Consider the following 144,179-nt stretch of genomic DNA (forward strand, 5'->3'; position numbering starts at 1 on the left):
GTTGGGCATCCATCTTCAGCTCAGGTCATGATCTGGTGGTTCATGAGTTCGAGCCCCTCAGAGGCTCTCTGCTGTCAGCCTGAGCCCCCTTCACATCCTCTCCCCCTCTCTGTGGCTCTCCCTGGCTTGTGCATGCATGTGCATGAGTGTACACTCGCTCTCTCTCAAAAATAAATAAACATTCAAAAAAAGTCAAGAAAGACCCATAATGTATAGAGGAAGAAAGTTATGGCGGCCAACTTCTTATCAGGAACAGTGTGAGCCAGAGGACAGTGGGTCAACATCTGTAAAGCTTTGCAATAACACTGTCACCCTATCATCCACGCCTATGAGAGCGTCTGTCAAAAGGGAAGTCAAAATAAATTGGTAGACGCATAAAAGATAAACGAATTCTTCAGCAGTGCACCTGCATATGTGAAGCTTCTCGTACACTTTCTCCTCTCCCATCTTTCTCCATGCTCACGTACTCTCACACGAACACAAGCACACACCTCTCTTGGGCCTTCGGTGGGTGTCTGTATGCAGTAATCATGCAATCATTTTATTGCCTTTCTGAATCCTGCCATTTCTCATTCACTAATATGCAAAGGACATCCTACACTGTCAACCTTTTCAAGGACACATAGTACTTCATGGTACATGTATTCCATCAATTACTTAATTCTTCGTAAAAAAAGAAATCACTAAAGTTAACTGTGGCCTAGAGATAAATCACAGAAGAAAAAAACTATCAAAGTTTTGCATTTGCTTCTGTGTTGTTTATACATATGCTTGTATGTATTCATTATTTCCCCTTGTTTTTCTCTATTGTTTTATGTAAGAATTATTTATAGTGGTTCACTTTAAAAGTTATTTTCAGTTTACAGAATACTTGGGTGTGATTTTGCACACACTCAAGTGAAACTTACTATTGCACAGATAGGGCCAGTATCTAATGGCACTTTCTGTCTCACCCTTCTGGGAAGAGGGCGAGAACAATAGCATTGGTACAAATGTTACAGTTCTTGTGTGGAAGTCAAGTACAGGTGAAGGGGACGAATGGGAGCTGAGTGGAAAGGACTGGACCAGACGCTGACCTTTGTGTGTGAACTCACTCTTCTGCATTCTCTGCTGAAATTCTGGGGCCAACACTCTACAAACTGCACTTCCCAAGACTCAACTAACTTCTTCTACAGCAGCTCTGCTGCTGGGAGACCCTCAGGGGTCCGACAGGTGCAGCAGGAGAGGACAGACTTGCCTCGCTTTCCTATTTGCTCAGTGTTGCTGGAGCCCCAGCTTGCGTTCAACTTGGCCAGAGGCCCCAGCCCCAGGGCCCCACCCCTGCCCGCCTGAGTCCTCTGCCACAGCCCAGCCATTGCTTCTTTCCATTCTTAATCTCTGGGTTCTTTCAGCTTCCTTTGTTTGCTCTGTCAGCCTGCCAGCACCGTGCAATCAACCCGTTGGACTTCCCTGTTTGAATCACTGGGGTGGTTTCCACTTTCCCATCTGGACCCTGGCTGCCACGAATCCCATCTTACCTAAAGACTTAGAGTCTGAGTCTAACAAACGTCTTTGCATTCCAACCTTGGTCAAAGAGCAGAAGTTCCTAAGTATGGTCTCCCAGTCTGTGGGACGAGTGAAGGGGCATCCACACGGCCTCCCTAGTCCAGTGCCGGCTGCAGTAGTGTGGTGCCACTGAGCACTGCCTGACCATCACATTTACCTCTTGTCACTTGGGAACGTGAGTGTAAAAGTGACCCCATCCCTGCCTGCCTCCAAATGCTCATAACAGGTGAGTCCAGTGTATGCTAAGAAAGGCCCACCCAGAGGTGTATGCTAATAATTTATGGGGAAGAGGAAGAGAAGATCAGAGCTTCCTCTGCACTAGCCCTCACTACGCCCCTCCTTGCTCTGTCTTCTCCTGGCACTTATCTCCTTGACACAGGATGCTTCATTTACTGTCACTGCCAACTAGAATATAAGGGACACACTTTGTGTGTTTCACTCACTAACGCATTCCCAGCACCTAGAAGAATGACACACGGTAGATACTGAATAAAAATTTGTACAATGAGTCACCGGAATTTCCAAACAGGAGAGCAAAGGAAGGCAGTATTGTGTCAACAAGGTACAAGCAATGTCGGTAACAAGGTAGGGTGCATTGAGTAGGCTTTGGCAGATAGACTGAGAAGCCACGCATCCATTCAGAAGGACACCTGGAAGGATGCTTGTTCACACAAAGTGGTTCCTGATGTAGCATTAAATAAAATTTAAAAATTTAAAAGAAAGGGGGCACCTGGGTGTCTCAGTCGGTTGGGTGTCTGACTTCAGCTCAGGTCATGATCTCACGGTTCGTGAGTTGAATCCCCACATCAGGCTGTCTACTGTCAGCCTGTCAGCACAGAGCCTATTTTGGATCCTCTGTCCCCCTCTCTCTGTGCCCCTCCCTTACTTGTGCTCTCCCAAAAATAAATATTTTTTAAAATTTTTAAAGAAAGTGTTTGCTATCCATGATTTATTCTTTTTCCTGGAATATATCACCCAAATCTACTTTGGAGAACCGTCTCTTTTCCATCTGAGCTATGGGTTTGGATGGACTGACTCTATCATCTGGAGTGGCTCCTTCACTTGAACCACTCAGCATCCAACTGGCTACAGGGGTGGGATCCATACCCAGTTACAGAAGAGTGCCCCAGGGCTTCTGTGAAAAGGACTCCTGTTTTCTTCAGAAAGAGCCCCTCATCAGGCCCTCTGTCCTACCCTGAGTGGTGCATGATGACATCATGGCCACTTGCCTGGAAAACCTGCAGAGCACACAGGCCGGGGGGCCTGCCACTCAGACTGCAGTGTGGACAGCTGGAGAGAAATCAACTCATTCCAACCACTTGCTCAAGTGAACCCTACCTCTGGATGTTTCGTTGGTAAGCTAATAAATTCTGCTACTGTCTGGTTTTCTCTCACTTGGTATCAGAAAAATCTCAAATGATACATGGTGCTCAATCCCATTTTGATTTTCTAAATATATTTTGAAATATTCAGTTACTTAAACTTGCTGTCTTACCTTCCAATCCACTCTTCAGCGTCTTCAAACAGGCATCTGGGTGCATCCCTCTAGCTAGGGTGCACGGCGACATTCATACCTACACAGCTGGAAAGGCACTATACGCTTGGGAAGATGATGATGGCTCAGATCAGGATGTTTCTTACCACAAACCGTGTGTGTGTGTGTGTGTGTGTGTGTGTGTGTGTAGAAAATGTCAAGAGGAACATATAAGAAGGTTAGCAGTGGTTGTCTTTGGTTAGTATGTTGTATGGTTCTTTTTTAACTGTATGTATTTTCTAAAGTTTGTAGATAAACTTGTATTTTTCAGGTCCTATTTCTGGGTCTCTGTCCAAATACATATATATATATATATATATATATATATATATATATATCTCAAAAGTTTAAAAAGATTGGCCATACTCTAACCTCAACAGGATGGTAGAGTACTTTCAGTTTCCAATTCCATTTGCTTAGAATACAAATGTATAGACGTCATAATCTGGTGACTATGGTGCTTAGCTGAGCAAACAGACAAGAGCCCAGATTCTGTTTCCAGGGTTTATATTCCATTTTAGCCTCAGATTTTATGCCTAAATTTTACTATTGTGGACAATATGAGAATTAGAAAAGAACCTTCCTTCTCAGAAGGGTGACAATATCTTCTGAATCAGAAATAGAGACACAGGGGGCCTGGCTGGCTCAGTCAGTAGAACATGCAACACTTGATCGCAGGGTTGCAAGTTTGAGCCGCATGTTGAGTGTAGATATTATTTAAAATTTAAAAAGGTGTTTGGTTTTTTTAAAAATTTTTTTTTAACATTTATTTATTTTGAGAGACAGAGGCAGAGCATGAGCAGGGGAGAAGGGGAGAGAGAGAGATACAGAATCCGAAGCAGGCTCCAAGCTCTGAGCTGTTTGTTAGCACAGAGCCTGACGCAGGGCTCGAACTCATGAACCAAGAGACCATGACCTGAGCTGAAGTCGGACGCTCAACCGACTGAGCTGCCCAGGTGCCCCAAGGTGTTTGTTTTTTTAAAGAAATAGGGACACATTTTATTACACTTGCTAAAATCATGAGGCTCTATATCACCTCTGTCCCAAGCTACCTGTGATTGTTTTCACCTAGTTCCCAGTGACTCCTGTGTTTGGGGAGCACCAGGAGAGGGAAGGTCTGGAGGCTGGGGGCCACAGTCGTCTTAAGCAACACGGACATGCAGAGATCTATAAGCTAAGCAGGTCCCTGTCAGTAAGAGGAGCTGGGTGGTGCCTGAGACCAAGCTGAACATCTGCCAGGCAAACAAAAAGCAATGGAGAAGAACAAAGGGGAGGATTATTTTCCCTCAAGTTCTTCTTGAGGCCCAGCAGGCAACACCCACCCTCCTTCCTCGAGACACTAGACATCCCTGAAGGGCATGCTGCTGGTTGCAGACGAGGGAAGAAAAACACAAAGCATAGGTGGAAAATTCAGGCAGATCCACACTGTTGTGATATTAGTTTCCCACATGCTTGCTGAACTGGGAGTCAGAATTCCTGCGGAATCATTTGGTTTGCGTGTGGAACCATTGATCCCCAAGGACCTTGAAATTCAGTCAGTTAAATTCTTACCCCACCTCTCTTCTATCCTTAAGGCCAGAAGTGGAGGAAGGGTGGAAAGTGGAGGTGCCATGGTGGGGCTTTGTGAAATGAACAGAGCTCAGAAACGTCACAGAGCTATGGCCATTAGTAACCCAAATGGCTCACAGTGGGAAAGCCCAGTCTGATACCAGGTTCCCTAACTTTCTGTCACCTCCAACCCTGTGAATCACATTGTGCTGGGCCCAGGGCTTCTGTGTGTATCAGATGCACAATCTGTCCCCTGGGGTTGGGAGCTTGGCAGCCAAGAGCCTCCCGATTTGACTGATAACAAACCTGAGTCACAAGGGAGCTCTAAAGTCCCACCACTGGCATGTAGCCAAGTTATACTGCATTACAAATCTACCAGCAAAAGTAGACCAAATGACATTATTAGGTGTGTTTGTGGGTCAAATGCTTATGGGTCAAGTTTAGACATACCCACCACAGTGATTTTAAAATATGTTCACAAATTCTTTGATATCCCTTTTGTGAAAAGGTAGAGTCTAATTCCTCTCCCCTTGAGGGTGGCAGGACTTAGCAACCCATTTCTTATGAATAGAAGGTGAGGCAGTGAAGGTATGTCACCTCCAAAGAATGTTATAGAAAGTTCCACGCATCCTCCTTGCTTGCTCTCTCAGAGGAAAGGCACCCAGTCACGTGGCAAAGAGCAGAGGCTGCCCACCCCTGGTGAAGCCTTCAGAAGACTTCAACCGGCTGACAGCTTTCTGCAACCTCATGAGAAATCCCGAGCCAGAATCACCGAATGAAGCCACCCTGCAGAGACTGAGAGAGTAAACTGTTTCTTTTTTTTTTTTTTTTAATTTTTTTTTCAACGTTTTTTATTTATTTTTGGGACAGAGAGAGACAGAGCATGATCGGGGGAGGGGCAGAGAGAGAGGGAGACACAGAATCGGAAACAGGCTCCAGGCTCCGAGCCATCAGCCCAGAGCCCGACGCGGGGCTCGAACTCACGGACCGCGAGATCGTGACCTGGCTGAAGTCGGACGCTTAACCGACTGCGCCATCCAGGCGCCCCCGAGAGTAAACTGTTTCTTATATAAAGCCACTAAGTTTTCAGGTAGTTGATTATCCATCAGTACGTAATGGATGCATTTACCTGTGTCACCTGATGCCTATCGTGAGGTTCAATGACTTTTCAGGTTAAATTTAGATGCTGCCCTTCTTTTGGTGGGACAGAGAATTCACAGGTTCAGCAGAGATGCATTTTCCTTCCCTTGTAGCCACAGCCTTCACTTGCAGCTGGGGGAGGGGGGGCATGTGACAGCTGTGGCCAGTGAAAGTGGTTATGCCACCTCCACACCTGGTTCATGGAAACTGACCACGTGGTCTCACTGCTGTGGACTGAATTATGTCCTCCCCAGGAATTCGTATGTTGAAGCCCTAATCCCCATTGTGATGGTGTTTGGAGAGGGGATGTTGGCAGGTAACTAGGATTAGATCAGGTCGCCCTGTAGGGCCCCTGTGATGGCAGAGATGGGAGAAAGGCCCCCACCCCACCACCCCTTTCAATGGCCACACATCGAGGAAAGGCCATGTGAGGACAAGAAGGCAGCCGTCTGTGGTGCAAGAAGAGAGTCCTCACCAGAACTCTGCTGGTACCCATTTCTCACCCCTTGCCTCTAGAACTGTGAAAGATACATTGCTGTTGTTTGAGCTGTCCAGCCAACAGTGCTTTGTTATGGCGGGCTAAGCTTACTACGATGGGGTCTTCCAAGTTCTGACGCTTCCTGTCTGCCAGCTGGACATTGAGACCCAGGCCAACCTTGAACATCATCATCAGCTTGGGTACCTGAATGGCGTGTGGAACAGGGACCCACCACCATTTGTACGACTGCCCGTTGGGTGTTCCTACTGTGAACCTCAACATGGACAAGGATGCTCCCATTGCACTGACTCCCTCGGACTTCAGGGTGTGCTTGTTACAGCAGCTAGGGCCGCCTTTCAGAGCAGCGCTACAGCAGTTTCCTTTGTATGTGTGTTCACAATAGGAAATCTCCGTGCCATTAATTTACTCCACTCAGCTGTGGTTTCAACTGTCGCACACCCAGAAAACAATAATATACAATTGCCTTGGGTGAGGGCCAGCTTCTTTTTTGGTACCAAGCATGCCAGTGCCTCTATATTAGCTCTGGGCAGTGGCTCTGGGGGGCATCTGTTTAAGTCAATGGATGCCGTCAGGCAGCTCTTGGTTATTCTGTTCACAGCTTGAGAAGATCTTCACTTTTCAGTGATGTCTGTGAATGCTGAATCAGAGATAAGACAAACACAAGCTTCTTTGACAGTGACTAGGTAAACTCTTTCTATGCTTTCTATCTGTTCCTGAAAGGCATCGATTTCTTCCCTGCTCGATCAGGACGCGTGAGAATACTCCCTCAAATTCTTTCCCTTCTCCTGTCATGGAGAAAGTCACCGGCACCCTCAGAAGCATGCAGCATTTGCGTGCAGAGTTACAGTGGTTACAGTGCCCTAGTCTCTAACCCGAAGGCCAAACTTCAGGTGGATATGAATGAGTTACTTGAGTTCTGTGCCTCAGTGCCCTCATCTCTAAAGTAGGGGTGATAATGGCACCCCCCTCACGGGGTATTGCGAAGATTGGGCAGATTGATGCTCGTACGGCAGGCAGTGCCCGATCCTTAACACTCAGTAGATGACTACTGCTGGTGCTATGATAGAGTGGGGGTAATACTATCCCCACCAAGGGACAAAGGGACCTGGGGAGTTCCTTTCTCATTTCCCATGTGAACCCCTCCTGCCTCTGTGCCTGTGCAGCCCTTCAGCCTGGCTGGTGGGCACAGCTCGCCTGGGCATTCTTCCAACTCTCCTCTCTGGCTGCCAGCTATAGATGCCACCTCTGACCTCCGGCCTATGACAGGACAGCTGCCCTCTCCCTGGTCACTGCTCCACCCAAAAATAGTTCCTGAGGGGACAAGGCCTTGCAAAGCTCACTTTCTTTGAGACTGTTGAGTCCTGATAAATAGGGCTGGCCGCAGGGATTCATGGGAGCCCACCCACCTTTTCCCACTCCACCGCTTGTCCTGGGCTCTAGGTCCTGCCTTTTGTGCCCATTTCCAGTGTGGATGGGCGGGTGGGCAGGGGAAGGGTAGGCGAGAAGGCCGGTGGAGAGTGAAAATGCTTGGGGTTCAGGCATCTCAGACTTCCAGGAAGACGGGACTCACTGCCCTCACTCCTCCACACCCTGCCCACGGCCACAGTTTCTTCTCTGCTGTCTAAACACCACCGCAGTCCACCTAACCCCTCTCTACTACCATCCTCTCTGTCAGAGCCCACCCCGCACTCTGAATCCCTAAGTGCTGCTCAGGTGTTACGAATGACCAGAATGACGTCTAGACTTCCTGCAGATGGAAGCCCGGCCCCGCCACCCACTTTCTCCCGATTCTTCTTGGCAGCTTGCCAGCCGCCGCACGCTCATGGTCTGTTTCTGCGTTGCCACTCCTTTAGATACCTCTGCCGGGCCCCCGACTGTTTTATTTCTCCTCTCTCTTTCCCGTGCTTTAAGTCCAGGCAGGACCTACGTGGTTGTTTTCACACTATTAATTTTTCATTCACCCCTTCTTTCATTTATTCAATAAACCGACAAGCATTTATCTGGCCCCTTCATACCAGGATTGAAAAGGGAGGAAAAGCAGGCCACATGTCCAGCATTGTACAGTCTAATGGAGAGATGAAGACAAATACAGAAACAAGCATAGAAATGAGGCAACGCCAAGTGCCATAAGCAAAATCTGAACACGTTCTGTGGGAGTTGAGAAAAGGCAGAACATGTTTTATTGACAACATCAGGAAAAGTTTTATGAGGCAGAAATTTCACTCATTCATTCAGCACATATGTACTGAGGACATGCTGTATGTCAGACACATAGGCACTGGGGACAGACCTGAAGCAAGGAACACATTCTGACTGGGTAGGGGCCTAGGGGAGAAGCTTGGCAGAGGGAATACCAGGCAGGGTGGCCAGTAGGAGCAAAACGAACCCGACCTAGGTTCTCTCCATCTACTGGCCATAGTGCTCTGCTTTTCCTGCCCAGAACTGCTGCTTCCCTGGTCATGCACTTGGATAAAACTGACCCTTGCTTCCCGTTCCAGGGGCCTGCCCATATCAGCCTGAGTTAGCCGGCATATCCTGTCTTCCTGGTCAGAGCGACTGGTCCCAGGGTGGGCCTGTAAACCAGGTGGGGCCATTGTGCCAGACACACAAAGAGCAAAACAGGAGTAAAGGGAAACCAGTGGCTCAATCAAGCCTTGCTGGGTATCCCTCTGTTGTTTAAGCTGGTTTCTTTTTAACTTGCCATCTAAAAAATCCTCATAGAGTAAAGATAGCAAAATCCTGGAAACCACAGATTATTCTAGATGGTAAGTAAGCAACAGCTGACGAACCTGGAAAGGTAGACCTCACCCTCACTGTAATAGCTCTTTAAATATAACAATGGTAGCTGATGCTAGTGGTCACTTAATACATGTCAGGTATAGTTTTAAGCTTTTTATATTAATGAATTCACTTACCCCTACAGGAGAAACACTTATCATTATCCCCATTATTTTACAGATATGGAAACTGAGGCAGGTAGGTTAAGTGACTTACCCGAGATGGCACCAGGAGTCACACCCTACATCTGACTGTGTCCCACGTGCAGTTTTCAAAAAACTATAAGAAGCTAAAAGATCTGTAGCCTTTTAGGCTTTGGAGTCAGACACCACCTCTTCCTCTTTTCAGCTGGTGTGACTTCGGGAAAGAATCTAATCTCTCTGAGTCACAGGTTCCTCCTCTGCAGGACAAAGCAGGGCTGCTGTCAGGAGTAAACAGATGGCGTGTGTTTACGGAGTTTAGCACAGGACCAGGTCTTCGGGCCCTTGGCCTTCCTTCAGTGTCCCTGTCTTCTGTTGTGCCCACTGTTACCCTGAAGGGCTCCTGGGGGGGGGGGGGCTGGGAGCTGTTTGTTCTTTGCTGATCTACAGTGCTAATCATACCCAGATGCAGACCTGGGAGAGGCCAACCAGGATCACTTCTTGAAGAGTCTCCCAAAGAGAGCAGCCCTAGGCTGCCCCTGCCTCCCCTCATAGCCCAGGACTCTTTCGGATCTGCTCCTAGACTGTGGCGGGGCTTCATCTCCTAATGTGTCCGCTGCAAGTGGAATGCAGCCATTGTCAGAGCCCAGGCCCAGACAATCTCCTGATGAGGCCGACGGATGAAGGCATAGGACTTTAGGTGGAAGTTTTCAGAGATCCGATTGTCTGTAGCTAGATGGCCTGGGTGCTGAGCTGGGCTGAGATTCCCAACTTCCCCTCTGTGAGGAAGTTCATGCATACTGCTCCCCACCTTGTCTGAGGCCCCTCAGGACACAAGGAAGCCCAGGGCATGGGCTCACCGCTCTTGTGTAGGAATCTGGAGAGGCAGCTGAGAGCAGGTCAGGGTAGGAGGCAGCGGGCAGAGATGGAGAGAGCCAGACTGCATGATCTGGTGCGGTGGGAACATCCCAAGGATGGGACACACCTGCAAAGGCTTTTTCTTTTTTACTTTTTGTTTTGGGATGATTTCAGATTTCCGGAGACTTTCCACATTCCCTTCACCCAACTTACCCTGATGTCAAAATCTTATATAACCTTGGAGCTTTTCCCAAAACTGAGACTCAGCATTAGCTCAATGCCGTTACCTGAGCTCCAGACATCATTCGCTTCTTCCACTCACACCCCCTCCTGTCCCAGCACACACCCAGTGTCCCCATCATCTCCTGTGACCGCTCCTCAGTCTTCCCTCGAAAGTCCCTCCATTTGGGCTTGCGTGATATCTTCTCATGGCTAGACATGCTGTGGGCTTCAGCAGGTGTGTGAGCACCTCCTGGTGCTGCTGCAGGGGCAGGCGTGTGATGGGATTTTGCTGCCTTCTCCCGGCTGAGATGCTGTCTGCCAGGATGTTCTGAGTGAGTATTTTTAAGCTCTACCCTCCTGAGCAGGCAGAGTATCTACATGTATTATTTGGTGCTCAGAGGCTTTTAAAGTAACCACAGCCCTGCGTTAGGGCACCCTCTGGGTCAGACCACTGCTTCTTGGAGAGAAGTTCCCGTGGAGCTGGGCCGCCACTTTGGCATTGTGGGAGAGCTGACAGGAGACAGACGTGGAGAAGTGGGGGCAGGGTGTTGGCAGTATGGGGATAGGGTGTTCAGTGAAGAAGCTGAGAGAACCCCAGCTCACCCAAGACCCCCCTGCTGGCATTCCCCCAAATCCTGCCTGATCATCAACCCCTCAGGAAGGTGGTCCTTCCCCACATGACCCCAAAGACTCCTTCCCTGACCCTCAGTCCTCTAGAAAGCCCCCTGGCTTTCTAGACCCGTCTAGAATTTCTTCTGGACCCATCTTCTCTATTCTGTTTGGTTTTCTGACTTAATTGCTCTCTCAGTTACTGTTATGGAGCCAATGTGCACAGAAGACATCCCTCCCAATCAGAACCAAAGCTCCATGCTGAGGGGGAGCTGTCTGGGATGGGATTAGGTACTCCCCTGACACTACCCCTTTTAGGGTTTCCAGACCCAATTCAAACAAGGGGGAGGGGGTCCCCCCACACACAATACCAAGCTATTCTCAGACACCACCATAGTGTCTAAGAATTCAATCTAGTTCTGACACTGTCTACCCAGAGACAACATCAGATCTCACAGGTTAGGGTTCAGTCCTACAAAACTGTCTTCCACCCCCAACTCAGATGCCAATCACAAGCCCAGGCCGTTCCCTATGCTTTTGACCAGATGGCTATAAATCAGAGATTCCCAGGACCTCCTTCTTAGGTTCTTTTAATTTGCTAGAGCAACTCATAGAACTCAAAGAAATGCTTACATTTACCAGTTTATATAAGGGTGTGACAAAGGATAAGAATCAACAGCCAGATGAAGGGATGCATAGCACAAAGTACAGGGAAGGGGCATGGAACTTCCACACCCTCTGCAGGGCACCACTTTTGCCACATCTCCACATGTTCACCAACCCGAAGCTCTCTGAACCCAGTCCTTTGGGTTTTTATGGAGGATTCATTATGTAGTCATGATTGACTAACTCATTGGCCATTGGGTGATCCAATCTCCAGCCCCTGTCCCCTCCCTGGAAGTTGAGGGAGACATTGGGGCCATGAGCCCCTGCCCTGAGATGGGGTCCAAAAGCCCCCTTCATTAGTAACAAGACACCCGTGTCACCCTTTTGGCTCTGAAGGAACTGTGGATGAAGACCAAATGTGTCTGAGAAATATATTTTGGTCATCTGAGTGATTTTTCATAAATCATCATATCACAGGTGCTGATAAGGGAGGGAGTCTGAAGACTACTCCTGGAGCAGGAGTTTTCCTCTAGCTTCTGATGGCGTTCATCTACTAGGGCATCCTGCCCATCCATTTCTGGACAAAGACAACTCTCCACCTAGAGGCTCACTGACAGCCAGGTGACTATATTTCCTGTCTACTAGCTCCCAGTGTGGTTTCACGTTCATGACATGGAATCACAAAGTCTCCTCAAAACCTACCTTGTCTAAGGAGCTGAGGCAGTCTGTCCATGTCACAGGCTGTGTAGTACAGATGATCCCCTGTGCAAACAGGTGCAGCTGGACCCACTCAAAAACCAACAAGCATTTGCCAAACACCCTGAATGGCAGGCAATAAGCGAGCAAGACAGATGAAGCCCTGCTCTCCTGTTTACAGTTGGTAAGGGGACAAGATTATAACCAACAAACATGTGAATAATGGCCCAGGTATTGACCAAGCCAGCTATGAGGGTAGTGAGGAGATGGTATTTCAGAGGCCAGAAGAAATGAGGAGCACATAATGTGGCACTTTAATAGAGGAGTGAGTCCCTGGGACACCTAAGCCAACGCCCCTCCTTCCCTGTCTTCTAAGCAAGCTACACATGCACAGTGTCCCACAGGCCCATGGGGTCCCTGCTGGGAGAGGATGTCCAGTTTCCAGCCTGCTCTCAGTGGGCCTTGCTTCCCAGGATGGCCCTAGACACAGCTCTCTGCCAGGTGAGAGGGAGCCACACTGCCTTTTCAGCCCAGGCTCTCAGAACCCTCACTATGGACAACAGCAAAGGAGAAGCGTGTGGGTCTTCCCAATATGAGGCACAGCAGCCTGGGAGACCAGCAAGGGCTCCAGACAGAAGGCTCAACACAAAACTGAATACAGCTGACCATTGAGCAACACGGGTTTGAAACGCACAGGTCCCTTATACATGAATTTTTGTTGATCAATACAACACAGTACTATAAATGTATTTTTTCTTCCCTATGATTTTAATAAGATCTTCCTTTCTCTAGCTTACTTTATTGTAAGAATACAGTGTATAATACATATGACATATAAAATATGTGTTAATTGACTCTTTATATTATCAGCAAGTCTTCTAGTCAACAGTAGGCTACTAAGTAGTTAAGTTTTTGGGAAATCAAAAGTGATACACAGATATTTGATTACACAGGGCACGGTCTACCCTAACCCCACTTGGTTCAAGGGCCACCTGTATTTGGAAATAGTTGGCTAACCCACACACCACAGAAAGAGAACGTGTCAGCTTCCAGAAGCATCCAGGTGGTGAAGCCACCTAGGCTGCAGCACCAAACCCACAGCCTACTGGAGGGGTGAGGGGTGAGGGCTCAGAGATCCCCAGAAGGAGAGGGAGAAAGCATCTCTCTCCTCTTACCTTTAAGCCCTTTCTTTGCCTTCATCATCGCCATGACCATGTCTGTGAATATCTGGATTGCCAGAAAATCATGGCACTGAATTAGGTCCTTAGTAGCCAGATTCTTTAGGAAAATCTTTTTCCCTTTAAACAAATTAAGTCTTTTAAAGAATCTGAAAAACGGCAAACAGTTCTGGATATAGGGTCTGTTGAGGCTGAAAGAAATGAAGGTTTCTTCCACTGGAGAGAGATTTGGGGGTCTTCACCACAGAAAATAGAGCACAGCTAATATCTGGAAAAAAAGACTATCATGCTCTGGTATTATTTTGAATGTTGATGACTTTTGGGTTGAGTTTTGCTCACTTGGTTTCATTTTTGCAGGGCCGTACATCTCTAAGCTGCTCCTCCCTTGAAACAAAGACTCTTCTAAGAGTTTGCAAGTTCTTTTCTACCCTCCCTCAGATTTGCTGGGATAGAGGACAAAAATGCCGAGGGGTTGGAAGCAGGAGATAGCCTGTACACATTAACTGCCTACCCAACAAAGGCCCAAGGGCAGCGGGTCAGTCCAGCACAAATGTGGGGAGACCTGTTTCACCCTCAAGGCCCCTTGGCCAGCAGAAGGGGCAGAAAAGGCTCTGTCTCACTCTGGTGGATGATCCTGCCATACATGTCCAGCCTGGCAGACATTGGCAGGGTGCCTCTCTTATGTGAAATGATCAGACGCCTGAAGATATAGGGCCAGGCTCCAAGCTCCCGCTGCTCAGTTGGCTACAGCCTGGTGTCTGCATGAGGAACTGTCACACAGCCAGTGAGGGAGTTCAAGGACAGCAGGAGCTGTAGAAAAGAAGCAGACACCCATCTTGGTGAAGTCAGGACTGTCCATTCTTCCATTCTCTTCAGAGGTTTTTAAAAAGGCTTTGGCCAGGGGCACCTAGGTGGCTCAGTTCATTGAGCATCTGACTTGGGCTCAGGTCATGATCTCATGGTTTGAGTTCAAGCCCCATGTCAGGCTTGGCCATTAAGTTCTTATTTAAAGAACTTTAGTCTGTACTTTGGTCTTTAGTCTGTACTTATATGTAACTTTTTAAAGTTTATTTGTTTTGAGAGACAGAGAAACAGAGCACTGAGGTGGGGAGGGGCAGAGCCAGAACCTACCAGAGACAGACCAGCATTTGGGGGAGCAGTGCTGAGAGAGGAAGTGGGTGCAGTAAGACGTGCAGGCAGAGGCTCTTCACTTGGGAGGCGATCAATCAATTCTGGTCATGAGGCATGAACTGAGAATAAGTCTAGGAAAAGAAGGAAGAAAAGAGTCTGAGCAGCTGCTAATTCAGCAGCTTCCCACCTTAAAATGCTGAAAATATCCCCGATAAAGTAGAAGGCTCCCTTCCTTTAAAAACATAGAAAATAGAGAATTCTATTTTATTAATATAGGTTGAAGAAGTCCTTTCTATGAAAAAACAAACCCAGAAGCTACAAAGGAAAAGACGGGCAGATTTGATCATCTAAACATTTAAAACTTCCCTCTGTGAAAAGACCACAAAAGTGAAGTTTAAAGAATGGCAACGGGAATGCAATACTTGCAAAGCTTGTACAAGATAAAGAATTAAGGGGCACCTGGGTGGCTCAGTCGGTTAAGCGGCCGACTTCAGCTCAGGTCATGATCTCGTGGTCCGTGAGTTCGAGCCCCACATCGGGCTCTGTGCTGACAGCTCAGAGCCTGGAGTCTGTTTCAGATTCTGTGTCTCCCTCTCTCGCTGACCCTCCCCCATTCATGCTCTCTCTCTGTCTCAAAAATAAATAAATGTTTAAAAAAAAAGTTTTTTTAAAGAATTAATATGCATGACATATAAATTATTTATATTGATAGGAAGAAGACAAAAGAAAAATGAACAAAGAAAATAAGCAGTCAATTCATAAGAAACAGACAAAATACAAACATACACAAGTACATACATTTTTTCCAACATCCCCCTCAACTGATAATTGAGGGAAGCAAACTGGAGATAGATAGATAGATATTTCCCATCAAGTCTTGTTATTTGCAGTAATTATGTTCTATAAAGTCAACACAAACCCTGAGTTACTGAAGACTAAGTCATTGTCCCTGGAGGAAATACATGGTTAGGTTCCTGGGAGCCTCTGGTCACATTGTCAACAACTAATCAATACATAACCCTGTTTTAGGTGCATTTCTGCTCAAGAAACCTTATTTAATATTTATTGTTGACTCGTGAATGTTGAGCTCACAATCAGTAGACCTCGAACTCAGGCCTGGATAAACCATCTAGCAAGTGTATTTTTTCCATGAGGCACATCACAGCCTTTTTGTACTTAGGAACCGTAGACAGCACTTCAGCACTAGGCTTGGGGGCCACTTTAAATGGCAAAATCGCCAACAAAAAGCACAAAAATATGAAAACATGCGACTAACTAGGTGGCAAAAGGATGTGTCTTTCCAGCGAGAGTTGAAGAGTATCGCCCGGTTCCTTCCCAGCTGGGAGTGTGTGCAGGTGACTCACTCTCACCAGTTCTGTTCACATCCACTTGCAGCCACGAAAACATGCAAGTGTTGGTTATGGGGCTACAAATAAAGCTTAGCAAGTAGGCAAACACACAAACACAGCATCGATGAGTACTGAGGGTTGCCTGTATTCGTGAGTATGTATACATGTAGCCTCTGTGTATGTAAATCTGAATTTGCATACACACAACTCCTGGCTTCATGGGAGTTGTTACTGCATTGCTCTCATGTGCACTGTTTGTTCCAAGCACTGGGACAGAGGTGCTGCCTCCAAGGGGTTTGCTCTAATGGCAGAGACTGGTTATCTTCAAGTGGAATGAACAAATGATTGCAGATGGTGCTAATTACTAGGAACAACATAATCTGTTTGCTGTGAAAAAGAACATTCACCCAAAGTAGCTGAGAGAGGTAAAAGCTGATACCTGCAGAGCTGAGAGATTTTCTATCAGCATGGAAATGTCTCATCTGGGAAGGGAGAGGAGTCTGGGCAGCCAGGGGCCCTGGGGACACAGAATGACTGGAGAGGCCACAGATACTGGGATACAGTAGGTCCTGGGGGAATAGGGCTGTATGCGGGTGGTTAGTAGAATTTTAACTCATCATATAAATGTGGACTTCTTTTCAATGAAAAGACATCATGTAGTGTAATATCACTTTTAAAATTATATCACAAAAGCCAAGTGTTTTCAAGTTTCTTCAAGAGTGGCCTTATGAGCTCTGAGACACATCCGTAACCAGAAGACAGAGAGAAAAGGAGAAAGTACACAGGAATCCAAGGAGCAGCTAGTGAAATAAGAGAAAACACTAGGGAATACGGCATCACCAAAGCTAAGAGAAGAGGCTGCTTCAAAACAGAAGGCAGTGGTCAAGTAGGAGAATTCTTCACTAGATTTTGCCCAAGTAGATCAGTGGTGCCTTGACAAGAGCACTTCAGTGGATCAGAGGGCAGGAGAGAGGGAACAGGAAGGGAAGAAGTGGGACCAGCATTTATAGAAAATGTTTTTGAGAAATTTGAGTATAAAGAGGATCAGAGTAAAGAAATAGTAGCTGGAAGGGAATTAGGGGACAAGAGAGGTTCTCTTGTTTCTTTATGATGGAGGATACAAGAGCACATTGGTTTACTGGTAGGAATGATCAGTTAGGTGCAGATGAAAGATCAATAGTACATGAGAGAAAAGGGAATAATGGAAGGAAAGTCCTAAACAATGTGAGAGGGGATGGGATCAAACACTCTTGTAAAAGAATTGATCTTTGTTAGGAGGACAGACACTTCTTGAATTACATTAGGATGGAATAAAGAAGGACAGGTGTAGATAGGGTTATAGATTTGGGAGTGGGAATAACAAGGAGGTCTACTGTGATATTATACTTTTTTCAATCATGAGTGAGGCCATCAGAGCAATACTAAATTGGAAGATGAAGTTGGAAATACAAACAGGGTCATATTAAATAGGACCCCGTATGCCATGCCAAGTATTGTTCTAAATGCTAGGGAGCTTTTTAAAAACTAATGAAGATGCAGTGATAAGAAAATAATCTACTCATTATAAAAAATGAGCAAAAGATTTCCAACATTATTACTCATCAGTAAAATGCGATTAAAACCACAATGTGATACCACTACACACTTAGCAGAATGGCTTTAAAAAAAAAGTGTGACAATATCACATGTTGGTGAGATAGTGAAACGACAAGGATTTGTTTCTAACACTGACAGAGATGTTAGAATCATCTGGCAACAATTTTAAATCATAAAAATCCTTCAGCAGGCGCATCTGGGTGGCTTAAGAATCCAACTCTTGATTTTGGCTCAGGTCATGAGCTCACAGTTTGTGAGATCAAGCCCCACACTGGGCTTTGCACTGACAGTGTGGAGCATGCTTGGGATTCTCTCGCTCTCTCTCTCTCTCTCTGCACCCCCCCTCCAATAAATAAATGAACATTTTTTAAAAATGCTGCAACAAGAAATATAAACACACTGAAAATAAATGGAAAAAATACAAAATATCAGCCAAAAAAAGAATATATAAGAAGAATCAAAAGGAAATCTTAGAACTGAAAAAATACATTAAAGGAATAAAAAATTCAATGAATGGACCCAAGAGTAGAAAGGAGGGGAGAGAGGAAAGAATAAGAATAAGAAGATAGAAAAATAGAAATTATCCAATCTGAACAACAGACAGAAAATAAGGAAAAAAGAAAGAAAAAAGGAACAGAGCCTTAGGGACCTACAGGACCATAACCAAAGATCTAACATTCACGTCACTGGAGTCTCAAAGAAGGAGAAGAAAGAGGGTGGGACATAAAAGTATTGAATGAGGATGAGGATGATGACTATTTCCCAAATTTAGCAAGAGATATAAATCTATACATTCAAAAAGTTAAGTGAACCCCAAACAGGATAAACCCAAAGAAATCCATGCCAAGACATATCATAGCTAAACTTCTAAAAATTAAAAACAAGGAAAAAATGTAGAAAGCAGCAAGAGAAATGAGACTTTACCTATCGGGGAAAACAGTTCAAATGACAGTAGATTTCTCATCTCTCATCAAGGAAGTGACACAACATTTTTCAATTTCTGAAAGAAAAGAACTGTCAGTTAAGAATCACATATCCAGAGATAATATGAAGGAGAAATAAAGACATGCTCAGATGAAGGACCAGTAAGAGAACTCATTGCCAGCTTGACCTACCCTAAAATAAAGGCTAAGGAAAGTTCTCTAAACAGGTAGGAACTAAGAAAAGAAGGAATCTTGGGTCACTATATATATATATATATATATATATATATATATTATATAGAAAGAGTATACAAAGAGACACTCTTAATTTAAAACAATATAGAGTAATTAAAATCGAATTGTAAAAAAAAAAAGGTAATCTACAAAAAAGTAAGAAAAATAAAACAGAGACAAAACACAGAGAGAACAAACAGAAAATAAAAAATAAAATGTCAACTTATGCCCTAACATCAACAATTTATTTACTTGTAAATTGTCTAAACATTCCAATTAAAAGAAAGATTGGTAAAGGGGATTAAAAAGCAGTGACCCAACATTGTGCTCTTTAGAAGAAACCCACTTCAAATATAATGAAATAGGCAGAAAGTAAAAGGGTGGAAAAATAGATATTGTGCAAATATTAATCAAAGGAAAGCAGAAGTGGTTATATTACTATCAAATAAAGTAAACTTTAGAGCAAAGAAAATTACAAGAGCCCAAATAAGTCATTATGTAATGATAACAGGACAAGTCCACCAAGAAGACACAACAATCCTAAATTTGCACACACCAAACAACACAGCTTCAAAATATGTGATTCAAAAACTTTTAGAACTGAAAAAGAAATAGGCAAATCCACAATTATAGTTGGAGATGAGAACATCCCTCTCTCAGCAACTGATAAACCAACCAATAAGTTTTAATCAGTATTTATATGGCAGTCCTAACAACAACAACAACAACAGAATACATGTTTTCAGGTGCCCGCAAAAGATATACCAAGATATCTTGGAGGAAAAAGGAAAGAAAGAAAAGAAAAGACCTCAATAAATTTAAAAGAATTAGAAACATACACAAATATATGATATGCTATACATCATTTTTCTTTAGTTCAGTCTATTTGTTTTATTTTCCTTGAGGCTTCATAGATGAGATTTTCCTATTATTTTTATGTTTTCTGTCTTTGACTTCTAGTTTGAGTCTACTATGGTTGGAGAACACATTCTGTATGTCTCAAATCAATAACCTAAGCTTCCACTCCAAGAACCTAGAAAAGAGCAAAAGAAACACAAAGCAAGAAAAGCAGAAAGAAGATAATAATAAAGAGCAGAAATCAATGTAATTTAAAATACTAGAAAAAAATTAAAACAGAAACTACTTTGGGGTACATGGGTGGCACAGTTGGTTAAGCTTCCAACTTCAGCTCAGGTCATGATCTCATGGTTTGTGGGTTCAAGCACCGCGGCGGGCTCTGTGCTGACAGCTCAGAGCCTGGAACCTGCTTTGGATTCTGTGTCTCCCCCTCTCTCTGCCTCTCCCTACTCAAGCTCTGTCTCTCTCTGTCTCTTAAAAATAAAAAAACATTGGGAAAAAAACAGAAACTCCTTTGAAAAGATCAATAAAATTGCCAAACCTCTAGCAAAATAGAGAGGGGGGGAGAGAGACAGAGAGACAAAGAGAGAGAAGACACAAATTACCAATATCAAGAATGAAACAGGAAATATCACTAAAGACATCAGACATCAAACGGAACATAGGGGAACACTGTGGACAACTCTGCACACATAAATATGACAATTCAGATGAAATAGACTAATTCTTAAAAAATCCAGTCTCCCACAACTCATTCAATATGAAATAGATCATTTGAACAGTCCTATAACTCTTTTTTTTTTTTTTTTTTTTTTTTTATTTTTGGGACCGAGAGAGACAGAGCATGATCGGGGGAGGGGCAGAGAGAGAGGGAGACACAGAATCGGAAACAGGCTCCAGGCTCCGAGCCATCGGCCCAGAGCCTGACGCGGGGCTCGAACTCACGGACCGCGAGATCGTGACCTGGCTGAAGTCGGACGCTTAACCGACTGCGCCACCCAGGCGCCCCAACAGTCCTATAACTCTTAATATTGAATTTGTAATTTTAAAACTCCCCAAAGAAATCTCCAGGCTCGGATGGTTTTATTGGATAATTCTACCAAATGTTTAAAGAAGAATTAACACAAATTCTATAAAATTTCTTCCAGAAAATAGGAGAGGTGGAACACTTCCCAATTAATTTTATGAATCTAGTATTTCCCTTATTCAAAAACAAAGACAGTACAAAGAAAGAAAGAAAGAAAGAAAGAAAGAAAGAAAGAAAGAAAGAAAAAGAAATTTGTCGACAAATATCCCTCATGAATATAGGTGCAAAAATCCTTAACAAAATATTACCAAATAGAATTCCACAATACAAAAAAACGAATTATACACCATGACCACATGAGGGTTATTCCAGAAATGTAAAGCTGTTCAATATTCAAAAATAAATAATTTTTAAATATACTCATTTTTAGACTTATTAGATACTACAATAATAGAGACTTTGTGGGGTTGGCAGAGGGATAGACACAAACTGTTAACATCTACAACATGGAATCCTACTCAGCAATAATTTAAAAAATAATTTCTAAATATAAATTATATCAATTATATGAAATTGTATTAATTTTAATTTGTTTTTTTTAAGTTTTTTATTTATTTTTGACAAAGAGAGAGAGAGCGTGTGCGTGCAAGCTGGGGAGGAGCAGAGAGAGAGAGACACAGAATCTGAAGCAGGCTCCAGGCTCCAAGCTGTCAGCACAGAGCCTGACGCGGGGCTCGAACTCACAAACCATGAGATCATGACCTGGACCAAAGTCAGACGCTTAACCAACTGAGCCACCCAGGCACCCCAATATTAATTTTATTTTGAAATAATTCACAAAATTAAAAGGTTAAGAAGAAAAGTCATATGGTCATATCAATTGATGTGAAAAAAGATTTGACAACATCCAGTATCCATTCATGATTAAAAAGTCTCAGAAAAATAAAAATAGAGGGAGTCTTCCTCCACTTTATAGAGAACATCTACAAAAAACCTACAGTTAACATTATACTTCATGATGAAAGACTAAATGCTTTCCCCCTAAGATTAGGAATAAGGCAAGAATATTTGTTTTCACTACTCTTACTCAACATAGTGCTGGTAGTTCTAGCCAGTGCAGTAAAGCCAGAAAAGGAAATGAACTGAATACAGGTTGAAAAGGTAGAAATGAAACTGTCTGTACTTACAGACACAGAAAGTCCGAAGGAACCTACAAAAAGAAACACCTAAAACTAATCTTGGAATTCAGTAAGGTTGCCAGATACAAGACAAATATAAAGAAACCAATTATGGTTCTATACATTAGCTATGAATTCATGGACACCAAAAGTAAAAATATGGTACCATTTACAATCACTTTTAAAAAATTATATACTTAGGTGTAAATCTAACAAAACATGTACAGAGCTTGTATGCTGAAAACTACACCACACTGATGAAAGAAATCAAATATGGTCTAAGTAGAGACATATGTGTTCACGGATTGGATTACTATTCAACATAGTAAGGATGTCAATACTCCCCAAATTGATATACAGCTTTAACACAATTCCTACCAAAATCCCAACAAGATTTTCTAATGAAGATAGACGAGAAAATTCCAAACTTTATATGGAAAGACAGAGGAACTAAAAGAATTAAAATAACTGAAACAACTCAGAAAAAGAGGAATAAGGCAGGTGAAATCAGCCTCCTCAATTTCAGACTTATTAGATGCTACAATAATCAAGACTGTGTGGGGTTGGCAGAGGGACAGACACATCTGTGAACATCTACAACATGGAATCCTATTCAGCGATAAGAAACAAACTATAGATACATGCAATAACTTGGATGAATCTCCAGAGAATCAGACTGAGTAAAAAAAGTCAATCCGATGGGGCACCTGCGTGGCTCCGTTGGTTAAGTGTCCAGCTTTGGCTCAGGTCATGATCTCATGGTCCATGAGTTCAAGCCCCACTTCGGGCTGTCTGCTATCAGCACAGAGCCTGCTTCCGATCCTCTGTTCCCCTCTCTCTCCAATCCTCTGTCCCTCTCTCTCTGCCCCTCCCTGTCCCCTACTCACGTGCATACTCTCTCTCAAAAATAAAATAATTTTTTTTAAAAGTCAATTCCAAAAGTTTACATCCTGTATGATTCCATCTATATAACATTCTTGAAATTACAACATTAGAGAAATAAAGGACAGAATAGCAGTTTCCAGGGGTTTAAGGAAAGGGGGAGGGGGAGGGTATAAAAGGGCAAAAGGAGAGATCCTTGTAGTGATGGAAATTTCTGTTTCTTGACTGCATCAGTGCACATCCTGGTTGCAAATTGTCATCATTGAAGGAAATAGGGTGAAGCATCTCTCTGTGCTGTTTCTTTCAACTACCTATCAATCTACAAGTACCTCAAAATAAAAAGGTATTTTTTAAAAGGCTACATACTGTATGATTCTGTTTAAGAGATATGCTGGAAAGGGAGAAATTAAAAGAACAGAAAATAGATCTGTGGTTGCCAAGGGCTGGGGGTTGATTTTTGTGAGAAGCAACTCTTGTCGATCTTGGTTGTAGTACTGGTTACTAACGGTATGCATTTGTCAAAACACATACAAATGCACCTAAAAAGAGTTAATTTTATTGTATGTAAATGTTTTTAAGTGAGTAAAAACGAAAGCCATGAAGAATTTCAAGGAGGAAAGTGGCATGGTCAGATTTGCATTTTAGGAAGATCATACCTGTTGCCCTGTAGGGCACAGAGGGGTGAGGCAAAGACGTGAAGGCCAGGAAATTGGTGAGATTACTGGAGTGATCCAGGTTCAATACAAGCAGAGCCTGCACTAGGAACTAAGTAGCGATGGAGACAGGGAAGAGAAAATGGTTTCAATAACTCCTTGGACTCTTTTAGGACTGGAAATAGAAAGATGGATTCCAAGCAAGTGGATTTTTTTCATAGAAGTGTGTGTGTGAATCTTCTCATCCAGTGAACTAGTACGCAAAATGGTCATTTACACGTAGTAGATAAAACTTTAAAAGCCATGTGCTTGGGAAAACTGATTTTATGAGATGCTGAAAGATAGGGATCCAGGACTAGGATTTTATAATTTTAGTTCAAATACAAGGTTATTAAACACCAACTAACTGAAAAGAAAGTTTTGGGGTCTGAAAACAGCCAACATTTCATACTGGGTCATTTCCTCAATTTTGCACGTATGGAATTTTAACTGCTAAACAGAAGGTGACAGGAGCTGGTCCCAAATTGCAGGGCTGTAGGTAGCGAAGTGACCCCAAGGGACCTTAGGGAGTGGCCAGGGGCTGGAAGCCAGCCCAGAGAAAGCCAACAGGGGTGCACGCCTGGCCTAGTGGAGGGAGAAGCCAATTCAGGAAGGGTACTGGTCAGCTGCAAAGCATTGTATCCTAACCTTCTGTGGCAGCTGCTGCCTCCTAAGCTCAGAAACAAATGCTTAATTTGGAGATCAAGCTCCCGCTGGGATGGGAGGAGATGCTAGCTCAGTGGTTCCTCAAACTTTCTACCACCAAGAATTCTTTTCATCTTTTCCACTCCACCCCCACTGATCCACCCTGTGTTGGGTAGGGTTTTCCTACAAAACTAGATTTAGTTACAATACATTTTTCAAGAATCAAAGACATTTATAGTTGCCAACCAGAGTTTTATCAAGAAACCACTAGGGGCACTTGGCTGGCTCAGTCGGTGAAGCGTCCCAATTCAGCTCAGGTCATGATCTTGCCGTTTGTGAGTTCAAGCCCGGCATCAGGCTCTGAGTCTGGAGCCTGCTTCAGATTCTGTGTCTTCCTCTCTCTCCTCCCTTCCCCTGCTCACACTCTGTCTTTCAAAAATAAATAAACATCAAGAAAAAAAAAAAAACTACTCAACTGACATGATTAACTAGTTTAACAATATTTATTAAGCAATAATGGTGGACATGGGTCTGGAGCCAGGAGTGCAAAGCAGGTGAGGTCTCTGCCTTCTGGGATGATGGTGGACAGCAAGTGAGGAGTTACCCTGGGCAGAGAATCTGCACAAGAGGAGAGAGGACAGTGAATTAGGAGGTGGGGGTGGAGGGCAGGTGGGAGTCAGAGATGGCTTCCCTGAGGTACTCTTGAGCCAAAAATCAAAGGCTCTGAAGGGTAATTAAAAGTTTCCAGGCAGGTGGGAGCAGAGTGCGTGGTAGTCCCCTCTGAAGAGCGGGACTACCATCAGGGCCAATTTCCTGAGGATGTACTATGTGTCAGGCTCTGGGCTGTGCACTCACACACACTTACTCTGCACTGGGAGGAAGTACTGATAGTACTCTCCTTCACGGGTGAGGAAACCACAGCTTCCCCTTGTCGAATACTTCTCCAGAGGACACACACGGCTTGGAAGTAATGGGATTGGACCCCAGAGCCTATATCCAGCAACCTGCAGGTGTCTTTGGGCAACAATAAGCAGCATGTGTTGCCAGAAAAATGAGTGTGGGAGAGGGCACCACAATGTGCGTGTGGCTGGACCACAATTCCAAGGGCTTGCTCTGGCAAGCACGTGAGGGGCCGGTGCAGGTACAAACCTGAGAGGAGCTCCAGGACTGACCCCACTACTGTCCTGTGAACATACAAGTCTCCTTAATCCTTGGGCCCTGTTTCATGTACATGCCCAATTTCTGTTAGATTTTCCCAAATATTGCCTGGACACCCACTCTAACCTGATAGCTTGTAAACCCCCAGGGGCTCAATGGACCTTGTGAGTTCCTCTTGGGGGCCAGACCCAGCCAGGCTGCTGAATTAGCCCAGCTCTCTTTCTGGATGGAAATCCATATAAATTCGCTTCCAACCTAGAACTTTTCCTGAAGTCCTCCCTAATTTGACCTCCTGGCACATGCATTTGTCACAGCTGTAGCCCAGTAGAGAAAGGGAGGGTGGCTGTAGCCTTGCCCAGGCCATCGGCCACATTTGCATGGAATATCATCCTTATAGAAGCTGACTTTGGAGTGTAGTCATGAAGGAAACTGGGATAAACAAGCTTTTCCTTTTCTGGACAATTCTTTGAGATGGAATCTACTCCCAAAAGCAAGATGTTTGGTTTCGGCCCACATATTGATGTCTCATAGGCAACTTGTGGTCCCTACAATACACCGATGGAAGGTGTCCGTAACACCCTCGATGTTAGCTGCACCTTCCCTGGCACATTCACAAATCGATGTGACTCGTCACGTTGCATGTGATCCCTGGTCACAGAGGTGACACAACTTCAGTTTTAGGGAAACAAGGGGGAACAAAACACCTCGGGGAAGATAGTTTCAATCCAACTGCTCTTCATGTGGCACAAACATAAAATATAAATAGGTTTCCAACAGCTTTGCATAGATTGTGGGTATTTGATTCATGGCAGGCTGTCAGGGGAAGCTCAGGACAGCCAGGCTATTTTGAGGCCATGCTCTTGGAGGACACCCTCTTGCCCCCACGAGCCATTCCCCTGGCACCACTCTCAGAGAGAAGCTCCTGCCTGTGCGGCCCACAGTCTGACTCAGGGCAGCATTTCTCAAGACCTTTCCTTTTAAGGAGTCAGGGATCGGAGTCCCCGCTGCCAGCAGGGAGCAGGCATGGCAGCTGGAGCATGAGGAGTCATCACTACGAATAGCCTGACTCTGAAGTTTCTAAAAGGGAATCCGGACCACCTGAGCCTCCCAGAAGAGGTACCGGGCACACTTACCCTGTGCCATTTGTGCCCGGGCCGAGCCATGTACATAAGCTGGAACACGAAGGGCATTTTGTAAGACATTTCAGCTGGCAGGTTAAATGTGTCCCACAGCTGTCACTGAGGCACTCTCCCAAAAATAGTCCCAACACAGAGAGAATCGAGATAATGGCAGAGAGGAGATGAGACTAACAGTGCATTCTTACTATTACTCCATGAATAAAACATGTAAATAAAGGTGTTGAATGCAGGGGCTGAATTGTAAGAGGGCTCACAAAGCAGGCAAGTGGATCAAAGAGGCCGGGATGTTTGCTATTTAAGGAAGAAAGCGACATTTATATTACTAACACAGAGCAGGGAAATGAGATAGAGTAGACTGCCTTTTCAAAACAAAAACAGGGGCACCTGGGTGGCTCAGTCGGCTCAGGTCATGATTTGTAAGTCATGGGTTCGAGCCCCGCGTCGGGCTCTGTGCTGACAGCTCAGACCCTGGAGCCTGCTTTGGATTCTGTGTCTCCCTCTCTCTCTGCCCCACCCCCACTTGCACTCTGTCATTGAAAAATGAACAAACATTAAAAAAAATAAAAAATGGGCGCCTGGGTGGCTCAGTCCATTGAGCATCTGACATGGACTCAGGTCATGATCTCACAGTTCTTGAGTTCCAGCCCCGCATGGGGCTTGCTGTTTTCAGCAAGAGCCTACTTCGGATCCTCTGTCCCCCTCTTTCTCTGCCCTATCCTCACTCATGCTCTCTCTCAAAAATGAATAAACATTTAAAAACAAAAACACAAAAACCTTGGCAGAAAGGCTCGGCTCTGAAGAAGAAGCTGAGACCTTGTAGCCTAGGGGAGTGGCCTGGCAGATGAGATCCCCATCCCTCCCTCCCCCCCCCCCCCCCAGCTGCTCTTGCAGAAGCCAAGAGGCAACCCTCTCCACCCCCCATGTGGAAAGAGGCATCCTCCTGCCTGAGGGGGAGGCCATCTGAGTCTGAAACCTATGATCTAATGAAGGCTTTTGGCTTCAGAAACTGAAGCCTACCTGAAAAATCATTAATACGGTGAGATATACATCATATCACAAAAAGTACCTATCACAGTACACTGCTGTTTAACTAACAGAAACGTGTCTAATTTGCTCATCTAAGCAAATTAGTAAGACTCATATAAATATCTCGTGCTCTGTTAGTGAAAAATTGAACTGAATTTGATCAAGCCTCTAAATCCACCAATTTACAAGAAAAGACATTTATAGAAACTACAGAAATGCAATCAGTAACATTCAGAAAGCAGGGAACTCTGCAGGACAAACCACCTGGACTCTTTGACAATGAAATTTCAAGGGAAAGAGAGAGAGATTGTTTTATTTTGCTCCAGACTTGAATGAACTATAAATAGAAATTTGTGAGACAATCGAGGAAATGTGAACATAGACTGGATATTTGATTAAAGGATCAGAGTTAATTTTCAAAGGTATGATTGCGATACTGTGATTGTACTTTAATATATGGTCATTACCTTTTAGAGGGCTGAAACATTTACAGATGAAGTTACAGGATTTCTGGGATTTGCTTCGAAATAATCTAGGGGGTGGGAGGGAACGAAATAAGGCTGGCCATGAGTAGTTATTGAAGGGGGTGAGGGGCACATAGGGTTTCACTGTACTGGTCTCTCAACTTCTTTTGTGTCCATTTGAAATGTTCCATAATAAAATACATGGATGAATGGATGGAAAAAAGGATGAATTCAAGGAAAAAAATAGCTTGTACTTCATAATAAACCAAAGCATGCTGTCACTTCAGATGATAAACAAAGATAAGATCTGGCCCTCTAGGAAATTACTTAATTTAGGACAAACACATCGGCACCCATGCCCACAGCAATGGGAAGTGTCAGAATAAGAGGGCTGAAGTATCAGGAGGGCCTCGCTCCAAACTGGCTGTACATTTTGAGCCACTGAACAGCCACTTAGGTTTTATCTACTGCAAAATTCCAAAATTATGTCTCTTATAGAATTACGAGGGACATGGAACAGTGTAAATTTATTAAAGGGATGAAAGTAAAAATACCTCCAAACCTACACCAAACTTCCTGATAAGTTTTGCCTGGTAATTGCTTCCCTCCAATTCGTGAAAACTGTAAGAAGGAATGTGACAGTATTCCAAGCTTCCAATGGAGTAAGAAAGGCATTGGTCATTTTTCCCTAACACCAGTCTTTTCTGAGGGAAATTCTACACCCTTCAGATTACTTGCCTTGTTAGAATTTTGTAATGTGCATGAAGGTTAAAACTCCGTTCACCTTCATGAAACTCAAGGAAAGTCAGAATTTTCTGTGGTTTTCTCCAGACAACCCAGAGGCTTTGTGCACATCTATCTAAAAAGCCTGGGGTTTCAGTTCCACAATCCAACAGATAAATCAGACTGTTCTTCTGCCCAAGCCCCCATCTAGCTGTCCAACAGTCTTCCCATGCAGTAGGCAGCACCAGCCCTTTGCAGAGAGCAAGTGAGCAACCCTCCTCCCAATCTTGCCCCACACACTGCCTGAAAATACTTGTGGCTTATGGAGGCACAGCTCGTGAAAACAAGTCTTTATTTCTTACTGCTTAGGAGATGATCAGGTATATCTGTCGACTTCATTATGGCTGGTTCAAAGTGAGATACTATGTCAAACAACCCGATTTTTCACCAACTCAAACCAAGCTACCACCTAGATTTTTTTTTCCTATTAAGTTGATTACTATACTGCATCTACGATTAAAATAAAATATTTTGAGAAGTTTGGCAAAAAGGGAAGAGGAGTGGGGTGCTTGGCTGGCTCGGTAGGTGGACCATGGAACTCTTAGTCTCGGTCATGAGTTTGAGCCCTTGGGCGGGTGTGGAAATTACTTGTAAAAAATGGGAAGAGGAGTTGTTAAATTTAGAATTCTAAATTACAAAGCTTTGTCCTAAAATTAAAAATAAATAATAAAAGTCGATTACAGAGGTCTATAAAGATACCCACCCATATTGGGCTATCCCATTGTATTAATCGGGGTGCTTTCTCTAGTGCATTACGATTTCATTTTTCCACATAGTCATAATTGTGGCACACAAACAATGTCGTATTCTGTTGATTTTCAGTTAGTGTTCTGCCCTAATATTCTGCCATGTTACATACAAGGACTTCATAGGTACCACTTTTAATGGCAGCATAATATCCCATGTAATGAGTATTTCATAAGTTGTCTAACCATTTCCCAACTGTTGGTTATTTAAGGAATTTGAAACTAAAACACCCTCTCTTGTACCGGGTTTTTATTTACCCAGATGTGCCACATGTCACCACCAGCAATAGAGCTGCTAATTGATGACCCCCACACAGACCGTCTTCTAGCCCTTTCCTCAAAGACGGCTATCAGCATGGCACAGTAAGAAGCCGTGGTTTCAGTGCCAAGGAGTGGTTTCAGTGTCAAGGCTTCAGTCTCCTTCTGAGGCACAACACAAGAATCACCAAGCTATGGCTTCTTTCTCAGAAAGAATCAGAAGTAGAGTGTTCTTTCTGTTTAGCTGGAGGAAGCTCCTTCCCGGATACCTGCACTGCCCCCTGACCCCGCAAGACCTTTGCCTGTCTTGTTTTTCTCCCCAGCACTCATCACCTTGTAACTGCAACACACTATAACTCTGCATGATACACTTTCTATTGTGTTGGTTGTCTCGTTTTCCCCATTAAAACACAAGCTTCTTGAGAGGAAGATTGGAGTCTATTCTGTTCAGGGCTAGACCCCAGGGCCTGGCACAGAGATGGTGCTCAGCTGGCGTTCAGGAAACAAATGTGTGTTGTAAGCTCATCCCAAGACTCTCAAATCCCTGGCTTGTTCTTGTTATCAAGTCTCAGCTCACATGTCACCTTCTCCACAACCCTCTCAAGTAGACACCGGCCTACTCTGTTACCTCACACTTTTGGTGCTCCTCATAGACACTTAAGAGAGCTCTACCTTAAGAGAGCAGGGACTTCATATCCCTATTCACAGCTATGTCCCCATGGGACATAGAAAGTGCCTGGGACATGGTAGGATCTTGAAAACTACTGCTGAAGTAATGGGTAAATTGAACACAGTGAGTGTCTGAACAAATATCCTAACCCCACCCCTAAATAAACAACACAAATAAGCCAATTCTGATTTCTTAGAAAAATCCTATTTTGGTGTCTGTGCTCTCATAATCTATCAGTACTGGCCCCGTGCTGATTTATATTCTTTTGAGAGCCTACAGAAAGGATTGCTGCAAATCACATGGGCTCCTCAACACTACCCAGGGTGTCCCTGGCTCTGTTCTTGTCCTCTGTGCCTTTCTCTAGGCCCACATCTTCCCCTCGGAAATGCTGGCCTCACTAGAGTCACTGTAATGAACTTTCAGGAAAAGTTCTGAGGAGCTTCACAGGGAAACCCCAAATGGGGATACTTTATGACATGTACGGGTTTCAGAGCCTCTGAGTCCAGGAGCAAGATGGCTGGCAGGTCTTCTGGAGGTCCTCCCCATGCCTGACAAGGTTCTAGAGAATTCATAAATAGCAATGCTCTCAGGAAGCAGTAAGAACAGAGCTGGTATGGCCCAACAGGATGGCTTCCTGAGAAGCTAACCAACATCTTCGTGTTTGTAGATGACTTTTCTTAACATTGTAAATGACAGGGAAAGCAGCAGCACTACACAGATGGTCAGCAGTGTCCTCACCCCTAGGCTACTCCTGTGGGTCTCAACCACCAACTGTAATAGTAAATGAAAACTGCCAATATGAGAGAGTCAAGGACATAAACAAAATCAGAATCCAGTTTTAGTTTTTGAAATAATTAAAGATAGGGGTGCCCGGGTGGCTCAGTCAGTTAAGCATCCGACTTTGGCTCAGGTCATGATCTAGTAGTTCGTGAGTTCAAGCTCAGAGCCTGGAGCCTGCTTCAGATCTGTGTCTCCCTCTCTCTCTGCCCCTTCCCTGCTGATGCTCACTCTCTCTCTCTCTCAAAAATGAATAAACATTAAAAATTTTTTTACATAAATAATTAAAAAGAAATATTTAGAAAGAAAAACAAAATTAAATAGGGACTCCTAACAAGTCTATTACAACTGTTAATATTTCAAAGACAGCCCTGAATTCAAATCTTTGGTCAGATTCTACATTATAGCATGATTCAAACTTTGGTTAAGGAAATACAGTCATTATAATTACAGACTTTCTGGGACACCTGGGCAGCTCAGTTAGTTAAGCGTCTGCCTTCGGCTCAGGTCATGATCCCATAGCTCATGAGTTCAAGCCCCATGTTGGGCACGGTGCAGAGTGTGGAGCCTGGAGCCTGCTTTGAGTTGTGTCTCCCTCTCTTTCTATCCCTCCCCCACCCCTGCTCACTCTCTCTCTCTCTCTCTCAAAAATAAATAAACATTAAAAATTTTTTAAAAAATAAAATAATTACAGACTTTCCTTTTATCTCTAACTAGGGCAGGTCTCTCTTGGACTTACATGATTTCTATTCTGAACAAAAGAGAAAAAAGGCAGGATTACCTGTGAGACACAAGAAAAATACATTTACTCCTAAATGAAAGCAGTACAGACCAACTCCTTTTAAGTCAAAGGCGTTAAGTTAAATGTGAGAAAAGCAAGTCTTCTCTTGCATTTTCTTGGGATGTAGTTGAACACTACTCAAAGCAAGCAACTTAGAACTTTGAACTTAGAACTTTGCTAATCAAAGATCAAGCTTCCTCAAGCTTGTAAGTCTGCTTGAGGACAAAGTGGAAAAATTTGTAGAAAAATTCTATTATCAGCATCCTTACAAAATCCTCAACCAAGAATTTCAATGGCATTTATAGACTTGAGTCCTTAGATCATCATAACGTCAATGTTCATTTGAAAGGAATTTGCTGAAGTACAAGACACAAGAGGACTTGCTGGTGGCAGAAAACAAAGAAAACCCAGAGAGTGAGAAATCAGTAGAATGAAATGAATACTGAGTCTTAATCTCATTTCTGCAGCCAGTCACCTGGTCACCATAATAAATTTCACCAGTCACCCCATAAATCTGTTTCCAGAGGAATTCTGTGTTTTGATTTTTGTCTCTCCAAACCACAACCCTTCTCCCCCCTTCTCTCTCCCTGAAACATTCCTCCCCATCCCATACACACACAAGACCTCCAGAGAGTTTACTACTTACCAACCTCTCGGTTTATCCCTTTTAGTAGACTCGTACCAATTTTGCTGGGTTCATCCCACAGACTCAGCAAAGTCTGTGCACTGGCAGAGCACGGGCCAGCAACCTGCTTCTTTGCAGATCAGATCTTCTATGGCAGGGTGGCTTAGACTGGGCAAGCCAACACTGCCATCTGGCGGCCCCTGAGAGAGTGACTGATGCAGATCGGACCTCCGTTGAAGAACCTGGGTCCGACCTCTTCCCTGGACCACAGCCAACTCCCTGCAGAAAAGGCAACAGCCAACTTTACTGCAGAAAAGGCACAGGTTGTGGGTCTGCTTGAGGACAAAGTGGTAGGAGATCACACTCTAGATCACCTATACTTCCTAAATCAGCCCATGGATATCAATCCACACCCCATGTTGTGCTTTGAATGGAGGTTTTCCCATTACAGAAAAATACTTTTCAAAGTTGATTACATACTCCAAGGAGCCACTCAGACCAGGGAGAGCCACACGGACAGCTGATCTCCTCCTGGAGGGTAGAAGAAAGCACATGTCTGTGAAGCATCTTCAGGACAAAGACACTAGGCACCCATTCAGAGGGGGATCATGGCCTGCACAGTCAGGGCCTCTCCCTTCTTTGGACATCTCAGACTCACCACCTCCCAGCTGTACACACTGTGAGCCCTTCCCCATCTAAGAGAGAAAATAAGCCCCAGGATGTTAACAGACAAACCCCAGTGATCCTGTGGGTGAAACTCCCTTCAAACCATTTTCATAACCTCTGTTCTGGTGGAAATCAAGCTAATGAGCAGAACACAAGGCTGTGAGGAGGTTCTGTACCTCCAGCTCACCTTGCCTTCAGCCTCCCCCAACAGTCCAGATTGTCCATGGACACAGCTGCCACCTCCTCCGTAGAAGCAACAACTTGGAAAGGAACCTGAAGCTCCTTCCCAGTTTAGGTGCAGCCTGCTGCTGGGAACTCTGGAGGGCTGGCAGGTGAGAGATGTAAGGCAATGGCCATCCTGCTTTGTGTCCACCTCCGGGGGCCTGGGCAGCACCTGGTCTCAGCACCATCAGCTCTTGTCTGACTCATTCTAGCTTTCCCCAGCTGCTGGGCCAGGTGAGCGTTTAGCCCAGTCCCTTGTCCCCATCACTGAAGTTGGGCATCTGAAGGTAGTGAGACCGACACAAGCGTCCTCATGGCCCCATTTTGCAGGTTCCAGTCTGTTCCTGTGTCCCCCACTTCACACCCATTGTCCCTCCCCAACAGCCCGCACCGTGGATTTTAGGCTCCAGCACCTCACACAGCCCAGATCTACCTCCTCTTAATTGCACTTACAGGTCAAGTACTATAATAAATCCTTTACTATGTCTCCTATGATTGTTTCTGATTGAAAGTGTCTGAAGAGGAGTTAAGGGAGTTTTTTAAAATTGCGGGTATTTAAAAATACAGGTCCAGCTCTGAGACTAGGAGAATGTCTTATGGGGTGCCTGGGTGGCTTAGTCAGCGGAGCGTCTGACTTCAACTCAGGTCATGTTCTCACAGTTCGTGAGTTCGAGCCCCACATCGGGCTCTGTGCTGACAGCTCAGAGCCTGGAGCCTGCTTTGGATTGTGTCTCCCTCTCCCTCTGCCCCTCCCCCTGCTCATGCTCTGTCTCTCAAAAATAAACATTAAAAAAAATTTTTTTTTAAGAAAATATGTCTCGGGTGCACCCAGGAATTAGTTTTTACCCAGTGTTCTACATAATTCTGATATAGGAGATCCCACCCTCTGAAAGGTACAAGTAGAGGGAAAGGAGCTCTAGAGTCAGAAAGCAAGTTAATGAATGCTCTTGGCCATGAAAGGCTCTTCTAGGTATTGGGTACAGAAAGGCAAGGGAAAAAAACAAAACAAAAAAAAAACAAAAAAACCCATCAGGGTAATAGTTGAGCCATTTTGGTAATAAGGACACTTTCCACTAATCGGTCCATATTCCTTTCAAGCAGGCTTGCAGTCGGCCTCATAGCCTGTTTTTAATTTCTGCAATTCGAGAAAACATGCTTGTGTATGACACATGAAGGCATGAGTGGCACCTGCTGGTCACAGGCTTAGCTCTGAGCCAGGACAACCCCACTGGGCAGTTCCGTTGAGCAGACTTTGGAAAAATATTTCTGCCCTTTCTCATCATTAAACAAAAAACATATATACAACATTCCAATTCAGTGTGTGTGAATCAAGTCACAGTTAACACATACAAAGAGTAATAAGCACTGTTTTCCCACAATTCCTAACATTTTCTGATTCTCAACCCCCTTTCATTCTGTGCAGCAGGCAGAAATGTGAATCTGACGTATGAAGGGAAGTCTTGACGTAATGGCAGCTTTTTAACCAGAAACTTAAAGCCTGGCTAACTATAAATTAAACTCTAATCTACCAAAGTGCTAAAAGGCTGCCTTTTTCAGGCGACGTATTGTGGTTAAATGATCTATAAAAGCCACCCAAACAACTAGAGTTAGCTCTGGAAGGACCCACGTGCCAGCATATTCTGGACAAGGTAGTATTAACTGCAGCCTCCTTCAAACACAGGCCTTCAAAGGAGACCACATTCAAGGTGTAGAGAATTACTAGGTTAAAATAATTCATACCGGAAGGTCAGAAAAAGACATCATGAATTTGGAAAACTTCCCCAGAAAACTTTGGAGGTGAGGATCTTATACAAAGTTCCAGGCACACAAATCTATATAATTTTAAATAGTGGAAAGTTGAATCCCAATATCAATGGGACATCCTTTGAAACAAAAAATAAAATACAACTAGTTTATATAATTGTAATGATTAATGTTGTATTAACTTGGCTAGATCACAGGGTGCCAGATATTCTGCTAAGTATTTTGGGGTGTCTGTGGGGACTTTTGGGTGAGATTAGCATTTACACTGGTACACTGAGTACAGCCGGCTGCCCTTCCCAGCATGGACGTGATCCAATCTGCTGAAGCCATGAACAGAAAAGGTACAAGAATCTGCTCTCTGCCCAAACGCTGAGCTGGAACAGCCGTCTTCCCGGTCCTTGGAGGCAGGGCCCCATACCACCGCCTCTCCTGGGTCTTCAGCTTGCAGGTGGCAGATCAACAGACTTCTCAGCAAATGTTAAAATATGTATCTCATAGGAGTTTTTGATAAGTCCAGTTCTGAACAGGAGGCCAACAGGAAAATCCTGTTGTTAATATGCCACAAAACCAATGACACCCCCTAGGTTACACCATATCATCGGACTTGTTCACACCAAAGAAACTGCTCCAGCATTACATGTAATGGAGATAAAATGTATTTTATATTAGCTCTATCAAGATTTAGGTCTCAGATTTAACATATTTTTTAAATGTTTATTTTGAGAGACAGCACAAGCAGGGCAGGGGCAGAAAGAGGGAGAGCATCACAAGCAGGCTCTGCATTGTCAGCACAGAGCCCGACGTGTGGCTCAATCCCAGGAACTGGGAGATCATGACCTGAACTCAAACCAAGAGTCAGACGCTCAACTGGCTCGACAGAGCCACCCAGGTGCCCTTCGGATTTAATATTCTTAAAGTGTTTATAAAAATTCTTCCTGATTACTGGCTAAAGCTCATTTAAGGGGCTATTTACTTTTGTAATTTTCTTCTATGCTGGTTGATTTGCAGATTTTTCTCCCAGTCATTCAGACCGTTTAACATGCCCAGGGACTATCTTAAGATCTTCCATTTCCCTCTACATTCATTAATAAAACTGATAAAAGCAGTGGTTTAAAGGTAATCTACCCTTTAAAGAAAGCTGGGTGGACTTTATAATCAATTCCAAAAACCCTCTTCATAAGATAGGCTGGCCATCACGCAATGATAAGCTGATCAAAACAGTCATCTTTTCCAGATTAATTTCTTGCTCATAAATATAAGGAAAAAGTGACATGACCTGTTTGGGCACCTGTCTGGCTCAGTCGGGGAAATGTACAACTCTTGATCTTGGGGTCGTGAGCTTAAGCCCCATGCTGGACATAGAGCTTACTTTAAAAACTTATTTTTTTTTAATCAAAAAAAAAATAATTAAAATACAAAAATAGCTCTGGAAGACAGAAAAATATGAGAATGAAGAAAAGGAAAGGAAAACGAAATTATACTTTCTGGATCTGTCCTGCTTAGAATAATTACTTCAGGTTTTATTTAATACATCAGTCCAATAGTTCCAAGATACAAAATTAACCAGTTGTGAAGTGATTAATGATAACAACACACAAATCAATCCTTCCTCAGGGGAACGGTCTCCTCCCTGATGCCCTCCTTGGTCACGATGCAGATTTTGAGTGCATCCCCAGTGTACACGTCCCTCTCTGCCGCTGAAATGAAGACATCTTTCACAAGCCGCATGGCTCTGTCCAAGGACAGTGGGACATGCTCCACATTCTGCATGTTCTTAAAACCAACCTGGTGGGACAGGAAACTTGAATGAGGCATCACGTGACAGTACAAAGGTGGTTCAAGCCTCCCCAGTGCCTTCACGTATCTAAGGATTCATCATGAATACATCACATACATTTAAAATATCTCTCAACTGAAATGCTTCCAGACCTGGCTAAATTATACATTCCTAAAACCTGACAAATGTTCACTGAGACAAAGCTGCTGCTCCTGAGAAGCACACATCACCTAGAGAGGTGGACATATGAAAGCAGAGTACCATTATACAATGTGCTACCACTAAGAAAAACAAAAAAGAGCCACGAGAATCCCTAGCAGCCATAACTAAGTCTCCCTGAAGAGAGAGGCTTCGTCAGAAGACACACTTGGGTACAGAGTGTGAAGGATAAACCAGAGTCAGAGAGGAGTAACACTCCAGATCCAGGGTGTGCTATGCCCAAAGGCCTGGTGACAGGACAGACACACCACACCAAAGGTCTAGGTGGAAGTGGAGTGACGGGTGATGAGGAAGATAAGTAATATGCACGAGTAACTGTACACACATATTTCAGAAACACAAAGAAGTAAGCTTGGCGGCAGAAAGGATGATGGGAAATACAGGCCTGATTTCAGGCAACGATAAGAGGAAAGGGGGCAAATTAAAAATGTACTTGGGAGTTAGAATATAAAATTAGGTGACAAACAAATGGTGAATATGGGGAAAAAGATATTTGCAAGGCTTCAGGTAAGGTGGCAAGAGGAGAACTGAAAACATGGTCGACCATTGTAGACACAGGAGACCTGGAAGTCACGATATCAGGGGAAGACACTACAGAGTAGGTGAGAGGCCACAAGAGAGCCAGCAGAACACAGAGACACAAGAAGGTCTGGGTAGGGCAAATCAGCCCACCAAAAACAACAGCGATGCACAAGAAACCCTTGATTTCTCCACTCTCCTGAGCCGGTGAACAGGAGAACTCAGAGGAAGGCACTTTGTGTTAATGTCACAGCAACACGGATGCAGTCTCCTTACCTGGTTGTCAAGCAGGGGCTGTAGCATGGCACTTGCTGAGCCTCCGGCCTTGAAGGAGTCTCTCTGGTAGGACCCTACTGGGTCAAAGCTGTACACAGCTCCCTTCCCTGAAAGAATAAAACAGTTTCCATAAGGATGCATCCTGACTACCATTCCAAATCACGGTAAAAATAGATCCAGTGTGACACAAAGTGTGACACAAAACGGACTATGAACTTAGCTAAAATTTCAGCCACATTCACTGTTAACCCAGCAGTCTGCTCGCCTCCACTCACAAGGGAGTCAGAGGTACACCTGCCCACTCTGGTCTCCTTATGGCGTGTTGGCCACCTGGAGCTTCAGACTCTGGTCAAGCTGACATCGCCAATTACCACCCAGTGGATCCCAATATGTACGTGGTCTCACAGGCACACTGGTTAGCAGTCATAGGTCCTGCTCTGAGTTCTGCACCAAGCTCCTCACCACATTCCTAAAAAATGCTATTGTTGTTCTAGCATAGACCTGAGTTTAAAATTCTACTACTGTTAAATGTGAACAGTCACAAGGAAAACTTACTGTGTGTTTTTAAACAGTAAGCACCTTTAGCATCAACACCATAAAAAAACTGATTTAATACAGGAAAATTTTCAGAAAAACACAAATGCCACATGCAAAAAGTTAGTTCTGCCTAAAACATAAACATTGCTTTGTACTACCAGAGTTAAGAAACACTTTTGCAAACAAAACACAACACCAGAGTTTGAATGTACCTATTCTTTTATTTATATATATATATATATATATATATATATATATATATATATATATATTTTTTTTTTTTTTTTTTTTTTTTTTTTGAGAGACAGACACAGAGTGCAAGAGGGGGAGGGGCAGACAGAGAGGGAGACATGGAATCCGAAGCAGGTTCCAGGCTCTGAGCCCAATGTGGGGCTCGAACTCACAAACCACAAGATCATGACTTGAGCTGAAGTAGGATGCTTAATCGACTGAGGGACCCAGGCGCCCCTGAATGTACCCATTCTTAACAACAGTTGCAGAGTACTATCAGTGTAAGGATAAATGGGCCTCTCAGGCTCTCCTGAAGCGTGCATAAATTGCTATGCCTTTTTAAAGAGCAATCCGGCAAGAGAATCTATCAAAATATAAAGCATGCACCCAATGACCCAGTAACAATCTAACTTGTAGAACAGGATATACCCCTAAGAAGGCTTATTCTGTCTCTCTTAAAAGAGCAAAAATTTCTAAGCAACCTAAAATCCATTAGCAAAAACCGGTATGGAAGAGGAAGATGGGACTGGGGACATAACCGCAAGACAATGTAAAATGAATAACTCTATAATGTGTATAACAGAATCCTATTTCCTATTATAGGCATAAAAAAAAGCAATAAAAAAAAGCATATAACATATTTATATAAGCACACAAACAAGTACGGCAAGATAAACTGAAAACTGTAGTTATCTTCGTGCGACTGAAGGCAAGAAAAGAAGGGAATCACTTATATGCTTAGGTACTGAATCTGTTACAAAGCACACATGTCACTGTAATTTTTTTTAAGGCCTTTTAAAAACAGCTATGTTTTGGGGGTGCCTGGGTGGCTCAGTTAGCTGAGTGTCTGACTCTTGGTTTCAGCTCTCAGGTCATGATCCCAGGCTCATGGGATCAAGCCCTGCATCGGGCTCCATGATGATCGTGCGGCCTGCTTGAGATTCTCCCTCCCTCCCTCCCTCCGTCTCTCACTGCCTCTCCTCTCCCCTGCTCGCCAGTGCACACACTCTGTCAAATAAAAAAAACAAAAAATTCCCTGTGTTTTGGGTGTGAAAAATCATGGATCATTTGACGAGGTATGACTTTAAAGTGATATAACTGATCTCTAAAACACATTACGCCAGAAATGAAGCACCTCAGTAGCTCACCTGGGAGATGTGGGATAAGGACAGTCTTCTTCCTACCCATGGACATCTGCCACCCGTAGCTCTGTGTAGTTTTTCTGTTGCACAATTACTTACAATTCTCTGCTGAGAAGGCAGTATGTAAGGTGCTGAAGTCACTCAGGAGACCCCCAGGTTAAGTGTTTTTGTTGGAAGCAAGCTTGGGACAAGATTGAGATCACAGTGGGCAGTTCACTAACTTCAACACACACACAAAGAAAGGGACAGGAAGTACAAAGCCAAAAAAGAACAACAATCTCTCTCAGAAGGCCAACAGGCCACAAGTAAAACGAGGCCCAAAAATTTCAACTAAAGGCAGAACCAATTTCAGAAAAACCATACGCCACGGAGTTGAGAAAAACAAGAGCAGAATAAGTCGAAGACCAGAGTTTCGAAGACCTTCCCACTTAGCAGAGGCAAAAGAGACTTTTGTAACACGAGAGCAGAATGGCATGAATCTTATCTGTAGAGTGCTTTTCCTCACCAAAATAATTCTTTAAAAAAGCACCATGGCTTCAATGTAAAAAAATAAAGTCAAAACAAGTGCTAGAAAGAAAACCTTGGATGGGGGAGTCTAACAAAGTAGGACACTCAATGCCACAAAGAAAAGACCAACAGATTGGACCATACGAACTTCAGAAAATGCTGTACAGGTAGACAACCCCCAAAATGTAAGAGACAAAGAACATTCTTGGGAGGCAAGAATGGTGAGAGATACACCACCACCACGGATATTACAGAGCTGACACAGTTAGATGGCATGCTTATAAATAATTTTTTAAAAAGACTAACCTGCAAATAAGGAAATAAGCAAAGGTTAACACACAGGTCAGTCTCCAAAGAAGAAAAGCAAAGATCAAAAAACACAAATAAATGCCCAACTTCAGCACACAAAAATTACATATAAATTAAAATAATAAAATATTTATTGGGTAAAGATCTTTAAGAGTAGTAAGGATGCCCAAAGAACCCCAGGTACTCATGCCCCCGCTGCCAGGAGGGTCCACTGGTGGTCTTTTCCGAAGGGCAAACTAGTGATGGCATCAAAATGCCAAAAACATATATCCTCTGACCCAGACACACAACTTCTGAGAATTTTTTCCAGGGAAGTACGCACGGTTGAAAAAGTATACAAATATATGCTAATTTGGATGTAAGTTTAAAAAAATAAAATTTAAAAAAAAGAAAAGAAAAAGTATACAAAACTGTATGTACAAAGACATTCATCACATTGCTTAGATGAAGGAAACTGGAAACCACCTAAATGACCTGCAGAGGACTGGGAGGCAAACTGCAGTGTAGCTGTACCCTATGTAAGTCACTGAGTCATTACGCATCTTTATTCACTAGCATAAAACGATCTCCATGACAATACATCCGACATAAAGATGCATACGCCATATTCTACTTGTAAAGTGCACAAACATGTATGACTACCAAGATACCTGTAAGCAGGTTTACTGGAAGTTTAATTGTAATTAACTCTAAATATAGGCTTTGAGGGGATAACTACTTTCATTTTTGTCTCTTCCAGTACTATTTGAAACTTCTGCAACTACTATTGTTTTTGTTACAGAAAAACTAAAGCCATTATTACTTTTGGGTGGAAAAATTTTTAAAGTATGACTGCAACTAGAGAGTTAAAGGCACAGAGGTCCAAGAAGACAGCTACTCGCCTGGCTATCCTGAAGGGCAGCTGTTCGATCCAGTGTCCTGAAGGGTAACTATTGATCCCACTGTCCTAATTTAGCCATTGACCCCAGTGTCCTGAAGGACAGCCAATGACCCAACTACCCTAAAGGTCTCACTAAAGAATACTGCTCTCCAAGTCTCCACCTCCACAAAAAAGAAAAACTGAAAACAAGGTCCCAGGTACCCTGGACTTGGGGACACCTGGCATATGTGCAGTCTGGGTACAGGGCAGTAAATGGAAAACTGACAGGCCAATACCACCCTTTACGCAGATTTTGGCCTACCATTCTTCAATAAGAATGAATGGCCAAAAATCAACGGAAATTTGAAGGAAGCCTCCAACATAGAAAACAGAAGTCAAAAATAAAATGAAAAAAATTAATCCAATAAAATGGGGAGATCACAAGAAAATATCAAGGGGAGTACATCTAATGAGAACATACTTAGAGAAAAAAAATAAGGAAGCCAGAGAATTGGAAAAGTTCTTGGAAATTAATGACAGCAGAAGTAAGAATGTAGTACAGGATAAAATCTAAACCTGAGGAAATCTTCAGAGAAGAAAAAGACAAAGAGATGGACAATATGCCAGGGAAGAATTATAATAAAATAGAAGATCACAATCCAGGTGATTGTCGAGACAGTGGGGAAGTGAACAGGAGAAGACACAAATAGGGAAAAGATCTTGTACAAAGGGTATCACTATAAAATTGCAGAACACCAGAATAAAAGCAAAGTCTCAAAACAAGTTCTCCGGATTTCTTTTTCCAGAAATCTCTTGAGATACACACCACCAAAGCAAGGAAATAAACCAAGAAAACAGGAAAGCATGGTAAAAGCTAAAGTGTCTTGGGGGAACAGACAAAAAAGACTGCTTTACTACACAAATTCCTCTAAGAAGTGAAAATAAATTAAAGGACAATCAAAGCAGACAAGATTATAAAAGACAGAAATGCCTGACAATACCACCAAAACATCAGAGAACAGGGCTTTGAACTCGAGAAACAGATCCAACCCAAACCTTAGCTTTGCCCTTCAGTAGATGTGAGCGTTCCCAAATTAGCCTCTGACTCTCAGTAAAACTCAAAGGACATTGTCTGGCATGCTAAAATTCAATGATAGCTATGACTAATGTTGCTAAAACCTGAATTTATTGATCTGACATTCAAGTCAGACATAATTTAGGTGAAAAAAAAGTGTCCAGCAGGCTGGGCTAGGCAAGCTAATCTGTGGCTAGAATTTAATTAACTTGTTAAGGGGAATGAATTTTTATTGGCTGTTTCTATGCTTTATATTCTGTCTTACTTTCAAGGAAGGCTGAAAGACTCGAAATAAATTGTCACCCTAATTTGTCTACATCTAAACCATGGTGGGTAAAATGACCAGAGTGCTCTCAGGGGCCATTTATGTGGGCAGCTGTTAAGACAGAGGGAAAACAAAGGAAGAGCCCATGGAACAGAAGGGACAGGAGTAAAAAGTGGGGAGAGTAGGAGAGGAGCCCAACTCCCTACTATCCAGAAAGTTTTCCTCTCTGTAGAGATATCTCAATACGTTGTTCTCAGCCAAACATCTCTAGAACTTCTTTCTTCAATGGACTACTGTAAATGGTGGCACAGATCTGTCCTGAGAGCTAGTATAGCATCTGGTTGTTGGAAGCAACCGAAAGTCAATCCAAATGAAACCTGGTGAAAACCATCCGTGTCCCTGCTGCGTAATACAGCTTTAGATCAAAAACAGGATGGACATGTCAAGTAACGAGACTGATTTTCTTAGGCCCTCCTGGTCTGACTGACAGAAAATCAAAGAGGTGTTTCAGATTGTTCTGAAAACACTGTTGGAAATGCATACATTTCTTTTAAGGCATCAGTTTTAACAACTTAAGTCAAATACATTTGTTATGTAGAATCATAAGGTCAAGCTCCTCCAAGTCAGATATTTTCCACAGGATTAAAATGCTAATTATCTACTACTGAACTCCTGCAAGATATTCAGTAAACAGTAAAGGAACAGCATGCCTAACAGTCATTACTAGAGTTTTAGTACACAACCTGTGGTGTGTCTTTGGATCATCTCTTTATTCCCCTTTAAGCTTCAGTTCCTTACTGCTTTAATTAACAGAAAATAAAAGTGTTGGGCAAGATGCTATTTATTATTCTTTTCAACTCTAGAGGGAAACATACATATCTAAAAAATGCCACCCCCCTTCATTTTCCAGAACGAGAATTCTACCTTCTTCATCCAGTCCCCCGATGATGTTGTAAACATAGTATGGAAAGAAGCGCCTTGAATAGAGGATTGTAGACAACATTGCAGCAATCGCCCCTGTAGTCATGGTCTTGTTATTGGAATGTTTATACATCTGCAATTATTAATGAAAGTAACAGGCACGGAGAGGCAGAATATATTACAGACATGAACAAGGAATTGTAAATTAAAGGATGAATGCAAATCTTGGTGAAACGATGTCTATTTCTTTCAAGATCACACAAACATACTAAGACAAAATAATAATTTATTGTATCATGCCATTTTGGGGGCTATAAAAATTAAGGGAAAGAATGCTAAATTTTCCTCAGTTGTCTGATTTAAAGACTCTATTCTCCACGCCATCCATATCTCAGGAAATGCTAATTCAAGAGCAAATGCACACATAATATGTTTATACAGTGACCTGGGAGGGTGTTTTAAATCCGGCTCTCCTTTACTCTGCCTCTAGACCAGGGTCAGCAAACTGTACAGTCCATGGACAAAATCCAGCCCAACAACTGTTTCTGTAAATAAAGCTCTATTAAAACATATTTTTTCATTACATATTATCTATACATCCTCGTGCATTACAACAGCAGAGCTGATAGTTACCACAGATATCAAATGGCCCATAAAGCTGAAAATAATTACTATCTGGCCCTTTATAGGTAAAATTTGCTGACCTTTGATCAGACCCAGATAGAAGTCCTTCTGTTTGCAAAGGAGGTATCTATGAGAACAGAAGACATGAGGGCAGGACCCTTACTCTGCATGATTCTAGTACAGGGAAGTGGTCCTGCTCCTTAAAGCATCTATAGTGGAGACCAGAAGTATCCAAAACAAACCTTTTAGTGATTTTGAATCCTAGCTTTATTCACTCTTAGGGAATCCTAAATTATCCAATAGAGAAATTCTACAAAAATTTCAAACATAAAATGAGTTCACCAATTTATCAGCCACATAGCAAACATCTCCAAAGATTTACCTAAGAACACAGACCAAAATAACAATAGCTAAATACGGAAGATTAGAAAAAAATCTTCATTTCATTTCAAAATCAAGCATCAACAGTATAATCACTGCATCATTTATGTAATAACACATGAAAGAGAAATTTCAAGGATTGTGTAATTAAGGTGAATTCCCTGCTCCTTGTTATACTTTGTTAACACAACACTATTCTGCTGGTCTGTGTACTTTTGTACTGTAAGTTCCATCTGCAAAATATGCACCAGAAATCGAATAAATATGTCAATAAATGTAAGTCAATAAAACTTTCAATGTAGAGAATTTAAATAAGTATTAACAATTGATCAATACCAAATGAAATCATTTCTGTATTTTACTGAACAATTTTGAAATTATTCCAAAACAGGTATCTGTTAAATTTATTACATACTCCAATACCTAGGACATCATTCATAAGTGTATACAATTTCAAGTGTTATTCACTAATAGGCAAACATAGAACGTGACCACCTCTGGTAACTTCTTCATGTACCAGGTTGGCCTTACCAACTACATAAAATTATGACACATAACCTACAAAATTAAATCCTACACCAGCCCTGCATTTTTGCCAGCTAAGAAGAGTTTGTATTTACTGGTTATTATTACAGATAAAATCCATTTTAATATGGTTTAAATTACTCCTATCCTACTCTCCTTGAAATTATTTGTTACATGCTGTTTAATATACACGGGCCATAATAAAAATCAAGACGTGCCTTTACTTTTATTAAGAGTCAGTACTCCTCTGTTCCTCACACCTCCCCATCTCGCACAGGAGACATGGAGGCAGTGACAGTGTCAGCCCCTTTACGAACTGCAGAACAGGCTGGTTTGCCTCATTCCTCACTTCCTCCTCATACCACCCTTTTCAGCTCTTCCGCCCCCATCTATTCTATGCCCAAACTTCCTCAGCTGGCTGTCAACTAAAGCCTACTAAGGTGTTAGGTGGCGATAGCTTAGGTTGTGCCTCTCATCCAAACTCCTGACTTATCTATTTCTATTCTTGCCCGCGCATCCTGTCAACTAAGAGTCCAATGCGTGAACGAGGGAGAGCACGTCAGTTGATGGTGCTCCAAACCAAGCACCTGTCTAAAAGCTTGCCTCCTCCACAGAATTTTTGTTTTTGAAGGAAGATTATCTTCAGAAGAAACCCTGACCAGGCTATCTCCATAAGCCTTTATATCTCCTTTATACTGTACAGAGATTTTAAATACCCTGCAGTTTCACATTACGCTACTTTAATGTGGCTATCATTTCATTAACAGTATCATTTCACTTCTAGAACAGGTTATGGTTTCACCTGCTAACTTAGAGCTTCTCCAGCTATTCTGAGTGACAATCTAATAAATCATTACTAACTTTCTAAAGTGCAGACATGTAACAAAAGTATCTACCTTTAGTCTTGCTTCAATAATCTTTGTCAGGGTAAGACAGTCTCCATGAAACCCGCTGCATCCAATGACTGTTTTGTCTGTTCTGTAAAGAGCACATTTCAGGAAACTGGGCTGGTTAGATAGTAAAGTAAAACATGTCTTCAGCAATTTTAAATATAAAACCCCTATTCCCGTTATTCACCAAATGGTAACAGGACTAGTTAGCCCTCTGTTGCGCCGGGAGGGCAGTGTCATCATTTCATACCTAAATAAATTATAGGTGAATCAAAGACTTCCAGAAAAATTAAAGTATGAATTGCCTAAAGAAGACATAGGTGATACTATCTTGGGTTGACAGCCACCTATTTAAATATGATACAACCCAATGCTTTCACAGAAAAATTTCATAAATTTCGTCAAATTAAAACTTTTATAGAGAAAAATGATAAAGTAAAAAAAAAAAAAAAAAATTGTAGTAGATATGACCAAAGTCTTATATTAACTTCCTTTATCTAAAAGGGTTCCTACAGGGGCACCTAGGTGGCTCAGTCGGTTAGCATTCAACTCTTGATTTCAGCTCAGGTCATGATTTCACGGTTGTTAGGATGAAACCCCACATGGGGCTCTGCACTGCCGGTGTGGAGTGTGTCTGGGATTCTCTCTCCCTCCCTCTGCCCCTTCCCTGCTCGCGTGCACTTGCTCTCTCGCTCTCTCAAAATAAATAAACACTTAAAAAATGAAATAAAATGGCTCCTACAAACATCAAAAGCATTAACACAGTGCATCATGGGATATAATGTACAGCATGGTGACTATAGTTAATAACATTGCATTGAATTTTTTTAACTTTTTTAAAAGTTTATTTTGAGAGAGAGAGAGATCAGGAGAAGAGCAGAGAGAGGAGGAGAAAGAGAATCCCAAGCAGGCTTCACACGGTCAGTGCTCAAACTGACAAATCGTGAGATCATGACCAGAGCAGAAATCAAGGGTCAGATGCTTAACTGACTGAGCCACCCAGGCGCCCAACATTGTACTGAATATTTTAAAGTTGCTGAGAATAGATCTTAAAAGTTCTCAAGACAAGAAAAGATTCTGTAATAAATATGGGGACAGATGTTAACTGGACTTATGGTGGTGCAACATACACAAATATGTAATCATGTTGTACACCTGAAACCACTGTTACATGTCAATTATATCTCAAAAAAAACCTCGCAATGGAAAGATTGGTAAAGTTACAGGAGTCATATAAAGAAAGACGCAAGTCACCATAAATGTATGAAAAGAGCCTTCATGTCATTCACAAATCCAAATCTACACAGGTGATGATTTCAACCTGTTAATAAGGCCTAGGAAAATGGGTACTCCCCTGTTTTTAATGTTTATTTTTGAGAGAGAGACAATGCAGGCAAGGGGCAGAGAAAGAGAGAGACAGAGGATCTGAAGCAGTCTCTGTGCCGACAGCAGACAGCTGGATGTGGAGCTTGAACCCACAAACCGTGAGATTATGACCTGAGCCAAAGTCGCATGCCCAACCAACTGAGCCACCCAGGCACTGAAAATGGGTACTCTTAATAACTGGGCAAAAATATACATCAATTTAACTTTTTAGAAGGGCCATTTGGCAGTATCCAGTAAAAATTTAGGTGAATGTCACTTTTATGCAATAATTCCATTGCTATAAATTCATCCCATCAATCTACTCACATAAGTTTGCAAAGATATACTATAGGCTTACTTGTGAAGTATACATAATATACTACAGGCTTTCTTGTGTAGTTACATATTATGTTAATGGCTCTCCAAAACAAAACAAACAAAAAACAATTTAATGCCCACCACTGGGGAAGTGATTCAATTTTGGTATATCCATACAAATTCAACCAGGTTTCAAAAATTCCTAAATCTTAATATCAATCTATAAGGAAACCTACACCAGTCTCATCAAGAAACATAGGAGAAATCACATGATAAACTCTTCCTTTCAGATATTTATGAGGGATTCATACAAACCATATCTGTCCAACTAGAGGGACCAATGACACCTCTGGGGGCATCAACATTTCCTGATCTATCCCTACAATCAACCTCACTGCACTCAGTTAAAGAGCTCCAAGCTCCCATAAAGCTATACTGCCTTTACTAACAAGATGGGTTAATAATACCAATAGGGTAGAACAAAATCTTAGAGCTTCAAGATGCTTTTCCCAAATCTTCACATACATCAAAGGAAGGGGTGTTTGCATGCAAAGAATAAAGTTAAATGTAGAGTCTCAAACAGGTGGGAAAGAGGCAAGTTTGGCTCTAAGTCAGCCCACAGGGTATGGGATTAAGTGCAGACAGGCAGTTTTAGCTCTATGTATGATTTAAGGCTAAAGACGGATGACAGGGAGACATATGAAATCACTAATGTTGTATCTATCTATACACCTAAAGTACTGCATAAAAAGGAAAAAAAAAACAAAAAACAGGTATTCCCTTCAGTAGCACACACACTAAAACAGAACATTACAAAGATGAACAGAACCTTGCAAGAGAATGGTATTTGTAAAGTTACGTTCTTAAATTTTATCTGTGACATTTACTACTTTCAAATTATAAAACATCTTAGAAGAAAAATGATAGCATGGATGCACTATGAATTAAATATCAAAAGATGGAAGAAGAATACAGGAAGAGAACTGGGAAGATGAAAACCGGTATTGATTGTTCTTTAGGTAGGGTGTGCGCTAGCCCTGGACCCAGGAAAGAAGCCAGAGTCCTCTTTACCTACTTCTTATAGCACAAGGCCCTGTCCAAGGTACCCAAATCCCATCAATCCATTCCTGTTACAATTCAGGCTTAAGAGGCTCTTGTGGCCTAATTTAGGAATTAACCACCAACTGTAACAGTTCCCAAAAATGTCAAATACAAACTATTGGTCATCAGTGCATATGACTTCACTTTTATGTTTTAGAAAAAAAATACCTGGTCCTTAAGACAGTGGCTCACAGATATAACTGCTTAGGATATAGCTAAATTAAACATTTCAGGTTAAAAAAAAAAAGTGGGAGATTTAAAAAACATGTAATGGATTAACAGAAAAATACAAAGCTAGGTGATAAAATATTTACAATATTATAAATATTTTATAGATATTTTATAAATAAATAAAGCATTATAGTAAAATGCTAATAATAAAAGCGATGTGGGGGCACCCGGGTGGCTTAGTCGGTTAAGTGTCCAACGTCGGTTCAGGCCATAATCTCGCAATCTGTGAGTTTGAGCCTCACGTCCGGCTCTGTGCTGACAGCTCATAGCCTGGAGCCTGCCTCGGTTTCTGTGTCTCCCTCTCTCTTTCTGCCCCTCCCTGCTCATACTGTCTCTCTCCCAATAGTAAACAAACATTAAAAATTTTTTTAAAAACACTGCATATCATATTAGGGAATACTAATTTAGAAAACTGTTTTCTAACAAAAATGCAAACTAAGCTCCAAACACGCAATCTAAAAACTCATGAAACAAACTGTTTAGAAGTGGAATCTCTTACAGCAATAAATCATCACAAGGTGCCAGGAAGTATGTCCTTAGAAATATTTACTTACAGTCTGTAACACTTGGGGCTGTCCCTGGTGTGAATTGAATATCCTTCACTCAATCGAGTGTCAGAAGCCACAATTGAAAAATCTTCTCCAGCGATTGCCAACACAGTCCTGGGGGGGGGGGGGGGGAACACAAAAATTAGTGAATACTTGCGGATGGTAACACTACCTCTCTAGAGGAGAGCTCTTCATAGCACATATTGGACAAAACCCACTAGATTTGAGCAAGAGCAGGACTCAGAAGAAAGTTGAAAGATCAGTGGGAAAGGATCCCTGGCTGTAAGTCGTCTAGGAAAAAAAATGTAAGTACTCCCTAAAAAACAACACGAGCCTAAGTCAAAGCGTAGGTCACTTCGCAGAAGGTAACGGAAAAACCACTGAATTATCATAACATCATCAAAAAATTAAATACCCACTTGTGCAAGGTACTGATATCACAAAACAGGGCCATGAGGATCAGGTGTAGACAGTGGTGCCACACCAAAAGCTCTCTGAGCTCAAAGGGCTTGATGCTTTTCATTTTTTATCCAAGTCCTTATTTAGTATCTACCACTCAGTGGACACCCAAATATCTGTTGGAAATGAATGAACAAAGAACAAACTTTCTCTTTTGTGGCTGTATGATTTATGATTCAGTTTACTGAAGAGGCTAGAGCATGAACTCCCAAAGCAGTCTGTCCAGTTCTAATTCTGGATCTCTCACTTATTAGATACAAGACTGCGGGTAAGCTGTTCAACTTCCCAAAGCATCAATGTCCTCATATAGATCAGAGATCGTAACAGTAACTACCTTACTAGGATTCTGCAAGAATTAAGTTAATAATTACAAAGCCCTTTTACTAGTACCTGAAACATAACTGGTCCTCTAGTGTTAGCTATGATCGCTATGGCATAGATATATGAGGCAGTAGATTGTGACCACTGAGAACCTGGGCTCTGGAGTTACTGGAGACCTGTCCTTGCCACTTCCTAGCTCTGTGACCTCAGACAAATTACCCAAGTTCGAGTTGTTGGCAGTAACAGTTCCTGTGTTACAGGATGACTGAGTCAAATGACACAGATCACATAAAGCACCTAGCACAGTACCTCACAGAACATAAGCACTGAGAAAATGTTATCCATTCTTTTTACTGAGGTGGGATCTGCACTGAAGTTCTGAAGTACAAAAGGATGGCATTTCAGGTAACGTGGACAATGAATAAAGGGAAACAGGTAATAATACAAATAAACATTCAAACAACTTACTAAGGTGTTCCGTGTGAACTAGTGGAGGAACATAAGGCTCATGTGAGGGACATGGGTCTGACTTTCGAAAATCCCAAATGCCAAACTAAAGATTTTGGAATGAGAACAGTTACATTTGCAAAGTGGAGTGAAGTTTTAAGAAGCCACTGTGACAGGGGCGCCTTGGTGGCTTAGCTGGTTAAGCGTGCGACTTCAGCTCAGGTCATGATCTCTCAATCAGTGGGTTCAAGCCCCACATGAGGCTCTGTGCTGAGAGCTGAGAGCCTGGAGCCTGCTTCAGATTCTGTGTCTCCCTCTCTCTCTGACCCTCCCCTGCTCACACTCTCTCAAAAATAAGTAAAACATTAAAAAAATTTTTAATAAAAAAAAGAAGCAACGGTGACAATAACATAGTCCGTGAAAAGGGATGAAAGCACTGCTCCAATAAGACTAATGCAATAGCAATAGAAGGGCGCCTGGTGGCTCAGTTGATTGAGTGTCAGACTTTTGATTTTGGCTCAGGTTCGTGCGGGTTCGTGAGTTTGGGCCCCGAGTCGGGCTCTGTGCTGACATCACGGAGCCTGCTGGCGATTCTCTGTCTGCCCCACACCCCCTCGTGCTCTCTCTCATGCAAGCTCTCTCGAAATAAAACAAACAAACAAAAAATATGGTGCTTGTTAAAAAAAAAAAAGACTAATGCAGTAAAAAGGCAGCAGTGGTACCGGAAGAAGTGGGGATACTGAGGAAACACACAAATTGTACATGGTTTTTCTAACTACCAATATGCGACAGAAGTGGGAAGAGCAATTGTGACATCCAAGATTTTAAACTTGGTGGAGCAGCACAATGGCATAATTATGAGCATAAAGAAGGAAAGGTAACTGAGAGGAATAATTAGCTAGCTTTTTGTTTTAGTATCTTGAGTTTTGGTAACAGGAAAAAATTCAGGTAGAAATGTTTCATTTAAGAAGCCAGAAAGGAGGAACTCATGAGAGGTAAAACTAGAGAAACAGATTTGGGAATTATCCTTCTGCAAATGAGATGTGAGTGCTAATAATGGGATTGAACTGCATTTAACGAGACAGTAGAAAAAGGACATGGAACTAAGCCTTGTTCTGCCAAAGCAAAGGCTGCCCATGAGCCAGCAGCAACAGGCGCTACAGAAAAAGAAGACTGAAGAAAGGTAACTTAATAATCACAAGGTCACAAGTTACTAATGTTTAAAGCAGTAATGGCTGAAATTGGATTACAAGGGGTTAAAGAGTAATGAGTACTCTACACACTGGAGAGTCATTCTTACAACTGCCTCACGATGTGCCTCCCATCCTGGGACGTAACTACTTCGTTATCACAGAAAGCGTTTAGAAGTGCAATGGTAAAAGCATACATAAAATCAGTGGCCAACGACGAGCTATGGATTCAAGTCCTGGCTCAACTGCACACCAGCTTTATGACCAGAGCAATGACAAGAGGCCTGGCTCATTTGTAAAAATGGAGCTAATACCACCTAACACTCCGTTATCCTGAGAATTAAAAAAGAGAACTGCCTGCAGTATACAAAATGCTTTTCTACGGATTCTCCCTCTAAACTATGACTAGCTAAGAAAGAGAATGAAATCTGGGCTCAAGAAGTCGAAACACCACACTGTTCAAACACCACACTGTCCTTCAGTGGCAGAAACGAGGCTAAAATTGGAGACTTCCACTCTCTTTCCAACATATTTCAAAAGTCTGCATTAAAGTTTCAAATCCATAAAGACATGATTAATTAATATGGTCCAAGAACCGTCTGTTTGTTCAAATCGGGTGTGTGTACAAAGTTTAGTTGGTAACCTACAACCACTGCTTCAATTTACACCCCTTCATTGTTAACAAGTCCTAAACGCAGGGTCCTTCCACATTGCTAGTAACACTTTCAGCGTACAATGAAGGAAAAGTACTAAAGATAAAGCTAATTTTAAAAACACAACTTGAAGGTAACATGCAAGAGTACACATATTAAAGGGTCCCTCTTCTGACTTTTCTTCCCCTGAACTTAAGCTTAAACTTAACTTAAAAAAATATTTTAAAACTGTAAAATATAATATTCATATAAGGGAGTGCATAAACACATGTGAAGATTCACAAATGGTTACACATCAATAAGCCTAGTGTTGCCGGGGCTGGAAACTCCATCCCATAGTCCAAACCGGTTCTTAACAAGCTCTCATCTACGAAACTAAGTCCAGTCAACCAACGCTGCCTTCCATTTAAAACAACAGAAAACGATTAAGCTGTTTGATTAGAACCATCAACTGCAGACACAATCGTGCATCCAACGACAGTGGCCAACCAATCCTAACTTTTTAACATCAGGCGCTAAACCTGTCGCCTCGCCTTTGACATGCGAAACCTATTTAGGCCTTAAGAGGTTAGGCCCATTTTTAAACCTCTTTCGTAGCAGAGCCCAGGTTTCAGTTTCTATCTTCTGTCTTACTGCAACAAAGAGCAGGCTATGCACAAGTGACCGGCCTGCAAGGTGAAGCACTTAAGGCCAAAGCTGCCCCTCCGCAACCCACGGAGAGGGAGGCCTGCGGTCGGCGGGGAACGCGGGCTCGGCCGCGACTCCCAAAGCTTCAGCAGGCACGAAAGCGGTGGGGATTGAAAGGTCGGCTCTCTGGTCTTTACCCTCCGTTGAAAGCGTAGGGCGAAAAGCGCATCTCCAAAGGGCCGGCGGCGCTGTGGGGCTCCACCGCCAGGTCTCTGCCGGGTCCCCAGCACCCCGCGGCCGTCGACAACATCGCGCTGCTCCGGCTGCTGCTGTCTCACGGCGAGATGGCGCCCAGCCGGACGTCCCGCCGCTTCCGGCTTCTCGCGGCGCCAGCTCTGGCCGCTCTATCTCGCGCCGCTCGTTGGTTGCTCCCGTCGGTAGCCGAGCGCCCCCTATCCCAAGGAGGCGGGACAGATTTTTTGTTGTTTTCCTTAGAAAGGTTTCTTTCCTAAGAAAACATTAGAATTCGCGCCTGATGGACAAACATTTTAAAGTCTTACCATACAAAAAAAGTTGGCAAAACTGTGGAGTAGCGGAAACTCGAATGCTGTATGGGAGTGTAAGTCGGTGCACCCGAAAAGGGAGTGGCATCGCTTGGCGGATTTGAAGATGCATACAGCTTATGACCCAGCAACTCCCGGCTGAGCTGTATATCGTCCTCGCCAGAAGACAAGTACAAAAATGTTCTTGTGGCATTCAGTGTTCTTCGTGGTTCCAAGTTGGAAATGAGCCAAATGTCCATAAACAGCAGAGTGCATAAACCAATTGAGGGTTATGTCACAACAAAACAAAGAAACAAACAAAAAACCAAAAAAACTAACCAATTTCAACGAGAGGAAAGATACAGCAACGTGGATGAGTCTTAGAAGGTTGAGCAAAAGAAAATATGTTACATAACTTATGAGTACACAGTGAGTAGGAAGAACCTGTTCGACTGGACTATGGGATGGAGTTCCCAGCCCCGGCAACACTAGGCTTATTGATGTGTAACCATTTGTGAATCTTCACATGTATTTATGCACTCCCTTATATGAATATTATATTTTACAGTTTTAAAATATTTTTTAAAAAAACAGGCAAACAAGCAATTGGTTCTTTTAGGATGGACCACCTGTTATATGCGTGCAGTTTGGGAACCACAGAAGATTTTTGAAAAGCACTTGCTTAATTAAAAATTTCCCCAAGTTTTATTGTAAACATAGTATAAAACAGGATTTTCTTTGATGGTTATGGACATAAAAGTATTATACTTATTTAGATTCTGTCCTGGATCCAAAAACTTATATGATACATTTCCCGTCCTCGTGGCAACGACAACCTTACTGATTATATAAAGTACAGCTGACCCTTGAACAACACAGGTTTGAACTGCATGGGTCCACTTATACTCAGATTGTTTTTGATACAGTTTAGTATCAAATGTATTTTCTCTTATTATTTTCTTAATAATAAGAGTAACATCTTATTACTCTCTTTTCTTTTATTTTCTCTTATTATTTTGTAAATGTATTTTCTCTTATTATTTTCTTAATAACATTTTCTTTTCTTAATTATAAGAAATACAACATATAATTATAAGAATACAACATATAATACATATAACATATAAAATATGTGTTGACTTTTATGTTATCAGCAAAGCTTCCAGTCAACAGAAGCCCAAACAGAGTCAAAAGTTATGTGTGGATTTTCATCTATGTGGAGGTTGGCGCTTCTAACCCCTGCGTTGTTCAAGGGCTAAGAGTACAAAGGAAGCAAATTATAATACAATATATGATTATGCCTAAATGAGCCATAGGAGAGATGAAGATACTCTGTGGTCCAACCAAGCATACGGAAGTGAAAAGACTAAGAAACAACTACCCATACTCTTGAAACTGCCTTGGCCCCTCCAGCCAACCTAGTAGTCTTTGAACTTTATCAAGCACCCTTAGCCTGACTGATTAACCTTTCTTTATCTGTATGTCATGCATTCTTTCCTAGAAAGAACAAAGCACTTCTGCATGTGAGGAAACAGAAACCAGACGCCCTTGCACAACCTCTGAGCACTGCAATAATATCTGTAGCTGGCACCATCGGGGCTGCTTGTAATCAAGAAATATTATGGACCACTGCACTCCTTTTACTGATTACTTGCCCTAAATTCCTTTAAAAATCCCTGGCAGAACCTCTTAGCTGGCCTTTGGACAAGAGTTCACCTTCTCCCCAGGTGGCTGGCCTCCTGAAGAAAGCTCATATTCCTTTCCAATCAAAACTCATCTCTTGAGTATTGCCTTTTCTTTTCTTTCCTTTTCTCTTTTCTTTTCTCCTTCCTTTTTTAAATTTTAACTAGCCTCCAGGCCCAATGTTAGTGTTGAAATCACAACCCCGAGATTAAGAGTTGCATGCTCTACCAACTGAGCCCGCCAGGTGCCACTTGAGCATTGACTTTTCAAGCCCTGGGCAGCCAAATTTGGGATTCACTAACAAATTTTGGCAAGCCATTCAGGAACCAATGCCCCTGTGGCATCCGGTCCCCGCCCCCTCCCCCCCCCCCCCCCCCCCCCCCTGGAATCCTAAGGCAGAGCAGAGGGCCACGGCTTCCTTTTAGTTTCCTGGGCTTGTAGCTTGGAGGACCGCAGGAGGTTAGCTTCTCAGGGCTAGTTGGTGTCCAGGAGGAAATCTGAGGGATCTGTCCCTACAGCTGATGAGACTATTTTTGTCTCCGGGAAACTCCCTGCTGATTCCCGAAGACACTAGCTGCCAATTTCGCTTTTTGGTTTGACTGGAAAGGAAAGGAGCATTTGGGGGACTTGACAAACTTCTGGACCGGATAAGTCCATCGGAGTGCCTGCTGATGCAAGTTTCTCATTTGTGAAGCATTGGGTGCTTTTGTTTCATTGTCCATGTTTTTTTGTTTCCCGTTAGAAAGTCACAGCTTTCAGGAGAAACTAAAAGGGACTTGAATAATGGTCGATTTATTTGGAATTTGGAACAGATCTGTTTTGGTGTGTGTGCAGGTGGAGGGGGTTGTGTTATGTTAAATGTGTGTATAATGGGAAATTCAATTTCTATCCCACCAAATAACCCACTGGACTGAATTTTGAATAAGTGAAAGGAATATAGGCAGGAACCTATGACTAAGAAGAAGGTGGTCTTTTACTGTAACACAGCTTGGTGGTCCATGTACCATTTAGAGATGAGATGGCCACTAAATGACTCTCTTGGGTTCCTTCCTCCCATTCAGTTGCCTCCAAACAAGGGGTCTTGGTTTGGTTCTCTTAGGAAGCCATTTGGGAGCGCCTGGGTGGCTCAGTCAGTTGAGCGTCCGACTTCGGCTTGGGTCATGATCTCACGGTTTGTGTGTTTGGGCCCCGCGTTGGGCTCTGTGCTGACAGCTCAGAGCCTAGGGCTGCTTCAAATTCTCTGTGTCTCCCTCTCTCTCTGCCCCTCCCCTGCTCGCACTCTGTCTCTCTTTCTCTCTAAAATATAAATAAAATAGTTTTTAAAAAAGGAAGCCATTTGGTTCAGTTAGTGAAACTCCAACTTTGGGGGTGGAACCAGAAACTAGGAAGTGTTCAGTTCAATTGGTGAAGCCCCCAACTTTTAGGAAAGAACAAATGCTAACGGAGATACTCTGGGCTTCATTCAGTCATAGTTGTGTGTCTTGTGTATTCTTTCTGAACCTTTGCCCAGGAAGATTGGGAATACACCTTCTCTTCCCAAAGAAGGTCCATTAGGACGTAATTTAAATAAAAGGTACAGAGAGCTGAAAAGCAACCAGACAAAAACCCTGTTTTTCAGGAGAGAGAGACAAGAGACAGAGAAAAAAGGGATGTTACTCTAAACTTTGAATCTGCCTCTGGCCTTTCTGGTGGCACCTTCTCACCTCCGCCTCCCCCTCCCCCTCCCCCTATTTCTGTACCACTGGGGGCACCCGCTCCCATAGCTGGCTCCTCTACCCTCCTTGGTGCCTGGGGCATCGTCAGCTTCTGCTCCTCCTCCTCCTTTCATTATCAAGAAGCAAAAAGCACCCTGAGCCGTTGGGCCCCTCCCGTGAGGTTCAAGCTAAAGCACCTCCCAAATTCCCATGGAGGGATCCAGGGACTCCCCAAACTTAAACCACTTACCTCAGATTTCCCCACAGATGCCTCAAGTAAAAAGTGACAGTGGGGAACAAATTAATTGAATTTTAGTGGACACAGGCACAACACATTTGGTATTAAAGCTAATTCAAGGTTGGGGCGCCTGGGTGGCTCAGTCGGTTAAGCGTGCGACTTCGGCTCAGGTCATGATCTCACAGTTCGTGAGTTGGAACCCTGTTTGGGATTCTCTCTCTTTCTCAAAATAAATAAATAAAATTGAAAAAAATTTTAAAAATAATAAAAGCTAATTCAAGATTTTTGGTTTAATTAAAATAGATATGTTTTGGAGTTATCAACATGGAATGTGACACAGATAATCAGCTTTTATTCTACCTGAATTTATTAGTTAAAATCATGTTGTATCAGTTGCAATTTGTCAACAAAAATGACTTAAAATGATGGTTGATTTTGTCTGTCTCAAAGTTTTCCTAATTGTTAAGAACAAGTAGTCTGAATAAATAAAAAAGTTTATAGCTTTCAAAATCTTTGGCAACCCAAAACTTTAAAGTTTTTCTAAGTTAAATGATAAATTGGGTTGAACTCATTAGATATCTAATTCTTTTCCAAATGAGATAAAGTACTGAAATATTTACTAAACATAGGCTTATCTGTTTCTGGCTCCTTCTTACAGAGAAACTAAAGGTACTTGGGTCTGCTAACAAACACAGTTCATACTTAATTGGAAGAGTGTACAAAAAACATGTTTTTAGAAATTATGAAGGTGTTCATAAATTTGCCATCTAAAGAATCTTAGTGTAACAGACAGTTCACAATTGGTTCCTACTTAATTTTCACTGGAGACTAAGGTTTCTAAGAGTTAAAATTCTTCTAAATGTCAGTAAGACTGATGGAAATAAGGAAAGCAACTCTGTATGTAGGAAAGTAAGAGATGTGTAAGAAAGATATAAGAAATGAGATTACGTTTTTGTTGAGGTAAAAGTAATTTTGTCCTAAAATGAGACTGGTTATTTAGAGAGAAAAGGCTTAGGACAAAATCTGAGTGAAAAAGAAAAATTGTAGAAGGTTTGTGAAGGGAAAACTTTGGTAAAGAATTTTATTTGTGGTCAAAACTAAGATTGATATGAATGGATTCTGGGGCACCCAAGTGGCTCACTTGGTTGAATGTCAGACTTTTTATTTCAGCTCAGGTCATGATCCCGAGGTTGTGGGATCAAGACCCATGTCAAGCTCTGTGCTGATGGTGCAGCTTGTTTAAGATTCTCTCTCTCTCTCTCTCTCTCTCTCTCAAATAAAATTTAAAAAAAGACATTTTCTTCAATTGTCAGTCTGTTCTTGATAAGAAAGTTTTTTTTTCTTTATCTGCACAGAAAGTTTCTATGTTTGTCTTTATCAGGTCTTTGATTACTTAAGAGAACTAAAACTTCCCAATATTAAAGGAGGTAAGTTTTGCTAACAACTATATAACTTCTGTGTAGAATCTCTTATTGCCATCTTGGCTAAATAGGTAATAAAGGGTGCTTGCCTGCCTCAGTCAGTAGAGTTTGTGACTCTTTAAATTTTTTTTTTTAATATTTATTTATTTTTGAGACAGAGAGAGACAGAGCATGAACAGGGGAGGGGCAGAGAGAGAGGGAGACACAGAATCGGAGCCTGATGGCTCCAGGCTCTGAGCCATCAGCCCAGAGCCCAACGTGGGGTTCGAACTCACGGACCGCAAGATGGTGACCTGAGCCGAAGTCGGACGCTCAACCGACTGAGCCACCCAGGCGCCCCGAGTTTGTGACTCTTGATCTCCAGGTTGTAAGTTCTGGCCCCACAATGGGTGTAGAGATTACTTAAAAAATAATTTTTTTAAAGATAATTATATATTGAGTGTTATGATAATGATCCTATTTAGGCATGTGCTTTAGAACTTTGAGGGTTTTTTTTTTTTTATGTTTATTTTGAGAGTCAGAGATAGAGAGAGAGCACCAGCACATGAGCAGGGGAGGGGCAGAGAAAGAGGGAGAGAGAGAATTCTAAGCAGGCATCTTGATGTCAGCTCGGAGCCCAATGTGGGGTTTGATCTCATGAACCTAACTGTGAGATCATGACCCAAGCTGAAATCAAGAGTCGTATGTTCAACTGAGTGAGCCACCCAGGTGCCTCTAAATAAGTTTTTTTCACTAATTAGGCTTGTTTATTTGGTATGTTAAGTGACTTGGGAAACACTGTCAAACAAATGATGATAAACCTTGCTTGAAACATTGCTGATTCTCTAATGTTTGCTTTTCCACATTTAAAGAAATTTTCTCTTAAGGTATCTATGCCTTATAGAAATATGATAAAATATTCATTTGTGAACATATTGAAACATTTAACTTTTCTCCCTATATGAACCTTCCTGAATCCAGAAACTCTCAGTGAGTATTCTTTCTTTCATGGCAATTATAATTATTTGCATAAGTTCAATAAAAATCTGTTCTCCCTGTAACAGGACACCCTGGGAAATATTGGTTATATTACCAAGGTTTTGAGTAGAATGTCATATTTGAGAAAGACACGAATAGATTCAGATATGACCAGGGAGCTTTAAGGAACTAAGATTGAGTTTATAGAGTCAATAAAGCTCCTTGGAGATATTCATGGGATACCTTGCTTACAGAGTTCTCAGCAGCCTTACTAGCTGAGTAAAGAATGTCACTTCCTGGAAGGTGGAGGAAACCCTAGAATATTTGGGGTATCTCAAGAAGAGGAATTCACCCAAATCTACAGGTATTACAGGCAAATCTGATGGCAAGTTATTGGCTTGGTATCTGGCCTCAAGTCGTTATTAAAAGTTCAATCTAGAGATTCCTTATGAAAAGTTCTAGCAAAGCAATTTTGTGTTTTTTGTTTTGTTCGTTTGTTTATTTTGGCAAGCAAGTTTTAAAAATTTTTTAAAATATTTTAAAAAGTTTTCCTTTCATTTATTTTGAGAGAGAGAGATAGAGAGCAGGGGAGGGGCAGAGAGAGAGGAGAGAGAATCCCAAGCAGGTTCTGTGCTGTCAGCACAGGCTCCATGGAACCATGAGATCACGACCTGAGCCAAAATCAAGAGTTGGATGCTCAAATGACTGAACCAACCAGGTGCCCTGCAAAGCAAGTTTTAAAGAATTTATATGGTCAATCACTATTCTTGCTGAGCTTATGTAAATAATCAGACCAAGTCTGTCAAAACTAGACTTGTTTTTCAAATGAATTAGTCTCAATTTGGCTATCTTTGGAAATTGCTGGAAGCCGAGCTACCCAGCCTGAGTGGCAAAGCCCAGGCTGTGGATGGATTGGTGACTGCAGGGCGGCCCACTGACAGTGAAGCTTCTTGTACTCCCGCTTTTAGGTAATTTGGCCTTAAAAGTACCTGGGGTATTGTCTGTTGGGGAATTGCCCTCGGCAGACCCCCTGGGGGGAAAAAAAAACCATTAGGGAAGAAAATAAGGTTCCGCAAGAAATTGTGCGACCTTGCGTTTAGCCCTTGCCATTCCCCATGGAGGCTCCTCTACTTGCAGGAAGGATAGCCTCATGCATTTGCCAGCAAAGATGGCCAACGAAGGAGAGACATATGGATCCGAAAGCCCCACTCCGGTAACTAAGGAGTGTATCTATGGACACAGGTCACTCTGACCCCTGGGCCCACTTGGCCCCCAGGAGGCATTCCAGATGATGATTGAACCTAGTCGGTTAAAGTACAGAATGGTTGGGGCGCCTGGGTGGCGCAGACGGTTAAGCGTCCGACTTCAGCCAGGTCACGATCTCGCGGTCCGTGAGTTCGAGCCCCGCGTCAGGCTCTGGGCTGATGGCTCGGAGCCTGGAGCCTGTTTCCGATTCTGTGTCTCCGTCTCTCTCTGCCCCTCCCCCGTTCATGCTCTGTCTCTCTCTGTCCCAAAAATAAATAAAAAAGGTTGAAAAAAAAATTAAAAAAAAAAAAAATAAAGTACAGAATGGTTCATTGGTTCCATTGTGTCTCTGAGAATGTATAAGACATGGGTTTCTAAGGCCCTCTTGGCCCCCTTCCTGGCACCTCGGACCCAGGCGAACACTTTTGTTCTTCAAAACCACGAATGATTCAGGGAAACAACTAAGAGGTCGTGTCCCTGTAACTGTTCCACTTGAGGTGTTGAGAGATAAATGACCTTTCGTGAAAACAGCAAAGCAAATACTTCATAAATTATAGATAAACATAGATACATAATAAAAACAATAAAAGAAATTAATCAATAAGCAAAGGGCAGGAGGGAACGTTATGACAAAACAATCATGTTATTCCTTATGGGGTAATTACACAAAGGAACGTTTTCAAAATTAGATAATGTTAGAAAAACATAGATGACGTATGCTACAAGGAAATCACTAGCATATATAATGCCATGTTTACTGCAATAAATCTGCCAGTTCAACACACTGCTGTTGTCTGTGTCCATTTTTATTTTTGTTTTATTTTCACTTTTTCGCTAACCCCGTTCATCCTTTGGGAACCCCTGGACCTGCTGGAGCCGGACTCCGGCAGGAAATGAGGGTGACTTTAGGAAGAAAAATTATGTTTCAATAACACACCTTTGTGGATGTTAAATTCTAGTCTGATTGTCTTTGAGTGTTTGTTGTTTGCCTAAGCTAGACAACTTGAAGTAAACTTCAGAGAGATTGTCACAATAGCTCACGTATAGACAGTCTTTGTGTTTGTTGCTCTGTGAGGATAATAACAAGCCCCATGGGCATATAATTTGAACAGCTGGACATTGGGATGGACTCTTCAACAACGGTTAACTCAACTATCACCTTGACCAATTCTATGTGGCTGGGATGACAAAACCATTCTTTTGAAGCTGGAGCTCACCCCATTCCATGGGGTTAACTGTGTACTTGTGGAAATAGTGGGTGGCCTCGCTTTTTCTTATGACTGGATTGGATGATGCACTTGGGGATGCCCTTATCTCCTGGAACAAGTCATCTCCCACTTGACAGCGATTCCTGGCACATCAAGTAAAGATGGCCTTTTGATGGTTTTATCCCTTACCATATTTGTCCCAGGAGCTACCTTTATTGATATAAAATTGCAAGTAGAGGCTTTAGCCAAGCATACAGCAGCCACCTTTAACCAAACCCGACGTGCAGTCACCCACAAATTTGAAATGTGGCTCTCCCAAACCGAATGGCCTTTGGTATCCTGACTGCAGTACAGGAAGGCACCTTAAGGAGAGCTTAAGGAGGCTCTCATTAAAATAGAGTCTTGTGTCTATACTCAAAAAATGTAACTGAAGTCATGAAAGATTTAAACACATTACCACTATAGATGCCCTAGCTCTAGATCCTTTTAGCAGTTGGCTAGATTTAATTCCTTCCAAATGGAAATATACCCTATTAAACATTGCTATATTTCCTGTTCTCTTTCTCTTTTGTTGTTTCACTTTTTGCATCCATCCAGCAGGAGCTCATGCTATTCATACAAACTTGGAGATGTCTTTAGCGTCCCCCTCAGTGGAAATGCCAGAAACAAGATTCTCCCATCCTGTAAAAGGCTTTATTCCAAAATCCCTAGGTGGTCCCCAGTTAGCAGGAAGTAGCTACAGAAGATGGACCTTCACCCTTAATCTCATAGATATGGAATGATGAAATGGACAGTGGGAAACTAAAGCCCCTTCAAGCCCTTCCCACCAACCTACTGGTCTTTGAGCTTTAACGAGAACCCTTAGCCCAAGTGATTGACCTTTCTTAATCTATCCATCATGCATTCTTTCCTAGGAAGAACAGAGCACCTCTGCATGTCACAAAACAGAGACCAGACCCTCTTGGACAACCCTGGGCACTGAGGAACCACACTCCTTGCACAACCTCTGAGCACTGCGATAACATCTGTAGCTGGCACCATCCATTCTGCTTGCAACAAGAAATATTATGGACCACTGCAGTCCTTTTACTGATTAACTGCCCCAAACTCCTTTAAAAATCCCTGGGCCAAGGGACGCCTGGGTGGCTGTTCGTTAAGCATCCAACAGCCCAATCTCAGGGCTCATGATTGGGCTCTCTGCTGTCAGCGCAGAGTCAGCTTGAGATCTTCTGCACCACCCCCCCGCCCCCACGCGAGCGCGATTGCGTGCTCTAAGATGAACATTAAAAAAAAAAAAAAAAAAAAAAAAAAAAAAAAAAAAATTCCCTGGCCAGGCAGAAACCTCTAAGCTGGCTTTGGATAAGAGTCCACCTTCTCCCCAGGTGGCCGGCTTCTTGAACAAAGCTCATATTCCTTTTCAGTCAAAACCATCTCTTGAGTATTGCCTTTTCAAGCCAGGGGCAGCAGAATTTGGGGTTCAGTAACACTCTCTTTGTGGCAAGTGTGACAAGAGTGCATAAAATGGTAGGAGCAGAAACAAAGTAGAATTGAACCTGTAAACCAGGCTGTTTTTTTTCTTTTCATTCTCCAAGTTTGAAAATAGCTAACATGCACGGAGAGTTTACCATGTGCCTGGCATTGCTCCTGCATTTCCTTAATCCATCTCACAACTTCCTTAGAGGGTAACTGTTACTATTATTCCATTCTACTAACTGAGGCGCTGAGGTCGGGTAACTTGCCGAAGGTCACACCGCTAGACTTCAAAAAGTCAACATTTGAAAATCATTATCTTGCCTCCCCTCGGCAAGGACCAATCAGAAAACGTTCTGGTCCGGCGGCTCACCCCCTAGAACTCCTGGGGAGCTCAGCCCGCCCCTTCTTTCCCTTAAGCCAAATACCCAGCGGAACTGTTCCGGAAGCAGCGGAAGTGACGGAGTGCCCACACTTCCCATGGCCGCCACTCTAGTTGGACGATTGGCTGAAGCCTAGGATGGAAGAACTGGCGGAAGTGACATTATCAACGCGCGCCAGAAGTTTAGTAGGGTCGGGAAGGGTCGCCGTGGCGGGCGCCTGGGCCGCCTGTGGCTTAACTTCGTTTTCGCGGCCCCGCAGTGGTCTCTGCAGGGACTCCAGGTAACAGCCCCTTTAGCTTTTCCTCTTCTCTGAGGATTGGTGCAGAGGCGACCACTGCAGCGAGGTCCTGGGGCGATAGTGAGGGAGACGCTGAGTGGGCACGCAGGCCGCGCGGGGGCCGCTCCTCCCCGCTCGTGCCGACGCCGCTCCGGCCTGTACCGGCCGCCCACCCACCCCGGCCGCCTGTCGCGCCCGGTGCCCTCATCTGCTGTGCTTTAACAACGGCTTTCATCGTGCGAGTTCGGGTGCAGGGCTCCGGGAGTGCCCGGGACACAACAGTCCGGCACATCCAAGACCCGGAGTTCCTGTCCTGCCATCCTTTTCTCCTCGTTGATGTTGGAGGGGGCAGATTCAACCTGGCCTTTGTCCTCCTTTTTTTGCTATCAGCAGGAATGGCTTTGTTATAAAGTTGTGCTTGAGACTTTAACGTTTTGTCAGAGGCTAGAGATTTCCGGCACGATAGAGCGTAAGCTGTAAATACACAGCGCTTGGTTTACAAGGCCTAGCTGTCTAGGCCCCAGGCCGTGTGCTTTTCTAATTTAAAATTCTAGGTAGGCTTCTGTGTGAAAAATAATATGCTTGAGTGGTTTATGCAGACACTGGGGGGCAATGCAAAATTAACTGATTCTTTCCCCTTATCTGTGATTGCCTTTTAAAAAGATCAGATTTGATGCTTCAATTTCCAAAATATGAACACACTCTGCAAACAACTTTCTTTTCAAAGGATAAGTTAGTATTATAGGATAAGTTATAAGTAATAGCTAACGATAGTAGTAACTAAGTAGGATTAAGTTAGAAGTAATAACTGTGGTTTTAATGGCACAGGTGAGTAAAAATGGTCGGTGCCATCACTGGGAATGAGGGATGACCTGAACAATCGTAACATCGGCCCGGACCTAGTGCTGCAGATTTCTTATGTAGACTCTGAGTTTGCACTAAGGGGTCAGGAGCCACCAGTTTTGGAGAAAGCTCTTGTCATGTTTATGAGTGCTTGAAATCCTGCTCTCATTATTTCTTACCTTAACCATAGCAGTGACTGCCTTAAGGTGAACTTCCAGCCTCTAGTTTTATCTCTTTGAATTCATCCACACTTGCCAAAGTAGACCTACTCATGCTGCACTTCAAAATCTTGTCCCTGCTCTTTTGCCTATGTGATATGTAAAACTGGTAGACAGTGTGACCCCACTTACATTTGCTACCTCCTCTCCAGAGCTTGTTGCTTGCATATTGCATGCTTTTGCAGCCTTTGTCTCCTTGTGCTTGGTCTTTTGCCTGCAGTGCTGATTTGTAAATTCCTGCTTACCTTGCTAGACCCAAGTCCAGTGATCATGCTTTGTGAACACATTCCCCTTCAGGACACTTGGCAGTTGCTATGTCTTATCATCCACAGCATGTGTGCATTTGTTCTTGATGACCTACTGTATGCCAGGCATGGTGCTAAGACATTGGCGAGATTCTGCACTCCAGGAACTTGGCATAGTACACCTCTGTTACAGCACTTAAGTTTTGGAGTAATTATTTGTATACCCTTCACATGGAACTCTTTGATGCTAATGACTATTTCCTCTTCATATTTGCATCACTTCTATTGTTATTATAGGATAACAATTTAAAAAATATAATTTTATTATATCTGACATTTTCTGAACCAGAGTTTTTTGTTTTTTTTTCCCCCCCCTTTTTCAGTGATGAGTATGTAGGATATATATAGTCTTTGGTCCTTTGTCCTGTCAAAGTGATTGATTCTTTCATTCATTCAACAAATATCTGAGTGCTTACTTTGTACCAGTACATGTTTGAAGCTCGTGTGTGTCTTTGGTATATAATTTGTAACTTTCAGACCAGCAAGTTCTATATGTGCCAATATCTTCTTAGATTTTAATGTTTAAACTGAAATCTACTAATAGCTAACATTTATCTTGGGCTTACTAAGTGATAACTAGATGCTGTTCTTGATATGTTAACGAGCCAGTACTGTTTGACTCTAGTTCTCAAAGCAACTCTAATCAAGGTAAGGAGCCATCTGAACTAAACTCAACAAAAGGTCTTTCAGTAGTCACTTGATTCTTTTTTCTAAAAGAAATAAAAAATGTGTAGCCAGTAAAGAAATGATGTGTTAAGGAAAGCTAGATAGAGGCATAGTTTGTATTTATGTGTTCTAAAGAGGTCAAATTATTGCATGTATAAAAACATGTTTTATTTATTTTTGTGTCTGTATATCTTCTATCACAGTGTTGTATTCAGTTAGATTGGGGCACCTGGATGGCTCAGTCAGTTAAGTGTCCAACTTTGGCTCAGGTCGTGATCTCATGGTTTGTGGGTTTGAGCCCCATGTTTGGCTCTGTGCTGATGGTGCAGAAGCTGCTTGGGATTCTCTCCCTCTGCCATCCCTCACCCCCCGCCCCCCAATAAATAAATAAACTTAAAAAAGAATAAAACAAGGCAAGAAGCAGTATTTTTTCAAAAATAAATGAAGCAGTATTTTTAAAAAAATAAATAACTTAGTAGATCAATAAATATCACATTAAAGTATGTTGGATCCAATTCACTGTTTATTGAAATTAACACCTAAGACATTGTGGAGGATATAAAACTGACTGGAATATTTAAAAACCTCAACTTGGCCCAATAGCACTCTGTACACAGGGTTTAATACATTTTTCTACTCAGGGGCGTCTGGGTGGCTCAGTCGGTGGAGTGTCTGATTTCAGCTCAGGTCGTGATCTCGTCGTTGGTGAGTTTGAGCCTCACATCGGGCTCTGTGCTGACGGAGCCTGGAGCCTGCTTCAGATTCTGTGTCTTCCTCTCTCTCTGCCACCGCCCCCCCCCCCCCCCCCCCCGCTCTGTCTCTTTCTCTTTCAAAAATAAACATAAAAACATAAATGTTTCTACTCTGATTTGACAGTTTCCTTAGGAATGTGTTTTCTCTGAGTGTTTTTTCCCAAAAGTTTTTTTTTGTTTCTTTGTTTGTTTGTTTTAGTGTTTATTTATTGGAGAGAGAGACATAGAGTGTGAGCGGGGGAGGTACAGAGAGAGAGACACACACACAGAATCTGAAGCAGGCTCCAGGCTCCAAGGTATCAGCACAGAGCCCAACTCGGGGCTCGAACCCACAAGCCTTGAGATCATGATTTGAGCCAAAGTTGGCCGCTTAACCGACTGAGCCACTCAGGCGCCTCGATTTCCCAAAAGTTTTTAAATATTGATTATGACACCTTATTTTTGAACATTCTAAGTATCAAAAACTAAGTTTTTAATGTTTATTTTTCGAGAGACAAGAGTGTGGGCGGGGGAGGGGCAGAGAGAGAGGGAGTCATAGATTCCGAAGCAGGCTCCAGGCTCTGAGCTGTCAGCACAGAGCCCCATGTGGGGCTTGAATTCCTGAACTGTGAGATCGTGACCTGAGCTGAAGTCGGACTGAGCCACCCAAGCACCGCTGAACATTCTAAGACCATTTAAATTAAACATGTAATAAAACACTTTTTGCTCTAGTGGCAGTTTTGCATGCGGTCACAATAAACATGGGAGGGAATAGGATTTCAGCATTATAAGGTTAAAAAAGTATATTCCAAAATAGCTTCATTGCTTTTTTCTAGTTTTTTGTGTAATTATGAAACTGGTTCATAAAAGACTGTACAGCTTGTATTCTTACATTGAACCTCCAACTTTTTTCAAAGTGGCGTTACCGTTTCTTGGTGTGCACGAAGACAACGCAAGCAGTTGAGGAAATTGCCAAGAAGTGTGTACTGGGGATGCTTTAGGAAGAGACTGAATGCCGAGGCGAGTTCCAGTCCAAAGGTGTTTAATTTACCAAGAAGAAAGTGAACATCATGGATCAGAACAACAGCCTGCCACCTTACGCTCAGGGCCTGGCCTCCCCTCAGGTAATACAACTGGAGGGAGGGTGTAGATGGGACAGAGTCTACACTGTTAGAGGCAGTAGAAAAAGAAAGGAAGGGAATTTAACCATCTGTCGTTGAAATTGATTTATCTGATTTTAAGCCTCTTACTTTGTTGAAACATTGTATTAGGCTTTGAGAAGACTTGATAGTGTCAAATTTGAGGAGTTTATGTGGAAGTTAAAATATGTATTTGTCTGTAAATCTTAATCTTTTGATAAATGTTTATGAAAGTGTTCCATGTGACTGTCGGGCCTTTGATTTTGAAAGTAACTTTTGCCAAGTTATTTTCTGTTTTTAGCATTTCTTTTTTATGTTTAAGGTTCCAAATAACATCTACTTTTAAAAAATTAACGCATGATAAGAACACCCACTTTAGGTGTGTTTTGATAATTGTGTACACCTGTGTGTATACAACTGCTCTGCTGATCGAGAGCTAAAGATAGATAGTTTTGCTTCGCCTAGAAAGTCATACAAATGGAATCATACCAGTATGTGCTTTTTTTGTGTATCTCTCTTCGTTGCCCAATATAACATCTGTATATCAGCAGATTCCTTTTTATTGCCGAGTAGTACTCGACTGTATGGATGTACCACATCTTGTGTATCTGCTCTCTAGTTGCTGACATTGTGGGTGTTTTCAGGTTGGGGCTGTTATGGATAAAGTTGCTGTAAACATTTGTGAACAGGCTTTGTGTAAACTGTTTCTGTCTCTCTTGGGTAAATACTTATGAGTGGGATTGCTAGGTCTGTGGTAAGTGTGTGTTTCACTTTATAAGAAACTGCCGAACCATACTCTAGGTCCACCAGCAGCAACGTGAGAGTTCCGCTTGCTCTACATCCTCACTGACGCTCTGACTTTTAGCCATTCTAGTGGTTGCTTAGTGCTGTTTCTTTGTGATTTTAATTTGCATTGTCCTGATGACTAACAATCTTGAGCATCCTGTCAATGCTTATTGGCCAACTGCGTTATTTTCTTTTGTAGAATGTCCTTCACATCTTTCGCCCATTTTTTTAACTGGCTTATTTGTTTGTCTTTTATTGAATTGTAATTGTTCTTCGTGTATTCTGGATACAGGTCCTTTCTGAGATGTAGGTATTGTAGATATTTTCTCTCAGTCTGTGGTGTGGCTTACTTTTAATTTCTTAATGATATCTTTCAAAGAGTAGAAGGTCTTAATTTTTCTCTGAAGTCCATTTATCAATTTTATTTCAGCGTCAGTGCTTCTGTGTCCTAAGAAATCTTGGTTAACCCAAAGTCTTAAGGATTTTCTCTTTCTGATAAAGTTTTAGCTTTTACATGTGTGCCTGTGATCCATTTTGAGTTCATTTGTATACGTGACATAAAGAAAGGCAGACCTTTCAAAACCTCACTCTTGTTAAAGTCATAACCTGAATTTTTTCTAGCCAGTATTTTACAGATGTGAGTGATCAACGCAGTATGATCGTACCTATACTATTAGGGCTGCGGTGTATGTTTGACCCTCCTCCTCTCATACTCTTTCTGCCACTATGTTGATGAAACAATTTAACATAAACCTTAGACAGTTTTGGTTTATGCTTTCTGCCAAATAAAGTGGTGGAAGTGGGAGAGGATTGTGGCTCCTTTTTGGATTTTGCACGCATTTGAGCATCTGACGAAAACTATGGATTCCTTGATGCAGAAATACTAGGTATACTTTGAAGAGGTTCACAAAGTCACTGCAAACTCTGTAGGCTCTGTGGGCTCTGTAGAGTTGGTGCTGGGTGAGGGCATTAGACTGGCTCCCAGAAAAACTTGGCTGTCATTGTGGCTTCTCTGCTGGTGAGACCTGTGGTCTTGGGGAAGTCCTTTAGCTTCTCCTGGGGTCAGTTTTCTTGTCCTTAATGTGGGAAGAACATCGAGTTTTTCCTTTCCCAGAGGGCTGTTATGAGATAAATTAATTATATCATAAATTATATATTAATAAATATATTAATTATTAAGTTAAATTAATAAATGTGACAGTATCTGGAAGTTAAGCATTCAGAAAAATAAATTGATATTATTCTGATAGATGCATTGGATTTTCTTGATATAAACATTTTGTATATGTGCTGCCGAAGCGAGCACAATATAAACTTTTTGGAGAGCAAATGATCCACGTTTTTGAATAGTATTCTAATAATTATCGTCATTATTGTTGCTAACACTTCAGTATCTTCTGCGTGCCTGTCGTCGTGTTGAATGGGTTCAGTGGCATCTCTGGGGTAACTATATAATTTATTAGCCAAACTTGGACAGATACATTGCGAGTGAAATGGGGAACTACCCAGGTAGTATGCCAGGATAATAGTTTAAAAGCATGGGCAGTCGCTCCAATTATGTCCTTTATACTTTCTAGCAGTATTAGAACATCGTTATCCTATTGATGTGCCTGAACGGTTAAGCAACTTCCTTGAGTGTTCACATGTAATAAGTGGCAGGGTTGGATTTCACACCCGGGTATAATTCTAAATACCAGGCTCTTACCTACTGTGCTATGGTGGAGAAGAAAGTGATGTGTGTAAGGACAGCAAATGCCTTTGTATTATGCATCATGACTCCATTTATATTCGGAAAGCATCTGTCTTTGTACATCTCACCTCCTCTTCTACCAGACAAGTGCTGGAAACAATACCAGCTGGCCTGACTTACTGTCCTCCTGACCTTCCACAGGGTGCCATGACTCCTGGAATCCCCATCTTCAGTCCGATGATGCCTTATGGCACAGGACTGACTCCACAGCCTATTCAGAGCACCAACAGTCTGTCCATCTTGGAGGAGCAGCAGAGGCAGCAGCAGCAGCAGCAACAGCAGCAACAGGCGCAGCAGCAGCAGCAGCAGCAGCAGCAGGCACAGCAGCAGCAGCAGCAGCAGGCAGTGGCGGCCGTTCAGCAGTCCGCATCCCAGCAGGCGACGCAGGCGGCCTCGGGCCAGACACCACAGCTCTTCCACTCACAGACTCTTACCACTGCACCCTTGCCGGGCACCACTCCCCTGTATCCCTCCCCCATGACCCCCATGACCCCCATTACGCCCGCCACTCCAGCCTCTGAGAGCTCTGGGATCGTGCCGCAGCTGCAGTGAGTACTTTGTGTCTTTCCCTCAACCCAGAAGGGCCCCTTGCGGCGGGTGCTGCTCTTCTTTGTTTCAGATGGATTGAGTTGTTGAGGGGGTGGCACTAGTGGTCATCTCTGTCTCCCACAGGAGAAAGGATGCGAAGTTGCCTCAGTGAGTCAGTCCCTTAGTAAAAGGCTCTCATAACATCGCCGCATATTGGGTAGATTGGGTAGCTCGCGTTTATGTCCTTGGGCCAAGCTATCAAATTGTTGTAGACATTTCCCTGCAGCTGATTTGCTGAATCAAGCCTTACATGGTCTCTTTCCCTTTGATGTTTTCTTTGGGAAGGGAAGATTAGTTACTTAGTTCACAATGGTCCTTGTTTGTCTTCATTGGTTATTATAAGGGCTGCATATAACTCTTTGGAGAGCTGTGTCCTTTCCACAAGCTGAGAATGTCTGTTCTTGCCCTCAGTGGATTTTTCTGTACAAATGAAATGGGTCCTATATGTATCAGAATTGGACGCAGGGTGGAGGTAGGAAAAAAGTCCTGAAAAATATACAAATATTCTCTTGTATCTATCAGTGTGAAGTACATAGCTTTTGCTTTTAGGAAGCATGGCCAAAGTGAAGGGTCATTTGCAATAATTACTTCACCAGCCATCGCTGGTCATTTTTGTCACTAAGTAATATTTCATCGTAGATCCTGTTATCCAAATCTTGCCTCAGATTTTGATCTGATGTGATTTTAAAAATCAGATGATTTTCATTTTAATACTTTAGAGAGATAATCCCTTGTTAGTTCACGTTTGTCAGCAACATTCCCTGGTGTCTTGCTTGCTTGTCTGGCTTTTATGGCCATTTAAGTTTTTACCTCTTGTTTAAATCATAAGTTATAACCAGTTGTGATGGGGTGTTTGTTTCATCTTGGCACCTTAACCCTTCTGGTATTCCACAAAGCATCTAGTCAGACACGTTACTGAGTTTCCATATCCATTAAGAACCCTGGTAGGTTGGGAATTCAGTGGCCTCTAAATCCTACAAGCTTATGAAGACTTGGGATAGATAATCAGTGAAAATATATAAGAACACATTTTTAAGGGGCGCTTGGCTGGCTCAGTTGGAAGAGCATGCGACTCTTGATCTTGGGGTTGTGAGTTTGAGTCCCATGTTGGGTGTATAGATTATTTAAATTAGTAAACTTAAAGAAAATCATACATTTTTAAGAAGAATTCTGGGGAGGTGGCAGAGCCAAGAAAATCCCTGGACCAAATGGCTTCGGTGAACTCTACCAGACATTTAAAGAACTAATACCAGTCCTTCTCAAACTTTTCTAAAAAATTGAGGGAACATTTTTTAACTCATTGAGGCCAGCAGTACGCTGACACCAAAGCCAAAGACACTAAAAAGCCTACAGACCAGTATCCCCATTGATCATTGATACAAAAATCTTCAAAAAAATACTAGGAAACATCATTAAGCAGCATGGTGTAAGATTATTCACCATGACCAAGTGGGATTTATTCTTAGAATGAAAGGGTAGATCAACATACAAAAATCAACCATTGGGGGCGCCTGGGTAGCTCAGTCAGTTAAGCATTCAATTCAATTTTGACTCAGGTCATGATTTCACTGTGAGTTCGAGCCCCTCATTGGGCTCTGTGTTGACAGCATGGACCCTTCTTGGGATCCTCTCTCTTCCTCTCTCTGCTCCTTCCCTGCTCATGCTCGCTCTCTCTCTCCCCCCCCCCCCCAAAGTAAATAACCTTAAAAAATCAACCACTGTAATATACCATAACAATAAAATGAAAAGAAAACTGATACCTCAATTGATGCAGAAAAAGAATGGACAAAATTCAACACCCTTTCATGGTAAGAACACTTAACAAAATAGGAAAAGATGGAAACTGCCTTAACATAGTAAAAGCCATATTTAAAAAACCATAGCAAACCTAATACTTAACATTGAAAGACTTAATGCTTTTCCTCTATGATCAGGAACAAGGCAGGGACAACCTCTTTCTCCATCTCTTTCTTTTTTTTTTTCTTTTTTCTTTACATTTATTTATTTTTGAGAGAGACAGAGACAGAGCACACATTGGGGAGGGGCAGAGAGAGAAGGAGACAGAATCTGAAGCTCTGAGCTGTCAGCACAGATCCCGATGCGGGGCTCGAACCCACAAACTGTGAGATCATGACCTAAGCTGAAGTCGGATGCTCAACTGGCTGAGCCACCCAGCCACCCCACTCTTTCTCCATTTCTATTCAACATAGTACCAGAGCAAGACAAATAAAGAGTATCTAGAGTAGAAAGGAAGAGATAAAATTATCTGTTGGCAGATGTTATGATCTTATATGTAGAAAACCGTAATGAGTCCACAAAAAAACCTGTTAGCTAGAATGAGTGAGTTTATTTAGCAAAGTAGCAGGATACAAAGTTAACACTTGAAAATCAGTTGCATTTCTGTATATAGACAGTGAACAATATGAAAAGGAAATTACAGGTGTCCCTGGGTAGCTCAGTCGTCCTTGGGTAGCTCAGTCGGTTAAGTGCCCGACTTCAGCTCAGATCGTGATCTCACGATTCGTGGGTTCGAACCCAGTGTTGGGCTCTGTGCTGACAGCTTAGAGCCTGGAGCCCACTTTGGATTCTGTGTCTCCCTCTCTCTCTATGCCCTTTCCCTGCTCACACTCTATGTCTCTTAAAAATAAACATTAAAAATTTTTTTTGAAAAGCAAATTACAAAAACAATTCTATTAACAAGATCAAAAAGGATAAAATACACTAAAACCTTGAATTGTGGGTGACTTGTTCTCTGCATGTTTTGCAAGATGAGCAAACATTTCTAATAAATTTTAACTTGACAAATGAGCAGTGTCTTGCAATACGAGTAGCACGTGATGCTGAATGTCACATGATCACAACCTAGCCAATGGTTCTTGAAATTTGCTTTGATATACAAGTGCTTTGGATTACAAGGATGTTTCTGGATTAAATTATGCTCTCAAACCAAGGTTTTGCTGTACTTAGGAATTAACCAAGGATGTGAAAGACGTATGATGAGAACTATAAAACATTGCTGAAAGAACTTTAAAAAAGACATGAAAAGTGGAAGCACATCTCAGGTTCATGGATTAGAAGATTTAATATTGTTAAAATTTTAATATTGCCCAAAATGATCTATAGGTGCAGTGCAATCCCTATCAAAATCCCAATGATATTTTTTGCAGAAGTAGAAAAAATCATGCTAAAATTCAAATGGAATCCTAAGGAACTTTGGCCAAAAACAATCCTGAAAAGGAAGAGCAAACCAGAGGGCTCTCACTTCCTAATTTCAGAACTTACTGCGAAGTTTCAGCAATCAAAACTGTGGTATTGGCATAAACACAGACATATAGACCAATGCAGTAGGATAGAGAGCCCAGAAATAACCCTTGCATATATGGTCAAATGATACTTGTCAAGGGTCCCAAGACTGTTCAATGGAGAAAAGATAGTGTTTTCAGCTAATGGTGCTGGGACAACTGGATATCCACATGCAAAAGAATGAAGTTGGACCCTTAGCTAACACCAAATAAAAAACTAACTTAAAATAGATCAAAGACCTAAGTGTAAGACCTAAAACAATAAAACTCAGTGAAGAAAACATAGGACAAAAGCTTTGTGACATTGGACTTCACAATGTTTTCTCAGATGTGACACAAAGGCATGGGTAACAACAGAAAAAACATAAAGTAGACTACATGACAATTTTAAAACTTGTAAAAATTTTTTTTAAAAAGAAAACTTGTATACCAAAAGACACTGTTCACAGAGTAAAAATGCAACCAACAGGAAGGGAGAAAATGCATCCCATAAAGGATTATTATCTGGAGACTTAGAGAACTACTAAAACTCAACAATGAAAACCAAAGAGCCTGATTCCAAAAATGGGCAAAGGACTTGAATAGACATTTTGCCAAAGAAAATACACAAATAGCCAATAAGCACACGAAAGGATGCTCAACGTCACTAAACATTATGTAAATGCAAGTCAAAACTACAATGAGACCACCTCATACCCATTAGGATGGCTATTATCAAAAATAGTATAACAAGTGTTGGGGATATGGAGAAATTTGAACCCTTATGCACTGTTGCTTAAGAAGAAGAAAATACATGTAGCAAATATGTGACTAAATTTGTGGTAGATGTACCACAACTTGATTATTTCTTAAGTAGAGAAATGCTAAAGGCAGGTGTGTATATAAAACTAATTGGAAGGAAATAGGTGAGGTAGAAATGAAAACATTCATTGGGTTGATCTTTTTTTTTTTTTTTTTTTTCTAATGCTCATTTGTTTATTGAGTGAGAGAGAATCCCAAACAGGCTCCATGCTGCACTCGATCTCACGTACCGTGAGACCATGACCTGAGCCAAAATCAAGAGTCAGACACTCAACTGACTGAACCATGCAAGCACCCCTTGGGTTGATTATTCCAATTGGCCTTACAATTGTCTATTAAAGAACACAGCTTGGGGCACCTGTGTGGCTCAGTCGGTCTGGCGTCCGACTTCAGCTCAGGTCATGATCTCATAGTTTGTGAGTTTGAGCCCCATGTTGGGCTCTGTGCTGACAGCTCAGAGCCTGGAACCTGCTTCAGATTCTGTGTCTCTCTCTCTCTCTGCCCCTCCCCTGCTCATGCTCTGTTTCTGTCTCAAAAGTAAATAAACATTAAAAAAAAGTTAAAAGAGAAAAAAACACAGCTATCCTCTTATCCAACCCAGTTGTGAGCCATCAAGTTTTCAAACTGTTGCATTTTGACAGGACAGGAACCAAAAGCAGCAATGAGCTGGAAACAGCTGGAGATGTATTTGCAATCTGGAATCTGCATTCATACGACAGTGATGTCCCATGCCCGTGCATGATGGTTTATGGGCAATTAGTGTCATTCAAAGGGCAAATAAGAGCTTCATTCAGAAGGCTAAGGCATGGCTCTACAGATAGATGGACTCAAAGCCTGGCTACCACTTAGGAGCCGTGTTTATCTGGAGCAAGGATCCCATTTTATCTGGAGCAACCATGCCATTTAAGCCTCAGCTTCTGCATCTGAAAATGTGAATATTAATAGTTATTACTTCATAGTGCATTGTAAGTATTAAGTGGGGCAACCCATGTAAAATGCTCACCATGGTGTGTGGTAAACATAATAAATGTCAACAATGTAAATTTTTTTAAATTTTAATTTTTATTTATTTTTATTTAAAAAACTTTTTAATGTTTATTTATTTTTGAGAGAGAGAGGGAGGGAGAGAGAGGGAGAAAGAGAGACAGAGCATGAGCGGGGGAGGAGCAGAGAGAGAGGGAGACACAGAATCCGAAACAGGCTCCAGGCTCTGAGCTGTCAGCACAGAGCCCGACGCGGGGCTCAAACTCACGAACCGTGAGATCATGACCTGAGCTGAAGCCGGACGCTCAACTGACTGAGCCACCCAAGTGCCCCAATGTAAAATTTTTTTGATTAAAATTTAAACTGACCTAATTACATTGTTCTAGTAAAAGAATCAGATTTCTAGATAATTATCTAACACTTCATCCTGTAAAAGTTAAATGATCATGCTTTCTTTTCAAATTTCTTGCAGAAATATTGTATCTACGGTGAATCTTGGCTGTAAGCTTGACCTAAAGACCATTGCACTTCGTGCCCGAAATGCTGAATATAATCCCAAGGTCAGAGCAATTACAATGTATTTCAAACTATAATAATACAGGAATTTGTTGTTAAAGGTCCCTAGACCAAAACGTGTTATGCTTAAGTTTGTTGATACCAACAAAATGAGGAATTAAAGAAAATTGTGTATTGTTTTTTATTGAGAGACCCTAGAATCACAGCAGTCTACAAGATAAAGTACTAAATTTATTTACCCATTGTGATGGGGATCCTGTGACATTAAAAAACAAAATATGTGGTATGATTTCATTTATGTTTTGAAAACCATATGGAATGGAATGATACGCTGTCTGGAATTTACTTGAAAATAAAACAATTAGAGAATTGGGGAAGGGCACATGGGTGAAACAAGATAGGCCAGAAGTTAATAATTGTCAGGGTTGGGTAATAAGTGTAGGGAGTTTATTATATTTTTCTATGTATAACTTTTAAACTTTATAATAAAAATATTATGGGGTAGAAATACCTATGATACTTTTTACGTTAACATAAGCAGCCTGAGTACATGGTAAGGCTTTTGTCTCTGCATTGGTAGATAAGTTGTTTTTTAAAAAAATAGTAAATATTTGCATTCACAAACGGATGGACATTCTTCAAGGACTAGACAGACCAGGCCTCTGAGTGGAGATGATCGGATTGAAGAAGAGCTCTTGGGTAGGGCCCTGTAGAAGACAGTTCCCCTAAAGTGGGAGAATCTATTAGCGTGCTGTTTACTTTCATACATGGGGAACCGCTATTAAACTGGTTTCGTTTAACAAAGGAAAAATAAGATTTTATATAAGAAAAAAAGAGAAGGCAGAAGGACATACTTGAGAATCTGAGTATTCTATTTGACAGGCTATCTGTGTCAGTGTCTGTTTGTGCCTCTCAGTTTTTCCAGATTACCGCCATATCCTTTACTGATGTCCCTTGTTCCCCCTTTGGTGAAACTCCCAGTCTAGGTTGCCCATGAGGGTTTGACTCCTTTTCTTATGTGGTGTCATTATTTGAATGTCCTCTTGAAATAGTGTCCAAGTGGCAGCATGTAAGCTTACCTGGATGTTAGACAGTGGAGAAATATCATAAGAAATGAGTGAAATTCACTTCATACATCCAGTATTTTTTAGTTTGCTTACACCTAACCGGAAGGATTAACTTCCCAAGAATCAGCTTGGTCAATTTTAGGAACGGAAAGTCTTTTTTCTCAACTTATTGATTGTTCTGTTCTGTGCCTCCCTGCGCCCCCCAAGTATTTATCCCATTTGTTAACAATTGTGCCAAAACTACTTGGCCGGCCAATAAATAGAGGACACTTTTATTATCTGGCTCTGTTTTAGCCAGTGAAGTTATGATAAAGCATTTGTTAGGTGAGTGGTTTCATTTGTTGTTTGAGCCACAATCCAGAAACTTCTGTTTTAGTTTGGGAACTCCTGGTCAGGGTAGAGATCTCATACACTGGGTGAAATCATGTTCTTGTACCACATTTTGTCAACAGCACAAAATGATTAAACACAAGGGGAAGAAGTGAGAAAGAACAGGCAGTATATATACCAAGTGTGTTGTCCTATCCTTGATTCCAAGCTCTTGGGAGGAAGCTGTATTTTCAGGAGTCACCACTTTCTGGAGGAGGTCTTCTAGCAGATTCGGGGTCAATCTTCAGGCAGAACCCATGCCCAGTTGGATTCTGAGTACATGCAAACTGGGGAAGTTATCCATGTGTCTAATCCTGGTGCTTGAGAATGGTATTTCAGTTAGAGTCTCAAATGCTTTCTTCTACGCAGTTTGAAGCTGACTTTCACTGAAAATCGCTTTCATGTTTCTGTCAGCTGCCTGTACATCACCTAGAGATGTGTTTGGTGATGTTTTCTTTAGAAATGTGGCTTACCCATAATGGGGCATGCGACTGTGTATACGACTGACATTGGTTTGACCAGGACAGGTTTCCTATGCTATCCAGAAGTTTGCATTAAGTCACTTTGCTTTCATTAAAGACCTACATTAGTGCCTGTTTTTGCCAACGGAAAGAAATCTGAAGAGAATTTCTGCTTTTACAAAATGGTGATTGTTCCTCACTTTAGTCCATTTGGGTTTATGAAAGGTTTCACAGGAACACTCTACTTTTCAGTAGCAGGGGAAACCTGTTTTTGACAAGACCAGGATATATCAAGGTTGGGACAGTTAGTAGGAGCCAGGCCAGTTTTCATGCATCTTTCAGGAACAGTGTCATAGGGTGAGAATTTGCAGGGATTTTGGGGTGTAACACCCTGTCATTAGGGCTAGGATTGTAGGCCAAGAAAAATAAAACTCTTTTTGGAAACTTGGACTGTTTTAGCACTTGCCTTTTAACAAAGGAAAACTTCAGTCAACAGGAGAACTATGTACATACTATTAAACGGTGTATCTAAACTTTGGGCACTCAATCAAATCTAAGAGGGAGTTCAGAGCCTTGCCCTCTATTATGTGAGAATTGAAGATATGGCATTTCTCAGCAGCCTTTTGAACTTCTCAAGTTGAATATCCCCAATATTTTTGTAAAATTTGAATCAATGTACGTATTTGTCTTTTTTTTTTTTTTTTTTTTAGTGTGGCTTTTTGTGTGTGTGCATATGCGTAAGTATTAAAACTTGAGGATGACTTTGACACCCAGCTATTTTGAGACATTTAAGTAAAACAGAGAAAGACAATGACCAAGTTTCTGCCTCCCTCCTCAACCAGAAAGACTATATATATCATTGTGTCGTCATTGGCAGCTAACCCTAGTAAGAACTGCATGAGTTAGAGAAGCCATTTCCCTTAGAGTAGGCTATAATCTTACAATTGATATTTCCTTCAGAAGTCTGATTTCTCTAATAAGTCATTAATTTATTTTTAATGTTTTAATTGGAGATAACCAAAGAAAATAGACAACTCTTATTGTCCTAATAACATAAACCCAAATCTTATTGAATGTTAATATTTACTCATGAACCTCTAGTAAGATAACTGTGAGCTTTTGTAACAGAATATATCTTATAACAACATTTAAAAGTTACACTGTATCAATGTAAAAATATCAATGTAAAATATACCTTGATTATTTTAAATATATGAGTCGTTATTGAATGACTTATTCTAGGATGTATCATCAGAACAAAACAGAATGAAGTAGGTTTAGATTTATTTTCATAGTTTACTAAATTACGTTTTTTTAAGGAAAGGGAAGTAAAGTGGTTGGGTTTAGGTTGGAGTAGTATTTAAGAGTTACATAGAAAGCAGACAAAATAATTTTGTAGAAGTGTAGGGGTATGTTTGTCAGCTGAACCAGGTAAGTTGGATAAATATATGTTAGCTGTACATTGAGAAAAAAGTTAAGTGATGGTCTTGGAGAGAGTTTCTAAATCTCTGTCTTTTATATACAAGTGAGAAAGATGTAGCCTAGGTAGAAATGTCCAAAATAAAAGTTGCTGTAATAACTGTCTAAGAAAGAAAATGACTCCTTTAGTTATTGAGACTTTTTGGTCTGCTTGGTTGAGCTAATAAAAATTTGGAGGACATCAAATATGGCTAATTATTTTAGAACCCTTTCTTTTTACAGTAAGAATAAATCTTTATGGTTGCCCAGTAGCCATTGGGGAAACCACAAAGATACTTCAATGTAAAAACAGTTCTTTTTTTTTTTAATTTTATTTTATTTAGAGTGAGAATTTAAGAAAGAAAACGGAAAAGCCAGAACTGTTGAACTTCTTTCATCATTTAAAGCATTTTACCTTTGACTTTGAAATGTAATATATCAGCATATTAAGTTAGACAGTACATATCTAATGTTGAATTTTTGAAGGTTAACACACAAACCTGAATTTGTAAGGTTGAATTTGTGATAAACTGTAACAATTTCCTTAATAAGAAGATAAAGTGTATATTTATTATCTGTTGTGTCTCCTATAGTCTCAACCATTTCTATTAGTTATCTTCAGCCAGAGCAATTCAATGTTGTGTCCTACGGACATAAGAAAACTAGCAGGTAGATAACCAAGAAATGTCTTGCTGTCTGTTCATCGGTACACGTCTTATGTCCCTTTTTTAATCGTTTAAAGTGGTAAAATAAACATGTATATCACCATTTGTCCTTCCACCAAGTAATAGAATGGCTCTTATATGGCATATAAAAATGAAAGTAAAGGCTAAATGAAAACTGTTTATTGGCCAGGTTTTTATCTTTATCTTAAGAAATAATGTAAATATTAGACATTTTTGAAGTATTTTTCTAAAATCCCAAGGTAGCTAAGATCTGGAAGTAACCATTTATGCACTGTGGTAAGCCAGTATACAGGCTGTATGTAGCATTATAATAGTTAATCTTTTATCTATTATTTTATTTACTTTGAATACATAATTCTACAATGTTATAGTCTCTAATGAAATGATATTATTTGATCAATAAAATCAATAGAGGGAATTTAGGAAATGCAAGGTTAGGCTTTTCTGGGACTTGTACAAACTAGAATGTAGTGCTTGTATTTTTGCATGGTGGTAAAATCTGCAGGAAGACAGAGCAGTTTTAAAACTAAAATTGCAAAAGGAATCTAATTTGTTAAAGAGCTATCCTGATTAGAAATACATGAATATTTCTTATGTAATCATCAGATATTAAAATTTTAGAGTTATTTGCAAGTAATTTTTTGCTTTTTATCATGTAAACTAGTAATGGAGGCTATTCATTCAACCCACAGCTGAAATATGTTCCCCTCGAGTTACGATGTTAGCAGTAAAAACATTGTTAAAAAGTCGAAATTAAAAATAAAAAGTTTGATTTTTTTCTTAATTTGCAATTTTATGTGTTGATACTTTAATACTGTTTCTAAAAGCTAGTTGGAAACAGAAGGTCACTCCACTACATATTGATATGTTTGTAATTTGATTTACTCCCTCTGGAGGTAGAAAAGGTTTATCAATCGATTTGCCAAAAAAAATCAGTAAGTTAACAGTTCTAGAAGCTGGCAAATATAAGGTAGAAACAGAGGCACTGATATTTATTAAGGACGTAATTAAAGTAAAATTTTTTGCAAATATTAGTTGTTGTTGCAATGGTGTGGAAAAATACACAGATCTTGGTTCAACGTACTCAGTAGTCACTGTATTCTGCCCCCTGTGCAAAGAAAAGCATGCGTGCTGCCCGGTGATGTAAGAGACCCATGTATAGGAACATGTGCCAGGGATTTTGAGAACTCTCCATTTTACCAGTCGTGACGTTCATTGTCTTACTCTCCTAAAGGAAGTCAGTCTGGTGTGACCTCATTAACAATTGTCTCTGACCATTTTAGCGGTTTGCTGCTGTTATCATGAGAATAAGAGAGCCCCGAACCACTGCACTAATATTCAGTTCTGGGAAAATGGTGTGCACAGGAGCCAAGAGGTAGGTTTAAGGAGTTTATTCTCCTGGTTGTATGTTACCATGGTTACTCAGTTGCATTTTATGTGTCTTTGATAAAATGTAACATCCAAGCTGTTACTAAGAATCCCTTTATGTAACAAATTTTATGTATAACACAAATTCATCCCCAAGTGAAAACAAATTGGTCATGAATCACAAAATTTCCGAGCAGATGGTGTGAGAGTGTATAGATCTGCTTGGTACTGGCAGTGGGACAGACCACGTGTGTTGGTCATAGATGCCTGCTGCTCCTTGTTGTAAATAGGCTTCATCATGAGAGTTAGGGTTTATTCAGGTCTTAAGATGTCTACCCCTTTCATAAATGCTATTGCTTATATTCTGCATCTGTTTGAAGTGATCCTGTCTGTGAAGGTTAGTGCTTTGGGGCCTTGGCTGTAAACCTTGTCTTACAGAGTCCACGTAATTGGTAGAAGGTGAAGGTTGGAGGAAGATTAGTGGCATCAGCTTCATAGAGCTTGAATAAGTGAAGTAAATTAAGCTCTTAAAATAAAAATTAATATGACTTGGAGTTGTCTACACACCAAGAGGGCTGCAGATGTTTTTGCTTCTTCTGAACTTTGAAGTTGTCTTTTTTTTTTTTTAATGTTTGTTTAGTTTTGAGAGAGAGAAACAGTGCAAGTGGGGGAGGGGCAGAGAGCTAGGGAGACACAGAATCGGAAGCAGGTTCCAGGCTCCAAGCTGTCAGCACAGAGCCGGAAGTGGGACTCGGACTCGTGAAACAGCGAGATCATGACCTGAGCTGAAGTCGGACGCTTAACCCACTGAGCCACCCACACGCCCCTGAAGTTGTCTTTAATGAGGGGAAGGCCATTGGTGTGGACACAGTGGTTCCTGATCTCCTGTGTTGCCTTTTTCAGAAGGCAAGGTGTGGGTCTCTCCCTGGCTTCCACATAAGTCTTCATTTTGGAGTCTTGCTTGTTTTTTCCTGGATGGGTCATCAAAAGCTTCTGGCTTATCAGTAGATGCTGGGTGTTTTTTTCTTTCCCAGACATGCTATCCATTCACTGTTTAGCTGTCTTTATCCATTTGCTACACACTGAATAGTGGGTATCTAGTTGCATGATTATTTTATCAAGATAGGAATCCACAAATAAATTTATTTTCCTCAAGAAAAAAAAAGCATTGCAAGTATGTATGTTTAATTTTTGTTACCCTAACCCTTGCACTTGAGAGTCTTTTGCTTATGATAGTATTATTGCTTTTATTTTGCTTTTCTTACATAGGCCATACATTACTAAGCCATAGTTTTATCCAACAGATGAGTTATAGGAATGGATAAAGAGAGATTTAATATAAAAGAAGATACAATTAGAGTATGCATTATCTAAGTATAAATCTCATTAATATTTTCCTATTAAAATGAAATTGTTAATTTTCACCTTAGGAATTTGTAGGCTAAAATACAGTAATCGTAATGATCATGGTGATGATGAGATGTTCCACATCTGTAAAATCTGGGCATATCAGTAGTCTGATGAATTGAATTTTGAATTCAGTAATTTTGAATTTCAAATAAAATTTTATTTTAGCTGGCTTTGACTATGACTATCTCACTTTTTCTTCTCCCTAGTGAAGAGCAGTCCCGACTAGCAGCAAGAAAATATGCCAGAGTTGTACAGAAATTAGGTTTTCCAGCAAAGTTCTTGGACTTCAAGATTCAGAATATGGTGGGGAGCTGTGATGTGAAATTCCCTATAAGGTTAGAAGGCCTCGTGCTGACCCACCAACAATTTAGTAGGTGAGTCTGAAATGTATTGTGATTGCCTTTGGCAACAATTCACTTGTATAATCTGTGTAAACATTATTCATGATAAAACATACGCAGAACAGTCAGTATGTAAGAACAAGGGATGTACTGATAGATGTATTGAATGTTGAAGTTTCTTCTTTCTGTCTTGGAAAATACATTTTTCTCACCATTCTCCTACCTCCCATTTCACTTATTGACATCCACAACTCCCCTTGACTGGGATGAAATTGGCTCCCTGTTATTTTATTGCTCAATAAATGCATTTTAAATGCATGAATTAAATCCACAGCCTGTTATGTCAACTTTTGTCCCCAGTTGTTTGAATTTCTCTAGTGAACATTATACGAGCTCTACCAGTAAAGTATAAACTTGAGTGAAATGATTATTATTTCCTCTTACTTTCCCTGCCACCTACAAGGCCACTGCCCACTTCTCCAGCCTCTCTGCTCCCAGCACCGCTTAGACTTGCCCTGCCCTTCTTGGACCAGGGCTCTTGGCCCAAGTTTTATACTTGGCACCTTCTTGTTATACTTTTCACCTAGGAAACTCCCACTGGCACTTCAGATATCCACCCAAGTGTCTCTTCCTCAGAGCAGCCTGTCCTGCATTTCCCAGTAGGTTAACCACACACATCGTTACTGTTTTCAGTCTGTCTGAACTGGGAGCATGAGGCTGCTACGACAACAGAAAATCCAGACTCATTAGAAATAGAGTTCGTTGGTCTTCAAGTGCCCATGACGGGTCGCCCTCACTGGCCTTAAGTTCTCTTTCCTGTGGGTTGGCCTCGCAGTGAATTTGCCGTTTAGTCAGTATTTTCCCTGCGCAGGTCCTCATTTTACCTGAAGCATGGACAGCTTTTAATTTCTAAACTGTTTTTGTCATTTTCCTCCTAGTTACGAGCCAGAGTTATTTCCTGGTTTAATCTACAGAATGATCAAACCCAGAATTGTTCTTCTTATTTTTGTTTCTGGAAAAGTTGTTTTAACAGGTAAGTTGTAACAGAAAGTAGTATCCAGAGGTTTGCAAGAGTTTCAAGAACAGCATTTTCTCAGTGCTGAGAAGTAATTTCAGTTGGCTGGCGAGTGGTGAAGACACCTTTGCCCCTTTCTTCTCCTCACCCTAACACTCTGATGGGAAACATACCCACCAGGGGGGTGAGAGCAGGGAAGATGGCCATTACATTGCTTAAGAGATGGCATTTTAAGCTGGAAATCCTCCTGTAAAGCTTTGAGATTCATCTGTGTCGTTTGGAGACAACAGAGGGAAGTTTAGAAGAGCTTGCTTAAAGGCAGCAAGTGGGAGAATAAGATTTGGTCATTCCTTCTGCACTGCTTGGGTCACGAGCTGCTCAGGTCACGAGCTGGTGCAGGGAATAACACTGGTCACATGTGGTGGACTGCAGGGCAGGAGGCTGGAGTCATCTAGGGCACTGTTTTGTGGCTTAAAAAGCCATTTTAAGAAAATAGTACTTTAAAAACAAAAACAGGGTTGCATCAAGGGATTCCCTCATTAGTGTTCTGTCAGTCTAACTGGGAATGGAGAGAATTGTCCTTGTGGTTTTAAAGTAATTTTACCTTTTAAGAACAGCTATTTCAGACTCCTCTCTTTGACTTGTCTTCATAGGTGCTAAAGTCAGAGCAGAAATTTACGAAGCATTTGAAAATATCTACCCTATTCTAAAGGGTTTCAGGAAGACGACATAATGGCTGTTAATGTACTCCTGCCTCTGCACCCACTTGTTCTTTTTTTTAAAAACAAATCAGTTTTGGTACATTTAAATGGTGGTGTTGTGGAGGGTCCCAGTTTGGTGAGAAGATGGGCGTTCTGTGGGTTGCAGCACCAGGTGAAGCTCTCCGGCGTGCACTCCCCGTGGCGATGCTGGGAAGTGGTCTTCTGCGCAGAGAACACTGCAGCATTATGTAAGTTGCTCGTACTGTGCTGCTGTTTGAGTTGTGCTGCCTGTTTATTTATATTTAGATTTTAAACACATACTGCTGTTGACAAGTTGGTTTGAGGTACAGAACTTCAAATGTTAAAGCCACCTCTGCAGTTGATTGGACTTTTTCTTTTAATTTCTTCCCCATAAACCAGTTTTTATATTTCTACCAGAAAAGTAAAAATCTTTTTTAAAAGCGTTGTTTTTCTAATTCGTGACTCCTAGGGGTTATTTTTGTGCCAGACACATTCCGCCTTTTCAGTATTGCAGGACAGAATAGATGTATTAAGGAAAACAAATGGCTGTACATATATTTCTTCCTTTGGAGTACTCTGTACAATAAATGCTGTTTATAAAAGTGTTAGATTGATGTTATAAATGATACCTTGTAAGATTCATGTGACCATACTGGTAAAGTTTGTATTTTAGATATAATTGCCTGAAACCATTTCAGTGTGTGCTTGCTTGCTTGTTGTTTGTTTCAGTCAACATTTCATTGTATGTTGCAGTTTTAATGGAAGAACTACCTGAAAATTTAAGGTTGGTCACGAAACATGTATTTATGATGTCCCATAAATTGAGCACTTCCTGTTTCCCAGATACATTGCCTGTAATTCTCACAAAACCTGTAACTAGGTTTTGTTCCTCTTTCTTAGGTGAGGAAACTCTGGCCTCAGCTGAGGGATGAGGCATTTGTCCCAGGTTACATAGCCAGTGAGTGGCAAAATCAGGCTCCAGGGCAAAGTCCTTCAGTATTAAAGCTGGGGTATGTGTACAGCCTAGTGAGGTGTTTTTTCTCATGAACATTGGCTGGAAATTTGTAAGTTCTTGGGTGTTCTTGCTGGAGTTAATTGCAAAAGTATATTTTCAAACAGTTCAGAGGCATATAATCAGAAAGGAAAAAGTTCTTCTGCTTACTGCTCCGGGGTATCTCCCAGGCCCCATTCTGTACAGGTCCTTTCCTTTTGGGGTGCTTTTGATCCCATATTTGGAAAATACTAAAGCATATGTTCAGTTTTATATAGCTTTGCCCTTTTTTCCCCATCAGTAGGTCATAAACACATTTCCATGATAGGGAGTCCAATGGCATCACAAATGTATGACATCTCTTAGGTACCATTATGTATTTACCTGTTTCCTTAATTATGGCCATTGATATCAGTAATGTTAAGGATCATTTGGAAAGACATCTATCCAAGAAAGAAATCTCTCTCCACGTGTAGATCTTCTCTTAGATTCTTCAGTAAGGTTTTGTAATTTTTTCATATAGGGCTTCTACATTTCATAAAAATTAATTCCTAAGTATTCTCTGGTTCCTATTAATGAAATTTTTCATTACATTTTAGTTCTTGTTGACATATCTTCTTCCTAATCACTCTTCTGAATTCTGAAACTTCTACCTGTGAAACACCGCACACACAGGTAGCCTAATATGTCCAGCACAGTGTACTCCTCAGTAGACACCCCTGCAGCCACCACCTGGAACCTTGCCTGTGTCCCTGAAACCCCTCCTGCTCCTGCCCAGCCACAGCACCACCCACCAATAGATGTTATCTTGAATTTTGTAGTCATCACCTAAATTACTAATATAGGGCAGTCTTCCATTAAAAAAAATTCCGTGTTTTTATGCACGTATTCCTTATATTCCTCTTCCATCTCTTTTCCTTAAAATTTACAGACCATTTAGCTGGTAGTTTCTTTCAGTATATGTTTTGCTATTTTCAAATTCATGGTGTTATTCAGCCTGTTCTTCTGTTCTCTGTATTTCCTGCAAATGAGTAGCTGCATCCAGACAGAGGCTTGATACCTTTGTAAAGACTACAGAAGTGCCATGTTCTTTTGCGAGGAGTCAAGTCTCTGGTGTTCTCTCTTCTCCCTCTCTCTTTTAACATTTGTTTATTTTTGAGAGACAGAGCATGAGCAGGGGAGGGGCAGAAAGAGAGAGGGAGACACAGAATTGGTAGCAGGCTCCAGGCTCCGAGCTGTCAGCCCAGAGCCCAACACGAACTCGAACCCATGAGCCGGGATGTCATGACCTGAGCCAAAGTCAGACACTTCACCGACTGAGCCACCCATGTGCTCCACTTCACTGTATTTTATACACAAATCTTTTTTAAATATAGGTACACATATAACATGGGCTAACAAGCCAGGACTTGCTCAGCTAAAATTACAGTCAAATAGCCAAGCAGTCGGTGACATTAACAGATGGTGTAACATCCAAGAAGATGTACTTAGGGCGGCAGTGCCACTTCCAGGCCAGCGGGGATAGGTGTGGGAGAATATGAACCAATGTAGATTAGCTGTCGGTCCTCAAGCACTGACCAACAGCAATGTCCTTCATGCTTGCTTTAGTCCTGGGCTGGCATCACTCCTGTTCAAAGACATCACTGTAAAGCACTCGGGGCTAGGAGCCTTAGCATGGTTAACGGGTTTGGCTGACCTCAGGGCCTTCCCTCAGGCTGCTGTGTCCTGGGCTAGATTTCCCTTGGGAAATTCCAGCGCCTCATTCCTACCTCCTTCCTTGGGTTTACTTCCCATGTGGTACTGAGATAGAGGGGAAGACCATCATTCTTGCCTTGTAGTCTCTTTTGAGCAGTGCTGCTGGCTGATCAAGGTTGTTTTGAGGTCGAGCTTCTCTTCAAATTCAGTTGAAGTCCTCACACGCACCAGCCTATTTTTCTCATTGTTCTGGACTTCTATGTATACTACAGCCTGTCTGATTACCAGACAAATCTCTTCAGCTTTTACCCAAATAATTTTCTCTTGGTTTTAACACTGCAAATTTTAGGAGGAAAAACACTCTAATAGATTGTCTTAATTAGGCAATTAACCCACTTTTATTCAAGTAGAAAGAAACAAACACAGGTAAACCAATCACTTAGTCTTACCATTCATAGTTAATTAGTTCACACCAAGTATGTACCTTTCCAGATTTCTGTGAACATAAACATATAAAAATACTTTTATAAAGGATATGAACATACTATGAATATCTTGGTGTCCCTTTAAACCTGTTATCTTACTTGATGTGCATATAGGTCTGTATCATTAAGACTGCATTACCTTCTGCTGTAGGAATACACCAAAATTTATTTACTTGTCACTGGACATTTTTGTTTCACTAATATTTACACATTGTAAACTCACCAAAAACAACATCTTTGTCTCTGGTATAATTATTTCCTTAGGATAAAGTCCTAGTAATGGAATTGCAAGGCCTAAGACAGTATGAGCATTTGTAAGGCTTTATGATGTTGTCTTTAGGGTGTATCTGTTATATCTTGCTTCCAAACAAATTCCTCTGTGTAGCCAATCCCCAGTCTGCAGCTTTCAGCACAGGTGAAGACAGCCACAACACCCCAATCGACACTCGTGCCCAGAGTGTCGGCCTTCAGGTAGTTGAGCAGCTGAGGCATGACCTGAGGAGAGGATGACACAATTAGGTCTGTTTTCAACATACCTTCCTTGCCAGGGTGATAGGGATCTTGGGTGTTTCAGTCTCCAGCTTTGACACTAACTTACTTTTGGATATAGTTTTCACAATTCATTTTTTTACTCAAGAAACAAGTATCACCTACCACTTTGTAAGGTTAGTAAATCCACAGTACAAGAGCATTTCTACCCAACCCAAATGGATTGTGATAACAGTTCCTTCTGAAAACCCACCTTCATGATTATATCCATTTTTTCCCTACCAAATCCAAAAACCCTAAACTGAGTAGGGCCTCTGAAACACTTCCTGTCACCAAGTACAAAGGCCGTAAGTGCCAGAACAAGAAAAGAAGGTATATTTAAAATTACAAATGTAACAAAATGCAGACACTAAAAATGATGATTTAACCATACCGAGAGGTGGGGAGGGGTGGTCAAGATGATAGAAGCAACTACATTTAAATCCTTTTTATTGTACAAGTCAGTCAACGGATAATGTCTAAAAACTAATAAACTGACAAGTTGTCAGAAAAAGCACATTATTGAGAAAGAGAAAGGACTACCAGATAAAACAGTAAAAGACATTTCCCTCCAGGGAACAAGGTGGGACCAAGGTGTCCCTTAGGTGGGACAAGGCACTTGCTGTAAATAACAGGACCCATGTGCATATGTTACTTCAGTGAAGTTTTATAGCATTTAATTACATAACCCAGGGTGACTATATATTAGAATACTTTTTGAGGTCATACCTGGAATTCAAATATTCTCTTGGCACCACAGGGGCAATCTGGAATATCCTTTTCTTGAGGGATATTTTCACCAGAGATCCAGATGGGTGCAATCCCTCTGCCATATCTGAGAACCTAAAATCAATCAGGATCATGTTCAAATCACAAACATCTCACCTAAGTCTCCCTTGGTAGCATGTGCTTTGATAATCTGGAGAAACTCTGCACATGCTCCTACACGAGTTCCCCTCACTCATCTGAAACACAGTGAGGTTCCCTCACCTCAGACCTGGCATCATTAATGCTTTCTCAGTGTCATCATTTTAGCTTATCTGACTTGGGTTATCAAGATCGTATTTCATAAAAGATGATATGGTTAGAATCGGAATCCTAAGAGTATTTTGTGTAGTTTCTGAATCCAAAATGTAGCCCAGAGTTTGTGCTTACTTTCACAGATAAAAGGAACCTGTTTTAAACTCAGTTAAAAATTTTAAAGGGACAAATGCCAAGTGAAACACTTGTTTAGATAAATACTACAGAGATAAATTTCATTAGGTGTTATACATCAACGGAGTGGCCTTCCTGTTTTGTCACAAGCATATACATTGCTAAAAACTACCTTCTCGGTGTTTAGGACCCGGGTCTGTTCTTCCCATGATCTTCTTCCCCTGGGTACTCGATTCAGTGACTGCTTTATAGGAGTTTAGCTGAGTTTCCTTCAGTGATTTAGGTTTACGGCGAATGTCTTTAAGAATGATGTTAATGGAAGAACAGAGATGAAGAAGAGAAACGTCTGCTGAGCACTTGCTATGTGCCTATACCCTCCCTTCATCCGCACAACCACCCTGTTTTTTCACACTGGAGATGGAGTGACATCAGAGCTTATAGTGTAACTCAAGGATCCAGGACTCTCGCCAACACCAAAGCGCATTTTTCTTTTCACAAAACCAGGGTTTGTGTCACATGTCATGTTGGTTTCATAAGCAAGAGTTCCCTGTAGGACACATGGGCAAAAATATTTTTTTCTTTCTGCCACTGGTGCAAACTTCTTGCATCACAGGCAGTATCTTATTCATCTGCTAGCTCTGATCCTTTCTTTAGACTATAGACCCTACGTGATAAACAGTACAACCTGTAGTCTTTCAGTAACTACTGAAAGGATCAGCAGACCATCTGTGTGAAGGATTCCTGTAACAAGACCCTAGCTTTATTGTAGTTATCTCTTTTCAGGGGTTTTACCCTGAAAACACCACCTGAAAAGAACATAAGAAAGAGTTGTATGAATTCTAGTTTACCTGTTCTGGCTCAAGGGCTATTTTAGTTTTAAACTTCTGGAAAATTTTATCTTCCCTGGATTCATGTTTTGCCATGGAATCCAATTCCTCCTCAGGTACTTCACCTGAAAAATCATCAATGTAACTGTTAGGACAATAGGAATAATCCCCATGCCCTGACATCTTCCACATGCCGAGGAAAGGAAATTTCAAACAACCAACTTAGCGTTAAATTGGAGTGAAGGCCAGATGTTCCCACAGGCTTTCCCTGAACTTTTAATTCATTGAAGTTGGTCCTTCAAGACCATCTGACTTTCCAGGCACTCCACTTTACTGTGTAGGTTCCTAGTAAGTACCTCTCTTTAAAGCTTCAACTGAAAAGAACAGACCCAAGTCCTGGGTTTAGGACTTGTGTCCAGCAGAGATGACAGGACACCCAGCAGATATTGACCCTTTTATTTTCACTACTGCCCTTTAGGCATCTGGACTCTCCCTATCTCTTCATGTTTCATGCATTTTTCCCAGCTGTTATACTCATTCAGCCATCACAAGCTCCCTGTTGACCTACCCACTTGTTCCTCATACCCCTCTCCAGGAATCCCAGCTATCTGAACCACTGCTGTCCTCAACAGAATTTAGTCTGGGTTACACGTACCAAAGAATATTTTTGATATCACCTGAATATGAACTATAAACCAGTGAGCTGATATTCTAAAGTCTATTTAGATTCTAAAACCTACTTTTGTAGTGCCTGAGGGCTCAAATTCTGGAGTCAATATCACGTGAGCTCAAACTACAGTTCTAAAACGTTAACAGCTTCGGTTACATGACCAAACAAATTACATGGAAAACCTCAAATTCCTCACTGCAAAATGAAGTACAGTTTCTAACTCTACTGCTTTCAGGATTTTAATGAGATCACGCACAAACAGCCCTTGATACAGACTAAGTGTTGGATAAATGTTGGCTACTAATCTGTCTCTTAGGTATTTGCTTTGGCCTAGGCACTACACCTAGAGTGTGTTCATCTCTAGATAACCTGTAAAACTGCGAATCTGAAACCGGCCACACGAAAGAGAAACATTTAAACGACCCTGGTCACCCGCCAAACACTAAGCACTCTCACTTATTTGATCTCGATCTGAGAAACCTATCTTGGATCCAGATGAACGTATCAAGTTTCAAGCATCTTGTGGAGCCCTACCCAAATGATCATGTGGATACTTGCCCTGACATGTCTTTATCAGAACTAGAATATATCTGATACATATGCCAAGGAGGGGAGGTACAGGAAGCATATTTTCAAATGATATAATATTTGAATAGTATAGGCTACATACTCCAAAGTGGGTTAACTTTTCCTATCAGTACCTACCTCTTTTCTTGACATACTGAGCCTTTTCTTTCAAGCATTATATTTAATCACTTAATGAATAAAGGTTCTAAAACTGATCCCTTACCCATGCTTCCTATAATTTCTGATTCATTTTCTTTTTCAACAACTTCAGGTGTAATCTCATCTTCTGTTTCTATTACAATTTCAAATTCTGGAAAAAGGAAGTTGTGATCTGGAATTGTTCTGTCCAAATATTCTGAAACAAGAAAAGGTAACTAGCATAATTACTAGTCATTCAGTTTTACAGAGGGTCTAATAATTTCCCATTTCTAAAGCATATTCTATGTAGTTAACATTTTTGCCAAATAAATATATGTAGTTCCAGCATTTCAGGTTATGGGTCATAAATTAAATGCCTGTATTGAGGCAAGTGTGGGACATAACTGAGTAGGTGGGACGTCACAGTTCCTTTCATAGAGCTGTTCATATCACCAGTTACCAAAATTTTGGAAAAGTATCATACTTTCTTTAATCTTAACTTTTATCCTCAAAACAAAAAACCTGGGTTGACAGATGCTATGAAACCGAGCTGAAACTTACATGAACTGACTCACCTGACTGTGTACAAGCCTGCTTATGTCCCAATCTCCAGTCTAGAGTCTGATGCTCCTTACTGCAGTAATGTGCCTTGTGACATCTGGAGCATGTTTTGGGGCCTAAACAGCCACAAACTCTGCAGAGATGAGCACCAGACTTGAGCTGGAGGCACACAGACTCTCCTGTCTCTGGAGGAGGATTCTCAGAAGGTGGTTCATAGGAGTAAAAGTCATTTTTCCTGGGTAGCTGATTTCTAAAAACTGTAAGAAAATGAGAAGAGATGTTGTAAATACCGTAAGTAAAACAATATAGCAATCCAAATATTGGAGACTCTGGTCCACACAGGACTGAAAAGACCACAGGTTTTGATTTCAGTGATCTTATTTTCCGAAAGGGGAGAAAAGGGGAAAAAAAAAGTGAAAAAGAACAAGAAACCAGTTTGGTACCCACAGCAATTTGAATTGGATCTTTGGGCTTATTCAATATAATTAAATAATGAGACGAACAGTTAAGTTACATTGATTCTACACAAATATGGAAACGTTATTGGGCCCAGCTTTCTAAAAAACAATTTTCATTATTTCAGTATAACAACGCCTACTTCGTACCAATCGATTAAACTCAAAAGATGGGGCCCAGGATGCTTGAGGAAGCCGAGCAGGGCGGGGGGGCGGGGGCCAGGCGCTGCGCTGGACTCTCCACCGCCCCCCCCCCCCCCCGCCGCCGCCCCCAGGCGCTGCCCTTCGCATACGTGACCCGGGCCCTGGCTCGGGAGCAGCGGCCGCTCACCGCGCAAACCGGCGCAGCACGGCGGCACCCGGCAGCAGAAGAGGAAGAGGCAGCGGTGGAAGGCGTCGGCTCGGTCGGGCAGCGGCGCGTAGAGCTGCAGTAAGAAGGCCAGCGGGCGGCCGCACAGCGCGCAGGCCAGCTCCTCTGGCCCCGGCAGCCCGGCAGCGCCCAGCCACGCCGGCCGCCCGCCCACCTTGCTTGGGAACTGCTCGCTGCGCAGCCGCCACGCCGGCGCTGCTTCCACGAAGCCCAGCTCAGCCGGCCCCGCGCTGGCCACCGCCATGCAGCTGGAAAGACCGGCCACTCGCAAGCTCGGACTGTCTGGCCGGAAGGCGGAAGTTGGCCACCGGAAGGCGCGCAGAACGGCGAGTCAGAAGCGATTGGGTAGCAAGGGAGAGGAGGCGGGACTAAGGAAATAGCCCGATGTAAGCACGCTCTGTGCGAACCTAATTTCCGGTCCCGTGACGTGAGGGTGGGGGTAGCTTTTAGGGGTTAGGGGTTAGGGTTAGGGTTAGGGATTTATCCTAATGAGCCAAGAGGAGGTGTGTGCATGTTCACCAGCTGGTTCAAGTATTTCAACTGTGTCCTTCGTTTTGGTTTTTTCCTCTGCCCTGCTGTTTGGACTTGTCGGCCATTGCCACTTCAAACACTGAGAGTTTTATTTTTTTAAGTAAAAGTTTACAATAAAAATTCAACTAGAAATGCAACAAGTGTGAAACTGCAATCTACAAAAGTGAAAAGGACCATGGAGCTACTGTCCCTGCTCCTTTTCCTGCAGCAGCCTGCCACCTGCACGTGGCAGCTGACACTGGGAGCTGCCTGTGGGCCAAACCCCAAAACCTGCCCGTGCGGGGCCAACGCCTGGCCATCCCATTATCCTGGGCCCCTTCTCCTGGCGCCATGAGGATTTTATTGGCTGTTTCTTGTTTAAATCTCAAGGAGGCATGAGCGAATGTAGGTGGGATTCAGCTATGGCCCAGATGCTTCTATTTCTAGTACCTATTTTATAGCAAAATTACATCTAACATGTCCTTTTTTTTGAAAACAAGTTTCTTTAATTTTATTTAAACTTTATAGAGTTAAAACATATAATGGGGTGCCTGGGTGGCTCAGTCGGTTAAGCCTCCAACTCTTGATTTCAGCTCAGGCCATGATCCCAGGGTCATGGAATCGAGCCCCTCATCCAGCTTTGAGCTGAGCGTTGAGCTTGCTTAAGATTCTCTCTCCCTCTCCCTCTGCTCTTCCCCTGCCTGCTCTCTCTCTCTCTAAAACAAAAACCACTAAAACCACCAAACAACCATGAAACATAACAACATTCTTTCATCTTAGTGTTACCTCTTTAGTGTTATTTTGTTTTCAAAAGCACATCTTAATCATTCTCGGATTCTTAAGCAACTAAATTAAGTTCTGTTTTACTGAAAGGAAAAACAATATGAGAATGCTTATTTTTAAAAACTGCAATCTTGAAATTGAGTAAGCAACATCCCTTCTAAGATTGGGTATTTGTAGATATGAATTGAGTTGTGAGGGAGAAGAGCTAGTCTATTCTCTGTCCATTGAGGCTAGGGAAGAGTGAGAGCCCCGCTCATGGGTAAGGTAGCTTTGACTTCTGGTTAGGTCCACAGTACAGGATACGTAAAAGCAGATTGTTGAGTAACGGTTTGCTTCATGCCAGTGACAACCTGCTCCAACTCAATTGTTCTTAGTAAACTTTTCTTTCCAGCAGTGGAGTCCCAGGCTTTTTAGGGAATCCCGTGACTTTTCACACCACAAGTTTGTGATACATACAATTCAAGCATATGAAGATGGGTAATGCCAGAGACACTTCTTCAAAACTGAAACCCATTTGTGAGATCTGTTTCAGTTCCTACTGTAGACACCTCTGTTTTTTTATTATTAATTACTGAAAACATTTAACTTGGAATCAATTTATTATGAATTCTAGCATATTTTTAGATGTTCAAATCTGTGCCCTCTTTACCCTGAATTACTGTCAGAATGCTTGTAGTCTATGGTTCAGCTTTAGTTTCTGTCTTTACTACAATGGATCTGAAAACATCAACTTTCATTTCAGGGATTGATACGACCTTTACTCCTCTGTCTTCCTAAGTCTCTGAGTGGATGTTCTCCAATGTGATCTTTTTGGTCCTCATGCCCCCTTCCTACCCCTCTGTTGAGGTACACACCTCCCCCTGGATATGATCTAGCATCTCCCAAACTGTCATCTCAAGGCAATGTTTTTTTTTTTTTTTTTTATGAGTCTTTATTTTGCTGAGGTTCAGATGACGTTCCCTGTGACTCACTTCATTACCCCCAAGTAAAAGGAGCAAGCCAGCAGTTCAAATCTTACCTGTGCCAATATTGCAGAATATCTGCATTGAATGAGCCCTGGTGAGTATGAGTCATTTTGCTGCTGAACACACATGCTCCCACACTGCCCGCCGTTGGCCTCAGATCACCTAGACACTAGACTCTTCCACCTACAGAAGGGAATTTACAAGGACCACTTAATAATTTTAGGTCTATAAAGAGCAAAAGGTGTTTTCCTAAAACACTGAGGAGAAAATGAGGCTTAGCAGAAGAACTGCCCCTAGGTCACAACTGCAGGACAGTCTCTCATTGTGTATTATTGGTGGGAATGGCTAGTTTGTCCTTTGGAAGCCACCAAGAACAAGGACTCTTGGAACCAAGTCTCTACTCAACTCTGGACAAAAAATTGGCATATTTGACATCCTTACCTTTGTTTAGGGCCTTTAGTGGTTTTGCACAGCCATCACAGCCCCGAATATGCAGCCAGACATTTGAATCTCCACAATCCACACTGGACCTGTCTTTTGGAGTCTAGTTTCTCATTATTCTCACTTGATATGCCTTATTTGTTGGGCAGGGTCAGGGGCTAGGGACTGGGTCAGGGTCAAGGTCAGGGTCTTGGTCTTGGTCTGGGTCTAGGTCAGCCTTACATTCTGGGTCAGTGTCAAGGTTGATATTTGGGACAAGGCCTTGTTCTGTGTCAGGGTCAGGGTTTGGCTTTATCATAAGTGGCCCCCTTCCCTATCTTATGTCTCTTCTCTGTTTCTCCTCTTTCTGAGCCTCTAGGATGGAGAGGACTCTCACGCATTCGGAGTTGATCTGGGGAGCACTGGTTTCTTGCCTCTCAGTGTTGGGCTCTAAAAAAAAGAGTGAAATATCCACCTGGTCACTGACTGTTTCAAATTCAACTCGACTCTGATCATGGATTGTGAATAGCCTCAGAGATCATGCAGGATCCTTCCACTGTCCCTCCTGGGAAGGGTGCTGCTGACTCCACTCTGCCTGGGGGTTCCCAGGTTCCAGCACAGCTCTGACCCATGAGGGCACTCAGTAGACATATGTGGTTTTATATAGGATGAGGTGTGGTGACTTACCAGCCCCCTTCTTGTGGGCTGGTGGGGCCCTCCTGGCACTGGGTGGATCCTTCATCCCATCTGAGTGATCACCAGTAGATAATCAGGTCTCAGACAGGACAACCATCCAGGCAGGCATCTGTGGTCCTTCAGCTCAGGGCAGCCTGGCTCCTGACAATCCTCATGGCCCATTACTGAGCTGACTGTGCTGCTGGGCAACTTAACAGGTTCATAGGCAGTGTAGACAGTTCCAGTGTATGTTTTCATTCCCAGCATCTGTGTGGTTGAGACAAGCACCTCCTCTCTCACTCTTAGCCTGCCAAGAGCGGCAATAAACCTCCAAATACAGAATGTGGCCCTGGCTACAACGGGCATACAGCAGACTGGCTCTGCAGTCCTTTGGCCTCCAGATTGTAGTATAAACCTTTGAAATGCATACTTGTTAAGAATCAAGGAAATAGGAACAACTGTGTCTCCTAGTGAGTAGTTTCTCACTGAGGCTGTGGGGTCTCAGAGAACCACATGCATGACCCAGGGACCGTGGCCTCCAGAAAGCCTGCCAACTGGGGATTTCATGCTGTGGAGTAATCCTTGGGTCTCCTATTGCTTCACTGAGCAATAATTTCCTTACTATACATTTGGTCTCTGCTCTTTGTAAAGGAGAGAGAGGAGACTGTAATATGGACCAGTTTGTTCGTTGAGAATGGGTGATTAATGTGGTCAGGGGGCAGGTGTTACTCCTGGGCTCCCTCCTTCCAGGGACACAAGTGAGGTCTGTGTGTCTTCTAGTCTCTGAGACTTGAGGACCCAATGCCCAAAGCAGGAGCCTTGAGTTTACCACCAACAGCAAAGTTAGTTTTTCTGCAGCTGGAAGAGTGTTTTGCCATCGTGGGAGGACAGCAAGAGCACTGGATGGACCACTGCAGTCCCTGGCCCTAAGTGAACCCCTTGCTTTCTTGGGCACAGCAGATTACAGTGCTGTGCAGTTGGCTGTCAGTGATGTGGAGTTTGCTGCTTTCCCAAACTGGCATCCATTGTCATGCCCAAGTCCAGTAACTTAGCTTGCCTTTGGGAACTACATCTCGCTTGTCTCCCATGCAAACAGTTCCAGAGGGCAGCCCCCACCTCCCATCTGCCTCAGTGTTGGGCACATGATCCAAGTCTAGCCAACCCCATCTCCATCCTCTGGGTGCTCTGATGACTTCAAGGATGAGAATGTGACCCAAGCCAGGCCAAAGATACTTAACCCCATGACTTTTCAGGGATCCTAAGGGAAGTAGAAACCTTTCCCAGTAGAATGGACAGTGAGTGGGTGTCAGCCTGGAGTTGCTGGAGGCCCCAGACACAGTGAGAGAAACCTCTGAATGGAGCCTCCCCAAAGGCATTTGGCAGGATGGAGGTTTGGAGAGGGTCCAGGTCACCCTGGGAGAGTGTGAGCCCCTGGGCCTGCCAGATCCAAACCCATTCTTAACGTGCTTCTGGCAAGTATTACTTTATTTCTACCATTAAAAAATACTAAGTTATTTTACCTCAGTAAGTATGTTCATTTGCTTGCAATTCAAACAGTCATAGCTGACACATCAGGATCAATAATCCCTGAGCCCCTCTGTGCACACTGTCCTCACTGGGTGGGCCATGGCTGGCTCATCTCCTCTAGGTTTCCAGTCTGATGCAATAGGTTTCTCTTATTGGACCTTTAATTTCTCCTCTCTTTCTAGTTTTCTTCATAATTGTCACAATTAATGAGCCAATATTAATGTGTTATTTTAACTGAGGTCTATAATTTATCCATGTTCCCTCTGTTCTACCTTTTCCTGCTCCATGACATGTAGTCAGCATGTCGTTTTGGGATTTTCTTTGCTGTGACAGTTTCTCCAACTTTTCCTTGTTTAGATGACCTTAGCAGTAGTGAGGAAAACTGGTTGGGCATTTAAAAAAAATGACTTATTGGGGCGCCTGGGTGGCTCAGTCAGTTAAGCTTCCGACTTCGGCTCAGGTCATGATCTCACGGTCTGTGAGTTCAAGCCCCACGTCGGGCTCTTTGCTGACAGCTCGGAGCCTGGAGCCTGCTTCAGATTCTGTGTCTCCCTCTCTCTGACCCTCCCCCATTCATGCTCTGTCTCTCTCTGTCTCAAAAATAAATAAACATTAAAAAAATTTTTTTAAAAAAGTAAATAAAAAAAATTAAAAAATGACTTATTGGTTTTTAAAATAAAAAAAAAAACCCATTTTAAATATTTTCCCGGTTTTGTAATTTGTTTCAGGAGGAGAATTTAGTGGTCCATCACTTACATATATAACACCCAATGCCTATCACAAGTGCCCTCCATAATACCCATCATCCATTTAGCCCATCCCCCACCCCACCCCCCTCCAGCTACTCTCAGTTTGGCCTCTAGTTAGGAGTCTGTTTTATGGTTTACCTCTCTCTTTTTCTCCCCACTATGTTCATCTATTTTTTGTTTAGTAAGTTTCACATGAGGAACATCATATGGTATTTATCTTTCTCTGGCTTATTTTGCTTAGCATAATACACTCTAGTGTCATGCATGTCATTGCAAATGGAGGCATTTTCATTCCTTTTTATGGATGAGTAATATTCCATTGTATATATATATACCACGTCTTCTTTATCCATTCACCAGCTGATTGACATTTGGGCTCTTTACATAATTTGGCTACTGTTGATAGTGCTGCTATAAACATCGAGGTGCAAGTGCCCCTTCAAATAAGTATTTTTTTATTCTTTGGGTAAATGCCTAGGAGTACAGTTGCCGAGTCGTAGGGTAGCTCTATTTTTAACTTTTTGAGGAACCTCCATACTGTTCTCCAGACTGGCTGCACCGGTGTGCATTCCCACCAATAGTATAAAAGCTTTCCCCTTTCTCCCCATCCTCCCCAACATCTGTTGTTTCCTGAGTTGTTAATTTTAGCAATTTTGACAGGTGTGAGGTAATAGCTCATTGTAGTTTTGATTCGTATTTCCCTGATGATGGGTGATGTTGAACAACTTTCAATGTGTCTGTTGGCCATCTGGATGTCTTCTATGGAAAAGCGTCTATTCATATCTTCTTCCCATTTCTTAACTGGGTTATTTGTTTTTTGGGTGTTGAGTTTGATAAGTTCTTTATAGATTTTTGGAACTAGTCTTTATCAGATATGTCATTTGTAAATATCTTCTCCCATTCTGTAGACTGCCTTTCAGTTTTGTAGATTTTTTTTCTTCACTGTGCAGAAGCTTTTTATCTTGATGAGGTCCCAATAGTTCATTTTTGCTTTTGTTTCCCTTGCCTCTGGAGATGTGTCTAGTAAGAAGTTGCCCTGGCTGAGGTCAAAGAAGTTGCTGCTTGTGTTCTTCTCTAAGATTTTGATGGTTTCCCGTCTCACACTTAGGTCTTTCATCCATTTGGAATTTATATTTGTGTATGGTGTAAGAAAGTGGTTCAGTTTCATTTTTCTGCATGTTGTTGTCCAGTTTTCCCAATACCATTTGCTGAAGAGACTGTCTTTTTTTCCATTGGATATTCTTTTCTATTTTGTTGAAGATGTGGACCATATAGCTCTGGATCCACTTCTGGGTTCTCTATTCTGTTTCATTGATCTGTGTGTCTGTTATTGTGCCAGTACCATACTTTCTTGATGACTACAGCTTTGTAATATAGCTTGAAATCTGGAATTGTGGTGCCTCCAGTTTTGTCTTTCTTTTTTGGAATTGCTTTGGCTATTCAGGATCCTTTCTAATTCCATACACATTTTAGGATTGTTTGTTCTAGCTCTGCAAAAAATGCTGGTGGCACTTTGAAAGGGATTGCTTTGGATGTATAGATTGCTTTGGGTACTAGAGACATTTTAACAGTGTTCTTCCAATCTGTGAGAATAGAGTGATTTTCCATTTCGTTGTGTCTTCTTCAATTTCTTTCATAAGAGTTTTCAGAGTACAGTCTTGTACCTCTTTAGTTAGGCTTATTATTAGGTATTTTATTGTTTTTGGTACAACTGCAAATAGGACCAATTCCTTGATATCTTTTTCTGCTGCTTAATTATTGGTGTATAGAAATGCAACAGATTTCTGCATGTTGATTTTATATCCTGTGACTTTGCTGAATTCATGTATTAGTTCTAGCAATTTTTTGCTTGAGTCTTTCAGTTTTTCTACATAGAGTATCATGTCATCTGCAAATAGTGAAAGTTTGACTTCTTCTTTGCCAATTTGGATGCCTTTTATTTCTTTTTGTTGTCCGATTGCTGAGACTAGGACTTCCAGTACTATATTCAATAGCAGTGGTGAGAGGGGGCATCCTTGTCTTGTTCCTGACCATAGCGGAAAAGCTCTCAGTTTTTCCCCATTAAGGATGATATTAGCTGTGGGTCTTTATATATGGCCTACATGATGTTGAAATCTGTTCCATCTATCCCTATTTTGTTGAGAGTTTTTATCCAGAAAGGATTCTATATTTTGTCAAGTGTTTTTCTGTATCTATTGACAGGATCATATGGTCTTATCCTTTCTTTTGTTAATGTGGCATATCACGTCGATTGATTTGCGAATATTGAACCAGCCCTGCAGTCCAAGAATAAATCCCACTTGATCGTAGTGAATAATTCTTTTAATGTGCTGTTGAAATTGATTTGCTAATATTTTATTGAGAATTTTTACATCCATGACCATCAGGGATATTGGCCTGTAATTCTCCTTTTTGGTGGGGTCTTTTTTGGTTTTGGAATCAAGGTAGCGATGGCCTTATAGAATGAATTTGGAAGTTTTCCTTCCATTTCTATTTTTTGGGAACAGTTTGAGAAGAATAGGTATCAACTCTGCTTTATTTTATTTTATTTATTTTTATTTTCTTAAATAGTTTTTTTGATATAATGTATTGTCAAGTTGGCTAAAATACAGTGTATACAGTGTGCTCTTGGTTTTGGGGGTAGATTCCCATGATTCACAGCTTAATACATCACCCAGTGCTCATTCCAACAAGTACCCTTCTCAATGCCCATCACCCATATTCCCCTCTTCCCATCCCCCCCATCAACCCTCAGTTTGTTCTCTCTATTTAAGAGTCTCTTATGGTTTGCCTCCCTCTCTGTTTGAAACTATTTTTTCCCCTTTCCTTCTCCTGTGGTCTTCTGTTAAGTTTCTCAAGTTCCACATATGAGTGAAATATATGACATCTGTCTTTCTCTGACTGACATATTTCACTCAGCATAATATCCTCCAGTTCTATCCATGCAAATGGCAGGATTTCATTCTTTTTCATTGCCAAGTAGTATTCCATTGTAGATATAAACCACATCTTCTTTATCCATTCATCAGTCAATGGACATTTAGGCTCTTTCCATAATTTGGCTCTTGTTGAAAGAGTTGTTGTAAACATTGGGGCACCTGTGCCCCTATGAATGAGCACTTATGTATCCTTTGCATAAATTCCTAGTAGTGCTATTGCTGGGTCATAGGGTAGTTCTATTTTTAATTTTTTGAGGAACCTCCACACTGTTTTCCAGAGCAGCTGCACCAGTTTTCATTTCCACCAACAGTGCAAGAGGGTTCCCATTTCTCCACATCCTCGCCAGCGTCTGTTGTTTCCTGAGTTGTTAATTTTAGCCACTCTGACTGGTGTGAGGTGGTATCTCAATGTGGTTTTGATTTTTACTTCCCTGATGATGAGTGACATTGAGCATCTTTTCATGTGTCTGTTGGCCATCTGGATGTCTTCCTTGGAAAAGTGCCTATTCATGTCTTCTGCCCATTTTCCCCTGGATTATTTGTTTTTCAGGTATTGAGTTTGGTAAGTTTTTTTAATAGATTTTGGATCCTAACCCTTTATCCGATATGTCATTTGCAAATATCTTCTCCCATTCCATTGGTTGCCTTGTAGTCTTGTTGATTGTTTCCTTTGCAGTGCAGAAGCTTCTTATCTTGATGAAATCCCAAATAGTTCATTTTTTGATTTTATTTCCCTTGCCTTTGGAGACGTGTCAAGCAAGAAATTGCTGCGGCTGAGGTCAAAGGGGTTTTTGCCTGCTTTCTCCTCTAGGGTTTTGATGGTTTCCTGTCTCACATTGAGGTCTTTCATCCATTTTGAGTTTATTTTTGTGTCTGGTGTAAGAAAGTGGTCTGGGTTCATTCTTCTGCATGTCGCTGTCCAGTTTTCCCAGCACCACTTGCTGAAGAGACTCTCTATTCCATTGGATATTCTTTTCTGCTTTGTCAAAGATTAGTTGGCCATACATTTGTGGGTACATTTTGGGTTCTCTATTCTGTTCCATTGGTCTATGTGTCTGTTTTTTGTGCCAATATCACGCTGTCTTGATGATTATAGCTTTGTAGTAGAGGCTAAAGTGTGGGATTGTGATGCCTCCTGCTTTGGTTTTCTTTTTCAACATTAAGTTAGCTATTTGGGGTCTTTTGTGGTTCCATACAAATTTTAGGATTATTTGTTCTAGTTTTTAGAAGAATGCCAGTGCAATTTTGATTGGGATTGCATTGAATGTGTAGATTGCTTTGGGTAGTATTGACATTTTAACAATATTTGTTCTTGCAATCCATGAGCATGGAATGTTTTTCCATTTCTTTGTGTCTTATTCAATTCCTTTCATAAGTTTTCTATAGTTTGCAGCATACAAAACTTTTACATCTTTGGTTAGGTTTATTCCTAGGTATTTTATGGTTCTTGGTGCAATTGTAAATGGGATCAATTTCTTGATTTCTCTTTTTGTTGCTTCATTATTGGTGTATAGAAATGCAATCGATTTCTGTACATCAATTTGTATCCTGCGATTTTGCTGAATTCATGGATCAGTTCTAGCATCTTTTTGGTGGAGTCTTTTGGGTTTTCCATGTAGGGTATCATGTCATTGCGAAAAGTGAAAGTTTGACTTCTTCTTTGCCAATTTGGATGCCTATTGTTTCATTTTGTTGTCTGATTGCTGAGGCACAGACTTACAACACTATGTTGAACAACAGTGGTGAGAGTGGACATCCCTGTCGTGTTCCTGATCTCAGGGGGAAAGCTCTCAGTTTTTCCCTATTGAGGATAATATTAGCTGTGGGCTCTTCATATATGGCTTTTGTGATGTTAAGGTATGTTCCTTCTATCCTGACTTTATTGAGGGTTTTTATTAAGGAAGGATGCTGTATTTTGTCAAATACTTTTTCTGCATCTATTGAACAGGATCATATGGTTCTTATCCCTTTCTTCTCTTAATGTGATGTATTGCATTGATTTGTGACCACTGAACCAGCCCTGCAGTCAGGAATGAATCCCACTTGATCATAGGGACTAATTCTTTTGCGTGTGTGTGTGTGTGTGTGTGTGTGTGTGTGTGTGTTTTAAGTATAACCTTTATTTTTAATACATTTATGCAAAATGTTTGAGAATTTAACAATTGGCTTCTGCTGGCTCTAGCACACCATGGATGGATAGTTAAATAAAGTTGTAGAGGTTGAAAGCACAGAAATTCATAATTTATTACTATACAGGGAAGGAGGGGAAAACAGTCCAAAATGATTCTTAAATTTTAGCCCTGAATAGCAAGGAAAGAGAGAGAGGGAAGAGCAGATTTGAACAGAGAAGATGCTGATTAATCTTGGAATTTATTTATCTCTAAAGAAACTTGAGGGTGGCTTGAAATATAGGTCTCCACTTATGCTCAAAGAAAAATCTATCACATTAGGAATCATCTGTTTGAAGATTATTGCTGAATCATGAAGGGGAATGAGAGAAATGAGGACAGAACTTTGGGGATATTGTCTACATTTTTGGCATGTGGCTAAGGTATGTGAATTAGAGAAAGAGATACAGATGGAAAAATCCAGAGAAGCATGAGGATTATCAGTACAGGAATTAAACAGAAACCAAGGAGGAAAGGCTTTTTAAGGAATCTGCATTTAGGATTGTTGAACACTACTAAAGGAATGTTGTCGAGGGGTGGGCCACAAGAAAGGCAACATTTTTTTTTCTGATGCAACTGGCAGAAAGCAGTGTGAAGCAATGGCAACACTATCGAATGTTGTGCTAAAGTTTAACATCTCACAACTTACAATTGAGCCCCTCTTCAGCCATTTACTATTAGCTGTGGGACTTTAGGGCAGCTCCCAAATGTTATAAATCATAGAAGGGAAAAGGGAACTGACAGACATTTGCTGAGTGCCTCCTGGGAACCAAGCAGTGTGTTTGGAAGGCACTTTCCTGGCATCTCATTTACCATGACAATATATGTGAAAGTAGGAAGTTCTTCAGATGTAAGGTATTATTTATTGGAAATATGAAGAGAAAGGGAAGAACATCTTGTGGGGGTAGATTAAAGCAAGATGTTGAAAGCCTAATCTTAAATGATCCTGCAGTGATTGTATCACAATTTTCTCAGCATTAACTTGATCTATTCCTTTTGTCAGCTTCAGAGTTAGAATTTTAAAATGCAGTTTGCACCCACAAAGTAAATGTGTGTTCCTTTGTGTTTGCAAACACTTGGCATGTTTTTTTTCTCTTTTCTTTTTTTAAATTTACATCCAAATTAGTTAGCATATAGTGCAACAATGATTTCAGGAGTAGATTCCTTAGTGCCCCTTACCCATCTATCCCATCCCCTCTCCCACAAGCCCTCCCATAAGCCTCAGTTTGTTCTCCATATTATGAGTCTCTTCTGTTTTGTCCCCCTCCCTGTTTTTATGTTATTTTTGTTTCCTTTCCCTTATGTTCATCTGTTTTGTCTCTTAAAGTCCTCATATGAGTGAAGTCATATGATTTTTGTCTTTCTCTCACTGACTAATTTCACTTAGCATAATACCCTCCAGTTCCATCCACGTAGTTGCAAATGGCAAGATTTCATTCTTTTTTATTGCCGAGTAATACTCCATTGTGTGTGTGTATATGTGTGTGTGTGTATGTGTGTGTGTACACACAGACACACCACATCTTCTTTATCCATTCATCCATTGATGGACATTTGGGCTCTTTCCATACTTTGGCTATTGTTGATAGTGCTGCTATAAACATAGGGGTGTTTGTGTCCCTTCGAAACAGCACACCTGTATCCCGTGGATAAATGCCCAGTAGTGCAATTGCTGGGTCGTAGGGTAGTTCTATTTTTAGTTTTTTGAGGAACCTCCATACTGTTTTCCAGAGTGGTTGCACCAGCTTGCATTCCCCATAATTCTTTTAATATACTATTGAATTTGATTTGCTGGTATCTTGTTGAGAATTTTTGCATCCATATTAATCAGGGATATTGGCCTGTAATTCTCCTTTTTTGTGGGGTCTCTGTGTGGTTTGGGAATCAAGGTAATGCTGGCTTCATAGAATGAGTCCAGAAGCTTTCCTTCCATTTCTATTTTTTGGAACAGCTTGAGAAAGATAGGTATTAACTCTGCTTTAAATGTCTGGTAGAATTCCCCTGGGAAGCCATCTGGCCCAGGACTCTTATTTGTTTGGAGATTTTTGAAAACTGATTCAATTTACTCACTGGCTATGGGTGTGTTCAAATTTTCTATGTCTTCCTGTTTGAGTTGTGGTAGTGTGTGGGTGTCTAGGAATTTGTCCATTTCTTCCAGGTTGTTGAGTTTATTGGCATATAATTTTTCATAGTATTCTCTGATAATTGTTTGCATTTCTGTGATGTTGATTGCGATCTGTCCTTTTCCATTCGTGATTTTATCATTTGGGTACTCTCTCTTTTATTTTAGAGAATTCTGGCTAGGGGTTTATCAATTTTGTTTATTTTTTCAAAAAAACAGCTCTTAGATTCATTGATCTGTTCTACTGTTGTTGTTTTTTTTTTTGTTTTTGTTTTGGTTTTTTTTTTGGAATTCTATATTGTTTATTTCTGCTCTAATCTTTATTATTTCTCTTCTGCTGGCTTTGGGGTTTCTTTGCTGTTCTGCTTGTAGTTTCTTTAGGTTTGCTGTTAGATTTTGTATTTGGGATTTTTCTTGTTTCTTGAGATAGGTCTGGATTGCCATGTATTTTCCTCTCAGGTCTACCTTTGCTGCATCCCAAAGAGTTTGGACTGTCGTGTTTTCATTTTCATTTGCTTCCATACGTTTTTTTAAATTTCTTTTTTTAAATGCCTGGTTGACCCTTTATTCTTTAGTAGGATGTTCTTTAACCTCCATGCATTTGGAGGTTTTCCAAACTTTTTCTTGTGGTTGATTTCAAGTTTCATAGCATTGTGATCTGAAAATATGCATGGCATGAACTCAATTCTTTTATATTTATTGAAGGCTGTTTTGTAGCCCAGTATGTGATCTGTCTTGGAGAATGTTCCATGTGCATTCAAGAAGAATGTGTATTCTGCTGCTTTTGGATGAAAAGTTCTGAATGTGTCTGTCAAGTCCATCTGGTCCAGTGTATCATTCAGGGCCACTGTTTCTTTATTGATTTTCTGCCTAGATGATTTGTCCATTGTTGTAAGTGGAGTATTAAAGTCACCTGCAATTACCATATTCTTATCAATAAAATTGCTCATGTTAGTGATTAATTGATTTATATATTTGGGTTATCCCAAATTGGGTGCATAAGCATTTATAATTGTTAGCTTTTCTTGATGGAAAGACCCCGTAATTATGATACAATGCCCTTCTTCATCTCTTGTTACAGTCTTTAGTTTAAAATCTAGTTTGGCTGATATGAGTGTGGCTACTCCAGCTTTCTTTAGACTTCCAGTAGCATGATAGATGGTTCTCCATCCCCTCACTGTCAGTCTGAAGGTGTCCTCAGGTCTGAAATGGCATATTACTGCTGGTGGGAATGTAAACTGGTGTAGCCACTCTGGAAAACAGTATGGAGATTCCTTAAAAAATAAAAAATAGAACTACCCTACGACCCAGCAATTGCACTACTAGCTATTTATCCAAAGGATACAGGTATGCTGTTTCAAAGGGGCACATGCACCCTCCATGTTTATAGCAGCACTATCAACAATAGCCAAAGTATGGAAAGAGCCCAAATGTCCATCGATGGATGAATGGATAAAGAAGATGTGATACACACACACACACACACACACACACACACACACACACACACACAATGGAGCATTACTTGGCAATCAAAAAGAATGAAATCTTGCCATTTGCAACTACGTGGATGGAACTGGAGGGTATTATGCTAAGTGAAATTAGTCAGAGAAAGACAAAAATCATATGACTTCACTCATATAAGGACTTTAAGAGACAAACCAGATGAACATAAGGGAAGGGAAACAAAAATAATATAAAAACAGGGAGGGGGACAAAACAGAAGAGACTCTTAAATATGGAGAACAAACAGAGGGTTATGAGAGGGGCTGTGGGAGGGGGGATGGGCTAAATGGGTAAAGGGCATTAAGGAATCTACTCCTGAAATCATTGTTGCACTATATGCTAACTAACTTGGATGTAAAAATTTTTTTAATGTTTATTTATTTCTGAGAGAGAGAGAGAGAGAGAGAGAGAGAGAGCGCGCATGAGTGGGGGAGGGGCAGAGAGAGAGGGAGACACAGAATACATCTGAAGCAGGCTCCAGGCTCTGAGCTGTCAGCACAGAGCCTGATGGGGGGCTCGAACTCACAAACTGTGAGATTATGACCTGAGCCGAAGTCGGGCGCTCAACCAACTGAGCCACCCAGGTGCCCTTGGATGTAAATTAAAAAAAAATAAATTAATTAAAAAATGGCATATAGATAGATCTTGTTTTTTTATCCATTCTGATACTCTATGTCTTTTGTTTGGAGCATTTAGTCCATTTCCATTCAGCGTTATTGTTGAAAGATATGGATTTAGTGTCATTGTATGTTTCATGCTTGTAGTGATGTCCTTTGTAGTCTTTGCAACATTCCACTCACAGAGTACCCCTTAGGATCGCTTGCAGGGCTGGTTTAGTGGTCATGAACTCTTTCAGTTTTTTGTTTTTTGTTTTTTCGTTTTTGTTTTTGTTTTGTCTGGGAAAACATTTATCTCTCCTTCTATTCTGAATGACAGCCTTGCTGGATAAAGGATTCTTGGCTGCATATTTTTCCTGTTCAGCGCATTGAATATTTCATGCTACCCTCTTCTGGCCTGCCAAGTTTCAGTGGACAGGTCTGCTACTACCCTTATGTGTCTACCCTTGTAGGTTAAGGCCTGTTTGTCCCTAGTTGCTTTCAGAATTCTCTCTTTATCTTTGTATTTTGCCAGTTTCATTAAGATTTGTCAAGGAGAAGATTGATTCCTCTTATGTCTGAAGAGAGTTCTCTGTGCCTCCTGGATTTGAATGTCTGCTTGCTTCCCCACACCGGGGAAGTTCTCAGCTATTTATTCAAGTAAACTTCTTCCCCTTTCTCTCTCTCTTTCCTTCTGGAACTCCTATGATATGGATATTATTACGTTTCATGCAATCACTTAGTTCTCTAATTCTCCCCTCATGGTCTTGAGTTTTTTTATCTCTCTTTTTCTCAGCTTCATCGTTTTCCATAATTTTATCTTCTATTTCACTTATTCTCCCCTCTGCCTCTTCCATCCTCACTGTCACCACATCTATTTTATTTTGCACCTCATTTACAACATTTTTAAATTCCATCATGGCTATTTTTAAGTTCCTTGATCTCTGCAGCAATAGATTCTCTGCTGTCCTCTATGCTTTTTCCAAGCCCAATGATTAATCTTATGACTATTATTCTAAATTATTGATCAGATATATTGTTTACATCTGTTTTGCTCAATTCTTTAGCTGTCACTTCTTCCTGGAATTTATTTTGAGGAGAATTCTTCCGTTTCATCATTTTGGCTAGTTTTCTGTCCCTTCTATGTTTTTTTTTTTTTTTTAATTTTTTTTTTCAACGTTTTTTTTTTTTTTTTTTTTTATTTTTGGGACAGAGAGAGAGATAGAGCATGAACGGGGGAGGGGCAGAGAGAGAGGGAGACACAGAATCGGAAACAGGCTCCAGGCTCCGAGCCATCAGCCCAGAGCCTGACGCGGGGCTCGAACTCACGGACCGCGAGATGGTGACCTGGCTGAAGTCGGACGCTCAACCGACTGCGCCACCCAGGCGCCTGTCCCTTCTATGTTTTAATAGCTTTTTATGAATCCTGCACCTGTGAGTACTACTATATTAAAGAGGGGTCATGCATTATCCAGGGCCTGGCCCTTCAGGAGGTGTTTTTGGCATGTGTTACATGCTCTCTGTTGTTGTGACTCTGGGTGCTTTATCTCCCTACTTGTAGTGATGGTTTGGACCCTCCACCAGATGTGCTTTGATTTGTTCATTAAAGTGACCCTGGGGGAAAAAAAAAACGGTGGTGGTGGTGATGGAAGAGGCCTTTTATCCCATACAAAGAGAGAAATGACAGATGCAGGGAAAAAAAAAAAAAAAAAGAAAAGAAAATTGACCAGGCAGAGAAACTATACAGCTTGATCCAGAGAGAGGAAAATAAAGAAGGAGATATGGAACAGGTATAAAGATAATAGATTAAATATGTGTGCTTAAACAAACCAACAACCAGAATCACCAGACTAGAGAAGGGAAGAAATACGAAGATGAAAAGGAAGAATATATATATATATATATATATATATATATATATATATATATAATAAGAATTGTCCAGGAATTAAATCAGAAAATGCAAAACCACTGGGGGCCTTGGAACTAGTGGCTGTGCTGGTTTGGAGGAGGGGCTGTCTGGGTGGTCAGTGTCAATCTTGCTCCAGTAGATACACAGTTACCAGGCAAGAAGGGGCGTGGCTTGGTGTAGGCAGGTCCTGCCTCCACTGTGGCCCCTTGTCTGTTCCCTGAAGCCCCACCTTGTTGGTGATGGGGAGAAAAATGGCGACACCCCAGTCTCTCCTCCCCGGACTGGGTGTCCCAAACCATTCTGTTCAGGTCATCCTCACAGCGCTGCATGGGTGTGAGTGGGCTGTTTGTTTTTTGTTTTGTTTTGTTTTGTTTTGTTTTGTTTTGTTTTTCCCACTCGTCTCCTGTGCCTCCGTGGCATTTGTCTGGGACTCAAACCCCGATGTCTTAAAGGATCCCACTCTGCATACCCCAGTGCCAGGGAGGTGCCACTCTGTCCTGCTGATAAAGGGTCTCTGGCTGTCAGGCGCAGTCAAGGTCCTTTGTCCTTGGAACAGCTGTATACGTTTTTCCCACAGCACTCAGGGAGGGGATTGCTTTCTCCCATTGCGGACTGCACATCTGAGCTAGCTGCCTAGCCCAGGGCTGGCACCCCAGGTGTGTGCACAGGGGCAGCTGGCCCCAGTCTGGAGGAAGCTCCACAGTTAGAAATTGGATCTTTCTCCATTTTTTTTCTGATCTTTGGTCTGTGGTTTTTCTCTTGTCCAAATACAATCCTACACTTCCACAGCCTGTCTTTCTCTTCCTTTTGTTTCTCTGCAGAAGGGAATCCCTCTCCTCCATGCCTATGCCGCCCATTTTATCTCTTCCAGTTCGAAATCATGCACCTGTAGCCCTCCAAGTTGTCCCCGTGGGTCCCTGGAGACGTCTCTGTCACTCTGCAGCCTGGACTCTCGGAATTCCAAGTCCTCTGGCCTCAACACCACTATGCTTGAGGGAGGAGGGAACTTCAGGTCCCCCTACTTCTCTGCCATGTTGGATTCCTGTCTTCTCAACTCTGCTTTAAATGCCTGGTAGAATTCTCCTAGGAAGGCATCTGGCCCCAGACTCTTATTTGTTGGGAGATTTTTGATAACTGATTCAATTTCTTTGCTGGTTATGGGTCTGTTCAACTTTTCTATTTCCTTCCACTTGCGTTTTGGTAGTGTGTGTCTAGGAATTTGTCCATTTCTTCCATATTGTCCAGTTATAATTTTTCACAGTATTCTTTTATAATTGTTTGTGTTTCTGTGGTATTGGTTGTGATGTCTCTTCTTTCATTCATGATTTAATCTATTTGGGTCCTTTGTCTTTTCTTTTTGATAAGTCTGGCTGGGGTTTTGTTAATTTTGTTAATTCTTTCAAAGAACCAGCTCTTAGTTTCATTGATCTGTTTACTGTGGGTTTTTGTTTGTTTGTTTGTTTCTAGATCATTTATTTCTGCTTTACCCTTTATTATTTCCCTTCTTCTGCAGGCTTTGGGCTTTATTTGATGTTCTTTTTTATAGCTGCTTTAAGTGTAAGGTTAGGTTGTGTATTTGGTGCTTTTCGTGCTTCTTGATCTAGGCCTAAATTGCAACTTCCCTCTCAGGACTGCCTTTGATGCATCCCAAAGGTTTTGAACTGTCATATTTTCATTTTCATTTTCATTTGCTTCCATGTATTTTTAAATTTCTTCTTTAATTTCCTGGTTAATCCATTCATTCTTTAGTATATGGTTCTTTAACCTCCATGTATTTGAGGACTTTCCAATTTTTTTCTTATGGTTGACTTCAAGCTTCACAGCATTGTGATCTGAAAATGTGCATGGTATTATCTCCATCTTTCTGTATTTGTTGAGGGCTGGTTTGTGACCCAGTATGTGATCTATTCTAGAGAATGTTCCATGTGCACTGGAGAATAATGTGTATTCTGCTGCCTTAGGATGAAATGTTCTGATATCTGTTAAATCCATCTGGTCCAGTGTGTCATTCAAAGCCATTGTTTCCTTGTTGATTTTCTGCTTAGATGATCTGTCTATTGCTGTAAGTGGGGTGCTAAAGTCCTCTACTATTATTTTACTATTATCAATGAGTTACTTTATGTTTGTTATTAATTGATTTATATATTTGGGGGTCTTCAAGTTGGGGGCATAAATATTTACAATTGTTGATATTCTTGATGGATAGACCCCTTAATTATGATATAGTGCCCTTCTTCACCTCTGGTTACAGTCTTTGTTTTAAAATCTAGTTTGTCTAATATAAGTATGGCACTATGGCTTTCTTTTGACATCCATTAGCATGAGAGATGGTTCTCCATCCCCTCAATTTCAATCTGCAGGAGGCTTTAGGTCTAAAATGAGTCTCTTGGGGTGCCTGGGTGGCTCAGTCAGTTAAACGTCCAAATTTGGCTCAGGTCATGATCATGGTTCATGGGTTTGAGCCCTGCATTGAGCTCTGTGGTGATATGTCAGAGTCTGGAGCCTGCTTCGGATTCTGGGTCTCCTTCTCTCTCTGCCCCTCCCCCACTAATGCTCTGTCTGTCTCTCTCTCTCAAAAAAAAACATTCAAAAATAAAATAAAGTCTCTTGTAGGCATCATATATATATGGATCTTGTTTTTCCATCCATTCCGATATCTTGGAGCATTTAGTCCATTTACATTCAGTATGATTATTGAATGATATGAACTTAGTGCCACGTGTTACCTATAGAGTTGGTATTTGTGGTAATTCTCTGGTTCTTTCTAGTCTTTGCTGCTTTTGGTCTTTTTTTTTTTCTTCAGTCAAAGAGTCCCTCTTAAAATTTCTTACAGGGCTGGTTTAGTGGTCACAAATTCCTTTAGTTTTTGTTTGGGAAACTCTTTATCTCTCCTTCTATTCTGAATTTCAGCCTTGCTGGATAAAGAATTCTTGGATGCATATTTTTCCCACTCAGCACTTTGCATATATCCTGCTCCACTTTTCTGGCCTGCCAAGTTTCTGTGTACAGATCTGCTGCAAACCTGATCTGTCTTCCCTTGTAAGTTACAGACCTATTTTCACTTGCTGCTTTCATGATTCTTTCCTTGCCTGTGTATTTACTTGCCTGTGAATTTGACTATGATATGGTTGATACCTTTCTTGAATTAATGGGAGTTTTCTGTGCTTCTCAGATTTTTGTGTACTTCCCCAGTTTAGGGAAGTTTTCAGCTATAATTTGTTCAAATAATCCTTATGCTCCCTTTTCTCCATTTTCATCTTCTGGGACTCCTATGATATGAATGTTATTACATTTTAATAAGTCACTGAGTTCCCTAAGTCTGCTTTTGTGATCCATGACCTTTGTTTCTCTCTTCCTTTCAGCTTCATTATTTTTCATATTTTTATCTTTTTTATCACGAATTCACTCCTCTGCCTCATGCATTCTCCTTGTCATGGCATCCATTTGGGTTTGTTTCTTGGTTATAGCATTTTTAATTTCAGCCTGACTAGATTTATTTTTTATCTATGCAGAAAGGGATTCTCTTCTGTCTTCTATGCTTTTTTCAAGCCCAGCTAGTATCCTTATAATTGTTGTTTTAAATTCTAGTTCAAACATCTTACTTATATCTGTATTGATTAAATCCCTGGCCATGATTTCTATTTCCTGTTCTTTCTTTTAGGGTGAATTTCTCCATCTCATCATTTTGTCTAGAAAAGGAATGAAAAAAGAAAAACAACAACAACAAAACAACCCCCCACCAAAACCCCAAAACCCCCAAAACAAAAACAAAACTAGATCCTAGACCTGCAGTTTTTGCTGTCTCAGGCCTCCAATTAATTTCTTGGGTGTTCAGACTGATTTGATAACTATCTAGCTGTGTTCGAGGGATGAGACAAACTTAGGGTCTCCCTACTCCTCTGTCATTTAACTCCCCCCTCCCATCTTTCTTTTGATGTCTGTTAGCATCATAAATGGTTTTCCATCCCCTCACTTTAAATCTAAAATGAGTCTCTTTTGTAGGCAGCATATAGATGGTCTTGGTTTTTTATCCACTCTGACACCCCATGTCTTTTGATTAGAATATTTAAAAAAAAATTTTAATGTTTATTTTTGAAAGAGAGAGAGAGAAAGAGAGAAAGAGAGAGAGAGAGAGAGAGAGAGAGAGAGATAGTGGCGGAGGGGCAGAGAGAAGAGACACAATCCAAAGTAGGCTCCAGTCTCTGAGCTGTCAGCACAGAGCCCAACGTAGGGCTTGAACCCACAAACCGCAAGATCATGACCTAAGCTGAAGTCTGACACTTAACCGACTGAACCTTCTGGGTACTCCAGTCTGGGGAACTCTTTATCTCTCCTTCTATTCCAGTTGTTCACTAGCATGTTGTTTGGTTTTCTTCTTGTAATTAACTTCTAATTTCATACTTTTGTGGTGAGAAAAGATGTCTGATATTTCAGTCATCTTAAATGTATTAAGATTTGTGGCCTAACATATGATCTGTTCTGGAGAATGTTCCATATGTGCTTAAGGAGAATATGTATACTGTTATATGGAGATTGAGTGTCCTGTCCTATCTCCACTAATGTGTTGTTTCAAGCCAATGTTTCCTTATTGATTTTATGTCTGATGATCTATCTATTGATGAAAGTGGATTATCTCTTTTGACTGGAGAGTTTATCCATTCACTTAAGGTAATTACTGATATGAAGGGATTTCTGACATTCTCTGTTTGTTTTCTGTATGACTTAGAGCTTTTCTGTACCTCATTTTCTGCATTACTATCTTCTTTTGCATTCAGTTAATTTTGTAGTAAAAGGTTTTAATTCCCTTTTCATATTATTTTGTGTATATTCTATAAATATTTCTGTTGTGTTTAGCATGGGGATTATTTTAACATCCTAAAGTCATAAAAATCTAACTTGAATTTGTACCAGCCTAACTTTAATAAAATACAAAAACCCTGCTCCTATACAGTTTGCCCCCCTTCAGTTACTGATGTCACATTTACAGCTTTATACATCATGTGCCCCCCAAAATAGACTAATACTTTTTATGAATTTGTTCTTTAAGTCATATAGAAAATAAAAATTAGAGTTATAACCCCAAAGTACACTAATACTAGCTTTTTTAATTGCTCATGCATTTATCTTTATTGAACATCTTTTTTTCTTCTTGTGTCCTTTCATTTCATTCTGAGAGATATCCTTTATCATTTCTTGCAGAGCAGATCTACTGGGAACAGACTCCCTCAGATTTTGTTTATCTGGGAATGTCTCAACCTCCCCCTCATTTTCGAAGGACAGTTTTTCTGGATATAGGATTCTTGGTGGAGAGGTTTTTTTTCCCTTTCATCTGTTTGAGTATATCAATCCACTGCTTTCTGGCATCACAGAGTTTTTTTTTTTCTTATGTAACTTTATTTTTTATTTTTTAAGATTTACACCCAAATTAGTATATAGTGAAGCAATGATTTCAGTAGATTTCTTAATGCCCTTTACCCATTTAACCTATTCTCCCCTCCCACAACCCCTCCAGCAACCCTCAGTTTGTTCTCCATATTTATGAGTCTCTTTTGTTTTGTTCCTCTCCCTGTTTTTATATTATTTTTGTTTCCCTTCCCTTATGTTCATCTATTTTGTCTCTTAAAGTCCTCATATGAGTGAAGTCATAGGGATTTTTGTCTTTCTCCGACTGACTAATTTCACTTAGCATAATACCCTCCAGTTCCATCCACGTAGTTGTAAATGGCAAGATTTCATTCTTTTTGATTGCCAAGTAATGCTCCATTGTATGTATGTATATATATATATATACATACATACATCACATTTTCTTTATCCATTCATCCATCGATGGACATTTGGGCTCTTTCCATACATTGACTATTGTTGATAGTGCTGCTATAAACATGGGGGTGCATGTGTCTCTTTGAAACAGCACACCTGTATCCCATGGATAAATGCCTAGTAGTGCAATTGCTGGGTCGTAGGGTAGTTCTATTTTTAGTTTTTTGAGAAACCTCCATACTGTTTTCCAGAGTGGCTGCACCAGCTTGCATTCCCACCAACAATGCAAAAGAGATCCTCTTTCTCTGCATCTTCACCAACATCTGTTGTTGCTTGTGTTGTTAATGTTAGCCATTCTGACAGGTGTGAGGTGGTATCTCATTGTGGTTTTGATTTGTATTTCCCTGATGATGAGTGATGTGGAGCATTTTTTCATGTGTCGGTTGGCCATGGATGTCTTCTTTGGAGAAGTGCCTATTCATGTCTTTTACCCATTTCTTCACTGGGTTATTTGTTTTTTGGGTGTTGAGTTTGATAAGTTCTTTGTAGATTTTGCATACTAACCCTTTATCTGATCTGTCATTTACAAATATCTTCTCCCATTCCATTGGTTGCCTTTTAGTTTTGCTGATGGTTTCCTTCACTGTGCAGAAGTTTTTTTTTGTTTGTTTTGTTTTGTTTCGTTTTTTTGATGTGGTCCCAGTAGTTCATTTCTGCTTTTGTTTCCCTTGCCTCTGGAGATGTGTTGAGTAAGAAATTGCTGTGGGCAAGATCAAAGAGGTTTTTGCCTGCTTTCTCCTCGAGGATTTTGATGGTTTCCTGTCTTACATTGAGGTCTTTCATCCACTTTGAGTTTATTTTTGTGTATGGTGTAAGAAGGTGGTCCAGGTTCATTCTTCTGCATGTCGCTGTCCAGTTTTCCCAGCACCATTTGCTGAAGAGACTGTCTTTATTCCATTGGATATTCTTTCCTGCTTTGTCAAAGATTAGTTGCCCATACGTTTGTGGGTCCATTTCTGGGTTCTCTATTCTATTCCATTGATCTGAGTGTCTGTTCTTGTGCCAGTACCATACTGTCTTGATGATTACAGCTTTGTAGTATAGCTTGAAGTCTGGGATTGTGATGCCTCCTGCTTTGGTTTTCTTTTTGGCATCACAGGTTTTCATGAGAGATATTGTTAATAATCTTATTGAGGATCCCTTGTATGTGAGTCATTTTTTTCTTCCCACTTTCTGATTCTTAGTATTTTTCTTTCAACTGTTTGATTATAATGTGTCCCAATGTGTATCTTGAGTTTATTCTACTTTGAGTTTATTGAATGTGCTGGATTTGTAGATTCACATCTTGCATCAAATTTGGGAAGTTTGGGGTTATTATTTCTTCAAACAATCTTTCTTCCCTTTTTTCTGTTCTCCTTCTGGAACTCCTACAAATGTGTGTATTGATATGCTTGATGTCCCATAGGAACCTTAGAATATATTATCTTTTCTTCACTCTTTTTCCTTTCTGGAAAGGAAAGGCACTCAGTCTCAATGATTTCAATTATTCTTTCTTCACATTCACTTATTCTTTCTCCAGACTAATCAAATATGTTCTTAAAATAGCTGATTTAAGGTATTTAAAAATTTTTTTAATGCTTATTTATTTTTGAGAGACAGAGAGAGACAGCATGAGCGGGGGAGGGGCAGAGAGAGGGGCACAGAATAGAAGCAGGTTCCAGACTGAAAGCTGTCAGCACAGAGCCTGATGCAGGGACCAAACTCATGAACCACGAGATCATGACCTAAGCCAAAGTCAGACGCTTAACCAACTGAGCCACCCAGGTGCCCCTTAAGGTACTTTTTTAGTAAGCCTGCCATCTGGTCTTCCTGAGAGACACTTTCTATTTATTTTTTTCTTTGAATGAGCCATACTACCTTATTTCTTTTTGTCTTGTGATTTTTTTTTGTTTTAAATGACTTTTAAATCTTATAGTGTGGTTATTGCAGAAACCAGATTCTCCCCTTCCCTGGATTTTTCACATTTAAAATTTTTATTGTTGTATGGCTTCTCTGTACTACAACTCAACCTGAGGCAAAAAGTTAGAGTCCCTTTAGGTCTTTTCTGATCCAGTGTCTTTCACTGGGAATGTGTGGTGGCTTTCTAAATTCCATCATATATGCAATTCATTCTGAATGTCCTAATCCTTCAGTGTCCAGTTCCCAAGGAGGGAAAAGAGAAAAATAAAGAGGTTGGAATGAAACTCTGTCTCTTGATTTCCCTGGAAGTTTCTTCAGCTAGTAGGGTCTCAACCATGATAGCCTACCTCTGCCTGTACCTCCAAGAGCAGAAGCAACAATCAGAAATCATAACACGGATCCTTGATATCTGTAGGAAAAGATCCATATTACCTACCTTAGCCCCCACAAGCCACATTCAAGACACTTCAGGGATATGGGCATGGTTGCCTGCCGCATGGCTGAAGATGGGGATTGAATAGCTACCACCATGCTAAGAGTGGAAAGAAACTACAATATATCTAATCTTTCCCCTGGAAGCTGCAAGGCTTTGAAAAGACTCCAGAGTTTCAAAATATTTATGTCAGACATATTCTTCAAGTAAAATTTTTGTCTAGGGTAGGAGATGTTTTCCTGAAGCCTCCCACTCTTCCATCTTTTCTAACATCACTCTAAGACTTTTCATAGTTAACGTAATCCTTGATATTCTTGGGTTAAGATCTCCCATCTTGCTTGCATTTAAAAAATTTGTTCCATCTGTTCTTTGTTTCACAAAATTTCCTATCTGGAGATTATTGGACACTGTCTCTGAACTGTCACTAATTCCAGAACACCTAAAATGTCACTGTGGTCCTCCAGTCTGTGTAGAGTCTTATGGAGGCCAGGTGATCAATGAAGTTTTGGGCCAGGTCCCTCTCACAGTACATTCAGTAAGTTCCTAGACCAATCCTATTTAATTGAATTGCATTTATTGAATAGACACATTCAGCAACTGGCAGAATTCCTGTGTGGTTTTTCTGGCTGGTGGAATAGTGCTATACTTGTAGGAAGGAACAAGTGGAATTCACTAGAACTAGTTATGTGTAAGAAAATAGTAAATCAGCAGGAATCCTACGTTCCTGGGAGAGGTTCGTGCCCCCATGAAGGACTTGAAAGGACTTGAAAGATACAGGGCTGAGTGATGTATCTCTCACATTACCCATTCAATTCACATATCTGACCTGTCCAGAAAACAGATGGATATTGGAAAATGATATTAAATTCTAGTAAGCTTAACCAGATGGTATCTCAAACTGTAAGTGTTGTTCCAGATGTGGTTTTATTGCTTGAGTAAATTAACGCACCCGCTGTACTTGGGTATGCAGCTATTGATTTGGAAAATGCTTTTTTTTTCTCTTGATATCTATTATTAAACACAAACAGAGCAATTTTCTTTCATCTGGCAAGACCAGAGTACACATTCACTCTCCTACCTCAGGGATATATCCACTCTCCAACCATACATCATAAGTTAGTCCAGAGGGATCTTGACTGCCTTTCCCTTCCACAGGATGCCACATGGGTATTGATGGCATTATGCTGATTTACCTAATGAGCAAGAAGTAGCAATTACTTTAGAGTTATTAGTAACACATTTGCATGTCAGAGGGTGAGAAATAAGTATGACAAAAATTCAAAGGCCTTTCTCCTTAGTGAAATTTTTAGAGGTCACTGGCATCAGGCATGTCAGGATATTCCTTCTAACGGCCAAAAAAGGGCACAATGCCTAGTGGCCCTCTTTGGATTTTGGAGGCAACATATTTACCATTTGGGTGTGGTACTCCAGCTCACTTACTGAGTGACCTCCAAAAACTTCTAGTTTTGAGCAGGATCTGGAATGAGAGAAGGCTCTGCAGTAGGTCCAGGCTGCCATGCAAGCTGCTCTGCTACTTGGGTTATATGATCCAACAGACCCAATAGTTCTTAAAATGGAAGTGGTATGTAGAGATGCTGTTTTGGGGGCTTTGAAAACCCCTTGGATGTGAATCACAGTGTGAACACCTACTATTTGGGAGGAAAGCCCTATTATCTTCTGAAAGTCCTACTATCTGTCTTTGGGAAACAGCTTTTGGCTTGCTACTGGAACTTAGTAGAGACAGAATGCTTTCATGGGCCACCAAGTTTCTATGAAACCTGAGTTTCCAATATTAAACTAGGTATTGCCTGGGGCAGATGGTTGGCTCAGTTGGTTAAGCTTCTGACTTCTGCTCAGGTTATGATCTTGCAGTTTGTGAGTTCAAGCCCTGCATCAGGCTCACTGCTGTCATTACAAAGTCCCCTTGGGATCCTCTGTCCCCCCTTCTCTGCCCCTCCTCTGCTTAGTAGCAATAATTTTTGCTGAGAGAACTAAACTTCTGATTACTGTCCCATTATTGTTCTGAAGCCCCAAGGAATAATTTACCACTTAGTTCAACTCAGGAGCAATCTGTTATGTCAGAAGGTAATTGTGCACTTGTAACACAAGTGATCTTAATGACCCTAACAGGAGACACACAGCATCAGGGAGGGCAGTTTAGTCTCTTGTGTACTTGGCAGGTGAGTCATTGTACACAAGGCCATTTCCATTTTGGATAACAAAGTAGTTCATGCCCAGTGGGAGATGAAGTCACACATAACCTTGACATCCTGCCATTGCCTTTCAGCACAGCCTATGAGAGTTATCCTCCTGCTCTGGGGCCACAGAGACTGGCTTTGGTAAGGATGCTGCTGCGACTGGGTCTCAGTGCTGCAAATGAGATATTAAGTCATTTCCACAATTCTGCTCCTCAAATATTCTCTTCTTTCCAAATCTAAACTTAATCTTCTATCTCTTAAAATTGCCCCTATATTTCAGATTTCTTCTTTGCATTAATTTTTTATGGTACAATTATATTTTGGTTTTACTATGCCAACTTTAAAAATGTGTTATGTTGATCTTTTTCTGTTCTATTAATCTCCCATTTACTAAATTCTTTTCCTCAATTTCTCCTTTGGCTTTCCTGCTCATATCCATATTCCTTCTTTAATTGCATTAAAAAATCTCTTTGTATTTAATTAAGATGACTTTATTAGTTTTTTGTCTTCTCACATATACTTGATGATAGGTTGAAATACACCACGTATTGATTACAGAACCTATTCTTTGCCTTTCCTCCTTATCATTCCTTCCTGGTCCTTCACACTTTAAGCGCTTGTCTAACCGACTACCCATTCTATTTCCATTCCTTGCATTCTTTTATTGGTTGTACTTCCTCTTCAGCTTTTACGTGCTTGCTTTTAAGGCATTGTTTTTAATACTTTATAGTCTTTTATTTCTTTTAACTATTCACCTAATAATTTCCCCCTACAAATTAGTATTTTAAGTAATTTTTCTCTTTCTTCCATTTATTTACTTCTGAAACTCCTATCACTCTTTCCCTTTCTGGTAATAATTACAGTATTTCTGCTGTTTCCAAGATCTTCACTACTATATCCTATTTCCAGAGGTATATTTGTTGTCCTTTTGTATTTCTTTCCCCTTTCCTTTGTTTCTTTTGTACTCAAGTATCCTCCCTTCTAGCTTGAATACACTGTGCATACCCAAATGCATTCTGCATACTTGAATTTATAGTTATGTTTGTGGCAATATCTCCTCCTCCCTAGGGCTGGTTAGTACGTTCATTTTATATTCTTAATTTTAATGTAGTCCAGTATTTTAATATATTTATTTACATTTGTGATTTATAAAAATTAAAGAAAAATGTATTTACTCTAACCTCTTAAAGATATTCTCTATATGAATTCTAAAATATTCAATAGATTTGCTTTTACAGTTAAGTATTCAATGCCTATGAAACCGATATTTTGTATGACATTATATCAGAAATATCTAAGGTCATACTTAGAAAAGACCTAACACCATTTTTGTAAAATACTCTTCATTGCCTACTTCTCTTTTTTTCTTCATCATGTATCAGGACTAGAAAAACATGTTGGTTGACTGCTGAGAACTCTAATTGTTTCATAGGTGGCTCCTGGCACCAAAACCATTATATCTTAATGATGTAGCTTTATAATGATTTTCCTTGATACTTCCTGGAACAATTATTTACACATTTTTCTTCATTTAGAATTGCTTTGACTATTCTTGACATTGTGCATGTCATAGACATTTTACAGGTGGGCAAATCATTCTAAGAATTAGATTTGGATTCTATAATATTTATATATCATTCTGGAAATGTTGACAGCATTAACATATTACATCTCTCAGTCTTTGAACATGAAAATTTAGATGATTTTCTCTTAATGCTTTCACATGTCTTGTTTTTATTTAGTTACTTGATATTTTTCTACTGTTTATTTTTGTAAAGTTTATTTATTTTGAAAGAGAGAGAGAGCATGAAAGCAGGGGAAGGACAGAGAGGGGAGCAGAAAGAGAATCCCAAGCAGGCTCCATGCTCAGCACAGAGCCCCACGTGGGGCTTGATATATGACTTGACCTCACAAACATGAGATCATGACCTGAGCCAAAATCAAGAGTTGGTCGCTTAAATGACAGAGCCATGCTGGTGCCCTGATATTTTTATACTGTTTAGATAATATCTCAACTTTAAAATTTATTTTATAGAAATAAACTTTGTTGGGGTGCCTGGGTGACTCAGTTGGTTAAGTGTCCAACTCTAGATTTCTTCTCAGGTCATGATCTCATGGTTGGTGAGATGGAACCCTGCACTGAGCTCTGTGCTGACAGTGCAGAGCCTTCTTGGGATTCTCTCTCTCCTCTTTCTCTGCCCCTCCCCTGCTTGTGCTTTCTCTCTCTCTCTCAAAATAAATAAATAAAAACTTAAAAAAAAGAAATAGAATTTGTTTCTGATATATACATGAAAATTATTATTGTATATTTATAATTCTATCCATTTACCTTGTAAAACTCTCTTATTTAAAAATTTTAAGCTGTAGATTATTTGGAATTTATACACAGAAAATAATATCTAACAAGACAATTTTGGGTTTTCTTTTTTTCCTTTCCAAAACATGTACTAGTCATTTTCTTGCCTTAGTTTTTAGATCAGCTCCTCTGGTATAAAAATGATGAAAAGAGTAATTCTGAGTATTTTCCCCTTTACACAGAGTTCACAGTATTTAATTATTTTGCAGGATGATTATGGGCCCAGGTATAATTACTTTCCTAGGTTAAGTATGTAGCACTTTATTCATAATTTTCTATCATTTGTTTTAATTTTGAATGTATTCTGAATTTTATCAAGGAATTTTGATACAAATATTGAGATGATCACTTTAACTTGTGCATATAGTTAATTTTATTGACTACTTTCTTTTTAATATTAAGGTAAATCTGTTTTCTTGAGGCAAACCTAACTCATTCATGGAAACTATTATTTTTGTATACTGTTGGATTAACTGATTTTGTTCAGGATTACATCTTTATGAATAATATTGATATGTCTTTTGTTATATATTTTCATTTCTTGGTTTTATTTTAAAGTTATGCTAGTGTAAGAAATGAATTGTGGAATGCTTGCAATTTTTAACTATTTGCCAAAATGTAAGTGTGGGATTACTTGTACCTTGACCATTTGATAGAGTTCACCACGATATTTTCTGGTTCTAGAGTTTACTGGCGGAAAGGTTTTGGCAGCTGCACTGTAGGGGCTGCTTCTTAAGAACCCGACTGAGGACAAGGTCCTTCAGGGATAACCTTTCTTCTGCCTGAAAAACATTCTTTAGAATTTCCTTTTGTAGTGACTGGGGTAGTTTTGGGGTGTGTGTGTGTGTGTGTGTGTGTATGTGTTCATGAGTGTGTGTTTGCATGTATGTGCATGTGTGTATGAAAATACCTTCAATATATCTTTACTCATAACATTTTAATTGGTGTTTAGTTTTTAGGAAGGGAATTATTTTTTATCACTTTAATTAAATATATAAATCTGTTCTCTGTGATTTCCATTAGAAGTGTTGAAGCACTCTTAAGCATGATAATCTGTTTCAACTTTGAGCTAAATTCTATTATTTTTTTCTTCATGTTTTTTACTGTGATAAAATACCTATAACATACAATTTATCTTTCTGACCATTTTAAAGGCTACAGTTCAGTTGCATTATGTACATTCACAGTGTTAGGTGACCATTACCACCACCTAGTTTCAGAACATTTTCATTATTCCAAACGAAAACCTCATGCTATTTAGGCAGTTATTCCTCATTCCCTCCCCAGCCTCTGGCAACCACCTATCTGCTCATCATCACTGTGGGTTTACCTATTCCAGATATTTATATTTATGCAAATTTATATTTCATATAAATAGAATCATACAATATGGGCTTTTTGTGTCTGGTAATACTTTCTCCCAATCTTTGTGAAGTCTCTTCACTTGCTTGATAGTGTCCTTTGATGTACCAAAAATTAAAAAAATTTTTTTAAATGTTTATTATTATTATTATTATTTTTTGAGAGAGAGACAGAGGCAGAGACAGAGACAGAGTACGAGCAGGGGAGGGCAGAGAGAGGGAGACACAGAATCCAAAGCAGACTCCAGGCTCTGAGCTGTCAGTACAGAGCCTGACAGGGGCTTAAACTCACAAACTGTGAGATCATGACCTGAGCTGAAGTCAGATGCTTAACTAACTGAGCCACCTAGGTGTCCCGATGTACCCAAACTTTTGATTTTGTGAGTTCGAACTTACTTATTTTTTTCTTTTGTTGCTTTATGCTTTTGGTGTCATATTTAAGATATCACTGCCAAACTAGGGGCGCCTGGGCGGCTGAGTCAGTTAAGCATCCGACTTCAGCTCAGGTCATGATCTCGCGGTCTGTGGGTTCAAGCCCCGCTGGGCTCTGCGCTGACAGCTCAGAGCCTGGAGCCTGCTTCGGATTCTGTGTCTCCCTCTCTCTCTGCCTCTCCCCTGCTCATGCTCTTTCTTTCTCAAAAATAAATAAAAACATTTAAAAAATGTTTCATTGCCAAACTCAAGGACATGAAGATTAGCCTTATGTTTCTTCTAAGAGTTTTATACCTCTTAAATTTAATTCTTTGATCTCTTTTGGGTTAATTTTTGTATATGATGTAAGATAAGGGTTCTACATCACTTGTTTGCATGCAGATATTCAGCTGTCCAACGCTGGACACTGGTTTTTCCCCATTGAATTGTTTTAGAACCCTTGTCAAAAATCATTTGACCATAGATATATGGGCTTATTTCTGGACTCTGTATTCTGTTCCATTCATCTCTATCTACTTTTATCCCAGTACCACAGTGTTTTGATTTAGCTATGTAGAAAGTTTTGAAATCAGGGAGTATGAGTCTTCCAACTTTGTTCTTTTTAAGATTACTTTGGCAATTGGAGGTTCTTTGAAATTCCATAGAAATTTTAGGCCAGGTTTTCCATTTCTGCAAGAGTGGCCATTGGGGTTTTGGGAGGGACTAAATTGAACCTGTAGATCGCTTCAGGGAGTATTGCCATTGTAACAATATTACGTCTTCCAATCCATGAACATAGGATATGTTTCCATTCATTTGTGTTTTCTTTAATTTCTTACTACTATGTTTTTTAGTTTTTAGTGTATGAATGTTTTACCTCCTTGGTTAAATTTATTCCTAAGTATCATGTTTTTTCTAATGTTATTGTAAATTCAATTGGCCTAAAATTATTTTTGGATTTTTCATTGCTAGTGTATAGAAATACAGCTGCATTTTGTATCCCAAAACTTTGCCAAAGTCATGTATGTTTTAACAGTTTTATTGGTAAATTTTTAAAGGATTTTTTACACATAAAATCATGCCATTTATGAATATAGTTTTGCTTTTTCCTTTCCAATTTTGAGGACTTTTATTTCTTTTTATTGACTAATTGCTATGCCTGAAAACTCTAGGATAATATTGAAGGGAAGCGGTGAAAGCTGTCATCCTGTCTTGTTCTTGCTCTTAGGAGGGATCTTTCAGCCTTTCACCATTTAGTATGGTGCTACTTTAAACCCTCTATTCCTATATTATTGAGTATTTTTTATCATGAAAAGATTCTGATATTTTTACAAATGCTTTTTAAAGCAGCATTGAAATAATCATGTGGATTTTCCACTCATTCCATTAATATGGTGTTTTACATTAGTTGTTTTTCATATTGTTGAACCACCATTGCATTCCTGGGATAAATTCCACTTGATCATAATATGTCATCCTTTTAATGTGGTTGGTACTGGCTTCAGTGTGCTAGTATTTTGTTGGGGAATTATGCATCTATGTTCATAAAGGACTTTTTTCCTTTTTTTTTTTTTCTTGTGATGCCTTTATTTGGCTATGATATCAGAAGGATGCTGACTTCATAGAAAGAGCTAGGAAATGTTCCCTCCTATTCTGCTCTTTGGAAGAATTTGAGAGTCATTAGGATAATTTTTTTAAAAATTTTTTGTTGGAAACTCACTAGCAAAGAGCTCTGGTCCTGAGCTCTCTAGAAGGGAAGGCTTTTTTTTTAAATGTAAATTTTAGTTACTTAAAATACAGAGCAATATTGGTTTCAGGAGTAGAATTTAGTGATTCATCACTTACATACAACACCCAATGCTCATCACAAGTACCCTCCTTAATACCCATCACCCATCCAGTCAATCTCCCACTAGAAGCGTGGGGGTGGGGGGTTCTTGATTACTAATTCAACCTCTTTACATGTTTAGGATTTATTTTCTATGTCTTCTTGAGTAGGTTTCAGTAAATTGTATGTTTTAGGAATCTGTCAATTTCATCTAGGTTATCTAGTTTGTTGGTGTAAAACTGTTCATAATATTCTTGTATAATCTTTTTTGTTTTTGTAAGATTGGTAGTAATGTTCCCACTTGCTTTTCTGATTTTGGTAGTTTGAATCCTCTTTCTTTTTTCTTAATCAATCTAGCTAAGGTTTGTCAATTTTGTTAATCTTTGCAAGGAACAAATTTTTTGTTTTATGGAGTTTATTGTTTTTCTATTCTCTATTTTGATTTTCTGATCTAATCTTTGTTATCTCCTTCCTTCTGCTACCTCAGGTTAAGTTTGCTCTCCTTTTTCTATTTCCTTAAAATGAAAAGTGATATTACTGAACTGAGTTCTATCTCCCTTTTAAATATAGACATTTATAGTGATAAATTTCTCTTTGAACACTGCTTCACTGTCGTGCAAATATTGGCATGTTGTGTTCTCATTTGCGTTTTTCTCTATTTTATCTTTTTCTGTGTTTAAATTTTTGGTAAAATATGCATAACACAAAATTTACCATCTTAATAATTTTTAGGCATAGAGTTTAATGGTATTAAGTACATTCATAATGTGTTATCATCAGGACTATCCATCTCCAACCCTTTCTACCTTATAAAATGAAAACTTTCTACCCATTAAACAGTAACATTCTATTTCTCTATCCTCCCAGGCCCTGGACTGGAAACAGCTATTCTACTTTCTGTCTCTATATAATTTTGACTAATATAAGTACCTGATTTAAGTGGAAGCATAAAGTATTTGTCTTTTTGTGACTGGTTGATTTTATTTAGCATCATGTCTTCATAATTCATCCATATTGTAGTATATGCAAGAATTTCCTTCCTTTTTAAGACCGAATAATATCCCACCATATGGATATGCCACATTGTGCTTATCCATTCGTCCATTGATGGACATGTGGATTACTTCCACATTTTAGCTATTATGAATTATGCCGCTATAACATAAGTGTCCACATACTGCTATCAATTCTTTTGGTTAAATATACATACCCAGAAGTGAAGTTGCTGGATTGTATGTTATTTCTATATTTATTTCTTTTTAGAAACTGCCATCCTGTTTTTTGCAGTGGATATACAATTCATTTTACATTCCCACCAACAGTGCACAAGGGTTCCAATTTCTCAACATTTCTCAACATCCTTGCTAACACCTGCTATTTTTTTTTTTTTTTTTGATAGTTGTCATCCTTACGGGTGTGAAGTGGTATCTTGTAGTTTTGAGTTCCATTTCCCTAATGGTTAATGATGTTGAACTTTTTTTTTTTTCATGTGCACAGTAGTTATTGTATATCTTCTTTGGACAAATGTCTGTTCAAGTTCTTTGCCCATTTTCAGTCCAGTTTTTTATTTTTTGGTTTTTGAGTTGTAGGAGTTCTCTTTATATTATGGATATTAATCTCTTATCAGATATATTGTTGGCTAATATTTTCTTCCATTTTGTGGGTTGCCTTTGACTCTGTTGATAGTATCTTTTTTTTTAAGTTTATTTATTTATTTTGAGAGACAGAGAAAGTGAGCATGCATGAGCAGGTGAGGGGCAGAGAGAGGGAGAGACAGAATGCCAAGCAGGCTCTAAGCTATCAGCATAGACCCTGATGCAGGGCTTGATCTGACAAACCATGAGATTACGACCAGATCCAAAATCAAGAGTCAGATGTCTAACTGACTGAGCCACCCAGGTGCTGCTATTGTGTTTTTTGATGTACAGCAGTTTTTAATTTTCATCAGTCCCATTTGTCTATTTTTTCTTTTGTTGTCTGTACCTTTGTTGTTGTATTTAAGAAATCATTGCCAAATCCAATGCTGTGAAGTTTTGCCCTGTTTCCCTTTTAGAGTTTTATATTTTTATTTCTTCCATTTAGGCGTTTCATCTATTCTGAGTAAAATTTTGTATGTGGTGTTAGGTAAGTGTCCCATTTCATGCTTTTGCATGTGGATATCCCGTTTTCCCAACACCATGTGTTGCAAAGGCTCTTTACCTATTGAATAGTCTTGTCGCCTTTGTCAAAACCATTTGACCATGTTTGCCCATTCTTTCTGGGCTTTCTATTATTTAATTTTTAAAAAATGTTTACTTATTTTTGAGAGAGACAGAGACAGAATGCAAGTGGGTTAGGGGCAGAGAGAGAGGGAGACACAGAATCTGAAGCAGGCTCCAGGCTCTGAGCTGTCAGCACAGAGCCCCACGCGGGGCTTGAACTCACAAGCTGTGAGATCATGACCTGAACCGAAGTCGGAAGCTCAACTGACTGAGCCACCCAGGTGCCCCTGGGCTTTCTATTCTATTCCATTGGTTTATATATCTGTCTTTATACCAGTACCACATTGTTTTGATTGCTGTTGCTTTGTAGTAAAATTTGAAATCAGCAAGTGTAAGATCTTCAGCTATATTCTTTTTTGAAATTATTTTGGCTATTTGGGGTACTTTCAGATCTCATGTGAATTTTGGTTGGGCTTTTCTATCTCTGCAGAAAATGTCATTGGTATTTTGATAGGGGGTGCATTGAATCTGTCGATTGTTTTGGGTATCATTGACAACTGAACAGTATTGTCTTCCAATCATGAACATAGTATGTGTCATCCATTTATTAGTGTCCTCTTTAACTTCTTTCAGCAGTGTTCTGTATTTTCCCACTGTACAAGTCTTTCACCTCCTTGGTTAAGTTAATCCCTAGGTATCTTACTCTTGTTGATGCTATTGTAAATGGAATTGTTTTCCTAATTTCCTTTTAGATTGTTCATTGTATAGTAATGCAACTAATTTTTGTGTGTTGAGTTTGTATCCTGCTGCCTTGATGAGTTCATCGATCAGTTCTAACTCTGAGACTGTTTAGAATCCCATCTTTGACCCATTGGTTATTTTAGAATATTTTGTTTATTTTCTTCATAATCTTGAATTTTCCAGTTTTCCTACTTTCACTCTGTGATTTCTAGTTTCATTCCATTGTGGTTAGTGAAGATACTTTGTATGATTTCTTGTGTCATCAATGAATAAAGTTAGTTTTAATCTCACATTTTATGATTTTTAATCTTGCCTTACATACTGCGTAGTACACTGCTTGTTCCCAGTCTTAGGAGGATAGTGTTCAATATTTCTCATTAAGTATGATATCAACTAGAGTTTTTTTCTGAGATACCTTTATGAGCTAATATTTCCTGGTTTGCTGGAAGTTTTTAGCATGAGTGGGTGTTGAATTCTATTAAATTTTTCACTAGTTGTAAGAATTCTGTAAGTTTTCTAGTTTAGCCTCCTATTTTGACAAATTACATTGTTTCATATTAACCTTAATGTACCTCACCAGAAAGCTTGCTGCAGCTGGGCTGGCTGGTCACTGATGAGTACACACCAAACCAGAGACCAATGCCTGCTAAGAGACTGAAGGAAGTATGAGAGCTCACGTATACCATGTTTATAGATCTACAGGGTATCAGGCTTCATCCACTTGGAACAGTGTTGGAAACCATCCTACCCCTCCTCAAAGATGGTGTAAAAAGAGACTAAGGGCTAGCTGGTGGTCTGTAGACAGGGACATTCATGCAGACCCTGGGCCCTGTTTGTTACTGAGACATAGAGAGTAAATCCACTTTGTGGCTCTGACCTTGCTCAAGTTCTGATCCATCCTGCACACCCCACCATGAGGTGGAGATAGGAATGGAAAACCTCAGCTCCAGACAGGCTATGTCAATAATAGGGACAGCTTAGTGTGATACCAGGTGTGGCCTGGATGGGACCCTAAGGTATCTGAGCTGAAGACAGAGGTGAAAGTAGCATTGATAATAGTGACATGCAGGCATTCTTGTGACACTTTATGAAGTCTTCTTTATCCTGCAAGATATGCTGGAAAGTAGCCAACATTTTCTGTTGCCATGCAGCAACAGATATTGTAAATAGAGACTAAAATTATCTAAGATAATTAATTATGGACTAGCCTATTTAAGAGACACTAAAGAGCTGCTAGTTTCAGCTCAGAGATGTAGGAAGCTAGAAAGAATTTCACTCCTACCATGACAAGAGAAAAGCAGGACTAACTTAGAATTAATGACTTTAAAAAAAGTGTTTTATTTATTTTTGAGAAAAAGAGAAAACGTGGGTAGGGGAGGGGCTGAGGGAGAGGGGGACAGAGGATCTGAAGCAGGCTCTGTGCTGAGAGCAGACAGTCAGACAACCTTATTTGGGGCTCAAACTCTTGAACTGTGAGATCATGACCTGAGCTGAAGCTGGACGCTTAACTGACTGAGCCACCAGGTACCCCAGAATTAAAGACTTTATTGAATCCATTTGAAAACTGAGGTTGCAGGGGATATAACTAACATGAAATCTAGAGAAAGTCAGAAATCCTGAAGTCAGTCAAATAACAAACAGCACATTTCACAAAAAGGAACAAGGATAAGAAGTCTAGCAGATTTCTGATCATGAACCATAAAAGGAAGAAAACAATGAAGTGACATCTTTAAAGCGCTGGGGAGGAATGTCAATCCAGATTCTCTAATTAGCAAGAATATCTTTATTTTTATACCTTTAATGAGAAGCAAAGACTTTCCAGCACCACCACACCCCCCAAATCCCCAGAGGATTCAGTGCCAGCAGAAACTTGGATCTATATAAAGTAAAGCATAGGAAATGGAACAAATGAAAATAAAATGTAGCGTTTTATTTCTAAGTGCTCCAAAATAGTAAGTCATATAAAGTAATAATAGCAACAATGTGTGTCGTTATAGCATAAGTAAAAGTAAAATATATGATAAATATTGGACATGGAATTGGAGGGAGGAGTTGAGAATATACTGCTATAATTTTCTTACACTACAAGTGAAGAGGTATAATATTTGAAGATGCATTCAGATTGTTTTCAAATGTATATTTAAACCCTGAGACAATAAGTAAAAAAAATTCACACGGAACATCCACCCAAGTATGCTATACAGAAATCATCTGAATCATGTTCTTAGACTATAATATAATTTAATTAGGAAGCATTAACAGAAAGATAGCTTTAGGGAAAAAAATCTTTGTAATTAAACAACCAATTTCTATACAACCCATGGGTCATAGAGGATGTCTCAAAGAAAATTTTTTAATATTTTGAAAATATGAAAATGAAAACACAACATACCAAGATTTAGGCTTTAGCAAGATTTATGGGATATACTTACTTGGAAATTTAGAGCATTCATTTCCTATATTGGAAAAGAAGAAAGATATTATTTTATTTTATTTTTTAAAGTTTATTTTGGGGGAGTGGTGCGTGAGTGTGGGGGGGGGGGGGCAGAGCGAGGGAGAGAGAGAATCCCAAGCAGGCTCCACACTGTCATTGCAGAGCCCGACGCAGGGCTCTATCTCCTGAAATGTGTCATGACCAGAGCCAAAAGCAAGAGTCAGATGCTTAACCTATTGAGCCACCCAGGTGCCCCAAAGGAAGAAAGATTTTAAAAATCAGTAAGTTATGTCAAAGAAAAACAGAACTGAGGGGCGCCTGGGTGGCTCAGTCAGTTGAGCATCCTACTTCAGCTCAGGTCATGATCTCACAGTTTGTGGGTTCGAGCCCCGCATCAGGCTCTGTGCTGACAGCTTGCTCAGAGCCTGGAGCCTGCTTCAGATTCTGTGTCTCCTTCTCTCTCTCTCTGCCCCTCCCCCGCTCATGCTCGGTCTCTCTCTGTATCTCAAAAATAAATAAATGTTAAGAAAAACAGAACTGAACACTTGTTAAAATGGATTTTATTCTGACTACTATAATAAGAGAGAGATACTGCGGTGTAAAGTAAGCTCAATTTCAAATAAAACAAAGGGAACTGAGGTTTTTAAAGGAGAGCAGATAGTGAAGAAACAAGGACTCTGGGGAAGTGAAGCAGAGGGGAAAAGAAAGGGACTGGGGACTTTATGGAATGGAAAATTGCACAAAGAATAGGTGAAGATGTTCTGGCAAGGTGGGTGGACAGTGTACATTTTGTGGTTTGGCTGCATGACGTTTTCTTGAGCGAAGACTCAGCATGAGGGCTGGGGTCCATTAGGGACACAGCCTGGTGCAGGTGGATGCCAGGCTGTAGTTTGGTCAAGTCCCTTAGAAAAATGTTTGCAGATGTCATTTGTGCCGAATGGGAATTCACAAACGTCCCTTCTCCTGTTCAAGAGAGAGGTTAGATTTTTTTCTCATAGAAAAAACATAATTGCAACACTTCAAAGTCCTTGAGAAAGGTCCAACCTTTGCTCCCAATGACTGTGTGCTCAGAGTGGTAGATGTGATGATTAAAGACATTTAGCAATATTGTTGGCAGCAGCACAATGGTCCCATAAAGATGTAAATACACTTAAGAGACCAAAATATGACCATTAATATTAGTATAAAGATGCCAAGTTTGGTTAAGTCTCAGCATATTGTTTGGAAAAGTCACCTGGGCTGCCAAGGAGTTCATACCTAAGCCTCCATCATACACAACTAGAGAAAGGAGAGGAAATTAAACATAAAGCAAGTATAAGGTAGGAAATACTAAAGATTAGAGCAGAAATCAATGAATTTGAAAATGGGAAAATAATAGAGAAAATCTAAGATCACTACAATTGATGAGCTTCTGGATAGTTTGACCAAGAAAAAAAGAGAAGACACAAATTAGAAACAACAGGAATGAAAGAGAGAACATAACTAATGATCCCAAAGGCATTTACATATTAACAATGGAATGCTACAAACAATTCTAAGCCTCTAAATTTGATAACTTAGATGAAATAGACCAATTACTTTTAAACTACCAAAAGTCATTCAAGAAGAACTAGATAGCCTGAATAGCCCTATATCTATTTTAACAATTGAAGTTATGGTTTAAAACCTCCTGTATATTTATCAAAAAATACCAGTTATGCACCATTTGCCACCAAATGGAAAGAACAGGAACACCTTCCAACTCACTTTTTTTCCCATTTCATTTCATTTTATTAATTCCAGTGCATTTAGCATACAATGCAATATTAGTTTCAGGTGTACAATCTAGTGATTCAACACTTCTACACAACACTTGGTACTCATCACAAGTCGTATGGTATTTATCTCTATCTCACTGACTTATTTTGCTTAGTACAATCCTAGACAAGAAAAACCTCCATACTGTTTTCTAGAGTGACTGCACCAGTTTGCATTCCCACCAACAGTGCACAAGGGTTCCCCTTTCTCCACATCCTCACCAACACCTGTTTCCTGTGTTGTTGATTCTAGCCATTCTGACAGATGTGAGGTGATATCTCATTTTGGTTTTGATTGGTATTTACCTGATGATAAATGATGTTGAGCATCTTTTCATGTGTCTGTTGGCTGTCTGTACGTCTTCTTTGGAAAAATGTCTGTTCATGTCTTCTGCCCATTTTTTTAACTGGATTATTCATTTTGGGGGTATTGAGTTTGATAAGCTCTTTGTATATTTTGAATACTAACCCTTTATCAGATATGTCATTGGCAGATATCTTCTTCCATTCTGTAGGTTGCCTTTTAGCTCCATTGATTGTGTCCTTCACTGTGCAGAAGCTTTTTATTTTGATGAAGTCCCAATAGTTTATTTTTGCTTTTGTTTACCTTACCTCAGGAGACATATCTAGAAAGAAGTTGCTATGGTTGATGTCAAAGAGGTTATTGCCTGTGTTCTCCTCTAGGATTTTTATGGTTTCATGTCTCACATTTAGGTTTTTAATCCATTTTGAATTTATTTTTGTGTATGGTGTAAGAAAGTGGCCCAGCCTCAAGAAGTTAAAAATAGAACTACCTCACAATTCACAGTCCAAGTGTCCACTGAATGATGAGTGGATAAAGATGTGGTATATATATATATATACAATAGAATATTACTCAGCCATAAAAATGAAATATTGCCATTTGCAACAACATGATGGAGCTAAGAGAGTATTATGTTAAGTGAAGTAAGTCAGTCAGAGAAACACAAATACCATGTGATTTCACTCATATCTGGAATTTAAGACACCAAATGAGCAAAGGGATAAAAGAGAGAGAGAGAGAGGCAAACCTAGAGACAGAGCCTCTTAAAAATTTTTAAATTTTAATTCCAGTATAGTTAACATTTATTGTTATATTAGTTTCAGGTGTACAATATTGTGATTCAACAATTCTTTACATCATTACTCAGTTCTTATTATGGTAAATGTACTCTGTTAGCAAATTGATGGTTACCAGAGGGGAGGTGGGTGGGTGGGGATGGGTGAAATAGGTGATGGGGATTAAGGAATGCACTTGTTGTGATGATCACTGGGTGTTATATGGAAGTGTTGAATCAATATATTGTAGACATGAGACAAATATAACACTGTGTGTTAACTAACTGGAATTTAAATAAAAATTAAAAAAAATAATAAACTTATGTGTAGAAGCAAAACAAAAACCACAAAAAACCCTATATGCTAATGTCAATGGCAGTGTCCTTCATAATAGCTCCAAACTGGAAACAACACAGACATCTTTCTTTCCTTTTTTTCTTTTTTAAGTTTATTTATTTATTTTGAGAGAGACAGAGACAGTGCAAGTGAGGGAGGGGCAGAGAGGGAAGAAGAGAGAGAATCCCAAGCAGGCTCTGTGCTGTCAGCACAGAGCCTCTTGTGGGGTTTGAACCCACAAAACCGTGAAATTATGACCTGAGCAGAACCAAGAGTTGGACGCTCAACAGACTGAGGCACCCAGGCATCCCAACAGAGACATGTTTCAATAGATGAATAGCTTAAACATTTGGTATGTCCGTATGATGGAATCTTTTCTGCAAATAATGGAATATTTTCTGCAAATAAAAAAATTTTCTGCAAACTATTGGCACACACAGCAAATTTTATTTTTCCAGGAAGTTATGCTGAGTGAAGAAAGCCAATCCCCAAAAGTTACATAATCTGATTGTATTTATTACATTCTCACAATGACAAAATATAGAAATGGAAAACAGGCTAGTGACTTTTAGAGGTTAAGGGGGGATAAGAGGCTAAAAGGGAGAGGGTATGTCTATAAAATGGCAACATAAGGCATCCTTGTTTTGATTAAATGTTCCGTACCTTGGCTGTATCAATGTCAACATCCCACTCGTGACATTATACTATATTTTTGCAAGAAGTTACTATTATTTCTTACAACTACAATACACAATGATCTCAAAATGAAAAGTTTAAATCGATATTTAAAAAATCATGGTAGGAGGAAACATCCAGTACCATTAAGTATGATGTTAGCTGTATGCTTTCTTAGCTGTCCTTTATTGAGTTTAAGGGACCTACTTTTTGTTCCTACTTTACTGACAGTTTTTATCTTTTTTTTCTCGGTACCACAAATAATATTTAATTAATTAATTAATTAATTAATTAATTATTTTTTTAAGTCTACATCCAAATTAGTTAGCATATAGTGAAACAATGATTTCAGGAGTAGATTCCTTAATGCCCCTTACCCATTTAGCCCATCCCCCCTCCCACAATCCCTGACGGTTTTTATCTTGAATGGACATTGGATCACCCCAAATATTTTTCTTAATCTATAGAGATAGCCATTTAATTTTCCTTATTTTGTTCATATGTGATTGTTTGATTTTCAAATTTAGACCAATCTTTTATCCCAGGAGTGAATCCAACTTCACCATGATGGTTCCTCCCCCCTTTTTATATTGCTGGATTTAATTTGCTAATGTTTAGCTTGAGATTTTTGTGTCTGTGTTCAGATAGAGGCCTGTAGTTTCCTTTTTTTGTCTAGTTTCATTTTAAAATTTTTATTTAAATCCCATGGGGTGCCTGCGTGGCTCAGTTGGTTAAGCGACTGACTCTTGATTTTGTCTTAGGTCACGATCTCATGGTCGTGAGATCAAGCCTCATGTCTCAGAGCCCCCTTGGGATTCTCTCTGTCCTCTCTCTCTGCCCCTCCCCCCACTAGCATGCGCTCTGTCTCAAAATAAATAAACAAATAAATAAATAAATTCCAGTTAGTTAACATACTGCGTAAAATTAGCTTCAGGTGTACAATGTAGTGATTCAACACTTCCATAAAACACATGGTGACTGTAACAATAAGTGCACTCCTTAATCTCCACCATTTATTTAACCCATCCCCCTAGCCACCTCCCCTCTGGTAACCATCAGTATGTTCTCCATACTTAAGAATCTGTTTCTTGGTTTGCTTTGTTCTCTTTTTTCTCCTCTTTGCTCGTCTGTTTTGTTTCTTAAATTCCACATATCAGTGAAATCATATGGGATTTGTTTTTCTCTGACTTATTTCACTTAGCTTAATACTCTCTAGCTCCGTCTATGTCATTGCAAATGGCAAGATTTTGTTCTTTTTTTGTGTGGCTGAGTAATATTCCAGTGTGTGTGTGTGTGTGTATGTGTATATGTGTGTGTGTGTGTGTGTGTGTGTGTGTGTATCTTCTTTATCCATTAATCATTTGGTGGACATAATGTTATCTATAACAGCATATAGATTTCTGTGTGAAAATAATTTTTCATTTCTCTCGGATAAATTCCCAGGAGTGCTACTCCTGAATTATGTGGTAATTGTATTTTAAGGGCTTTTTGAAGAACTGCCAAACTCTTTTCCAAGAGTGACTGTTTCATTTTACATTACAACTAGTTATATTTGAGTGATAAGTGTCTTATGAAACTTGTTGGCATCCTTGCCAACATTTGGCGTTGTCATTTTTTAAGTTTTAGTTATTCTGATGGTTGGTAGTTGTAATAATCAGCCTGGCCCTTTTTTTTTTTTTTTTTTTTTTTTTTTTTTTTTATGTTTGCTTTCAGCTTTTAGGCTTCTCTCCTCATTCTTCCCCCTGTGTCTCAACTTTAGGCAAAGTGATAAGAAATCCCAAGTTTTCCTTCCTTTGGCACCAGGAGGAGATTCAAAGCATGGGACCCCTGTTCTCATGTGTAAACCCTAACCCAGCCACATCCCTACCCATACTAATAATAAAAAAGAAATCAGGCCGTTTTCCTTTACATTCATTCATTCCCTAGTCATTTTGGATCATTTCTGGAGGTTTGTCCTGCTCTCCTCAGAGCCTCATTATGTGAGTAATAACCCTCTTTCTATTTCTTGATCTGTCTGTGGCGTCTCCAGTCTCGACAGATGATTTCAGGAAAAAGTCAAGTGGAGGGATAAGGAAGTCTTGAGACACATAGGTAGGCAGTATTAGACACATTTCAGTGTAAGTGAACTGAATATGGAGTGAGGATTATGGTAATTCTAAGTTTTCCAGTTTCAGTAGAGCACTGGGTCCACCTGCTGGAGGTAAGAGATTGAGAACATGATGGAGGTAATATATAACTTGGCTGTTGGTTTTGATATTTTGAATTTGACCGTGTCTACCTTAATGTTTCTTACGTTAGTCAATCTTATAACAAACATAACAACAAAATATAACTATTGTGAGATAGGTTTTGTTTAGCAGAATTTGTGTGACGTATTTATATATGCTACAAAAACTATAATTTGTAAATATGAGCTATATAATACAATAAGCTTTTGGGAAGAATATAATTGCACAGATGCTACTGGTATTCAATGTGCATAGAAAGACAGAAATATTAAAATATATAGATTAAGAATTAATTCTTTGAAATAAAATTTTCTCATAATATATAAAAACAGTCTTTAGGGGCGCCTGGGGGGCTCAATTGGTTAAGCGAGGGATTCTTGGTTTCGGCTGAGTTCATGGTCTCATGGTTCGTGGGTTTGAGCCCTGCATTGGGCTCTGTGCTGGCAGCACTGAGCCTGCTTGGCATTCTGTCTCCCTCTCTCTCTGCCCCTCCCCTGCTCTCTCTCAATCTCTCTCTCTCTCTCTCTCTCTCTCTCTCTCTCAAAAATAAATCAATAAACATAAACAATAAAAAAAAGTCTTCAGAATAGGCCAAATAGTCTCTCATTGGCTGGGATGCTGTTGTCTGGGCAGGAGGAGACCATCTTTCCTCCCGCTGGGATAGTAAAGGAATAGGTACAGTAGCATCAAGTTGTAAGGTGCTTCTCTTCCTGTTGGGTCTGCAAATGATGTAGAATGGTAGAGCTCTCAGAGCTCTCCCTTATGGCCTCTTGACTCCATTTTAAACAAAGTTTATTTTTATTAATTTCCACATAATATATGATATTCCCTATCTTCATAAACATTCAATTCTGTTCTTTAAGAATCTCAGTGATTCCTTGGTTTGCTGTAGCTGAACATTTGCCGATCCTGCAGGAAAACTCCCTGAAACTTGATAATATACTCCTCAGTCAAAGTTACTTTTAATATTCACATTCATAATCAAATTATTTGTCTATAGGATGTGCTGGACTTGGTTTGAAGATCTAAGAGAGACTGAACGACAATGATTTCCAGTGACAGAATTTTTGGGATCTTCTTTATCTTTCAAACTTGTATTGGTTTCATGGGGAATTCTTTGTTATTTACATTATATATGTACACTTTCTTAATTCTTCCTCATAAGAAGAAGCCTGTAGATGTGATTCTAGCCCACTTAACTTTGGCTAATGCCCTGACACTTATATTCAGAGGGGTTCCAAATATAATGTCATCCTTTGGAATTAAGCTGGAGATGAGTGATACTGGATGTAAAATAGTGCTCTATATTCAGAGAGTTACCAGGAGTATTTCTCTGTGCACAACCGCCCTTCAGAGTACATTTCAGGCAGTGACTATCACTCCAAGTAATCATAAATGGGCCTGGCTCAAGAAGAAAATCTCTACATTCATTCAACCTTCTTTACTTTTCTTCTGGACGATCAACATGGCCATCTATTCCGTGATCATTTTAAAAACCGTGGCCAGGAGGAATACCACTGAAGGTGGAATTGGGTATTATACTGCTTCTTGTAAAAGCAGTGCATATGATCTACAGACGTCATCAATATTTCTAAGTACTGTATTCATTCGAGATTTGTTCTTCCTCTCCCTGATGACATGTAATAGTATCTACATGGTGAATATCCTTTTCAGACACCACAGAAAAGCTCAGCACATTCGCAGTACCATCCAGTCTTCACAAAGCTCTCCTGAAAACAAAGCTACCCATGTTATTCTCATATTGGTGAGCTGCTTTGTTTTCTTTTACTGGACCAACACCTTTTTTACTGTTTATTTAGTTTATTTAGCTAAGAAAAACTATCAACTGGAGAAATTTAGTAACTTTTTTTCCTCATGTTACCCGACCATCTGTTCTTTCTTTCTGATTAAAAATGAAAATAGAATTTCTGGAATACGTGCCATGAAAACAAGAATCAGAATTTTTTCTTCCTAAAGAAAAAATTGATTATATGAATACTCCTTAGCACTCTTCTGCACCGTAAGAGTCATTTGTATGGGTACAGAGTAACATGCTTATCAATGATATGAGGTACTTAAACAAATTTTTTTTTAATGTTTACTCATTTTTTGAGACACAGAGACAGAGCGTGAGTGGGGTAGAGACAGAGAGAGAGGGAGACAGAGAGTCAGAAGGAAGATCCAGGCTCTGAACTGACAGCACAGAGCCTGACGTGGGGGCTCTAACTCACGGACCGTGAGACCATGACCTGAACCAAAGTCAGACACTTAACCGACTGAGCCACCTGGGTGCCCCAAGGTACTTTTTAAAATGAATATAATTTATTGTCAAATTGGCTTACATACAACACCCAGCGCTCATCCCAACAAGTGCCCTCTCAATGCCCATCACCCATTTTCCCCTCTTCCCATCCCCTATCCACCCTCAGTTTGTTCTCTGCATTTAAGAGTTGACATGAAGTACTTTTATAGTCCCCATTGTAGTGAGTTAACAATCTGAAGAGCTATACTTAAGTTATTGTCAATTTATGAAACATTTTAGACATTAAATATAAGGTTTAGATTATGATGCCATATATATGTTTAAAATTTCATAAAATAATAGTACATATGTGACGTAGAATGTTTTGTGACATAGGAAATACTATTTATCATGCAATTAACAGACATCAATAAACCCCCCAAATGACAGAGGTTAACTTTTGGTATAAGCTAACCTTAACTCTAAACAAGATGATGAAATATGTGAAATATGTGCTTATTAAATTGTACTCTATGCTTTTGCATGTCAGAAATATGTCATATTTAGTTTTAAAAATAAACATAATTATTAATATTTGCATATAAATTCAGAAATGTGTTCAAATTTTCAATAGTTTCTTACCTCCATTTAAGATAAATGAGGAACAGTAAGAAATAAACAAGATCCCAAAACACCTTAGAAGGTTTTTGTTCTCAGAACTGCTGAACATATATGTGACTTGAGCTTTTAATTGAAGACAGAAAGAAGAAGGGGGTAAAAAGGTCAACATCCAAGAACTAGGTATCTTCCACAGGTGGAGAAAATAAGAAAGTTTGTCATGGCTACATGCTCAGTTTATGGGATAGTGGAAGAGTGCAGATCGGATGGTTCTGGTGTGTGGTTAGGCATTACGGTGTAGATTCAGGTTTAGGCTTAGGGTCAGAGTCTGGGGTTAGGGGTTTGGGGGCAGGGTCAGGGTCAGGGTTAAGTTTAAACATAACTAGCCCTTTCCCCCTCCTCCATCCCCCTGGGTCTCCAGGGTGCACAGGATTTGCCCAGGGTCACATATTAGTCAGGTGTTGAGCTGGAGTATTGATTTTCTGCCCTTCAGTCCCGGGCTCTAATAGAAGAGTGAAATGTCTACATGGTCACTGACTGCTTCAAATCCAACTCAACCCCAGTCAAGCGTTGTGGGGGGCGTCAGTGGTCATGTATTGTTCTTTCCACTCTCCCATCTGGGAAGTGCTTCTGGCCCCATTCTTCCTGGGCAGCCCCAGGTTCTGGCACAGAACTGACCCATGAGGGCATTCAGTAGATACGTGTGGATTTATACAGGATTGGGTGCAGGGGTCCATCAGTCCCATGTGCACCCTTCTTGCAGGTTGGTGGGGCCTTCCTGGCACTCTTCACTAGGATGCACCCCAGTTTGCTTATGGATTCATCTTTTGAAGCACATCCTGATTTCTTTAAGTTTTTAGCCAGCCACTATAAATAGAGCTGCTAGGCATAACTGCGTGCTAGTTTTTGTCTGGAAACAGTTCTTTAAAGCAGTTGTCCAAAACTAGAATTGTGATTGTTGGATACTAAGGTGAGATTTACTTAGCTTTGAAAAAGCCAAACTGTCTTCCAAAGTGGCTATACATGCATCCCCAGTGTAGTGTTCCTGTCATTCCTCACTCTCCAGCAACTTGTATCCTCTTTTTTTTTTTTTTTTGGAGTTTTGCGTTTCTAAAAGGTGTGCAGTCTACCTCACTGTTGCTTAAATTTGTAATTTCCTAATGATAGAGGATGTTGAGGATATTTGTGTATGCTTGTTTACTATCTATACATCTTCTTTGTCCAGTGTCTTCAGATATTTCCCATAGTCAATTAGGTTATTTGTTTTCTTATGGTTAAGTTCTGAGAGGTTTTTTTTGTATAGTTGAATTTGCAAATATGTTCTCGCAGTTTGTGGATTGTCTTTTAGTTCTCTTTCGCAGAGTAGAAGTTTTAATTTCATAAAGTTCACATTATCAAGTTTTTTCTTTTGTGGATTGGTTTTGGTGTGGTGTTAAAACTCATCACCAAACCCAAGATTGTGTTCACTTTCTTTTATGTGTTCTTTTTGCTATATTGAGAGTTGTGAATTTTATTTATTTAAGACATTTTAAGTGTTTATTTGTTTTTGAGAGAGAGAGAGAGAGAGAGAGAGAGAGAGAGAGAATGGGGCAGGGTCAGAGACAGAGAGGGAGAGGGAGACACAGAATCTGAAGCAGGCTCCAGGCTCCGAGCTGTCAGCGCAGACCCTGACTTGGGGCTTCAATCCACCAACGGTGAGACCATGACCGGAGCTGAAGTCCAATGCTTAACTGACTGAGCTACCCAGGTGCCCCTGATAGTTGTGTATTTTAAAATTGTGTACAATTTTGAGCAGATTTTGGTGTAAGTTGTAGTTTTTCTGTGTATTTCATTTCATTGTATATGCTTTCCAATTAATTGTTCCTTAAGTATTTCTGCAAAAGCCGGGATATTGGACCTCCATTTCAGTTAGAAATCTCCAAAATTTGCTGGGTTCAGCTGGAGCCCTGGGAGAGGGCAGGTGCCCCCACTGAACGAAGCGCCTCCACCGCCCGCAGGGGGCGCCCCAGCCCGCCTCCCTGACACGGGCGGGGCTTGCGTGCTCCGCCGGCCTCTTTTACCTGTGGTGGGAGGAGCCCGGGCTCCTCAGGACCCGCTGTCTGGGATTCCGGGGGCCGTGGTGCCGCGTCCACAGGGACAAGAACCCGGCCTCCTCAGGACCCGCTGTGGAGACTTCGGGAGGACGAGGGCCCGCGTCCACGCGGACAACAAATCGGTCTCCTCAGGACCCGCCGCGGGAGGAGCAGGTGAGGAGAAAGGGAGGCGGGGGGAGGAGGAGCTTCCGGAGCGGGAACGCT

The 144,179-nt window shown here is 40.7% G+C and overlaps 4 protein-coding genes across 5 annotated transcripts; 2 read left to right on the forward strand and 2 right to left on the reverse strand.

The window, feature by feature from the left end:
* Positions 1-36,440: 36,440 nt before the first annotated feature.
* Positions 36,441-53,640, reverse strand: PSMB1 (proteasome 20S subunit beta 1). The gene is made up of 6 exons (XM_060617143.2): positions 53,462-53,640; positions 49,574-49,681; positions 46,011-46,092; positions 43,588-43,717; positions 37,739-37,845; positions 36,441-36,732 (listed from the first exon to the last, which is right to left on the reverse strand). The coding sequence occupies exons 1-6, from the start codon at positions 53,572-53,574 to the stop codon at positions 36,547-36,549; spliced, it is 726 nt and encodes a 241-aa protein (XP_060473126.1). The 5' UTR covers positions 53,575-53,640; the 3' UTR covers positions 36,441-36,546.
* Positions 53,641-64,254: 10,614 nt separating this feature from the next.
* Positions 64,255-86,600, forward strand: TBP (TATA-box binding protein). Of its 2 annotated transcripts, none has more exons than XM_060617146.3 (8): positions 64,255-64,385; positions 68,063-68,269; positions 70,962-71,368; positions 76,968-77,055; positions 82,336-82,427; positions 84,037-84,204; positions 85,110-85,204; positions 85,840-86,600. In XM_060617146.3, exons 2-8 carry the CDS (start codon positions 68,216-68,218, stop codon positions 85,917-85,919), a joined length of 984 nt encoding a protein of 327 aa, XP_060473129.1. In that variant the 5' UTR covers positions 64,255-64,385; positions 68,063-68,215; the 3' UTR covers positions 85,920-86,600. The 2 variants fall into 2 exon arrangements, with proteins under 2 accessions (XP_060473129.1, XP_060473130.1); XM_060617147.3 differs by lacking the exon at positions 64,255-64,385 and adding an exon at positions 64,515-64,936.
* Positions 86,601-88,964: 2,364 nt separating this feature from the next.
* On the reverse strand, positions 88,965-94,657 carry PDCD2 (programmed cell death 2). Its single transcript, XM_060617144.3, has 6 exons — positions 94,312-94,657; positions 93,540-93,782; positions 93,050-93,181; positions 91,611-91,714; positions 90,337-90,450; positions 88,965-89,574 (listed from the first exon to the last, which is right to left on the reverse strand). Exons 1-6 carry the CDS (start codon positions 94,592-94,594, stop codon positions 89,416-89,418), a joined length of 1,035 nt encoding a protein of 344 aa, XP_060473127.1. The 5' UTR covers positions 94,595-94,657; the 3' UTR covers positions 88,965-89,415.
* A 45,410-nt stretch (positions 94,658-140,067) lies between these two features.
* On the forward strand, positions 140,068-140,997 carry LOC132666517 (vomeronasal type-1 receptor 1). The gene has a single exon (XM_060614546.2). The coding sequence runs from the start codon at positions 140,068-140,070 to the stop codon at positions 140,995-140,997; it is 930 nt and encodes a 309-aa protein (XP_060470529.1).
* Positions 140,998-144,179: the final 3,182 nt, after the last annotated feature.

The sequence above is a fragment of the Panthera onca genome, chromosome B2 (genome assembly GCF_046562875.1).
Source record: "Panthera onca isolate mPanOnc1 chromosome B2, mPanOnc1 haplotype 2, whole genome shotgun sequence".
NCBI classification, from domain to species: Eukaryota; Metazoa; Chordata; class Mammalia; order Carnivora; family Felidae; genus Panthera; species Panthera onca.

Coding starts and splice junctions, on each gene's coding strand:
- PSMB1 (XM_060617143.2), bottom strand. CDS start 53,574: ATGTTGTCGACGGCCGCGGGGTGCTGGGGACCCGGCAGAGACCTGGCG. Junction 49,682..53,461: donor CCCTACGCTTTCAACGGAGG/GTAAAGACCAGA, acceptor CCCCCCCCCCAG/GACTGTGTTGGCAATCGCTG. Junction 37,846..43,587: donor CGGGGGACTGGATGAAGAAG/GTAGAATTCTCG, acceptor TTATTCTTTCAG/GGAAGGGAGCTGTGTACAGC.
- TBP (XM_060617146.3), top strand. CDS start 68,216: ATGGATCAGAACAACAGCCTGCCACCTTACGCTCAGGGCCTGGCCTCC. Junction 71,369..76,967: donor GGGATCGTGCCGCAGCTGCA/GTGAGTACTTTG, acceptor AATTTCTTGCAG/AAATATTGTATCTACGGTGA. Junction 85,205..85,839: donor TGGAAAAGTTGTTTTAACAG/GTAAGTTGTAAC, acceptor TTGTCTTCATAG/GTGCTAAAGTCAGAGCAGAA.
- PDCD2 (XM_060617144.3), bottom strand. CDS start 94,594: ATGGCGGTGGCCAGCGCGGGGCCGGCTGAGCTGGGCTTCGTGGAAGCA. Junction 91,715..93,049: donor AGAAATTATAGGAAGCATGG/GTAAGGGATCAG, acceptor ATGATTTTTCAG/GTGAAGTACCTGAGGAGGAA. Junction 90,451..91,610: donor TAGCCCTTGAGCCAGAACAG/GTAAACTAGAAT, acceptor GATTGATTTTAG/GTTCTCAGATATGGCAGAGG.
- LOC132666517 (XM_060614546.2), top strand. CDS start 140,068: ATGATTTCCAGTGACAGAATTTTTGGGATCTTCTTTATCTTTCAAACT.